This window comes from Cinclus cinclus, chromosome Z (assembly GCF_963662255.1).
Source record: "Cinclus cinclus chromosome Z, bCinCin1.1, whole genome shotgun sequence".
Classification (NCBI taxonomy): domain Eukaryota; kingdom Metazoa; phylum Chordata; class Aves; order Passeriformes; family Cinclidae; genus Cinclus; species Cinclus cinclus.
In genome coordinates, this window is record NC_085084.1 from 17,766,750 (window position 1) to 17,906,874 (window position 140,125).

The window sequence follows — 140,125 nt, forward strand, 5'->3', positions numbered from 1 at the left end:
CCGGCCTCGAAAAGGCAGGCCGCGGCAGGCGGCCCAGCGTGGCCCTCGCGCAGCTGGGCGCAACGTCCACGCGCCCCGCAGGGCCGGCCGCAGGAGGCGGCCCGTGCCGACGGGGTCGGCGCGGCACGCGTGGCCCAAGGAGGCGGCGTTGTCCCGCCGTGCCGCTCTCCCGCACGGGGCAGAGCGGGTCGGGTCCCGCGGGTGCCGGGGGCAGCCGGGCAGGGCCCTTCTGCCGCTGACCGGCGCTTTCTGGCTTCTCTCCCCAGAGTGCAAACATCTGATCCGCTGGTGTTTGTCCAAGCACCCCGCGGACAGGCCGCACCTGGAGCAGATCTTCAGGCACCCTTGGGTGCGGGGCGGGCGTTTCTGATGCCTTGCCGGAGCCTCTGCAGCACCCAGCGACCACGTCCCACGCAGGAGCCAAACAATAAAACACCCACCAACCCACTGCGGGCTGTCCAGTCTGGTCCTTGTCAGCAGCTTCAGCTGAAGGGAGCTCATGGGAAAAGGGGGAGTCCCGGTGCTCCCTTCAGCCTTCTTTCTTCAAGCTTTCCAGCCTTTCCTTCGGCACAGTAACTTTGTGTCTTCCAGCACAGGCCCTCCTACATGGGAGGAGGGGCTTGAAGGGGCCAAGAAAGGCAACACTGAAACAACAGCTCTCCTTTCAAGGGCATGGGGCTGCTTGGTGACTCCCGAAGTGAGACAAGGCAGGGCTCTGTGTGCATCCCAAGGGCCAGCGGGTGGCAGGGGCCCACACCTTGCTCTGCTCCCAAAGCTGGGAGAAGGACCAGAAGCACCCAAACGTCAATTCCCCTTGGGCCCTGCTGAACTCTTCCTCTTTCTTTCCCTCCAATGGCCAGCAGGCAAATGCCAGGGGCCAGGGGCCTCGTGGCAGACCCTTCCTCCTCCTCCCCGGGGAGCCTCCTGACAGGAAGGGGGCGGCCCCCCAGAGCCCAGCACTCACCAGCTCAGCCCCCCCTAGAGCCAGGCCGCCGCCTGAGCCCCACGTGCCCTGGGCCAAGTGGGCTTCGGCGGCCGTCCCGGCCACAGCGACAACCGAAGCATCGAGCTTCACCCCTCTGACCGGAGGAAAAGGGCCAGCCAAACCTCAGCGCGGGGCACCAGGAGAGCAGACTTCAGGCTGCAAGTTCCCCCGGGGAAAATGGTTTTCAAGGTGCTGGGCTCCATCTGCGCTGCTCACTCTTTAGTGCCTTCGTGTGTAACTCTGAACTTCGGATGAAGTTCTCTTCACAGTTTGGTTAGACAAAACATTCAGTCCTTTTCCAGCCTGACAAGCAAGGACGTCGTTGCAGCTTCAGGCCCAAAAGCGTAAACAAGGGCCAACTGAAGAAAGCAATGTGGCAGGAAGGAACTTCAGAACCTAAAGCTGAAATTGGACAATTCACCCCAATACTGAAAACGGACCCAAATTCATGAGAGTGAGAAAACCTGTGACCGGTCGTCCATCTTGCGTCCATCTAGGGTAGAGCCACGGCCGCACCCTTGTAGTGCCCAAGGTGGATCCTTTGAAGGCCTTTTAGTAAACACCTCCTTGATTCCTTGAACACTGGCCGGCCTCTGTTCCAGGCGGCCTCTCCTAAGCATCGCCTTCCCGCTGGAAACCATTGCATTGTAGCGAGGGACACTGCAAAGTCCTTGAAGAGGGCAAGCCCTGCTCAGCAGAAAGCAAACCACCCCTGTCTGATCCACAGCATTCCCATCCGACACGCGCAACACGTGCCAGCTCGTGGGAAGAAAGAAACCTTATCGCAGTCAAAACCACAGCGGTGGGGGCGCCATGTGCGCCCCTTGGCAAATGCTGGTTTATTTAGAGCAGAGGCACTGCAGAAGTCAGTGAGCTGCTAAGAAGAAACTCTTTGTGGCCTCGACAGCCAGCGCAGGAGAGCTGCCCAGAGAAAGAGGAACTTCAGCTCCCTCTGTCTCTGGAGGATGTGCTCAGGCACAGAGCGGCGGGTGTTTCCACTTGGGGATGCTGCAGCGTCCTGCGAGCCGTGGCCTTGACGCTGCTGGCACCAGCACTCCTCCTGATGTGCCGCTTGCTCCAGGGAGGGACTCCTTGCAACGGGCTGAGCTGCCCTTCTTACTTGCAGGCTTCTTACTCGCCGCCTTTCTCCGGCCACCACGTGCATCTTCAGCTATGAGCCGGTTCTGCTGATCCCTGCGGCGGGCGGGGCTGTGACGGCACAAAGGGGGCGTGAGGCAGGGCTGTGATGTCCTGGCCCCAGCACTGTGACATCACCGCGCCGGCGCTATATAAGAGGGGCCGGCCCCCGCAGCTGCCAGTGCAGTCGCGATGGGACGTGCCGGAGCCATGGGTGACGGTGACGTGCTGATGATTGCACTTGTCCTGCTGCTGGCCGCTGTGGCTGCCTGCTGGGCCGTTGCCCACTGGCAACCACGTAGGCCTCGGTCCCGGACAGCAAAGAGGAGCAAGCGCCCCGGGGTCCGGCCCAGAGGCTCACGGAGGAAGCTGGGAGCCCCTGCGGCTCCCGGGTCCCGCAGGCCTCGGCCGACCCCCCGCAAGCGGCCATGTGCTCCTGCGAGCCCCCCGGGCAGCCCCTGCAGCTGCGGCCCCTTGGTGGCAGTGGCCCAGGAGCTGCAGGTTCTCATGCGGCAGCTCTGGGGTCGCAGGGGGACCCGTGCGCCGCTCTACTCTGGGATGTGGCAGGCATTGTGGAAGGAGCTGGCGGAGCTGGTGAAGCGAGGCCACCTGCCCTGCTGTGGCTCCTTCGGCTCCTCAGGAAGCCTCCATCCCTTCCAGAGGCTTCTCTCCATCCCTGGCAGAGCCTCCAGCCCTGCAAGGGTGGCACACCAGCGGACACCCTCCACGCACGCAGGGACCTCAGGCTGTCAGAGACCCTCCATCTCCCAGCCAGGAGCCTCTGCTCTCTCTGACAGCCTCCATCCCTCGCAGAGGCTCAGGGAGACCTGTCAGCCTGCGGAAGGTGCAGAGCCAGTGGACAGGTCTCCAAGCTCCCTTGGACTGACGGGCACCAGCAACACGGGCCCAACCCTGACCGCTGACGTGGCCAGGGAAAGCCCAGTAGTCCTGATGGGAGCCCAGTCCGAGCCAGGGGAGCCTTCCCAGGAGCAGCTGGCCGAGCAGCAAGCGTCCTGGAGGCAAGAGTTGCCGGCCCACAGCAGCCGGGACGCTGTGCCGGTCGGGGCAGCCGGCAACAGCCCGAGCCTGGTGGTGGAGACGACCCTCGACACACCAAGGGGGTTCCTCCATCTCCAGGAAGCTGCCCCAGGACAGCCCTCGACCACCACCAAGGCCTCTCTAAGAGCAGGTGAGATTTGCCTGGGAGCTGTCTGAGGCTCCCGCGTGGCTCTTGAGGGGCATCCCCCGGCCAGGCCACGGCCCCTGATGCCAAAGGCTTCAGAGGCTTCAAAAACCCTTGTCTGCTTTGCAGCTGCTCCTGGGACGGCCCTGTGCAAAGCCTCGGGCTGTAGCCCCAGCCGCCCTGGGCAGCAGAGTGCCGCCCACGCCGCCGGGGACCGCGACGGTGCCGGCCTGCCCCGCTGCACGGCGGCGCCTGCAGCCGCCTCTGCGCACTGCTCTGCCCCAGCCGTGCCACTGCCCGGTGCGCAGCATGAAGCAGGTGAGAGCGAGGTGGCCCGCGGTGGTGCCGGCCCGCCTGACTCGCGGGTGTTTGTGGGGGGCCCTGGGCGCAAGGCTGACGGCTCTCTCTTGGACGCAGGCCAAAAGAAGCGGCTGCAGGATCTGTACCAGCTGGGCCCGCCGCTGGGGAGCGGCGGCTTCGGCACCGTTTTCTCGGGCATCTGCCTCTCGGATGGCAGCCGGGTGAGTGGCCGTGACGGCCGGGCGTGGGAGCAGGGGCAGAGCTGGGGAGGGCCAGGGCTTGAGCTCAGGCCCCCTCTCTCGATGCTTTGCAGGTGGCCATCAAACACGTGGCCCGGGAGAGCGTCCTGCAGTGGGATGTGCTGGTGCGTGAGCGGGGCCAGTGGGACGGGGCGGGGTGGGCAGGGGGGAGCCCGGAGCCCCGACACAGGCAGGCGGGGGATGGCGCGGGGGAGCGGGCGTGGGCTCAGCGTGCGGTCCGGGGCACAGTGGGCCTGGGCGTGCCAGAGACCGGTGGTGGGGCCGGCCAGCGGGCACCTCCCCAGCATGCCCTGGGGCTCGGCAGGAAGCCCAAGCACCAGGGAGGCTGCCCGGGGTGGGGGGCCCTGGGGCATCCCAGGCAGGGTCAGCGCAGCCCTGTGCAGGGCAGCATCCGGCCTGCTGGAGACATTGTCTCCTCCTCACAGCCCGACGGCAGGCTTGTTCCAATGGAGATCGTGCTGATGGAGAAGGTGGGCTCTGGCTGCTGCTGCATCATCCAGCTCCTCGACTGGTTTGAGCTGCCTCACAGCTTCCTGCTGGTGATGGAGCGTCCGGAGCCATCGCAGGATCTCCTGCAGTTCCTGCGGGAGCAGGAGTTCCTGTGCGAGGAGATGGCGCGCTGGCTTTTCTGCCAGGTGCTGGAGGCCGTGCGGCACTGCACCGCCTGCGGCGTCCTGCACCGCGACATCAAGCCGGAGAACCTCCTCGTGGACCCAGAGAGCGGCGACCTGAAGCTCATCGACTTCGGTTGCGGCACCTTCCTCCAGGAGCGGGCCTTCACACGATTTGCCGGTGAGCCCACAGCCCGAGCCCCGCTCCCGGTGCCGGGCACCGCACGGCCCCATTCCCTCCTGGGTCTTTGGCACGGGGCAGATGCTGTGCCCCAGGAGCCGGCTGCCGGCCCTGCCGACGGGGCGGGGGGGGGGGCACGCTGCAAAAGCCGGGCCCCAGCCCCTCGGCCTGCCCGGCCCGCAAGGGGGTGGGCTGCTCCGCTGGCCTTCTTTGCCTTGCAGAAGGGTTTCTTGGCTTTGGCCAGTCGCTTGGGGGACGTGGGGTGGCCCCAGGGGGAGGTCGGGGCTGGCGGCGCAGCCCCTGCCCTCAGCCAGGAGGCTGGCGCCAGGCTCTGCAAGGCAGCGGCCTGCGCCTGGACAGCGCCGCCTTTCTCCCCTAGGAACACGCGCGTACAGCCCGCCCGAGTGGATCGCCCTCGGCTGCTACCAGGGCCGTTCGGCGACCATCTGGTCCCTGGGCGTGCTGCTGTACGAAATGGTCTGCGGGTGCCTCCCCTTCTGGGACGACTTTGATATCGTGTCGGGGCAGCTCTTCTTCAAACACCCGATCTCTCCAGGTTGGTATCCGGCCTGGAGAAGGCAGGCCGCGGCAGGCGGCCCGGCGCGGTCCTCGCGCAGCTGGGCGTGACATCCACGCGCCCCGCAGGGCCGGCCGCAGGAGGCGGCCCGTGCAGACGGGGTTGGCGCGGCACGCGCGGCCCAAGGAGGCGGCGTTGTCCCGCCGTGCCGCTCTCCCGCACGGGGCAGAGCGGGTCGGGTCCCGCGGGTGCCGGGGGCAGCCGGGCAGGGCCCTTCTGCCGCTGACCGGCGCTTTCTGGCTTCTCTCCCCAGAGTGCAAACATCTGATCCGCTGGTGTTTGTCCAAGCACCCCGCGGACAGGCCGCACCTGGAGCAGATCTTCAGGCACCCTTGGGTGCGGGGCGGGCGTTTCTGATGCCTTGCCGGAGCCTCTGCAGCACCCAGTGACCACGTCCCACGCAGGAGCCAAACAATAAAACACCCACCAACCCACTGCGGGCTGTCCAGTCTGGTCCTTGTCAGCAGCTTCAGCTGAAGGGAGCTCATGGGAAAAGGGGGAGTCCCGGTGCTCCCTTCAGCCTTCTTTCTTCAAGCTTTCCAGCCTTTCCTTCGGCACAGTAACTTTGTGTCTTCCAGCACAGGCCCTCCTACATGGGAGGAGGGGCTTGAAGGGGCCAAGAAAGGCAACACTGAAACAACAGCTCTCCTTTCAAGGGCATGGGGCTGCTTGGTGACTCCCGAAGTGAGACAAGGCAGGGCTCTGTGTGCATCCCAAGGGCCAGCGGGTGGCAGGGGCCCACACCATGCTCTGCTCCCAAAGCTGGGAGAAGGACCAGAAGCACCCAAACGTCAATTCCCCTTGGGCCCTGCTGAACTCTTCCTCTTTCTTTCCCTCCAATGGCCAGCAGGCAAATGCCAGGGGCCAGGGGCCTCGTGGCAGACCCTTCCTCCTCCTCCCCGGGGAGCCTCCTGACAGGCAGGGGGCGGCCCCCCAGAGCCCAGCACTCACCAGCTCAGCCCCCCCTAGAGCCAGGCCGCCGCCTGAGCCCCACGTGCCCTGGGCCAAGTGGGCTTCGGCGGCCGTCCCGGCCACAGCGACAACCGAAGCATCGAGCTTCACCCCTCTGACCGGAGGAAAAGGGCCAGCCAAACCTCAGCGCGGGGCACCAGGAGAGCAGACTTCAGGCTGCAAGTTCCCCCGGGGAAAATGGTTTTCAAGGTGCTGGGCTCCATCTGCGCTGCTCACTCTTTAGTGCCTTCGTGTGTAACTCTGAACTTCGGATGAAGTTCTCTTCACAGTTTGGTTAGACAAAACATTCAGTCCTTTTCCAGCCTGACAAGCAAGGACGTCGTTGCAGCTTCAGGCCCAAAAGCGTAAACAAGGGCCAACTGAAGAAAGCAATGTGGCAGGAAGGAACTTCAGAACCTAAAGCTGAAATTGGACAATTCACCCCAATACTGAAAACGGACCCAAATTCATGAGAGTGAGAAAACCTGTGACCGGTCGTCCATCTTGCGTCCATCTAGGGTAGAGCCACGGCCGCACCCTTGTAGTGCCCAAGGTGGATCCTTTGAAGGCCTTTTAGTAAACACCTCCTTGATTCCTTGAACACTGGCCGGCCTCTGTTCCAGGCGGCCTCTCCTAAGCATCGCCTTCCCGCTGGAAACCATTGCATTGTAGCGAGGGACACTGCAAAGTCCTTGAAGAGGGCAAGCCCTGCTCAGCAGAAAGCAAACCACCCCTGTCTGATCCACAGCATTCCCATCCGACACGCGCAACACGTGCCAGCTCGTGGGAAGAAAGAAACCTTATTGCAGTCAAAACCACAGCGGTGGGGGCGCCATGTGCGCCCCTTGGCAAATGCTGGTTTATTTAGAGCAGAGGCACTGCAGAAGTCAGTGAGCTGCTAAGAAGAAACTCTTTGTGGCCTCGACAGCCAGCGCAGGAAAGCTGCCCAGAGAAAGAGGAACTTCAGCTCCCTCTGTCTCTGGAGGATGTGCTCAGGCACAGAGCGGCGGGTGTTTCCAGTTGGGGATGCTGCAGCGTCCTGCGAGCCGTGGCCTTGACGCTGCTGGCACCAGCACTCCTCCTGATGTGCCGCTTGCTCCAGGGAGGGACTCCTTGCAACGGGCTGAGCTGCCCTTCTTACTTGCAGGCTTCTTACTCGCCGCCTTTCTCCGGCCACCACGTGCATCTTCAGCCATGAGCCGGTTCTGCTGATCCCTGCGGCGGGCGGGGCTGTGACGGCACAAAGGGGGCGTGAGGCAGGGCTGTGATGTCCTGGCCCCAGCACTGTGACATCACCGCGCCGGCGCTATATAAGAGGGGCCGGCCCCCGCAGCTGCCAGTGCAGTCGCGATGGGACGTGCCGGAGCCATGGGTGACGGTGACGTGCTGATGATTGCACTTGTCCTGCTGCTGGCCGCTGTGGCTGCCTGCTGGGCCGTTGCCCACTGGCAACCACGTAGGCCTCGGTCCCGGACAGCAAAGAGGAGCAAGCGCCCCGGGGTCCGGCCCAGAGGCTCACGGAGGAAGCTGGGAGCCCCTGCGGCTCCCGGGTCGCGCAGGCCTCGGCCGACCCCCCGCAAGCGGCCATGTGCTCCCGCGAGCCCCCCGGGCAGCCCCTGCAGCTGCGGCCCCTTGGTGGCAGTGGCCCAGGAGCTGCAGGTTCTCATGCGGCAGCTCTGGGGTCGCAGGGGGACCCGTGCGCCGCTCTACTCTGGGATGTGGCAGGCATTGTGGAAGGAGCTGGCGGAGCTGGTGAAGCGAGGCCACCTGCCCTGCTGTGGCTCCTTCGGCTCCTCAGGAAGCCTCCATCCCTTCCAGAGGCTTCTCTCCATCCCTGGCAGAGCCTCCAGCCCTGCAAGGGTGGCACACCAGCGGACACCCTCCACGCACGCAGGGACCTCAGGCTGTCAGAGACCCTCCATCTCCCAGCCAGGAGCCTCTGCTCTCTCTGACAGCCTCCATCCCTCGCAGAGGCTCAGGGAGACCTGTCAGCCTGCGGAAGGTGCAGAGCCAGTGGACAGGTCTCCAAGCTCCCTTGGACTGACGGGCATCAGCAACACGGGCCCAACCCTGACCGCTGACGTGGCCAGGGAAAGCCCAGCAGTCCTGATGGGAGCCCAGTCCGAGCCAGGGGAGCCTTCCCAGGAGCAGCTGGCCGAGCAGCAAGCGTCCTGGAGGCAAGAGTTGCCGGCCCACAGCAGCCGGGACGCTGTGCCGGTCGGGGCAGCCGGCAACAGCCCGAGCCTGGTGGTGGAGACGACCCTCGACACACCAAGGGGGTTCCTCCATCTCCAGGAAGCTGCCCCAGGACAGCCCTCGACCACCACCAAGGCCTCTCTAAGAGCAGGTGAGATTTGCCTGGGAGCTGTCTGAGGCTCCCGCGTGGCTCTTGAGGGGCATCCCCCGGCCAGGCCACGGCCCCTGATGCCAAAGGCTTCAGAGGCTTCAAAAACCCTTGTCTGCTTTGCAGCTGCTCCTGGGACGGCCCTGTGCAAAGCCTCGGGCTGTAGCCCCAGCCGCCCTGGGCAGCAGAGTGCCGCCCACGCCGCCGGGGACCGCGACGGTGCCGGCCTGCCCCGCTGCACGGCGGCTCCTGCAGCCGCCTCTGCGCACTGCTCTGCCCCAGCCGTGCCACTGCCCGGTGCGCAGCATGAAGCAGGTGAGAGCGAGGTGGCCCGCGGTGGTGCCGGCCCGCCTGACTCGCGGGTGTTTGTGGGGGGCCCTGGGCGCAAGGCTGACGGCTCTCTCTTGGACGCAGGCCAAAAGAAGCGGCTGCAGGATCTCTACCAGCTGGGCCCGCCGCTGGGGAGCGGCGGCTTCGGCACCGTTTTCTCGGGCATCTGCCTCTCGGATGGCAGCCGGGTGAGTGGCCGTGACGGCCGGGCGTGGGAGCAGGGGCAGAGCTAGGGAGGGCCAGGGCTTGAGCTCAGGCCCCCTCTCTCGATGCTTTGCAGGTGGCCATCAAACACGTGGCCCGGGAGAGCGTCCTGCAGTGGGATGTGCTGGTGCGTGAGCGGGGCCAGTGGGACGGGGCGGGGTTGCCAGGGGGGAGCCCGGAGCCCCGACACAGGCAGGCGGGGGATGGCGCGGGGGAGCGGGCGTGGGCTCAGCGTGCGGTCCGGGGCACGGTGGGCCTGGGCGTGCCAGAGACCGGTGGTGGGGCCGGCCAGCGGGCACCTCCCCAGCATCCCCTGGGGCTCGGCAGGAAGCCCAAGCACCAGGGAGGCTGCCCGGGGTGGGGGGCACTGGGGCATCCCAGGCAGGGTCAGCGCAGCCCTGTGCAGGGCAGCATCCGGCCTGCTGGAGACATTGTCTCCTCCTCACAGCCCGACGGCAGGCTTGTTCCAATGGAGATCGTGCTGATGGAGAAGGTGGGCTCTGGCTGCTGCTGCATCATCCAGCTCCTCGACTGGTTTGAGCTGCCTCACAGCTTCCTGCTGGTGATGGAGCGTCTGGAGCCATCGCAGGATCTCCTGCAGTTCCTGCGGGAGCAGGAGTTCCTGTGCGAGGAGATGGCGCGCTGGCTTTTCTGCCAGGTGCTGGAGGCCGTGCGGCACTGCACCGCCTGCGGCGTCCTGCACCGCGACATCAAGCCGGAGAACCTCCTCGTGGACCCAGAGAGCGGCGACCTGAAGCTCATCGACTTCGGTTGCGGCACCTTCCTCCAGGAGCGGGCCTTCACACGATTTGCCGGTGAGCCCGCAGCCCGAGCCCCGCTCCCGGTGCCGGGCACCGCACGGCCCCATTCCCTCCTGGGTCTTTGGCACGGGGCAGATGCAGTGCCCCAGGAGCCGGCTGCCGGCCCTGCCGACGGGGCGGGGGGGGGGGGGGGCACACTGCAAAAGCCGGGCCCCAGCCCCTCGGCTGGCCCGGCCCGCAAGGGGGTGGGCTGCTCCGCTGGCCTTCTTTGCCTTGCAGAAGGGTTTCTTGGCTTTGGCCAGTCGCTTGGGGGACGTGGGGTGGCCCCAGGGGGAGGTCGGGGCTGGCGGCGCAGCCCCTGCCCTCAGCCAGGAGGCTGGCGCCAGGCTCTGCAAGGCAGCGGCCTGCGCCTGGACAGCGCCGCCTTTCTCCCCTAGGAACACGCGCGTACAGCCCGCCCGAGTGGATCGCCCTCGGCTGCTACCAGGGCCGTTCGGCGACCATCTGGTCCCTGGGCGTGCTGCTGTACGAAATGGTCTGCGGGTGCCTCCCCTTCTGGGACGACTTTGATATCGTGTCGGGGCAGCTCTTCTTCAAACACCCGATCTCTCCAGGTTGGTATCCGGCCTGGAGAAGGCAGGCCGCGGCAGGCGGCCCAGCGTGGCCCTCGCGCAGCTGGGCACAACGTCCACGCGCCCCGCAGGGCCGGCCGCAGGAGGCGGCCCGTGCCGACGGGGTCGGCGCGGCACGCGTGGCCCAAGGAGGCGGCGTTGTCCCGCCGTGCCGCTCTCCCGCACGGGGCAGAGCGGGTCGGGTCCCGCGGGTGCCGGGGGCAGCCGGGCAGGGCCCTTCTGCCGCTGACCGGCGCTTTCTGGCTTCTCTCCCCAGAGTGCAAACATCTGATCCGCTGGTGTTTGTCCAAGCACCCCGCGGACAGGCCGCACCTGGAGCAGATCTTCAGGCACCCTTGGGTGCGGGGCGGGCGTTTCTGATGCCTTGCCGGAGCCTCTGCAGCACCCAGCGACCACGTCCCACGCAGGAGCCAAACAATAAAACACCCACCAACCCACTGCGGGCTGTCCAGTCTGGTCCTTGTCAGCAGCTTCAGCTGAAGGGAGCTCATGGGAAAAGGGGGAGTCCCGGTGCTCCCTTCAGCCTTCTTTCTTCAAGCTTTCCAGCCTTTCCTTCGGCACAGTAACTTTGTGTCTTCCAGCACAGGCCCTCCTACATGGGAGGAGGGGCTTGAAGGGGCCAAGAAAGGCAACACTGAAACAACAGCTCTCCTTTCAAGGGCATGGGGCTGCTTGGTGACTCCCCAAGTGAGACAAGGCAGGGCTCTGTGTGCATCCCAAGGGCCAGCGGGTGGCAGGGGCCCACACCTTGCTCTGCTCCCAAAGCTGGGAGAAGGACCAGAAGCACCCAAACGTCAATTCCCCTTGGGCCCTGCTGAACTCTTCCTCTTTCTTTCCCTCCAATGGCCAGCAGGCAAATGCCAGGGGCCAGGGGCCTCGTGGCAGACCCTTCCTCCTCCTCCCCAGGGAGCCTCCTGACAGGAAGGGGGCGGCCCCCCAGAGCCCAGCACTCACCAGCTCAGCCCCCCCTAGAGCCAGGCCGCCGCCTGAGCCCCACGTGCCCTGGGCCAAGTGGGCTTCGGCGGCCGTCCCGGCCACAGCGACAACCGAAGCATCGAGCTTCACCCCTCTGACCGGAGGAAAAGGGCCAGCCAAACCTCAGCGCGGGGCACCAGGAGAGCAGACTTCAGGCTGCAAGTTCCCCCGGGGAAAATGGTTTTCAAGGTGCTGGGCTCCATCTGCGCTGCTCACTCTTTATTACCTTCGTGTGTAACTCTGAACTTCGGATGAAGTTCTCTTCACAGTTTGGTTAGACAAAACATTCAGTCCTTTTCCAGCCTGACAAGCAAGGACGTCGTTGCAGCTTCAGGCCCAAAAGCATAAACAAGGGCCAACTGAAGAAAGCAATGTGGCAGGAAGGAACTTCAGAACCTAAAGCTGAAATTGGACAATTCACCCCAATACTGAAAACGGACCCAAATTCATGAGAGTGAGAAAACCTGTGACCGGTCGTCCATCTTGCGTCCATCTAGGGTAGAGCCACGGCCGCACCCTTGTAGTGCCCAAGGTGGATCCTTTGAAGGCCTTTTAGTAAACACCTCCTTGATTCCTTGAACACTGGCCGGCCTCTGTTCCAGGCGGCCTCTCCTAAGCATCGCCTTCCCGCTGGAAACCATTGCATTGTAGCGAGGGACACTGCAAAGTCCTTGAAGAGGGCAAGCCCTGCTCAGCAGAAAGCAAACCACCCCTGTCTGATCCACAGCATTCCCATCCGACACGCGCAACACGTGCCAGCTCGTGGGAAGAAAGAAACCTTATCGCAGTCAAAACCACAGCGGTGGGGGCGCCATGTGCGCCCCTTGGCAAATGCTGGTTTATTTAGAGCAGAGGCACTGCAGAAGTCAGTGAGCTGCTAAGAAGAAACTCTTTGTGGCCTCGACAGCCAGCGCAGGAGAGCTGCCCAGAGAAAGAGGAACTTCAGCTCCCTCTGTCTCTGGAGGATGTGCTCAGGCACAGAGCGGCGGGTGTTTCCAGTTGGGGATGTTGCAGCGTCCTGCGAGCCGTGGCCTTGACGCTGCTGGCACCAGCACTCCTCCTGATGTGCCGCTTGCTCCAGGGAGGGACTCCTTGCAACGGGCTGAGCTGCCCTTCTTACTTGCAGGCTTCTTACTCGCCGCCTTTCTCCGGCCACCACGTGCATCTTCAGCCATGAGCCGGTTCTGCTGATCCCTGCGGCGGGCGGGGCTGTGACGGCACAAAGGGGGCGTGAGGCAGGGCTGTGATGTCCTGGCCCCAGCACTGTGACATCACCGCGCCGGCGCTATATAAGAGGGGCCGGCCCCCGCAGCTGCCAGTGCAGTCGCGATGGGACGTGCCGGAGCCATGGGTGACGGTGACGTGCTGATGATTGCACTTGTCCTGCTGCTGGCCGCTGTGGCTGCCTGCTGGGCCGTTGCCCACTGGCAACCACGTAGGCCTCGGTCCCGGACAGCAAAGAGGAGCAAGCGCCCCGGGGTCCGGCCCAGAGGCTCACGGAGGAAGCTGGGAGCCCCTGCGGCTCCCGGGTCGCGCAGGCCTCGGCCGACCCCCCGCAAGCGGCCATGTGCTCCCGCGAGCCCCCCGGGCAGCCCCTGCAGCTGCGGCCCCTTGGTGGCAGTGGCCCAGGAGCTGCAGGTTCTCATGCGGCAGCTCTGGGGTCGCAGGGGGACCCGTGCGCCGCTCTACTCTGGGATGTGGCAGGCATTGTGGAAGGAGCTGGCGGAGCTGGTGAAGCGAGGCCACCTGCCCTGCTGTGGCTCCTTCGGCTCCTCAGGAAGCCTCCATCCCTTCCAGAGGCTTCTCTCCATCCCTGGCAGAGCCTCCAGCCCTGCAAGGGTGGCACACCAGCGGACACCCTCCACGCACGCAGGGACCTCAGGCTGTCAGAGACCCTCCATCTCCCAGCCAGGAGCCTCTGCTCTCTCTGACAGCCTCCATCCCTCGCAGAGGCTCAGTGAGACCTGTCAGCCTGCGGAAGGTGCAGAGCCAGTGGACAGGTCTCCAAGCTCCCTTGGACTGACGGGCACCAGCAACACGGGCCCAACCCTGACCGCTGACGTGGCCAGGGAAAGCCCAGGAGTCCTGATGGGAGCCCAGTCCGAGCCAGGGGAGCCTTCCCAGGAGCAGCTGGCCGAGCAGCAAGCGTCCTGGAGGCAAGAGTTGCCGGCCCACAGCAGCCGGGACGCTGTGCCGGTCGGGGCAGCCGGCAACAGCCCGAGCCTGGTGGTGGAGACGACCCTCGACACACCAAGGGGGTTCCTCCATCTCCAGGAAGCTGCCCCAGGACAGCCCTCGACCACCACCAAGGCCTCTCTAAGAGCAGGTGAGATTTGCCTGGGAGCTGTCTGAGGCTCCCGCGTGGCTCTTGAGGGGCATCCCCCGGCCAGGCCACGGCCCCTGATGCCAAAGGCTTCAGAGGCTTCAAAAACCCTTGTCTGCTTTGCAGCTGCTCCTGGGACGGCCCTGTGCAAAGCCTCGGGCTGTAGCCCCAGCCGCCCTGGGCAGCAGAGTGCCGCCCACGCCGCCGGGGACCGCGACGGTGCCGGCCTGCCCCGCTGCACGGCGGCTCCTGCAGCCGCCTCTGCGCACTGCTCTGCCCCAGCCGTGCCACTGCCCGGTGCGCAGCATGAAGCAGGTGAGAGCGAGGTGGCCCGCGGTGGTGCCGGCCCGCCTGACTCGCGGGTGTTTGTGGGGGGCCCTGGGCGCAAGGCTGACGGCTCTCTCTTGGACGCAGGCCAAAAGAAGCGGCTGCAGGATCTGTACCAGCTGGGCCCGCCGCTGGGGAGCGGCGGCTTCGGCACCGTTTTCTCGGGCATCTGCCTCTCGGATGGCAGCCGGGTGAGTGGCCGTGACGGCCGGGCGTGGGAGCAGGGGCAGAGCTGGGGAGGGCCAGGGCTTGAGCTCAGGCCCCCTCTCTCGATGCTTTGCAGGTGGCCATCAAACACGTGGCCCGGGAGAGCGTCCTGCAGTGGGATGTGCTGGTGCGTGAGCGGGGCCAGTGGGACGGGGCGGGGTGGGCAGGGGGGAGCCCGGAGCCCCGACACAGGCAGGCGGGGGATGGCGCGGGGGAGCGGGCGTGGGCTCAGCGTGCGGTCCGGGGCACGGTGGGCCTGGGCGTGCCAGAGACCGGTGGTGGGGCCGGCCAGCGGGCACCTCCCCAGCATGCCCTGGGGCTCGGCAGGAAGCCCAAGCACCAGGGAGGCTGCCCGGGGTGGGGGGCACTGGGGCATCCCAGGCAGGGTCAGCGCAGCCCTGTGCAGGGCAGCATCCGGCCTGCTGGAGACATTGTCTCCTCCTCACAGCCCGACGGCAGGCTTGTTCCAATGGAGATCGTGCTGATGGAGAAGGTGGGCTCTGGCTGCTGCTGCATCATCCAGCTCCTCGACTGGTTTGAGCTGCCTCACAGCTTCCTGCTGGTGATGGAGCGTCCGGAGCCATCGCAGGATCTCCTGCTGTTAGCATATACATATACATTTAATAGTTAGTGGTAGTAATGCTAAGGCTGCAGTTTGTAGCTAGTGTAAGGTAGGCCCTGGGAACTAAGCCAGGGAATGTGCTGAACTACAGAATAATGAGTTAAGGGCCTGTGGGGCGAAGAAGGACCAACTGGTTATTTATAGGAACAGTAGGGAATTTACTGATGAAGTACAATAAACAGGTGTGGGATTAATCTATAGTTCTAGTTTAGACAAGCATGTAGGATTTATAACCGTTAGAAAGGTATCTTATTGTCTTAACTTAGGCAGGCGTGCAAGAGTTATAACCTTTAGAAATGTTATCTCGAAAATGACTGCTGCCTTTGATGTGAAGCATGTGGACCATAGCATGTAGCCATGGTGAAGCAAGATTTGTAAAAGGGTATAAAACAGTGTAAGATTCACTAAGGGGTTGGGACTTTGACTTTGGACGCTAGTCCTCAGGTCCCCGGGCCCTGAATAAAGCACCGCACAAAACAACTTTGTTGATTTGTGTTTTACTCTTTGGGATCGGGCAGCAGTTTTTGGCGACCGCGGCAGGACTCCGGAGGTGGCTGGGGCGGTTCGCGAGCTGATCCACTCCACTCCGGCACCAGGTGATTCCTGGGGAGTCATCGACCCGCGCCCGACCCCGCGCCTGACGGACAACTGTAACAGGTAAGCCCGAAGGTGCTTTATTATTTGGTTTAGGTGCCTGCCTGATAAGTCGAGGCGGCGATCCTCGCAGGGTTGGGCAGAAGACGTCTCTGGTTGGTAAAGCCTAGGCGCCGACCGTTAGACGCGGCGAAAGCTGCGCAGGATCGGCACTTGCCCCTCGCGGCGTCGAGAAGTGGCAAGTTTGGTTGGTTATTGGTTTATTGGTTAATAATTTGATAATCACTGTCTGTTGGTTTGTTGGTTGATAATTTGATAATCAGTGTCTGTTAGTTTGTTGGTTGATGATTTGATAATCAGTGTCTGTTGGTTTGTTGGTTAATAATTCGATAATCAGTATCCGTTGGTTTATTGGTTAATAATTTGATAATCAATATCTGTTGTAGCCGTGACTGTTGGAAGTGTGTTTGTGAGATAGTATTGTGTGATTGTGTTATTATGATGCCATTTAAAACGTTTAAAGCTTTGGTTCAATCTAATGAAAAGGTTCCGGAAAATACTCCGTTAGGATGTTTGTTGGGGCGTTGGAAAAGAGAAGGGTTCCATCAAGAGTTAAAAAGGGAAAGGATGATTGATTATTGTAATCATTGGTGGCCACAATATGAAACTGGAAGTTCGGGGTGGCCCCTTAATGGGTCTATTGACCCTGGTGTGATATCCCCGTTAATGCAGTTTTTACGGGAAAATGAAAAATGGGATGAGATTCCTTATTTGGATTTGTTTTATACCCTAAAAGGCAAACCCGAATGGCAGAAAGAATGTGGTATTATGGTATTACAGGTAGAGGAACAAAATTGTCAAGGTTGTAGGCAAAGGAATAGGTGTAATGGTTGTTTGACAAAGCTGACAAGCCAGGAAGAGGACCTATCTTTGCTTGTAGCTCCTAGTGCCCCTCCTGCAGAATTAGCTTCGGAAGAGGAAGATAGTGATAAAGAAGAAAGAGAAATAATACAAACCCCAGAAATGGGGAAGGGCTCCCAGGAATCGATAATACCTTGTCCTGGGGAGCCATCTCCCGGTCATACCCGTAATATACCGAGAACCCCTATTGCAGAAAGAACTAGACAAGGGAGGAAAAATAGGGAAAAACCCCAACTGATAGCCCCTTTAAGGGAAGCTATGGGACCTCAGGGTGAGAAGGTGTTTATTAAAGTCCCGTTCTCACCTGGGGATCTGATAATTTGGAAACAAGCAGCAGGGTCATACCGGGAGGATCCGGACAAGGTTGCTCGAGTGGTAAAAATGATAATAAAAACACAAAATCCTGATTGGAATGATTTACAGGTGTTACTAGATACCTTGATGGATTCAACCGAGAAAGAGATGGTGTTACGGGCAATGACAGAACGAGCCAGGGAAATGTTGAGGGTACAAATGATGGATGGAACTCTAAATGACTTGGTCCCGAGAGAGGACCCCGGGTGGGATCCTAACACCAGTCGGGGTTGGAAAAGACTTCAAGTTTATCAAGAATTAATAATAGAAGGGGCATAATTCAGCAGAATTTGGGAAGGGGAGCAATGGGAGGATTGGGAAATCCCTTCGGGGGGCAAGGAAAATTGGGTTCTAATCAATGCGCCTTCTGCAGACAGTTAGGTCACTGGAAAAATGAATGTCCAGTCAAATGGGGAATGGGTAGTGTGGGAAATGTAAATCCTATGGGAAACGCAGGAGCTACCACGGGGCCGGTAGATGTCGCTCAAGCATTTGTGTTAGGCAACTATCAAAATCAGAGCTGACTAGATCAGGATCTGAAGGTAGTATTGGAGGTAGGGGGACAAGAACGAGAATTTAGAGTTGATACGGGAGCAACACATTCGGTTTTGAATACAAAATTAGGGTTATTAAGTGATGCAAAAATTCAAGTAATAGGGGCAACTGGGCAAGTAGAAGAGAGGACATTTTTGCAGCCGTTAGACATAAAATTCGGAGGAAAAGAATTTGATCATCAATTCCTGTATATGCCTAATTGCCCAGAGTCACTGTTTGGAAGAGATCTGTTATCTCTTCTAAATGTGAGAATATTATTTGAAGGAGGACGAGTGAAATTAGAAATTCCTGATAAAGAAATATCTAGACTATTTGTGATTAAGGAGGTAGAGCCCACCCCAATTCCTGAAGAGGTTGAACAGGCAGTGGTACCTTGGGTTTGGGAAACCGGCACTCCAGGTAAGTCTAAGGCAGCTCAACCAGTAGTGGTTGAGCTAAAGGAGGGAGTCCAACCGGTAAGGATTAGACAATATCCGATTAAGTTAGAAGCTAGGAAAGGAGTAGCCCCCATGATTGCTCAATTCTTAATCCAAGGTATTTTGCAAGAATGTGAGTCAGAATTTAATACCCCAATTTTTCCAGTACGAAAACCCAATGGTAAATATAGGTTAGTTCAGGATCTGAGAGCTATAAATAATATAACCAAGGATATCCACCCAGTGGTGGCAAACCCCTATACTTTGTTAACATCTGTGTCTGAAAGATTTCAATGGTTTACAGTAATTGATTTAAAAGACGCTTTCTTCTGCATCCCTCTGGCATTTGAAAGTAGGAAATATTTTGCATTCGAGTGGGAAGACCCTGACTCTGGCCGGAAGAAACAGCTTACTTGGACACGACTTCCGCAAGGATTCAAGAATTCCCCCACAATATTTGGGAACCAGTTAGCCAAGGAATTGGAGGAATGGAAAACAACACAGGTAAAAGAATCTCCCTTTTCTCATGTAATACTTCAATATGTAGATGACATTTTCCTGGCCACAGAAGAAAGGGACATTTGCCTAAATTTAACTATAAGCTTATTGAACATGCTAGGCCAGGCTGGATATCGGGTCTCGAAAGAAAAGGCCCAACTCATCCGGACAAGTGTGTTATATTTGGGCTGTGAAATAACACAAGGAGTAAGGCGATTAGGAGCAAATAGAATTGAAGCCATCTGCACCATACCTATTCCCCGAAATCATCAGGAACTAAGATCCTTTCTAGGAATGGTAGGATGGTGCCGGCTGTGGATACCGAATTTCGGACTCCTGGCCAAACCCTTATATGAGGCACTAAAAGAGACACAGTTACGGTGGGACAAGCCACAGCAGAATGCGTTCCAAGGGCTAAAGCAAGCACTAAAAGAAGCCCCGGCATTGGGACTACCTGATTTAACTAAGGACTTCCAATTATATGTAAATGAGAGACAGAGACTGGCTTTAGGAGTACTCACGCAAAAGTTGGGATCATGGAAGCGTCCGGTCGGCTATTTTTCGAAACAACTAGATGCAGTCAGCTCTGGATGGCCGTCCTGTTTGCGAGCCGTGGCAGCTACTGTACTATTGATTCAGGAATCAAGAAAATTGACTTTGGGTAAGAAAATAGAAGTGTTTGTGCCTCACATGGTGATAACAGTTCTGGAACAAAAAGGGGGGCATTGGTTGTCCTCCAGCAGAATGTTGCAATATCAAGCAATATTAAGGGAACAAGATGATGTTGAGCTAAAAGTAACTAACCATATCAATCCAGCAGAATTTCTCCGCAGTGAGCAGGAAGAAGGCGAATTGACCCACGACTGTGTGGAAGTCATTGAACAAGTCTTCGCTAGCCGCACTGACCTGAAAGACGTGCCATTGGAGTCTCCGGACTGGGAACTGTTTACAGATGGATCCAGTTTCGTCGAGAATGGGACCAGGTATGCGGGTTATGCGGTGGTAACGCTTCTCCAGGTCGTGGAAGCTAAAGCCCTCACCCCGGGAACATCAGAGCAGAAAGCAGAGATTGTGGCTTTGATTCGCGCCTTGGTTTTGAGTCAAGGAAAGAAGGTAAATATATGGACTGACTCTAAATATGCATTTGGAGTTCTGCATGTCCATGGAGCATTATGGAAAGAAAGAGGACTGTTAAGTTCTCAAGGGACATCTATAAAACATCGAAACGAAATCCTATCTCTTTTGGATGCTGTGCATAAACCAGCTGCAGTAGCAGTAATGCATGTGAGAGGACATCAGAAGGAAGAAGGAAAAATTTTCCAAGGAAATAATCTAGCAGATGCTACTGCTCGGAAAGTGGCACGTGAGGTTTGGACACAATTGGCATTGATTCCGACAAAGGTAAGCCCAGTCACTCCTCACCTAGAGCAGAAGCCCAATTACTCCTTAGAAGATGAAAGACTGGCCAGACTTGTGAATGCCCAGAAGAACGCGCTAGGGTGGTATGTGACCGACATAGGGCAAGTATTAGTACCTGTCAAGATCATGAAAATAATTTTAGAAGCAGAACACAACAAATGCCACTGGGGGGCAGAGGTATTGGTTAAATTTTTAAAGAAAGAAATCATTTCTAACCAGATGTTGACTTCAGCTAAACGAGTTAATGCAATGTGCCCAGTCTGTATAAAGAAAAATCCTGTAGTGAGGAAGCAGATTCAATTAGGAAAATTACAGGTAGGACCAGAGCCAGGCGATTATTGGCAAGTTGACTTTTCAGAGTTGCCCAGGGCTCAAGGGTACAGATACCTTCTGGTATATGTATGTACTTTTTCGGGATGGCCCGAGGCTTTTCCGTGCAGAACTAACCAGGCTAAGGAGGTGGTCAAAACCTTATTAAGGGAAATTATTCCTAGGTTTGGAGTACCCCTGGGAATTTCATCAGATAGGGGACCACATTTTGTGGCCGGAATAGTACAAAACATAGCACGAGTGCTCGATGTTAAATGGAATTTACATACCCCATGGAGACCTCAATCAAGTGGGCAGGTAGAAAGAATGAATCAGACATTGAAAGGTCAGATTAAGAAAATCTGTCAAGAAGCTAAGATTCAATGGCCGCAAGCATTACCATTGGCTTTGTTAAGAATCAGGATTAAACCCAGGGAAAAGGTAGGAGTAAGTCCATATGAAATGCTATATGGCAGACCATATCATGCAACAACATTAAAAGGTGATCCTCACGTGGTTGGGGACCAAATGCTCTTTAACTATGTTCTATCTCTTAACAAGACTCTTACAGCTTTGAGAGGTGCTTTGCAGTGGAACCGCCCTCTGCCGCTGGAAAATCCAGTCCATGACATCCAACCAGGAGACCGGGTGTATGTAAAGAACTGGAGCACGGACCCCTTGAAGGAATCATGGGAGGGTCCACGTCAGGTGATTATGACAACCTTCACGGCGGCAAAAGTCGAGGGCATCAACAACTGGATCCACTACACCCGGATCAAGAAAGTCCCTACTCATTGGGAAGTGCAGCCACTGTCTTCCACCAAGATGGTTATTCGAGCCAAACCCACCGACCCAAGGCCTACATCTTAATCATTGGACTGATCATGTCATGTCAAGTAACTTTAACTCATGAATCTGTTGTGATTACTGTTCTAGAGCCGGTGACTATGGCGGTTGAAGGAATGAATGTAAATCTGACTTGTTCATTCACCAATGACCAGGGAGCTGGATCCGAAGAAGTCAATGTAAGATGGAAAAAGGATATGGATTGGGTAGACACAGGTATTGTCACAACTTGGGATATGAAAACACAAATGGGAAACACTACCCTACAATTGATAAATGTAACTTCGGGATCTGAAGACAAGTATTTATGTGGAGTCTGGATCAGAGATAGTTTCGACTACGGTAACTTGAAATTACGGGTAATGTCATTATTAGGGGATGGTACCAAGAAGGGGGATGTTGAGGTCATTCCAACCTCAACCTATGTAGACATGTGGGACAGTCCTCCTTTGCGAATGAATTGTACTTTCCGATTGAAAAACGAGTGTGAATATGGGATACAAGTTAAGTGGTGGAGGGAAAATTCTCAGGGAATGTGGAATCAAATCAGCGAAGGAGTTAGCTGGTGGTCCGAAGGAACCGTGGGAGGAGGATGGTTAAATATTACTGATCTGAAGATTGGGAAATTCGGAAGTAGATACTTGTGTATAGTCTCATGTGGAGAAATGGGTGACTTTGGAATACGAAACGTCAGGGCTTGGTCGCATTTGAGAGGTGGAATCACTGGCCAACGTGGGGTCTATAGTGGGCGGGGACATGCAATAACTGCAGTTTATCTTAATAGCATCAGAGGAACTCACAGAAGAACTCGAGCCATAGATGTAACATTTCCCCGCAGTCAGGAACAGGAAAATTTGATAGTAGGATTAATTCGGGACTTTGGTAAAGTGCAGAATGTTTCCTCGATTACAGCTTGTTTACCTTTGCCACAGGCAGCCGGGGAGCCGATACCGTGGGGAATCATCCCAGTAAAAACTTTACCCAGGGCATTTGTGGATTTTACTTGGAGTTGTAAATTGATACCAAAGGAGTATGTAGAAAAGAAGGAAGGATGCCAATTAATTAGGAATATGTTGGAAAAAGATTGCCAGCAAATGCCAGGCTACTATGCGTGGGTTAGTAAAATGAACAAATGCATTGTGGAAGGACCAATAAGGGAACCCTGTAATAAGGTTTGGATGCAGGTAAAACGCACAAGAAATGAAGAAGTATGTCAAAACATTACGCAATCACAGTCTTTAGAAGACGATTGGGGAGCAATTTGGGGACCAAGTTTATTAGAGACATATAGTTACCTAGGAACTGTGAATTGGTGCATTGAATGGATAGGAAATAAGAACCAGACTTATACTAGAGTGTTAACAACAGAGACAGCTCAGAGGACATCAACTGGGACAACAGAGACATGGAATTGTTCACGAGTTATTACTTGTGATACTCCAGAAGCAGAAATAGGTTTGGTACCAGTAAGAGTGTTACTCAAGTGGGGATGTGAATGTAGAGGGTACAATCATACAATTAGGGGAGAGATGGCCGGTAACAAACAAGTAGATTGCAAAACTACCACTATCAGAAGCCCTGGTAACTTGGTCTGGGTAATGGGACATGGGAAATGGACCACTCATATACCGATCGATGGGATGGTAACTCCAATAACTTTAGGAGTTCCTACCTTATGTCCATTCTGGAAACAATCTAAACTTAATAAACAAGAAATACAGGCCAGGCAAAGGAGAGACATAGGAGATGAAATTATTGAAGAAAATGAGTGGCATGAACCGTCAGGGGGAGTAAAATTCGGATGGGCACTAGAATCTTTATTTGCACCTATCTCCACATATCGAAATAGGGAAATGTTGTATAGACTCCTGGGACAGACCGAAAGATTAGCAGCAGCCACCAAGAAGGGATTTAAAGATTTAAATTCACAATTACAGGCAACCACTCGGATGACATTGCAAAACCGGATGGCATTAGATATGCTGTTACTAAGAGAGCATGGAGTTTGTGGATATCTGCATGGGAAGACAGATCATTGCTGTATTCATATCCCAAATGTGACAAAGGAAGTAGAAAAAGATATAGATCAATTGGAGAATATTGAATCTAAAACTAGGGAAATAGCAAAAGATGCGGAATATAACTGGATTGGAGCAATATTCAGCTCTCTAGGGATCCAGGTCTCTGGTTGGATATCCTCAATTGTTCAATATGCAATAATACTGTTGATATTAATTGGAGTTGTGTATGGAGTTTACAGATGTCTTCTAGGAGTAATCACCAGAGAAGGAATTCATACCCGGAGAATAATGAAGGCTATGACCAGGAACGGACAACCGGCTGGGAACACACCGCCTCCTTCGTGCTTAGAGACGGTTACATGAAGAATGGAGGGAAGAAGTTGAGCATCCTTGCAGAAGATTGAAGGATGCTCAAAAGGGGGGAGTTGTTAGCATATACATATACATTTAATAGTTAGTGGTAGTAATGCTAAGGCTGCAGTTTGTAGCTAGTGTAAGGTAGGCCCTGGGAACTAAGCCAGGGAATGTGCTGAACTACAGAATAATGAGTTAAGGGCCAGTGGGGCGAAGAAGGACCAACTGGTTATTTATAGGAACAGTAGGGAATTTACTGATGAAGTACAATAAACAGGTGTGGGATTAATCTATAGTTCTAGTTTAGACAAGCATGTAGGATTTATAACCGTTAGAAAGGTATCTTATTGTCTTAACTTAGGCAGGCGTGCAAGAGTTATAACCTTTAGAAATGTTATCTCGAAAATGACTGCTGCCTTTGATGTGAAGCATGTGGACCATAGCATGTAGCCATGGTGAAGCAAGATTTGTAAAAGGGTATAAAACAGTGTAAGATCCACTAAGGGGTTGGGACTTTGACTTTGGACGCTAGTCCTCAGGTCCCCGGGCCCTGAATAAAGCACCGCACAAAACAACTTTGTTGATTTGTGTTTTACTCTTTGGGATCGGGCAGCACTGCAGTTCCTGCGGGAGCAGGAGTTCCTGTGCGAGGAGATGGCGCGCTGGCTTTTCTGCCAGGTGCTGGAGGCCGTGCGGCACTGCACCGCCTGCGGCGTCCTGCACCGCGACATCAAGCCGGAGAACCTCCTCGTGGACCCAGAGAGCGGCGACCTGAAGCTCATCGACTTCGGTTGCGGCACCTTCCTCCAGGAGCGGGCCTTCACACGATTTGCCGGTGAGCCCGCAGCCCGAGCCCCGCTCCCGGTGCCGGGCACCGCACGGCCCCATTCCCTCCTGGGTCTTTGGCACGGGGCAGATGCTGTGCCCCAGGAGCCGGCTGCCGGCCCTGCCGACGGGGCGGAGGGGGGGGGGGCACGCTGCAAAAGCCGGGCCCCAGCCCCTCGGCTGGCCCGGCCCGCAAGGGGGTGGGCTGCTCCGCTGGCCTTCTTTGCCTTGCAGAAGGGTTTCTTGGCTTTGGCCAGTCGCTTGGGGGACGTGGGGTGGCCCCAGGGGGCGGTCGGGGCTGGCGGCGCAGCCCCTGCCCTCAGCCAGGAGGCTGGCGCCAGGCTCTGCAAGGCAGCGGCCTGCGCCTGGACAGCGCCGCCTTTCTCCCCTAGGAACACGCGCGTACAGCCCGCCCGAGTGGATCGCCCTCGGCTGCTACCAGGGCTGTTCGACGACCATCTGGTCCCTGGGCGTGCTGCTGTACGAAATGGTCTGCGGGTGCCTCCCCTTCTGGGACGATTTTGATATCGTGTCGGGACAGCTCTTCTTCAAACACCCGATCTCTCCAGGTTGGTATCCGGCCTGGAGAAGGCAGGCCGCGGCAGGCGGCCCGGCGTGGCCCTCGCGCAGCTGGGCGCGACGTCCACGCGCCCCGCAGGGCCGGCCGCAGGAGGCGGCCCGTGCCGACGGGGTCGGCGCGGCACGCGTGGCCCAAGGAGGCGGCGTTGTCCCGCCGTGCCGCTCTCCCGCACGGGGCAGAGCGGGTCGGGTCCCGCGGGTGCCGGGGGCAGCCGGGCAGGGCCCTTCTGCCGCTGACCGGCGCTTTCTGGCTTCTCTCCCCAGAGTGCAAACATCTGATCCGCTGGTGTTTGTCCAAGCACCCCGCGGACAGGCCGCACCTGGAGCAGATCTTCAGGCACCCTTGGGTGCGGGGCGGGCGTTTCTGATGCCTTGCCGGAGCCTCTGCAGCACCCAGCGACCACGTCCCACGCAGGAGCCAAACAATAAAACACCCACCAACCCACTGCGGGCTGTCCAGTCTGGTCCTTGTCAGCAGCTTCAGCTGAAGGGAGCTCATGGGAAAAGGGGGAGTCCCGGTGCTCCCTTCAGCCTTCTTTCTTCAAGCTTTCCAGCCTTTCCTTCGGCACAGTAACTTTGTGTCTTCCAGCACAGGCCCTCCTACATGGGAGGAGGGGCTTGAAGGGGCCAAGAAAGGCAACACTGAAACAACAGCTCTCCTTTCAAGGGCATGGGGCTGCTTGGTGACTCCCGAAGTGAGACAAGGCAGGGCTCTGTGTGCATCCCAAGGGCCAGCGGGTGGCAGGGGCCCACACCTTGCTCTGCTCCCAAAGCTGGGAGAAGGACCAGAAGCACCCAAACGTCAATTCCCCTTGGGCCCTGCTGAACTCTTCCTCTTTCTTTCCCTCCAATGGCCAGCAGGCAAATGCCAGGGGCCAGGGGCCTCGTGGCAGACCCTTCCTCCTCCTCCCCGGGGAGCCTCCTGACAGGAAGGGGGCGGCCCCCCAGAGCCCAGCACTCACCAGCTCAGCCCCCCCTAGAGCCAGGCCGCCGCCTGAGCCCCACGTGCCCTGGGCCAAGTGGGCTTCGGCGGCCGTCCCGGCCACAGCGACAACCGAAGCATCGAGCTTCACCCCTCTGACCGGAGGAAAAGGGCCAGCCAAACCTCAGCGCGGGGCACCAGGAGAGCAGACTTCAGGCTGCAAGTTCCCCCGGGGAAAATGGTTTTCAAGGTGCTGGGCTCCATCTGCGCTGCTCACTCTTTATTGCCTTCGTGTGTAACTCTGAACTTCGGATGAAGTTCTCTTCACAGTTTGGTTAGACAAAACATTCAGTCCTTTTCCAGCCTGACAAGCAAGGACGTCGTTGCAGCTTCAGGCCCAAAAGCGTAAACAAGGGCCAACTGAAGAAAGCAATGTGGCAGGAAGGAACTTCAGAACCTAAAGCTGAAATTGGACAATTCACCCCAATACTGAAAACGGACCCAAATTCATGAGAGTGAGAAAACCTGTGACCGGTCGTCCATCTTGCGTCCATCTAGGGTAGAGCCACGGCCGCACCCTTGTAGTGCCCAAGGTGGATCCTTTGAAGGCCTTTTAGTAAACACCTCCTTGATTCCTTGAACACTGGCCGGCCTCTGTTCCAGGCGGCCTCTCCTAAGCATCGCCTTCCCGCTGGAAACCATTGCATTGTAGCGAGGGACACTGCAAAGTCCTTGAAGAGGGCAAGCCCTGCTCAGCAGAAAGCAAACCACCCCTGTCTGATCCACAGCATTCCCATCCGACACGCGCAACACGTGCCAGCTCGTGGGAAGAAAGAAACCTTATCGCAGTCAAAACCACAGCGGTGGGGGCGCCATGTGCGCCCCTTGGCAAATGCTGGTTTATTTAGAGCAGAGGCACTGCAGAAGTCAGTGAGCTGCTAAGAAGAAACTCTTTGTGGCCTCGACAGCCAGCGCAGGAGAGCTGCCCAGAGAAAGAGGAACTTCAGCTCCCTCTGTCTCTGGAGGATGTGCTCAGGCACAGAGCGGCGGGTGTTTCCAGTTGGGGATGCTGCAGCGTCCTGCGAGCCGTGGCCTTGACGCTGCTGGCACCAGCACTCCTCCTGATGTGCCGCTTGCTCCAGGGAGGGACTCCTTGCAACGGGCTGAGCTGCCCTTCTTACTTGCAGGCTTCTTACTCGCCGCCTTTCTCCGGCCACCACGTGCATCTTCAGCCATGAGCCGGTTCTGCTGATCCCTGCGGCGGGCGGGGCTGTGACGGCACAAAGGGGGCGTGAGGCAGGGCTGTGATGTCCTGGCCCCAGCACTGTGACATCACCGCGCCGGCGCTATATAAGAGGGGCCGGCCCCCGCAGCTGCCAGTGCAGTCGCGATGGGACGTGCCGGAGCCATGGGTGACGGTGACGTGCTGATGATTGCACTTGTCCTGCTGCTGGCCGCTGTGGCTGCCTGCTGGGCCGTTGCCCACTGGCAACCACGTAGGCCTCGGTCCCGGACAGCAAAGAGGAGCAAGCGCCCCGGGGTCCGGCCCAGAGGCTCACGGAGGAAGCTGGGAGCCCCTGCGGCTCCCGGGTCGCGCAGGCCTCGGCCGACCCCCCGCAAGCGGCCATGTGCTCCCGCGAGCCCCCCGGGCAGCCCCTGCAGCTGCGGCCCCTTGGTGGCAGTGGCCCAGGAGCTGCAGGTTCTCATGCGGCAGCTCTGGGGTCGCAGGGGGACCCGTGCGCCGCTCTACTCTGGGATGTGGCAGGCATTGTGGAAGGAGCTGGCGGAGCTGGTGAAGCGAGGCCACCTGCCCTGCTGTGGCTCCTTCGGCTCCTCAGGAAGCCTCCATCCCTTCCAGAGGCTTCTCTCCATCCCTGGCAGAGCCTCCAGCCCTGCAAGGGTGGCACACCAGCGGACACCCTCCACGCACGCAGGGACCTCAGGCTGTCAGAGACCCTCCATCTCCCAGCCAGGAGCCTCTGCTCTCTCTGACAGCCTCCATCCCTCGCAGAGGCTCAGGGAGACCTGTCAGCCTGCGGAAGGTGCAGAGCCAGTGGACAGGTCTCCAAGCTCCCTTGGACTGACGTGCATCAGCAACACGGGCCCAACCCTGACCGCTGACGTGGCCAGGGAAAGCCCAGCAGTCCTGATGGGAGCCCAGTCCGAGCCAGGGGAGCCTTCCCAGGAGCAGCTGGCCGAGCAGCAAGCGTCCTGGAGGCAAGAGTTGCCGGCCCACAGCAGCCGGGACGCTGTGCCGGTCGGGGCAGCCGGCAACAGCCCGAGCCTGGTGGTGGAGACGACCCTCGACACACCAAGGGGGTTCCTCCATCTCCAGGAAGCTGCCCCAGGACAGCCCTCGACCACCACCAAGGACTCTCTAAGAGCAGGTGAGATTTGCCTGGGAGCTGTCTGAGGCTCCCGCGTGGCTCTTGAGGGGCATCCCCCGGCCAGGCCACGGCCCCTGATGCCAAAGGCTTCAGAGGCTTCAAAAACCCTTGTCTGCTTTGCAGCTGCTCCTGGGACGGCCCTGTGCAAAGCCTCGGGCTGTAGCCCCAGCCGCCCTGGGCAGCAGAGTGCCGCCCACGCCGCCGGGGACCGCGACGGTGCCGGCCTGCCCCGCTGCACGGTGGCTCCTGCAGCCGCCTCTGCGCACTGCTCTGCCCCAGCCGTGCCACTGCCCGGTGCGCAGCATGAAGCAGGTGAGAGCGAGGTGGCCCGCGGTGGTGCCGGCCCGCCTGACTCGCGGGTGTTTGTGGGGGGCCCTGGGCGCAAGGCTGACGGCTCTCTCTTGGACGCAGGCCAAAAGAAGCGGCTGCAGGATCTCTACCAGCTGGGCCCGCCGCTGGGGAGCGGCGGCTTCGGCACCGTTTTCTCGGGCATCTGCCTCTCGGATGGCAGCCGGGTGAGTGGCCGTGACGGCCGGGCGTGGGAGCAGGGGCAGAGCTGGGGAGGGCCAGGGCTTGAGCTCAGGCCCCCTCTCTCGATGCTTTGCAGGTGGCCATCAAACACGTGGCCCGGGAGAGCGTCCTGCAGTGGGATGTGCTGGTGCGTGAGCGGGGCCAGTGGGACGGGGCGGGGTTGCCAGGGGGGAGCCCGGAGCCCCGACACAGGCAGGCGGGGGATGGCGCGGGGGAGCGGGCGTGGGCTCAGCGTGCGGTCCGGGGCACGGTGGGCCTGGGCGTGCCAGAGACCGGTGGTGGGGCCGGCCAGCGGGCACCTCCCCAGCATGCCCTGGGGCTCGGCAGGAAGCCCAAGCACCAGGGAGGCTGCCCGGGGTGGGGGGCCCTGGGGCATCCCAGGCAGGGTCAGCGCAGCCCTGTGCAGGGCAGCATCCGGCCTGCTGGAGACATTGTCTCCTCCTCACAGCCCGACGGCAGGCTTGTTCCAATGGAGATCGTGCTGATGGAGAAGGTGGGCTCTGGCTGCTGCTGCATCATCCAGCTCCTCGACTGGTTTGAGCTGCCTCACAGCTTCCTGCTGGTGATGGAGCGTCCGGAGCCATCGCAGGATCGCCTGCAGTTCCTGCGGGAGCAGGAGTTCCTGTGCGAGGAGATGGCGCGCTGGCTTTTCTGCCAGGTGCTGGAGGCCGTGCGGCACTGCACCGCCTGCGGCGTCCTGCACCGCGACATCAAGCCGGAGAACCTCCTCGTGGACCCAGAGAGCGGCGACCTGAAGCTCATCGACTTCGGTTGCGGCACCTTCCTCCAGGAGCGGGCCTTCACACGATTTGCCGGTGAGCCCTCAGCCCGAGCCCCGCTCCCGGTGCCGGGCACCGCACGGCCCCATTCCCTCCTGGGTCTTTGGCACGGGGCAGATGCTGTGCCCCAGGAGCCGGCTGCCGGCCCTGCCGACGGGGCGGGGGGGGGGGGGGGCACGCTGCAAAAGCCGGGCCCCAGCCCCTTGGCTGGCCCGGCCCGCAAGGGGGTGGGCTGCTCCGCTGGCCTTCTTTGCCTTGCAGAAGGGTTTCTTGGCTTTGGCCAGTCGCTTGGGGGACGTGGGGTGGCCCCAGGGGGAGGTCGGGGCTGGCGGCACAGCCCCTGCCCTCAGCCAGGAGGCTGGCGCCAGGCTCTGCAAGGCAGCGGCCTGCGCCTGGACAGCGCCGCCTTTCTCCCCTAGGAACACGAGCGTACAGCCCGCCCGAGTGGATCGCCCTCGGCTGCTACCAGGGCCGTTCGGCGACCATCTGGTCCCTGGGCGTGCTGCTGTACGAAATGGTCTGCGGGTGCCTCCCCTTCTGGGACGACTTTGATATCGTGTCGGGGCAGCTCTTCTTCAAACACCCGATCTCTCCAGGTTGGTATCCGGCCTGGAGAAGGCAGGCCGCGGCAGGCGGCCCAGCGTGGCCCTCGCGCAGCTGGGTGCAACGTCCACGCGCCCCGCAGGGCCGGCCGCAGGAGGCGGCCCGTGCCGACGGGGTCGGCGCAGCACGCGTGGCCCAAGGAGGCGGCGTTGTCCCGCCGTGCCGCTCTCCCGCACGGGGCAGAGCGGGTCGGGTCCCGCGGGTGCCGGGGGCAGCCGGGCAGGGCCCTTCTGCCGCTGACCGGCGCTTTCTGGCTTCTCTCCCCAGAGTGCAAACATCTGATCCGCTGGTGTTTGTCCAAGCACCCCGCGGACAGGCCGCACCTGGAGCAGATCTTCAGGCACCCTTGGGTGCGGGGCGGGCGTTTCTGATGCCTTGCCGGAGCCTCTGCAGCACCCAGCGACCACGTCCCACGCAGGAGCCAAACAATAAAACACCCACCAACCCACTGCGGGCTGTCCAGTCTGGTCCTTGTCAGCAGCTTCAGCTGAAGGGAGCTCATGGGAAAAGGGGGAGTCCCGGTGCTCCCTTCAGCCTTCTTTCTTCAAGCTTTCCAGCCTTTCCTTCGGCACAGTAACTTTGTGTCTTCCAGCACAGGCCCTCCTACATGGGAGGAGGGGCTTGAAGGGGCCAAGAAAGGCAACACTGAAACAACAGCTCTCCTTTCAAGGGCATGGGGCTGCTTGGTGACTCCCGAAGTGAGACAAGGCAGGGCTCTGTGTGCATCCCAAGGGCCAGCGGGTGGCAGGGGCCCACACCTTGCTCTGCTCCCAAAGCTGGGAGAAGGACCAGAAGCACCCAAACGTCAATTCCCCTTGGGCCCTGCTGAACTCTTCCTCTTTCTTTCCCTCCAATGGCCAGCAGGCAAATGCCAGGGGCCAGGGGCCTCGTGGCAGACCCTTCCTCCTCCTCCCCGGGGAGCCTCCTGACAGGAAGGGGGTGGCCCCCCAGAGCCCAGCACTCACCAGCTCAGCCCCCCCTAGAGCCAGGCCGCCGCCTGAGCCCCACGTGCCCTGGGCCAAGTGGGCTTCGGCGGCCGTCCCGGCCACAGCGACAACCGAAGCATCGAGCTTCACCCCTCTGACCGGAGGAAAAGGGCCAGCCAAACCTCAGCGCGGGGCACCAGGAGAGCAGACTTCAGGCTGCAAGTTCCCCCGGGGAAAATGGTTTTCAAGGTGCTGGGCTCCATCTGCGCTGCTCACTCTTTATTGCCTTCGTGTGTAACTCTGAACTTCGGATGAAGTTCTCTTCACAGTTTGGTTAGACAAAACATTCAGTCCTTTTCCAGCCTGACAAGCAAGGACGTCGTTGCAGCTTCAGGCCCAAAAGCGTAAACAAGGGCCAACTGAAGAAAGCAATGTGGCAGGAAGGAACTTCAGAACCTAAAGCTGAAATTGGACAATTCACCCCAATACTGAAAACGGACCCAAATTCATGAGAGTGAGAAAACCTGTGACCGGTCGTCCATCTTGCGTCCATCTAGGGTAGAGCCACGGCCGCACCCTTGTAGTGCCCAAGGTGGATCCTTTGAAGGCCTTTTAGTAAACACCTCCTTGATTCCTTGAACACTGGCCGGCCTCTGTTCCAGGCGGCCTCTCCTAAGCATCGCCTTCCCGCTGGAAACCATTGCATTGTAGCGAGGGACACTGCAAAGTCCTTGAAGAGGGCAAGCCCTGCTCAGCAGAAAGCAAACCACCCCTGTCTGATCCACAGCATTCCCATCCGACACGCGCAACACGTGCCAGCTCGTGGGAAGAAAGAAACCTTATCGCAGTCAAAACCACAGCGGTGGGGGCGCCATGTGCGCCCCTTGGCAAATGCTGGTTTATTTAGAGCAGAGGCACTGCAGAAGTCAGTGAGCTGCTAAGAAGAAACTCTTTGTGGCCTCGACAGCCAGCGCAGGAGAGCTGCCCAGAGAAAGAGGAACTTCAGCTCCCTCTGTCTCTGGAGGATGTGCTCAGGCACAGAGCGGCGGGTGTTTCCAGTTGGGGATGCTGCAGCGTCCTGCGAGCCGTGGCCTTGACGCTGCTGGCACCAGCACTCCTCCTGATGTGCCGCTTGCTCCAGGGAGGGACTCCTTGCAACGGGCTGAGCTGCCCTTCTTACTTGCAGGCTTCTTACTCGCCGCCTTTCTCCGGCCACCACGTGCATCTTCAGCCATGAGCCGGTTCTGCTGATCCCTGCGGCGGGCGGGGCTGTGACGGCACAAAGGGGGCGTGAGGCAGGGCTGTGATGTCCTGGCCCCAGCACTGTGACATCACCGCGCCGGCGCTATATAAGAGGGGCCGGCCCCCGCAGCTGCCAGTGCAGTCGCGATGGGACGTGCCGGAGCCATGGGTGACGGTGACGTGCTGATGATTGCACTTGTCCTGCTGCTGGCCGCTGTGGCTGCCTGCTGGGCCGTTGCCCACTGGCAACCACGTAGGCCTCGGTCCCGGACAGCAAAGAGGAGCAAGCGCCCCGGGGTCCGGCCCAGAGGCTCACGGAGGAAGCTGGGAGCCCCTGCGGCTCCCGGGTCGCGCAGGCCTCGGCCGACCCCCCGCAAGCGGCCATGTGCTCCCGCGAGCCCCCCGGGCAGCCCCTGCAGCTGCGGCCCCTTGGTGGCAGTGGCCCAGGAGCTGCAGGTTCTCATGCGGCAGCTCTGGGGTCGCAGGGGGACCCGTGCGCCGCTCTACTCTGGGATGTGGCAGGCATTGTGGAAGGAGCTGGCGGAGCTGGTGAAGCGAGGCCACCTGCCCTGCTGTGGCTCCTTCGGCTCCTCAGGAAGCCTCCATCCCTTCCAGAGGCTTCTCTCCATCCCTGGCAGAGCCTCCAGCCCTGCAAGGGTGGCACACCAGCGGACACCCTCCACGCACGCAGGGACCTCAGGCTGTCAGAGACCCTCCATCTCCCAGCCAGGAGCCTCTGCTCTCTCTGACAGCCTCCATCCCTCGCAGAGGCTCAGTGAGACCTGTCAGCCTGCGGAAGGTGCAGAGCCAGTGGACAGGTCTCCAAGCTCCCTTGGACTGACGGGCACCAGCAACACGGGCCCAACCCTGACCGCTGACGTGGCCAGGGAAAGCCCAGGAGTCCTGATGGGAGCCCAGTCCGAGCCAGGGGAGCCTTCCCAGGAGCAGCTGGCCGAGCAGCAAGCGTCCTGGAGGCAAGAGTTGCCGGCCCACAGCAGCCGGGACGCTGTGCCGGTCGGGGCAGCCGGCAACAGCCCGAGCCTGGTGGTGGAGACGACCCTCGACACACCAAGGGGGTTCCTCCATCTCCAGGAAGCTGCCCCAGGACAGCCCTCGACCACCACCAAGGCCTCTCTAAGAGCAGGTGAGATTTGCCTGGGAGCTGTCTGAGGCTCCCGCGTGGCTCTTGAGGGGCATCCCCCGGCCAGGCCACGGCCCCTGATGCCAAAGGCTTCAGAGGCTTCAAAAACCCTTGTCTGCTTTGCAGCTGCTCCTGGGACGGCCCTGTGCAAAGCCTCGGGCTGTAGCCCCAGCCGCCCTGGGCAGCAGAGTGCCGCCCACGCCGCCGGGGACCGCGACGGTGCCGGCCTGCCCCGCTGCACGGCGGCTCCTGCAGCCGCCTCTGCGCACTGCTCTGCCCCAGCCGTGCCACTGCCCGGTGCGCAGCATGAAGCAGGTGAGAGCGAGGTGGCCCGCGGTGGTGCCGGCCCGCCTGACTCGCGGGTGTTTGTGGGGGGCCCTGGGCGCAAGGCTGACGGCTCTCTCTTGGACGCAGGCCAAAAGAAGCGGCTGCAGGATCTCTACCAGCTGGGCCCGCCGCTGGGGAGCGGCGGCTTCGGCACCGTTTTCTCGGGCATCTGCCTCTCGGATGGCAGCCGGGTGAGTGGCCGTGACGGCCGGGCGTGGGAGCAGGGGCAGAGCTGGGGAGGGCCAGGGCTTGAGCTCAGGCCCCCTCTCTCGATGCTTTGCAGGTGGCCATCAAACACGTGGCCCGGGAGAGCGTCCTGCAGTGGGATGTGCTGGTGCGTGAGCGGGGCCAGTGGGACGGGGCGGGGTGGGCAGGGGGGAGCCCGGAGCCCCGACACAGGCAGGCGGGGGATGGCGCGGGGGAGCGGGCGTGGGCTCAGCGTGCGGTCCGGGGCACGGTGGGCCTGGGCGTGCCAGAGACCGGTGGTGGGGCCGGCCAGCGGGCACCTCCCCAGCATGCCCTGGGGCTCGGCAGGAAGCCCAAGCACCAGGGAGGCTGCCCGGGGTGGGGGGCACTGGGGCATCCCAGGCAGGGTCAGCGCAGCCCTGTGCAGGGCAGCATCCGGCCTGCTGGAGACATTGTCTCCTCCTCACAGCCCGACGGCAGGCTTGTTCCAATGGAGATCGTGCTGATGGAGAAGGTGGGCTCTGGCTGCTGCTGCATCATCCAGCTCCTCGACTGGTTTGAGCTGCCTCACAGCTTCCTGCTGGTGATGGAGCGTCCGGAGCCATCGCAGGATCTCCTGCTGTTAGCATATACATATACATTTAATAGTTAGTGGTAGTAATGCTAAGGCTGCAGTTTGTAGCTAGTGTAAGGTAGGCCCTGGGAACTAAGCCAGGGAATGTGCTGAACTACAGAATAATGAGTTAAGGGCCTGTGGGGCGAAGAAGGACCAACTGGTTATTTATAGGAACAGTAGGGAATTTACTGATGAAGTACAATAAACAGGTGTGGGATTAATCTATAGTTCTAGTTTAGACAAGCATGTAGGATTTATAACCGTTAGAAAGGTATCTTATTGTCTTAACTTAGGCAGGCGTGCAAGAGTTATAACCTTTAGAAATGTTATCTCGAAAATGACTGCTGCCTTTGATGTGAAGCATGTGGACCATAGCATGTAGCCATGGTGAAGCAAGATTTGTAAAAGGGTATAAAACAGTGTAAGATTCACTAAGGGGTTGGGACTTTGACTTTGGACGCTAGTCCTCAGGTCCCCGGGCCCTGAATAAAGCACCTCACAAAACAACTTTGTTGATTTGTGTTTTACTCTTTGGGATCGGGCAGCAGTTTTTGGCGACCGCGGCAGGACTCCGGAGGTGGCTGGGGCGGTTCGCGAGCTGATCCACTCCACTCCGGCACCAGGTGATTCCTGGGGAGTCATCGACCCGCGCCCGACCCCGCGCCTGACGGACAACTGTAACAGGTAAGCCCGAAGGTGCTTTATTATTTGGTTTAGGTGCCTGCCTGATAAGTCGAGGCGGCGATCCTCGCAGGGTTGGGCAGAAGACGTCTCTGGTTGGTAAAGCCTAGGCGCCGACCGTTAGACGCGGCGAAAGCTGTGCAGGATCGGCACTTGCCCCTCGCGGCGTCGAGAAGTGGCAAGTTTGGTTGGTTATTTGGTTTATTGGTTAATAATTTGATAATCACTGTCTGTTGGTTTGTTGGTTGATAATTTGATAATCAGTGTCTGTTAGTTTGTTGGTTGATGATTTGATAATCAGTGTCTGTTGGTTTGTTGGTTAATAATTCGATAATCAGTATCCGTTGGTTTATTGGTTAATAATTTGATAATCAATATCTGTTGTAGCCGTGACTGTTGGAAGTGTGTTTGTGAGATAGTATTGTGTGATTGTGTTATTATGATGCCATTTAAAACGTTTAAAGCTTTGGTTCAATCTAATGAAAAGGTTCCGGAAAATACTCCGTTAGGATGTTTGTTGGGGCGTTGGAAAAGAGAAGGGTTCCATCAAGAGTTAAAAAGGGAAAGGATGATTGATTATTGTAATCATTGGTGGCCACAATATGAAACTGGAAGTTCGGGGTGGCCCCTTAATGGGTCTATTGACCCTGGTGTGATATCCCCGTTAATGCAGTTTTTACGGGAAAATGAAAAATGGGATGAGATTCCTTATTTGGATTTGTTTTATACCCTAAAAGGCAAACCCGAATGGCAGAAAGAATGTGGTATTATGGTATTACAGGTAGAGGAACAAAATTGTCAAGGTTGTAGGCAAAGGAATAGGTGTAATGGTTGTTTGACAAAGCTGACAAGCCAGGAAGAGGACCTATCTTTGCTTGTAGCTCCTAGTGCCCCTCCTGCAGAATTAGCTTCGGAAGAGGAAGATAGTGATAAAGAAGAAAGAGAAATAATACAAACCCCAGAAATGGGGAAGGGCTCCCAGGAATCGATAATACCTTGTCCTGGGGAGCCATCTCCCGGTCATACCCGTAATATACCGAGAACCCCTATTGCAGAAAGAACTAGACAAGGGAGGAAAAATAGGGAAAAACCCCAACTGATAGCCCCTTTAAGGGAAGCTATGGGACCTCAGGGTGAGAAGGTGTTTATTAAAGTCCCGTTCTCACCTGGGGATCTGATAATTTGGAAACAAGCAGCAGGGTCATACCGGGAGGATCCGGACAAGGTTGCTCGAGTGGTAAAAATGATAATAAAAACACAAAATCCTGATTGGAATGATTTACAGGTGTTACTAGATACCTTGATGGATTCAACCGAGAAAGAGATGGTGTTACGGGCAATGACAGAACGAGCCAGGGAAATGTTGAGGGTACAAATGATGGATGGAACTCTAAATGACTTGGTCCCGAGAGAGGACCCCGGGTGGGATCCTAACACCAGTCGGGGTTGGAAAAGACTTCAAGTTTATCAAGAATTAATAATAGAAGGGGCATAATTCAGCAGAATTTGGGAAGGGGAGCAATGGGAGGATTGGGAAATCCCTTCGGGGGGCAAGGAAAATTGGGTTCTAATCAATGCGCCTTCTGCAGACAGTTAGGTCACTGGAAAAATGAATGTCCAGTCAAATGGGGAATGGGTAGTGTGGGAAATGTAAATCCTATGGGAAACGCAGGAGCTACCACGGGGCCGGTAGATGTCGCTCAAGCATTTGTGTTAGGCAACTATCAAAATCAGAGCTGACTAGATCAGGATCTGAAGGTAGTATTGGAGGTAGGGGGACAAGAACGAGAATTTAGAGTTGATACGGGAGCAACACATTCGGTTTTGAATACAAAATTAGGGTTATTAAGTGATGCAAAAATTCAAGTAATAGGGGCAACTGGGCAAGTAGAAGAGAGGACATTTTTGCAGCCGTTAGACATAAAATTCGGAGGAAAAGAATTTGATCATCAATTCCTGTATATGCCTAATTGCCCAGAGTCACTGTTTGGAAGAGATCTGTTATCTCTTCTAAATGTGAGAATATTATTTGAAGGAGGACGAGTGAAATTAGAAATTCCTGATAAAGAAATATCTAGACTATTTGTGATTAAGGAGGTAGAGCCCACCCCAATTCCTGAAGAGGTTGAACAGGCAGTGGTACCTTGGGTTTGGGAAACCGGCACTCCAGGTAAGTCTAAGGCAGCTCAACCAGTAGTGGTTGAGCTAAAGGAGGGAGTCCAACCGGTAAGGATTAGACAATATCCGATTAAGTTAGAAGCTAGGAAAGGAGTAGCCCCCATGATTGCTCAATTCTTAATCCAAGGTATTTTGCAAGAATGTGAGTCAGAATTTAATACCCCAATTTTTCCAGTACGAAAACCCAATGGTAAATATAGGTTAGTTCAGGATCTGAGAGCTATAAATAATATAACCAAGGATATCCACCCAGTGGTGGCAAACCCCTATACTTTGTTAACATCTGTGTCTGAAAGATTTCAATGGTTTACAGTAATTGATTTAAAAGACGCTTTCTTCTGCATCCCTCTGGCATTTGAAAGTAGGAAATATTTTGCATTCGAGTGGGAAGACCCTGACTCTGGCCGGAAGAAACAGCTTACTTGGACACGACTTCCGCAAGGATTCAAGAATTCCCCCACAATATTTGGGAACCAGTTAGCCAAGGAATTGGAGGAATGGAAAACAACACAGGTAAAAGAATCTCCCTTTTCTCATGTAATACTTCAATATGTAGATGACATTTTCCTGGCCACAGAAGAAAGGGACATTTGCCTAAATTTAACTATAAGCTTATTGAACATGCTAGGCCAGGCTGGATATCGGGTCTCGAAAGAAAAGGCCCAACTCATCCGGACAAGTGTGTTATATTTGGGCTGTGAAATAACACAAGGAGTAAGGCGATTAGGAGCAAATAGAATTGAAGCCATCTGCACCATACCTATTCCCCGAAATCATCAGGAACTAAGATCCTTTCTAGGAATGGTAGGATGGTGCCGGCTGTGGATACCGAATTTCGGACTCCTGGCCAAACCCTTATATGAGGCATTAAAAGAGACACAGTTACGGTGGGACAAGCCACAGCAGAATGCGTTCCAAGGGCTAAAGCAAGCACTAAAAGAAGCCCCGGCATTGGGACTACCTGATTTAACTAAGGACTTCCAATTATATGTAAATGAGAGACAGAGACTGGCTTTAGGAGTACTCACGCAAAAGTTGGGATCATGGAAGCGTCCGGTCGGCTATTTTTCGAAACAACTAGATGCAGTCAGCTCTGGATGGCCGTCCTGTTTGCGAGCCGTGGCAGCTACTGTACTATTGATTCAGGAATCAAGAAAATTGACTTTGGGTAAGAAAATAGAAGTGTTTGTGCCTCACATGGTGATAACAGTTCTGGAACAAAAAGGGGGGCATTGGTTGTCCTCCAGCAGAATGTTGCAATATCAAGCAATATTAAGGGAACAAGATGATGTTGAGCTAAAAGTAACTAACCATATCAATCCAGCAGAATTTCTCCGCAGTGAGCAGGAAGAAGGCGAATTGACCCACGACTGTGTGGAAGTCATTGAACAAGTCTTCGCTAGCCGCACTGACCTGAAAGACGTGCCATTGGAGTCTCCGGACTGGGAACTGTTTACAGATGGATCCAGTTTCGTCGAGAATGGGACCAGGTATGCGGGTTATGCGGTGGTAACGCTTCTCCAGGTCGTGGAAGCTAAAGCCCTCACCCCGGGAACATCAGAGCAGAAAGCAGAGATTGTGGCTTTGATTCACGCCTTGGTTTTGAGTCAAGGAAAGAAGGTAAATATATGGACTGACTCTAAATATGCATTTGGAGTTCTGCATGTCCATGGAGCATTATGGAAAGAAAGAGGACTGTTAAGTTCTCAAGGGACATCTATAAAACATCGAAACGAAATCCTATCTCTTTTGGATGCTGTGCATAAACCAGCTGCAGTAGCAGTAATGCATGTGAGAGGACATCAGAAGGAAGAAGGAAAAATTTTCCAAGGAAATAATCTAGCAGATGCTACTGCTCGGAAAGTGGCACGTGAGGTTTGGACACAATTGGCATTGATTCCGACAAAGGTAAGCCCAGTCACTCCTCACCTAGAGCAGAAGCCCAATTACTCCTTAGAAGATGAAAGACTGGCCAGACTTGTGAATGCCCAGAAGAACGCGCTAGGGTGGTATGTGACCGACATAGGGCAAGTATTAGTACCTGTCAAGATCATGAAAATAATTTTAGAAGCAGAACACAACAAATGCCACTGGGGGGCAGAGGTATTGGTTAAATTTTTAAAGAAAGAAATCATTTCTAACCAGATGTTGACTTCAGCTAAACGAGTTAATGCAATGTGCCCAGTCTGTATAAAGAAAAATCCTGTAGTGAGGAAGCAGATTCAATTAGGAAAATTACAGGTAGGACCAGAGCCAGGCGATTATTGGCAAGTTGACTTTTCAGAGTTGCCCAGGGCTCAAGGGTACAGATACCTTCTGGTATATGTATGTACTTTTTCGGGATGGCCCGAGGCTTTTCCGTGCAGAACTAACCAGGCTAAGGAGGTGGTCAAAACCTTATTAAGGGAAATTATTCCTAGGTTTGGAGTACCCCTGGGAATTTCATCAGATAGGGGACCACATTTTGTGGCCGGAATAGTACAAAACATAGCACGAGTGCTCGATGTTAAATGGAATTTACATACCCCATGGAGACCTCAATCAAGTGGGCAGGTAGAAAGAATGAATCAGACATTGAAAGGTCAGATTAAGAAAATCTGTCAAGAAGCTAAGATTCAATGGCCGCAAGCATTACCATTGGCTTTGTTAAGAATCAGGATTAAACCCAGGGAAAAGGTAGGAGTAAGTCCATATGAAATGCTATATGGCAGACCATATCATGCAACAACATTAAAAGGTGATCCTCACGTGGTTGGGGACCAAATGCTCTTTAACTATGTTCTATCTCTTAACAAGACTCTTACAGCTTTGAGAGGTGCTTTGCAGTGGAACCGCCCTCTGCCGCTGGAAAATCCAGTCCATGACATCCAACCAGGAGACCGGGTGTATGTAAAGAACTGGAGCACGGACCCCTTGAAGGAATCATGGGAGGGTCCACGTCAGGTGATTATGACAACCTTCACGGCGGCAAAAGTCGAGGGCATCAACAACTGGATCCACTACACCCGGATCAAGAAAGTCCCTACTCATTGGGAAGTGCAGCCACTGTCTTCCACCAAGATGGTTATTCGAGCCAAACCCACCGACCCAAGGCCTACATCTTAATCATTGGACTGATCATGTCATGTCAAGTAACTTTAACTCATGAATCTGTTGTGATTACTGTTCTAGAGCCGGTGACTATGGCGGTTGAAGGAATGAATGTAAATCTGACTTGTTCATTCACCAATGACCAGGGAGCTGGATCCGAAGAAGTCAATGTAAGATGGAAAAAGGATATGGATTGGGTAGACACAGGTATTGTCACAACTTGGGATATGAAAACACAAATGGGAAACACTACCCTACAATTGATAAATGTAACTTCGGGATCTGAAGACAAGTATTTATGTGGAGTCTGGATCAGAGATAGTTTCGACTACGGTAACTTGAAATTACGGGTAATGTCATTATTAGGGGATGGTACCAAGAAGGGGGATGTTGAGGTCATTCCAACCTCAACCTATGTAGACATGTGGGACAGTCCTCCTTTGCGAATGAATTGTACTTTCCGATTGAAAAACGAGTGTGAATATGGGATACAAGTTAAGTGGTGGAGGGAAAATTCTCAGGGAATGTGGAATCAAATCAGCGAAGGAGTTAGCTGGTGGTCCGAAGGAACCGTGGGAGGAGGATGGTTAAATATTACTGATCTGAAGATTGGGAAATTCGGAAGTAGATACTTGTGTATAGTCTCATGTGGAGAAATGGGTGACTTTGGAATACGAAACGTCAGGGCTTGGTCGCATTTGAGAGGTGGAATCACTGGCCAACGTGGGGTCTATAGTGGGCGGGGACATGCAATAACTGCAGTTTATCTTAATAGCATCAGAGGAACTCACAGAAGAACTCGAGCCATAGATGTAACATTTCCCCGCAGTCAGGAACAGGAAAATTTGATAGTAGGATTAATTCGGGACTTTGGTAAAGTGCAGAATGTTTCCTCGATTACAGCTTGTTTACCTTTGCCACAGGCAGCCGGGGAGCCGATACCGTGGGGAATCATCCCAGTAAAAACTTTACCCAGGGCATTTGTGGATTTTACTTGGAGTTGTAAATTGATACCAAAGGAGTATGTAGAAAAGAAGGAAGGATGCCAATTAATTAGGAATATGTTGGAAAAAGATTGCCAGCAAATGCCAGGCTACTATGCGTGGGTTAGTAAAATGAACAAATGCATTGTGGAAGGACCAATAAGGGAACCCTGTAATAAGGTTTGGATGCAGGTAAAACGCACAAGAAATGAAGAAGTATGTCAAAACATTACGCAATCACAGTCTTTAGAAGACGATTGGGGAGCAATTTGGGGACCAAGTTTATTAGAGACATATAGTTACCTAGGAACTGTGAATTGGTGCATTGAATGGATAGGAAATAAGAACCAGACTTATACTAGAGTGTTAACAACAGAGACAGCTCAGAGGACATCAACTGGGACAACAGAGACATGGAATTGTTCACGAGTTATTACTTGTGATACTCCAGAAGCAGAAATAGGTTTGGTACCAGTAAGAGTGTTACTCAAGTGGGGATGTGAATGTAGAGGGTACAATCATACAATTAGGGGAGAGATGGCCGGTAACAAACAAGTAGATTGCAAAACTACCACTATCAGAAGCCCTGGTAACTTGGTCTGGGTAATGGGACATGGGAAATGGACCACTCATATACCGATCGATGGGATGGTAACTCCAATAACTTTAGGAGTTCCTACCTTATGTCCATTCTGGAAACAATCTAAACTTAATAAACAAGAAATACAGGCCAGGCAAAGGAGAGACATAGGAGATGAAATTATTGAAGAAAATGAGTGGCATGAACCGTCAGGGGGAGTAAAATTCGGATGGGCACTAGAATCTTTATTTGCACCTATCTCCACATATCGAAATAGGGAAATGTTGTATAGACTCCTGGGACAGACCGAAAGATTAGCAGCAGCCACCAAGAAGGGATTTAAAGATTTAAATTCACAATTACAGGCAACCACTCGGATGACATTGCAAAACCGGATGGCATTAGATATGCTGTTACTAAGAGAGCATGGAGTTTGTGGATATCTGCATGGGAAGACAGATCATTGCTGTATTCATATCCCAAATGTGACAAAGGAAGTAGAAAAAGATATAGATCAATTGGAGAATATTGAATCTAAAACTAGGGAAATAGCAAAAGATGCGGAATATAACTGGATTGGAGCAATATTCAGCTCTCTAGGGATCCAGGTCTCTGGTTGGATATCCTCAATTGTTCAATATGCAATAATACTGTTGATATTAATTGGAGTTGTGTATGGAGTTTACAGATGTCTTCTAGGAGTAATCACCAGAGAAGGAATTCATACCCGGAGAATAATGAAGGCTATGACCAGGAACGGACAACCGGCTGGGAACACACCGCCTCCTTCGTGCTTAGAGACGGTTACATGAAGAATGGAGGGAAGAAGTTGAGCATCCTTGCAGAAGATTGAAGGATGCTCAAAAGGGGGGAGTTGTTAGCATATACATATACATTTAATAGTTAGTGGTAGTAATGCTAAGGCTGCAGTTTGTAGCTAGTGTAAGGTAGGCCCTGGGAACTAAGCCAGGGAATGTGCTGAACTACAGAATAATGAGTTAAGGGCCAGTGGGGCGAAGAAGGACCAACTGGTTATTTATAGGAACAGTAGGGAATTTACTGATGAAGTACAATAAACAGGTGTGGGATTAATCTATAGTTCTAGTTTAGACAAGCATGTAGGATTTATAACCGTTAGAAAGGTATCTTATTGTCTTAACTTAGGCAGGCGTGCAAGAGTTATAACCTTTAGAAATGTTATCTCGAAAATGACTGCTGCCTTTGATGTGAAGCATGTGGACCATAGCATGTAGCCATGGTGAAGCAAGATTTGTAAAAGGGTATAAAACAGTGTAAGATCCACTAAGGGGTTGGGACTTTGACTTTGGACGCTAGTCCTCAGGTCCCCGGGCCCTGAATAAAGCACCGCACAAAACAACTTTGTTGATTTGTGTTTTACTCTTTGGGATCGGGCAGCACTGCAGTTCCTGCGGGAGCAGGAGTTCCTGTGCGAGGAGATGGCGCGCTGGCTTTTCTGCCAGGTGCTGGAGGCCGTGCGGCACTGCACCGCCTGCGGCGTCCTGCACCGCGACATCAAGCCGGAGAACCTCCTCGTGGACCCAGAGAGCGGCGACCTGAAGCTCATCGACTTCGGTTGCGGCACCTTCCTCCAGGAGCGGGCCTTCACACGATTTGCCGGTGAGCCCGCAGCCCGAGCCCCGCTCCCGGTGCCGGGCACCGCACGGCCCCATTCCCTCCTGGGTCTTTGGCACGGGGCAGATGCTGTGCCCCAGGAGCCGGCTGCCGGCCCTGCCGACGGGGCGGAGGGGGGGGGGGCACGCTGCAAAAGCCGGGCCCCAGCCCCTCGGCTGGCCCGGCCCGCAAGGGGGTGGGCTGCTCCGCTGGCCTTCTTTGCCTTGCAGAAGGGTTTCTTGGCTTTGGCCAGTCGCTTGGGGGACGTGGGGTGGCCCCAGGGGGCGGTCGGGGCTGGCGGCGCAGCCCCTGCCCTCAGCCAGGAGGCTGGCGCCAGGCTCTGCAAGGCAGCGGCCTGCGCCTGGACAGCGCCGCCTTTCTCCCCTAGGAACACGCGCGTACAGCCCGCCCGAGTGGATCGCCCTCGGCTGCTACCAGGGCTGTTCGACGACCATCTGGTCCCTGGGCGTGCTGCTGTACGAAATGGTCTGCGGGTGCCTCCCCTTCTGGGACGATTTTGATATCGTGTCGGGACAGCTCTTCTTCAAACACCCGATCTCTCCAGGTTGGTATCCGGCCTGGAGAAGGCAGGCCGCGGCAGGCGGCCCGGCGTGGCCCTCGCGCAGCTGGGCGCGACGTCCACGCGCCCCGCAGGGCCGGCCGCAGGAGGCGGCCCGTGCCGACGGGGTCGGCGCGGCACGCGTGGCCCAAGGAGGCGGCGTTGTCCCGCCGTGCCGCTCTCCCGCACGGGGCAGAGCGGGTCGGGTCCCGCGGGTGCCGGGGGCAGCCGGGCAGGGCCCTTCTGCCGCTGACCGGCGCTTTCTGGCTTCTCTCCCCAGAGTGCAAACATCTGATCCGCTGGTGTTTGTCCAAGCACCCCGCGGACAGGCCGCACCTGGAGCAGATCTTCAGGCACCCTTGGGTGCGGGGCGGGCGTTTCTGATGCCTTGCCGGAGCCTCTGCAGCACCCAGCGACCACGTCCCACGCAGGAGCCAAACAATAAAACACCCACCAACCCACTGCGGGCTGTCCAGTCTGGTCCTTGTCAGCAGCTTCAGCTGAAGGGAGCTCATGGGAAAAGGGGGAGTCCCGGTGCTCCCTTCAGCCTTCTTTCTTCAAGCTTTCCAGCCTTTCCTTCGGCACAGTAACTTTGTGTCTTCCAGCACAGGCCCTCCTACATGGGAGGAGGGGCTTGAAGGGGCCAAGAAAGGCAACACTGAAACAACAGCTCTCCTTTCAAGGGCATGGGGCTGCTTGGTGACTCCCGAAGTGAGACAAGGCAGGGCTCTGTGTGCATCCCAAGGGCCAGCGGGTGGCAGGGGCCCACACCTTGCTCTGCTCCCAAAGCTGGGAGAAGGACCAGAAGCACCCAAACGTCAATTCCCCTTGGGCCCTGCTGAACTCTTCCTCTTTCTTTCCCTCCAATGGCCAGCAGGCAAATGCCAGGGGCCAGGGGCCTCGTGGCAGACCCTTCCTCCTCCTCCCCGGGGAGCCTCCTGACAGGAAGGGGGCGGCCCCCCAGAGCCCAGCACTCACCAGCTCAGCCCCCCCTAGAGCCAGGCCGCCGCCTGAGCCCCACGTGCCCTGGGCCAAGTGGGCTTCGGCGGCCGTCCCGGCCACAGCGACAACCGAAGCATCGAGCTTCACCCCTCTGACCGGAGGAAAAGGGCCAGCCAAACCTCAGCGCGGGGCACCAGGAGAGCAGACTTCAGGCTGCAAGTTCCCCCGGGGAAAATGGTTTTCAAGGTGCTGGGCTCCATCTGCGCTGCTCACTCTTTATTGCCTTCGTGTGTAACTCTGAACTTCGGATGAAGTTCTCTTCACAGTTTGGTTAGACAAAACATTCAGTCCTTTTCCAGCCTGACAAGCAAGGACGTCGTTGCAGCTTCAGGCCCAAAAGCGTAAACAAGGGCCAACTGAAGAAAGCAATGTGGCAGGAAGGAACTTCAGAACCTAAAGCTGAAATTGGACAATTCACCCCAATACTGAAAACGGACCCAAATTCATGAGAGTGAGAAAACCTGTGACCGGTCGTCCATCTTGCGTCCATCTAGGGTAGAGCCACGGCCGCACCCTTGTAGTGCCCAAGGTGGATCCTTTGAAGGCCTTTTAGTAAACACCTCCTTGATTCCTTGAACACTGGCCGGCCTCTGTTCCAGGCGGCCTCTCCTAAGCATCGCCTTCCCGCTGGAAACCATTGCATTGTAGCGAGGGACACTGCAAAGTCCTTGAAGAGGGCAAGCCCTGCTCAGCAGAAAGCAAACCACCCCTGTCTGATCCACAGCATTCCCATCCGACACGCGCAACACGTGCCAGCTCGTGGGAAGAAAGAAACCTTATCGCAGTCAAAACCACAGCGGTGGGGGCGCCATGTGCGCCCCTTGGCAAATGCTGGTTTATTTAGAGCAGAGGCACTGCAGAAGTCAGTGAGCTGCTAAGAAGAAACTCTTTGTGGCCTCGACAGCCAGCGCAGGAGAGCTGCCCAGAGAAAGAGGAACTTCAGCTCCCTCTGTCTCTGGAGGATGTGCTCAGGCACAGAGCGGCGGGTGTTTCCAGTTGGGGATGCTGCAGCGTCCTGCGAGCCGTGGCCTTGACGCTGCTGGCACCAGCACTCCTCCTGATGTGCCGCTTGCTCCAGGGAGGGACTCCTTGCAACGGGCTGAGCTGCCCTTCTTACTTGCAGGCTTCTTACTCGCCGCCTTTCTCCGGCCACCACGTGCATCTTCAGCCATGAGCCGGTTCTGCTGATCCCTGCGGCGGGCGGGGCTGTGACGGCACAAAGGGGGCGTGAGGCAGGGCTGTGATGTCCTGGCCCCAGCACTGTGACATCACCGCGCCGGCGCTATATAAGAGGGGCCGGCCCCCGCAGCTGCCAGTGCAGTCGCGATGGGACGTGCCGGAGCCATGGGTGACGGTGACGTGCTGATGATTGCACTTGTCCTGCTGCTGGCCGCTGTGGCTGCCTGCTGGGCCGTTGCCCACTGGCAACCACGTAGGCCTCGGTCCCGGACAGCAAAGAGGAGCAAGCGCCCCGGGGTCCGGCCCAGAGGCTCACGGAGGAAGCTGGGAGCCCCTGCGGCTCCCGGGTCGCGCAGGCCTCGGCCGACCCCCCGCAAGCGGCCATGTGCTCCCGCGAGCCCCCCGGGCAGCCCCTGCAGCTGCGGCCCCTTGGTGGCAGTGGCCCAGGAGCTGCAGGTTCTCATGCGGCAGCTCTGGGGTCGCAGGGGGACCCGTGCGCCGCTCTACTCTGGGATGTGGCAGGCATTGTGGAAGGAGCTGGCGGAGCTGGTGAAGCGAGGCCACCTGCCCTGCTGTGGCTCCTTCGGCTCCTCAGGAAGCCTCCATCCCTTCCAGAGGCTTCTCTCCATCCCTGGCAGAGCCTCCAGCCCTGCAAGGGTGGCACACCAGCGGACACCCTCCACGCACGCAGGGACCTCAGGCTGTCAGAGACCCTCCATCTCCCAGCCAGGAGCCTCTGCTCTCTCTGACAGCCTCCATCCCTCGCAGAGGCTCAGGGAGACCTGTCAGCCTGCGGAAGGTGCAGAGCCAGTGGACAGGTCTCCAAGCTCCCTTGGACTGACGTGCATCAGCAACACGGGCCCAACCCTGACCGCTGACGTGGCCAGGGAAAGCCCAGCAGTCCTGATGGGAGCCCAGTCCGAGCCAGGGGAGCCTTCCCAGGAGCAGCTGGCCGAGCAGCAAGCGTCCTGGAGGCAAGAGTTGCCGGCCCACAGCAGCCGGGACGCTGTGCCGGTCGGGGCAGCCGGCAACAGCCCGAGCCTGGTGGTGGAGACGACCCTCGACACACCAAGGGGGTTCCTCCATCTCCAGGAAGCTGCCCCAGGACAGCCCTCGACCACCACCAAGGACTCTCTAAGAGCAGGTGAGATTTGCCTGGGAGCTGTCTGAGGCTCCCGCGTGGCTCTTGAGGGGCATCCCCCGGCCAGGCCACGGCCCCTGATGCCAAAGGCTTCAGAGGCTTCAAAAACCCTTGTCTGCTTTGCAGCTGCTCCTGGGACGGCCCTGTGCAAAGCCTCGGGCTGTAGCCCCAGCCGCCCTGGGCAGCAGAGTGCCGCCCACGCCGCCGGGGACCGCGACGGTGCCGGCCTGCCCCGCTGCACGGTGGCTCCTGCAGCCGCCTCTGCGCACTGCTCTGCCCCAGCCGTGCCACTGCCCGGTGCGCAGCATGAAGCAGGTGAGAGCGAGGTGGCCCGCGGTGGTGCCGGCCCGCCTGACTCGCGGGTGTTTGTGGGGGGCCCTGGGCGCAAGGCTGACGGCTCTCTCTTGGACGCAGGCCAAAAGAAGCGGCTGCAGGATCTCTACCAGCTGGGCCCGCCGCTGGGGAGCGGCGGCTTCGGCACCGTTTTCTCGGGCATCTGCCTCTCGGATGGCAGCCGGGTGAGTGGCCGTGACGGCCGGGCGTGGGAGCAGGGGCAGAGCTGGGGAGGGCCAGGGCTTGAGCTCAGGCCCCCTCTCTCGATGCTTTGCAGGTGGCCATCAAACACGTGGCCCGGGAGAGCGTCCTGCAGTGGGATGTGCTGGTGCGTGAGCGGGGCCAGTGGGACGGGGCGGGGTTGCCAGGGGGGAGCCCGGAGCCCCGACACAGGCAGGCGGGGGATGGCGCGGGGGAGCGGGCGTGGGCTCAGCGTGCGGTCCGGGGCACGGTGGGCCTGGGCGTGCCAGAGACCGGTGGTGGGGCCGGCCAGCGGGCACCTCCCCAGCATGCCCTGGGGCTCGGCAGGAAGCCCAAGCACCAGGGAGGCTGCCCGGGGTGGGGGGCCCTGGGGCATCCCAGGCAGGGTCAGCGCAGCCCTGTGCAGGGCAGCATCCGGCCTGCTGGAGACATTGTCTCCTCCTCACAGCCCGACGGCAGGCTTGTTCCAATGGAGATCGTGCTGATGGAGAAGGTGGGCTCTGGCTGCTGCTGCATCATCCAGCTCCTCGACTGGTTTGAGCTGCCTCACAGCTTCCTGCTGGTGATGGAGCGTCCGGAGCCATCGCAGGATCGCCTGCAGTTCCTGCGGGAGCAGGAGTTCCTGTGCGAGGAGATGGCGCGCTGGCTTTTCTGCCAGGTGCTGGAGGCCGTGCGGCACTGCACCGCCTGCGGCGTCCTGCACCGCGACATCAAGCCGGAGAACCTCCTCGTGGACCCAGAGAGCGGCGACCTGAAGCTCATCGACTTCGGTTGCGGCACCTTCCTCCAGGAGCGGGCCTTCACACGATTTGCCGGTGAGCCCTCAGCCCGAGCCCCGCTCCCGGTGCCGGGCACCGCACGGCCCCATTCCCTCCTGGGTCTTTGGCACGGGGCAGATGCTGTGCCCCAGGAGCCGGCTGCCGGCCCTGCCGACGGGGCGGGGGGGGGGGGGGGCACGCTGCAAAAGCCGGGCCCCAGCCCCTTGGCTGGCCCGGCCCGCAAGGGGGTGGGCTGCTCCGCTGGCCTTCTTTGCCTTGCAGAAGGGTTTCTTGGCTTTGGCCAGTCGCTTGGGGGACGTGGGGTGGCCCCAGGGGGAGGTCGGGGCTGGCGGCACAGCCCCTGCCCTCAGCCAGGAGGCTGGCGCCAGGCTCTGCAAGGCAGCGGCCTGCGCCTGGACAGCGCCGCCTTTCTCCCCTAGGAACACGAGCGTACAGCCCGCCCGAGTGGATCGCCCTCGGCTGCTACCAGGGCCGTTCGGCGACCATCTGGTCCCTGGGCGTGCTGCTGTACGAAATGGTCTGCGGGTGCCTCCCCTTCTGGGACGACTTTGATATCGTGTCGGGGCAGCTCTTCTTCAAACACCCGATCTCTCCAGGTTGGTATCCGGCCTGGAGAAGGCAGGCCGCGGCAGGCGGCCCAGCGTGGCCCTCGCGCAGCTGGGTGCAACGTCCACGCGCCCCGCAGGGCCGGCCGCAGGAGGCGGCCCGTGCCGACGGGGTCGGCGCAGCACGCGTGGCCCAAGGAGGCGGCGTTGTCCCGCCGTGCCGCTCTCCCGCACGGGGCAGAGCGGGTCGGGTCCCGCGGGTGCCGGGGGCAGCCGGGCAGGGCCCTTCTGCCGCTGACCGGCGCTTTCTGGCTTCTCTCCCCAGAGTGCAAACATCTGATCCGCTGGTGTTTGTCCAAGCACCCCGCGGACAGGCCGCACCTGGAGCAGATCTTCAGGCACCCTTGGGTGCGGGGCGGGCGTTTCTGATGCCTTGCCGGAGCCTCTGCAGCACCCAGCGACCACGTCCCACGCAGGAGCCAAACAATAAAACACCCACCAACCCACTGCGGGCTGTCCAGTCTGGTCCTTGTCAGCAGCTTCAGCTGAAGGGAGCTCATGGGAAAAGGGGGAGTCCCGGTGCTCCCTTCAGCCTTCTTTCTTCAAGCTTTCCAGCCTTTCCTTCGGCACAGTAACTTTGTGTCTTCCAGCACAGGCCCTCCTACATGGGAGGAGGGGCTTGAAGGGGCCAAGAAAGGCAACACTGAAACAACAGCTCTCCTTTCAAGGGCATGGGGCTGCTTGGTGACTCCCGAAGTGAGACAAGGCAGGGCTCTGTGTGCATCCCAAGGGCCAGCGGGTGGCAGGGGCCCACACCTTGCTCTGCTCCCAAAGCTGGGAGAAGGACCAGAAGCACCCAAACGTCAATTCCCCTTGGGCCCTGCTGAACTCTTCCTCTTTCTTTCCCTCCAATGGCCAGCAGGCAAATGCCAGGGGCCAGGGGCCTCGTGGCAGACCCTTCCTCCTCCTCCCCGGGGAGCCTCCTGACAGGAAGGGGGTGGCCCCCCAGAGCCCAGCACTCACCAGCTCAGCCCCCCCTAGAGCCAGGCCGCCGCCTGAGCCCCACGTGCCCTGGGCCAAGTGGGCTTCGGCGGCCGTCCCGGCCACAGCGACAACCGAAGCATCGAGCTTCACCCCTCTGACCGGAGGAAAAGGGCCAGCCAAACCTCAGCGCGGGGCACCAGGAGAGCAGACTTCAGGCTGCAAGTTCCCCCGGGGAAAATGGTTTTCAAGGTGCTGGGCTCCATCTGCGCTGCTCACTCTTTATTGCCTTCGTGTGTAACTCTGAACTTCGGATGAAGTTCTCTTCACAGTTTGGTTAGACAAAACATTCAGTCCTTTTCCAGCCTGACAAGCAAGGACGTCGTTGCAGCTTCAGGCCCAAAAGCGTAAACAAGGGCCAACTGAAGAAAGCAATGTGGCAGGAAGGAACTTCAGAACCTAAAGCTGAAATTGGACAATTCACCCCAATACTGAAAACGGACCCAAATTCATGAGAGTGAGAAAACCTGTGACCGGTCGTCCATCTTGCGTCCATCTAGGGTAGAGCCACGGCCGCACCCTTGTAGTGCCCAAGGTGGATCCTTTGAAGGCCTTTTAGTAAACACCTCCTTGATTCCTTGAACACTGGCCGGCCTCTGTTCCAGGCGGCCTCTCCTAAGCATCGCCTTCCCGCTGGAAACCATTGCATTGTAGCGAGGGACACTGCAAAGTCCTTGAAGAGGGCAAGCCCTGCTCAGCAGAAAGCAAACCACCCCTGTCTGATCCACAGCATTCCCATCCGACACGCGCAACACGTGCCAGCTCGTGGGAAGAAAGAAACCTTATCGCAGTCAAAACCACAGCGGTGGGGGCGCCATGTGCGCCCCTTGGCAAATGCTGGTTTATTTAGAGCAGAGGCACTGCAGAAGTCAGTGAGCTGCTAAGAAGAAACTCTTTGTGGCCTCGACAGCCAGCGCAGGAGAGCTGCCCAGAGAAAGAGGAACTTCAGCTCCCTCTGTCTCTGGAGGATGTGCTCAGGCACAGAGCGGCGGGTGTTTCCAGTTGGGGATGCTGCAGCGTCCTGCGAGCCGTGGCCTTGACGCTGCTGGCACCAGCACTCCTCCTGATGTGCCGCTTGCTCCAGGGAGGGACTCCTTGCAACGGGCTGAGCTGCCCTTCTTACTTGCAGGCTTCTTACTCGCCGCCTTTCTCCGGCCACCACGTGCATCTTCAGCCATGAGCCGGTTCTGCTGATCCCTGCGGCGGGCGGGGCTGTGACGGCACAAAGGGGGCGTGAGGCAGGGCTGTGATGTCCTGGCCCCAGCACTGTGACATCACCGCGCCGGCGCTATATAAGAGGGGCCGGCCCCCGCAGCTGCCAGTGCAGTCGCGATGGGACGTGCCGGAGCCATGGGTGACGGTGACGTGCTGATGATTGCACTTGTCCTGCTGCTGGCCGCTGTGGCTGCCTGCTGGGCCGTTGCCCACTGGCAACCACGTAGGCCTCGGTCCCGGACAGCAAAGAGGAGCAAGCGCCCCGGGGTCCGGCCCAGAGGCTCACGGAGGAAGCTGGGAGCCCCTGCGGCTCCCGGGTCGCGCAGGCCTCGGCCGACCCCCCGCAAGCGGCCATGTGCTCCCGCGAGCCCCCCGGGCAGCCCCTGCAGCTGCGGCCCCTTGGTGGCAGTGGCCCAGGAGCTGCAGGTTCTCATGCGGCAGCTCTGGGGTCGCAGGGGGACCCGTGCGCCGCTCTACTCTGGGATGTGGCAGGCATTGTGGAAGGAGCTGGCGGAGCTGGTGAAGCGAGGCCACCTGCCCTGCTGTGGCTCCTTCGGCTCCTCAGGAAGCCTCCATCCCTTCCAGAGGCTTCTCTCCATCCCTGGCAGAGCCTCCAGCCCTGCAAGGGTGGCACACCAGCGGACACCCTCCACGCACGCAGGGACCTCAGGCTGTCAGAGACCCTCCATCTCCCAGCCAGGAGCCTCTGCTCTCTCTGACAGCCTCCATCCCTCGCAGAGGCTCAGTGAGACCTGTCAGCCTGCGGAAGGTGCAGAGCCAGTGGACAGGTCTCCAAGCTCCCTTGGACTGACGGGCACCAGCAACACGGGCCCAACCCTGACCGCTGACGTGGCCAGGGAAAGCCCAGGAGTCCTGATGGGAGCCCAGTCCGAGCCAGGGGAGCCTTCCCAGGAGCAGCTGGCCGAGCAGCAAGCGTCCTGGAGGCAAGAGTTGCCGGCCCACAGCAGCCGGGACGCTGTGCCGGTCGGGGCAGCCGGCAACAGCCCGAGCCTGGTGGTGGAGACGACCCTCGACACACCAAGGGGGTTCCTCCATCTCCAGGAAGCTGCCCCAGGACAGCCCTCGACCACCACCAAGGCCTCTCTAAGAGCAGGTGAGATTTGCCTGGGAGCTGTCTGAGGCTCCCGCGTGGCTCTTGAGGGGCATCCCCCGGCCAGGCCACGGCCCCTGATGCCAAAGGCTTCAGAGGCTTCAAAAACCCTTGTCTGCTTTGCAGCTGCTCCTGGGACGGCCCTGTGCAAAGCCTCGGGCTGTAGCCCCAGCCGCCCTGGGCAGCAGAGTGCCGCCCACGCCGCCGGGGACCGCGACGGTGCCGGCCTGCCCCGCTGCACGGCGGCTCCTGCAGCCGCCTCTGCGCACTGCTCTGCCCCAGCCGTGCCACTGCCCGGTGCGCAGCATGAAGCAGGTGAGAGCGAGGTGGCCCGCGGTGGTGCCGGCCCGCCTGACTCGCGGGTGTTTGTGGGGGGCCCTGGGCGCAAGGCTGACGGCTCTCTCTTGGACGCAGGCCAAAAGAAGCGGCTGCAGGATCTCTACCAGCTGGGCCCGCCGCTGGGGAGCGGCGGCTTCGGCACCGTTTTCTCGGGCATCTGCCTCTCGGATGGCAGCCGGGTGAGTGGCCGTGACGGCCGGGCGTGGGAGCAGGGGCAGAGCTGGGGAGGGCCAGGGCTTGAGCTCAGGCCCCCTCTCTCGATGCTTTGCAGGTGGCCATCAAACACGTGGCCCGGGAGAGCGTCCTGCAGTGGGATGTGCTGGTGCGTGAGCGGGGCCAGTGGGACGGGGCGGGGTGGGCAGGGGGGAGCCCGGAGCCCCGACACAGGCAGGCGGGGGATGGCGCGGGGGAGCGGGCGTGGGCTCAGCGTGCGGTCCGGGGCACGGTGGGCCTGGGCGTGCCAGAGACCGGTGGTGGGGCCGGCCAGCGGGCACCTCCCCAGCATGCCCTGGGGCTCGGCAGGAAGCCCAAGCACCAGGGAGGCTGCCCGGGGTGGGGGGCACTGGGGCATCCCAGGCAGGGTCAGCGCAGCCCTGTGCAGGGCAGCATCCGGCCTGCTGGAGACATTGTCTCCTCCTCACAGCCCGACGGCAGGCTTGTTCCAATGGAGATCGTGCTGATGGAGAAGGTGGGCTCTGGCTGCTGCTGCATCATCCAGCTCCTCGACTGGTTTGAGCTGCCTCACAGCTTCCTGCTGGTGATGGAGCGTCCGGAGCCATCGCAGGATCTCCTGCTGTTAGCATATACATATACATTTAATAGTTAGTGGTAGTAATGCTAAGGCTGCAGTTTGTAGCTAGTGTAAGGTAGGCCCTGGGAACTAAGCCAGGGAATGTGCTGAACTACAGAATAATGAGTTAAGGGCCTGTGGGGCGAAGAAGGACCAACTGGTTATTTATAGGAACAGTAGGGAATTTACTGATGAAGTACAATAAACAGGTGTGGGATTAATCTATAGTTCTAGTTTAGACAAGCATGTAGGATTTATAACCGTTAGAAAGGTATCTTATTGTCTTAACTTAGGCAGGCGTGCAAGAGTTATAACCTTTAGAAATGTTATCTCGAAAATGACTGCTGCCTTTGATGTGAAGCATGTGGACCATAGCATGTAGCCATGGTGAAGCAAGATTTGTAAAAGGGTATAAAACAGTGTAAGATTCACTAAGGGGTTGGGACTTTGACTTTGGACGCTAGTCCTCAGGTCCCCGGGCCCTGAATAAAGCACCTCACAAAACAACTTTGTTGATTTGTGTTTTACTCTTTGGGATCGGGCAGCAGTTTTTGGCGACCGCGGCAGGACTCCGGAGGTGGCTGGGGCGGTTCGCGAGCTGATCCACTCCACTCCGGCACCAGGTGATTCCTGGGGAGTCATCGACCCGCGCCCGACCCCGCGCCTGACGGACAACTGTAACAGGTAAGCCCGAAGGTGCTTTATTATTTGGTTTAGGTGCCTGCCTGATAAGTCGAGGCGGCGATCCTCGCAGGGTTGGGCAGAAGACGTCTCTGGTTGGTAAAGCCTAGGCGCCGACCGTTAGACGCGGCGAAAGCTGTGCAGGATCGGCACTTGCCCCTCGCGGCGTCGAGAAGTGGCAAGTTTGGTTGGTTATTTGGTTTATTGGTTAATAATTTGATAATCACTGTCTGTTGGTTTGTTGGTTGATAATTTGATAATCAGTGTCTGTTAGTTTGTTGGTTGATGATTTGATAATCAGTGTCTGTTGGTTTGTTGGTTAATAATTCGATAATCAGTATCCGTTGGTTTATTGGTTAATAATTTGATAATCAATATCTGTTGTAGCCGTGACTGTTGGAAGTGTGTTTGTGAGATAGTATTGTGTGATTGTGTTATTATGATGCCATTTAAAACGTTTAAAGCTTTGGTTCAATCTAATGAAAAGGTTCCGGAAAATACTCCGTTAGGATGTTTGTTGGGGCGTTGGAAAAGAGAAGGGTTCCATCAAGAGTTAAAAAGGGAAAGGATGATTGATTATTGTAATCATTGGTGGCCACAATATGAAACTGGAAGTTCGGGGTGGCCCCTTAATGGGTCTATTGACCCTGGTGTGATATCCCCGTTAATGCAGTTTTTACGGGAAAATGAAAAATGGGATGAGATTCCTTATTTGGATTTGTTTTATACCCTAAAAGGCAAACCCGAATGGCAGAAAGAATGTGGTATTATGGTATTACAGGTAGAGGAACAAAATTGTCAAGGTTGTAGGCAAAGGAATAGGTGTAATGGTTGTTTGACAAAGCTGACAAGCCAGGAAGAGGACCTATCTTTGCTTGTAGCTCCTAGTGCCCCTCCTGCAGAATTAGCTTCGGAAGAGGAAGATAGTGATAAAGAAGAAAGAGAAATAATACAAACCCCAGAAATGGGGAAGGGCTCCCAGGAATCGATAATACCTTGTCCTGGGGAGCCATCTCCCGGTCATACCCGTAATATACCGAGAACCCCTATTGCAGAAAGAACTAGACAAGGGAGGAAAAATAGGGAAAAACCCCAACTGATAGCCCCTTTAAGGGAAGCTATGGGACCTCAGGGTGAGAAGGTGTTTATTAAAGTCCCGTTCTCACCTGGGGATCTGATAATTTGGAAACAAGCAGCAGGGTCATACCGGGAGGATCCGGACAAGGTTGCTCGAGTGGTAAAAATGATAATAAAAACACAAAATCCTGATTGGAATGATTTACAGGTGTTACTAGATACCTTGATGGATTCAACCGAGAAAGAGATGGTGTTACGGGCAATGACAGAACGAGCCAGGGAAATGTTGAGGGTACAAATGATGGATGGAACTCTAAATGACTTGGTCCCGAGAGAGGACCCCGGGTGGGATCCTAACACCAGTCGGGGTTGGAAAAGACTTCAAGTTTATCAAGAATTAATAATAGAAGGGGCATAATTCAGCAGAATTTGGGAAGGGGAGCAATGGGAGGATTGGGAAATCCCTTCGGGGGGCAAGGAAAATTGGGTTCTAATCAATGCGCCTTCTGCAGACAGTTAGGTCACTGGAAAAATGAATGTCCAGTCAAATGGGGAATGGGTAGTGTGGGAAATGTAAATCCTATGGGAAACGCAGGAGCTACCACGGGGCCGGTAGATGTCGCTCAAGCATTTGTGTTAGGCAACTATCAAAATCAGAGCTGACTAGATCAGGATCTGAAGGTAGTATTGGAGGTAGGGGGACAAGAACGAGAATTTAGAGTTGATACGGGAGCAACACATTCGGTTTTGAATACAAAATTAGGGTTATTAAGTGATGCAAAAATTCAAGTAATAGGGGCAACTGGGCAAGTAGAAGAGAGGACATTTTTGCAGCCGTTAGACATAAAATTCGGAGGAAAAGAATTTGATCATCAATTCCTGTATATGCCTAATTGCCCAGAGTCACTGTTTGGAAGAGATCTGTTATCTCTTCTAAATGTGAGAATATTATTTGAAGGAGGACGAGTGAAATTAGAAATTCCTGATAAAGAAATATCTAGACTATTTGTGATTAAGGAGGTAGAGCCCACCCCAATTCCTGAAGAGGTTGAACAGGCAGTGGTACCTTGGGTTTGGGAAACCGGCACTCCAGGTAAGTCTAAGGCAGCTCAACCAGTAGTGGTTGAGCTAAAGGAGGGAGTCCAACCGGTAAGGATTAGACAATATCCGATTAAGTTAGAAGCTAGGAAAGGAGTAGCCCCCATGATTGCTCAATTCTTAATCCAAGGTATTTTGCAAGAATGTGAGTCAGAATTTAATACCCCAATTTTTCCAGTACGAAAACCCAATGGTAAATATAGGTTAGTTCAGGATCTGAGAGCTATAAATAATATAACCAAGGATATCCACCCAGTGGTGGCAAACCCCTATACTTTGTTAACATCTGTGTCTGAAAGATTTCAATGGTTTACAGTAATTGATTTAAAAGACGCTTTCTTCTGCATCCCTCTGGCATTTGAAAGTAGGAAATATTTTGCATTCGAGTGGGAAGACCCTGACTCTGGCCGGAAGAAACAGCTTACTTGGACACGACTTCCGCAAGGATTCAAGAATTCCCCCACAATATTTGGGAACCAGTTAGCCAAGGAATTGGAGGAATGGAAAACAACACAGGTAAAAGAATCTCCCTTTTCTCATGTAATACTTCAATATGTAGATGACATTTTCCTGGCCACAGAAGAAAGGGACATTTGCCTAAATTTAACTATAAGCTTATTGAACATGCTAGGCCAGGCTGGATATCGGGTCTCGAAAGAAAAGGCCCAACTCATCCGGACAAGTGTGTTATATTTGGGCTGTGAAATAACACAAGGAGTAAGGCGATTAGGAGCAAATAGAATTGAAGCCATCTGCACCATACCTATTCCCCGAAATCATCAGGAACTAAGATCCTTTCTAGGAATGGTAGGATGGTGCCGGCTGTGGATACCGAATTTCGGACTCCTGGCCAAACCCTTATATGAGGCATTAAAAGAGACACAGTTACGGTGGGACAAGCCACAGCAGAATGCGTTCCAAGGGCTAAAGCAAGCACTAAAAGAAGCCCCGGCATTGGGACTACCTGATTTAACTAAGGACTTCCAATTATATGTAAATGAGAGACAGAGACTGGCTTTAGGAGTACTCACGCAAAAGTTGGGATCATGGAAGCGTCCGGTCGGCTATTTTTCGAAACAACTAGATGCAGTCAGCTCTGGATGGCCGTCCTGTTTGCGAGCCGTGGCAGCTACTGTACTATTGATTCAGGAATCAAGAAAATTGACTTTGGGTAAGAAAATAGAAGTGTTTGTGCCTCACATGGTGATAACAGTTCTGGAACAAAAAGGGGGGCATTGGTTGTCCTCCAGCAGAATGTTGCAATATCAAGCAATATTAAGGGAACAAGATGATGTTGAGCTAAAAGTAACTAACCATATCAATCCAGCAGAATTTCTCCGCAGTGAGCAGGAAGAAGGCGAATTGACCCACGACTGTGTGGAAGTCATTGAACAAGTCTTCGCTAGCCGCACTGACCTGAAAGACGTGCCATTGGAGTCTCCGGACTGGGAACTGTTTACAGATGGATCCAGTTTCGTCGAGAATGGGACCAGGTATGCGGGTTATGCGGTGGTAACGCTTCTCCAGGTCGTGGAAGCTAAAGCCCTCACCCCGGGAACATCAGAGCAGAAAGCAGAGATTGTGGCTTTGATTCACGCCTTGGTTTTGAGTCAAGGAAAGAAGGTAAATATATGGACTGACTCTAAATATGCATTTGGAGTTCTGCATGTCCATGGAGCATTATGGAAAGAAAGAGGACTGTTAAGTTCTCAAGGGACATCTATAAAACATCGAAACGAAATCCTATCTCTTTTGGATGCTGTGCATAAACCAGCTGCAGTAGCAGTAATGCATGTGAGAGGACATCAGAAGGAAGAAGGAAAAATTTTCCAAGGAAATAATCTAGCAGATGCTACTGCTCGGAAAGTGGCACGTGAGGTTTGGACACAATTGGCATTGATTCCGACAAAGGTAAGCCCAGTCACTCCTCACCTAGAGCAGAAGCCCAATTACTCCTTAGAAGATGAAAGACTGGCCAGACTTGTGAATGCCCAGAAGAACGCGCTAGGGTGGTATGTGACCGACATAGGGCAAGTATTAGTACCTGTCAAGATCATGAAAATAATTTTAGAAGCAGAACACAACAAATGCCACTGGGGGGCAGAGGTATTGGTTAAATTTTTAAAGAAAGAAATCATTTCTAACCAGATGTTGACTTCAGCTAAACGAGTTAATGCAATGTGCCCAGTCTGTATAAAGAAAAATCCTGTAGTGAGGAAGCAGATTCAATTAGGAAAATTACAGGTAGGACCAGAGCCAGGCGATTATTGGCAAGTTGACTTTTCAGAGTTGCCCAGGGCTCAAGGGTACAGATACCTTCTGGTATATGTATGTACTTTTTCGGGATGGCCCGAGGCTTTTCCGTGCAGAACTAACCAGGCTAAGGAGGTGGTCAAAACCTTATTAAGGGAAATTATTCCTAGGTTTGGAGTACCCCTGGGAATTTCATCAGATAGGGGACCACATTTTGTGGCCGGAATAGTACAAAACATAGCACGAGTGCTCGATGTTAAATGGAATTTACATACCCCATGGAGACCTCAATCAAGTGGGCAGGTAGAAAGAATGAATCAGACATTGAAAGGTCAGATTAAGAAAATCTGTCAAGAAGCTAAGATTCAATGGCCGCAAGCATTACCATTGGCTTTGTTAAGAATCAGGATTAAACCCAGGGAAAAGGTAGGAGTAAGTCCATATGAAATGCTATATGGCAGACCATATCATGCAACAACATTAAAAGGTGATCCTCACGTGGTTGGGGACCAAATGCTCTTTAACTATGTTCTATCTCTTAACAAGACTCTTACAGCTTTGAGAGGTGCTTTGCAGTGGAACCGCCCTCTGCCGCTGGAAAATCCAGTCCATGACATCCAACCAGGAGACCGGGTGTATGTAAAGAACTGGAGCACGGACCCCTTGAAGGAATCATGGGAGGGTCCACGTCAGGTGATTATGACAACCTTCACGGCGGCAAAAGTCGAGGGCATCAACAACTGGATCCACTACACCCGGATCAAGAAAGTCCCTACTCATTGGGAAGTGCAGCCACTGTCTTCCACCAAGATGGTTATTCGAGCCAAACCCACCGACCCAAGGCCTACATCTTAATCATTGGACTGATCATGTCATGTCAAGTAACTTTAACTCATGAATCTGTTGTGATTACTGTTCTAGAGCCGGTGACTATGGCGGTTGAAGGAATGAATGTAAATCTGACTTGTTCATTCACCAATGACCAGGGAGCTGGATCCGAAGAAGTCAATGTAAGATGGAAAAAGGATATGGATTGGGTAGACACAGGTATTGTCACAACTTGGGATATGAAAACACAAATGGGAAACACTACCCTACAATTGATAAATGTAACTTCGGGATCTGAAGACAAGTATTTATGTGGAGTCTGGATCAGAGATAGTTTCGACTACGGTAACTTGAAATTACGGGTAATGTCATTATTAGGGGATGGTACCAAGAAGGGGGATGTTGAGGTCATTCCAACCTCAACCTATGTAGACATGTGGGACAGTCCTCCTTTGCGAATGAATTGTACTTTCCGATTGAAAAACGAGTGTGAATATGGGATACAAGTTAAGTGGTGGAGGGAAAATTCTCAGGGAATGTGGAATCAAATCAGCGAAGGAGTTAGCTGGTGGTCCGAAGGAACCGTGGGAGGAGGATGGTTAAATATTACTGATCTGAAGATTGGGAAATTCGGAAGTAGATACTTGTGTATAGTCTCATGTGGAGAAATGGGTGACTTTGGAATACGAAACGTCAGGGCTTGGTCGCATTTGAGAGGTGGAATCACTGGCCAACGTGGGGTCTATAGTGGGCGGGGACATGCAATAACTGCAGTTTATCTTAATAGCATCAGAGGAACTCACAGAAGAACTCGAGCCATAGATGTAACATTTCCCCGCAGTCAGGAACAGGAAAATTTGATAGTAGGATTAATTCGGGACTTTGGTAAAGTGCAGAATGTTTCCTCGATTACAGCTTGTTTACCTTTGCCACAGGCAGCCGGGGAGCCGATACCGTGGGGAATCATCCCAGTAAAAACTTTACCCAGGGCATTTGTGGATTTTACTTGGAGTTGTAAATTGATACCAAAGGAGTATGTAGAAAAGAAGGAAGGATGCCAATTAATTAGGAATATGTTGGAAAAAGATTGCCAGCAAATGCCAGGCTACTATGCGTGGGTTAGTAAAATGAACAAATGCATTGTGGAAGGACCAATAAGGGAACCCTGTAATAAGGTTTGGATGCAGGTAAAACGCACAAGAAATGAAGAAGTATGTCAAAACATTACGCAATCACAGTCTTTAGAAGACGATTGGGGAGCAATTTGGGGACCAAGTTTATTAGAGACATATAGTTACCTAGGAACTGTGAATTGGTGCATTGAATGGATAGGAAATAAGAACCAGACTTATACTAGAGTGTTAACAACAGAGACAGCTCAGAGGACATCAACTGGGACAACAGAGACATGGAATTGTTCACGAGTTATTACTTGTGATACTCCAGAAGCAGAAATAGGTTTGGTACCAGTAAGAGTGTTACTCAAGTGGGGATGTGAATGTAGAGGGTACAATCATACAATTAGGGGAGAGATGGCCGGTAACAAACAAGTAGATTGCAAAACTACCACTATCAGAAGCCCTGGTAACTTGGTCTGGGTAATGGGACATGGGAAATGGACCACTCATATACCGATCGATGGGATGGTAACTCCAATAACTTTAGGAGTTCCTACCTTATGTCCATTCTGGAAACAATCTAAACTTAATAAACAAGAAATACAGGCCAGGCAAAGGAGAGACATAGGAGATGAAATTATTGAAGAAAATGAGTGGCATGAACCGTCAGGGGGAGTAAAATTCGGATGGGCACTAGAATCTTTATTTGCACCTATCTCCACATATCGAAATAGGGAAATGTTGTATAGACTCCTGGGACAGACCGAAAGATTAGCAGCAGCCACCAAGAAGGGATTTAAAGATTTAAATTCACAATTACAGGCAACCACTCGGATGACATTGCAAAACCGGATGGCATTAGATATGCTGTTACTAAGAGAGCATGGAGTTTGTGGATATCTGCATGGGAAGACAGATCATTGCTGTATTCATATCCCAAATGTGACAAAGGAAGTAGAAAAAGATATAGATCAATTGGAGAATATTGAATCTAAAACTAGGGAAATAGCAAAAGATGCGGAATATAACTGGATTGGAGCAATATTCAGCTCTCTAGGGATCCAGGTCTCTGGTTGGATATCCTCAATTGTTCAATATGCAATAATACTGTTGATATTAATTGGAGTTGTGTATGGAGTTTACAGATGTCTTCTAGGAGTAATCACCAGAGAAGGAATTCATACCCGGAGAATAATGAAGGCTATGACCAGGAACGGACAACCGGCTGGGAACACACCGCCTCCTTCGTGCTTAGAGACGGTTACATGAAGAATGGAGGGAAGAAGTTGAGCATCCTTGCAGAAGATTGAAGGATGCTCAAAAGGGGGGAGTTGTTAGCATATACATATACATTTAATAGTTAGTGGTAGTAATGCTAAGGCTGCAGTTTGTAGCTAGTGTAAGGTAGGCCCTGGGAACTAAGCCAGGGAATGTGCTGAACTACAGAATAATGAGTTAAGGGCCAGTGGGGCGAAGAAGGACCAACTGGTTATTTATAGGAACAGTAGGGAATTTACTGATGAAGTACAATAAACAGGTGTGGGATTAATCTATAGTTCTAGTTTAGACAAGCATGTAGGATTTATAACCGTTAGAAAGGTATCTTATTGTCTTAACTTAGGCAGGCGTGCAAGAGTTATAACCTTTAGAAATGTTATCTCGAAAATGACTGCTGCCTTTGATGTGAAGCATGTGGACCATAGCATGTAGCCATGGTGAAGCAAGATTTGTAAAAGGGTATAAAACAGTGTAAGATCCACTAAGGGGTTGGGACTTTGACTTTGGACGCTAGTCCTCAGGTCCCCGGGCCCTGAATAAAGCACCGCACAAAACAACTTTGTTGATTTGTGTTTTACTCTTTGGGATCGGGCAGCACTGCAGTTCCTGCGGGAGCAGGAGTTCCTGTGCGAGGAGATGGCGCGCTGGCTTTTCTGCCAGGTGCTGGAGGCCGTGCGGCACTGCACCGCCTGCGGCGTCCTGCACCGCGACATCAAGCCGGAGAACCTCCTCGTGGACCCAGAGAGCGGCGACCTGAAGCTCATCGACTTCGGTTGCGGCACCTTCCTCCAGGAGCGGGCCTTCACACGATTTGCCGGTGAGCCCGCAGCCCGAGCCCCGCTCCCGGTGCCGGGCACCGCACGGCCCCATTCCCTCCTGGGTCTTTGGCACGGGGCAGATGCTGTGCCCCAGGAGCCGGCTGCCGGCCCTGCCGACGGGGCGGAGGGGGGGGGGGCACGCTGCAAAAGCCGGGCCCCAGCCCCTCGGCTGGCCCGGCCCGCAAGGGGGTGGGCTGCTCCGCTGGCCTTCTTTGCCTTGCAGAAGGGTTTCTTGGCTTTGGCCAGTCGCTTGGGGGACGTGGGGTGGCCCCAGGGGGCGGTCGGGGCTGGCGGCGCAGCCCCTGCCCTCAGCCAGGAGGCTGGCGCCAGGCTCTGCAAGGCAGCGGCCTGCGCCTGGACAGCGCCGCCTTTCTCCCCTAGGAACACGCGCGTACAGCCCGCCCGAGTGGATCGCCCTCGGCTGCTACCAGGGCTGTTCGACGACCATCTGGTCCCTGGGCGTGCTGCTGTACGAAATGGTCTGCGGGTGCCTCCCCTTCTGGGACGATTTTGATATCGTGTCGGGACAGCTCTTCTTCAAACACCCGATCTCTCCAGGTTGGTATCCGGCCTGGAGAAGGCAGGCCGCGGCAGGCGGCCCGGCGTGGCCCTCGCGCAGCTGGGCGCGACGTCCACGCGCCCCGCAGGGCCGGCCGCAGGAGGCGGCCCGTGCCGACGGGGTCGGCGCGGCACGCGTGGCCCAAGGAGGCGGCGTTGTCCCGCCGTGCCGCTCTCCCGCACGGGGCAGAGCGGGTCGGGTCCCGCGGGTGCCGGGGGCAGCCGGGCAGGGCCCTTCTGCCGCTGACCGGCGCTTTCTGGCTTCTCTCCCCAGAGTGCAAACATCTGATCCGCTGGTGTTTGTCCAAGCACCCCGCGGACAGGCCGCACCTGGAGCAGATCTTCAGGCACCCTTGGGTGCGGGGCGGGCGTTTCTGATGCCTTGCCGGAGCCTCTGCAGCACCCAGCGACCACGTCCCACGCAGGAGCCAAACAATAAAACACCCACCAACCCACTGCGGGCTGTCCAGTCTGGTCCTTGTCAGCAGCTTCAGCTGAAGGGAGCTCATGGGAAAAGGGGGAGTCCCGGTGCTCCCTTCAGCCTTCTTTCTTCAAGCTTTCCAGCCTTTCCTTCGGCACAGTAACTTTGTGTCTTCCAGCACAGGCCCTCCTACATGGGAGGAGGGGCTTGAAGGGGCCAAGAAAGGCAACACTGAAACAACAGCTCTCCTTTCAAGGGCATGGGGCTGCTTGGTGACTCCCGAAGTGAGACAAGGCAGGGCTCTGTGTGCATCCCAAGGGCCAGCGGGTGGCAGGGGCCCACACCTTGCTCTGCTCCCAAAGCTGGGAGAAGGACCAGAAGCACCCAAACGTCAATTCCCCTTGGGCCCTGCTGAACTCTTCCTCTTTCTTTCCCTCCAATGGCCAGCAGGCAAATGCCAGGGGCCAGGGGCCTCGTGGCAGACCCTTCCTCCTCCTCCCCGGGGAGCCTCCTGACAGGAAGGGGGCGGCCCCCCAGAGCCCAGCACTCACCAGCTCAGCCCCCCCTAGAGCCAGGCCGCCGCCTGAGCCCCACGTGCCCTGGGCCAAGTGGGCTTCGGCGGCCGTCCCGGCCACAGCGACAACCGAAGCATCGAGCTTCACCCCTCTGACCGGAGGAAAAGGGCCAGCCAAACCTCAGCGCGGGGCACCAGGAGAGCAGACTTCAGGCTGCAAGTTCCCCCGGGGAAAATGGTTTTCAAGGTGCTGGGCTCCATCTGCGCTGCTCACTCTTTATTGCCTTCGTGTGTAACTCTGAACTTCGGATGAAGTTCTCTTCACAGTTTGGTTAGACAAAACATTCAGTCCTTTTCCAGCCTGACAAGCAAGGACGTCGTTGCAGCTTCAGGCCCAAAAGCGTAAACAAGGGCCAACTGAAGAAAGCAATGTGGCAGGAAGGAACTTCAGAACCTAAAGCTGAAATTGGACAATTCACCCCAATACTGAAAACGGACCCAAATTCATGAGAGTGAGAAAACCTGTGACCGGTCGTCCATCTTGCGTCCATCTAGGGTAGAGCCACGGCCGCACCCTTGTAGTGCCCAAGGTGGATCCTTTGAAGGCCTTTTAGTAAACACCTCCTTGATTCCTTGAACACTGGCCGGCCTCTGTTCCAGACGGCCTCTCCTAAGCATCGCCTTCCCGCTGGAAACCATTGCATTGTAGCGAGGGACACTGCAAAGTCCTTGAAGAGGGCAAGCCCTGCTCAGCAGAAAGCAAACCACCCCTGTCTGATCCACAGCATTCCCATCCGACACGCGCAACACGTGCCAGCTCGTGGGAAGAAAGAAACCTTATCGCAGTCAAAACCACAGCGGTGGGGGCGCCATGTGCGCCCCTTGGCAAATGCTGGTTTATTTAGAGCAGAGGCACTGCAGAAGTCAGTGAGCTGCTAAGAAGAAACTCTTTGTGGCCTCGACAGCCAGCGCAGGAGAGCTGCCCAGAGAAAGAGGAACTTCAGCTCCCTCTGTCTCTGGAGGATGTGCTCAGGCACAGAGCGGCGGGTGTTTCCAGTTGGGGATGCTGCAGCGTCCTGCGAGCCGTGGCCTTGACGCTGCTGGCACCAGCACTCCTCCTGATGTGCCGCTTGCTCCAGGGAGGGACTCCTTGCAACGGGCTGAGCTGCCCTTCTTACTTGCAGGCTTCTTACTCGCCGCCTTTCTCCGGCCACCACGTGCATCTTCAGCCATGAGCCGGTTCTGCTGATCCCTGCGGCGGGCGGGGCTGTGACGGCACAAAGGGGGCGTGAGGCAGGGCTGTGATGTCCTGGCCCCAGCACAGTGACATCACCGCGCCGGCGCTATATAAGAGGGGCCGGCCCCCGCAGCTGCCAGTGCAGTCGCGATGGGACGTGCCGGAGCCATGGGTGACGGTGACGTGCTGATGATTGCACTTGTCCTGCTGCTGGCCGCTGTGGCTGCCTGCTGGGCCGTTGCCCACTGGCAACCACGTAGGCCTCGGTCCCGGACAGCAAAGAGGAGCAAGCGCCCCGGGGTCCGGCCCAGAGGCTCACGGAGGAAGCTGGGAGCCCCTGCGGCTCCCGGGTCCCGCAGGCCTCGGCCGACCCCCCGCAAGCGGCCATGTGCTCCCGCGAGCCCCCCGGGCAGCCCCTGCAGCTGCGGCCCCTTGGTGGCAGTGGCCCAGGAGCTGCAGGTTCTCATGCGGCAGCTCTGGGGTCGCAGGGGGACCCGTGCGCCGCTCTACTCTGGGATGTGGCAGGCATTGTGGAAGGAGCTGGCGGAGCTGGTGAAGCGAGGCCACCTGCCCTGCTGTGGCTCCTTCGGCTCCTCAGGAAGCCTCCATCCCTTCCAGAGGCTTCTCTCCATCCCTGGCAGAGCCTCCAGCCCTGCAAGGGTGGCACACCAGCGGACACCCTCCACGCACGCAGGGACCTCAGGCTGTCAGAGACCCTCCATCTCCCAGCCAGGAGCCTCTGCTCTCTCTGACAGCCTCCATCCCTCGCAGAGGCTCAGGGAGACCTGTCAGCCTGCGGAAGGTGCAGAGCCAGTGGACAGGTCTCCAAGCTCCCTTGGACTGACGGGCATCAGCAACACGGGCCCAACCCTGACCGCTGACGTGGCCAGGGAAAGCCCAGCAGTCCTGATGGGAGCCCAGTCCGAGCCAGGGGAGCCTTCCCAGGAGCAGCTGGCCGAGCAGCAAGCGTCCTGGAGGCAAGAGTTGCCGGCCCACAGCAGCCGGGACGCTGTGCCGGTCGGGGCAGCCGGCAACAGCCCGAGCCTGGTGGTGGAGACGACCCTCGACACACCAAGGGGGTTCCTCCATCTCCAGGAAGCTGCCCCAGGACAGCCCTCGACCACCACCAAGGCCTCTCTAAGAGCAGGTGAGATTTGCCTGGGAGCTGTCTGAGGCTCCCGCGTGGCTCTTGAGGGGCATCCCCCGGCCAGGCCACGGCCCCTGATGCCAAAGGCTTCAGAGGCTTCAAAAACCCTTGTCTGCTTTGCAGCTGCTCCTGGGACGGCCCTGTGCAAAGCCTCGGGCTGTAGCCCCAGCCGCCCTGGGCAGCAGAGTGCCGCCCACGCCGCCGGGGACCGCGACGGTGCCGGCCTGCCCCGCTGCACGGCGGCTCCTGCAGCCGCCTCTGCGCACTGCTCTGCCCCAGCCGTGCCACTGCCCGGTGCGCAGCATGAAGCAGGTGAGAGCGAGGTGGCCCGCGGTGGTGCCGGCCCGCCTGACTCGCGGGTGTTTGTGGGGGGCCCTGGGCGCAAGGCTGACGGCTCTCTCTTGGACGCAGGCCAAAAGAAGCGGCTGCAGGATCTCTACCAGCTGGGCCCGCCGCTGGGGAGCGGCGGCTTCGGCACCGTTTTCTCGGGCATCTGCCTCTCGGATGGCAGCCGGGTGAGTGGCCGTGACGGCCGGGCGTGGGAGCAGGGGCAGAGCTGGGGAGGGCCAGGGCTTGAGCTCAGGCCCCCTCTCTCGATGCTTTGCAGGTGGCCATCAAACACGTGGCCCGGGAGAGCGTCCTGCAGTGGGATGTGCTGGTGCGTGAGCGGGGCCAGTGGGACGGGGCGGGGTTGCCAGGGGGGAGCCCGGAGCCCCGACACAGGCAGGCGGGGGATGGCGCGGGGGAGCGGGCGTGGGCTCAGCGTGCGGTCCGGGGCACGGTGGGCCTGGGCGTGCCAGAGACCGGTGGTGGGGCCGGCCAGCGGGCACCTCCCCAGCATGCCCTGGGGCTCGGCAGGAAGCCCAAGCACCAGGGAGGCTGCCCGGGGTGGGGGGCCCTGGGGCATCCCAGGCAGGGTCAGCGCAGCCCTGTGCAGGGCAGCATCCGGCCTGCTGGAGACATTGTCTCCTCCTCACAGCCCGACGGCAGGCTTGTTCCAATGGAGATCGTGCTGATGGAGAAGGTGGGCTCTGGCTGCTGCTGCATCATCCAGCTCCTCGACTGGTTTGAGCTGCCTCACAGCTTCCTGCTGGTGATGGAGCGTCCGGAGCCATCGCAGGATCTCCTGCAGTTCCTGCGGGAGCAGGAGTTCCTGTGCGAGGAGATGGCGCGCTGGCTTTTCCGCCAGGTGCTGGAGGCCGTGCGGCACTGCACCGCCTGCGGCGTCCTGCACCGCGACATCAAGCCGGAGAACCTCCTCGTGGACCCAGAGAGCGGCGACCTGAAGCTCATCGACTTCGGTTGCGGCACCTTCCTCCAGGAGCGGGCCTTCACACGATTTGCCGGTGAGCCCGCAGCCCGAGCCCCGCTCCCGGTGCCGGGCACCACACGGCCCCATTCCCTCCTGGGTCTTTGGCACGGGGCAGATGCTGTGCCCCAGGAGCCGGCTGCCGGCCCTGCCGACGGGGTGGGGGGGGGGCCACGCTGCAAAAGCCGGGCCCCAGCCCCTCGGCTGGCCCGGCCCGCAAGGGGGTGGGCTGCTCCGCTGGCCTTCTTTGCCTTGCAGAAGGGTTTCTTGGCTTTGGCCAGTCGCTTGGGGGACGTGGGGTGGCCCCAGGGGGAGGTCGGGGCTGGCGGCGCAGCCCCTGCCCTCAGCCAGGAGGCTGGCGCCAGGCTCTGCAAGGCAGCGGCCTGCGCCTGGACAGCGCTGCCTTTCTCCCCTAGGAACACGCGCGTACAGCCCGCCCGAGTGGATCGCCCTCGGCTGCTACCAGGGCCGTTCGGCGACCATCTGGTCCCTGGGCGTGCTGCTGTACGAAATGGTCTGCGGGTGCCTCCCCTTCTGGGACGACTTTGATATCGTGTCGGGGCAGCTCTTCTTCAAACACCCGATCTCTCCAGGTTGGTATCCGGCCTGGAGAAGGCAGGCCGCGGCAGGCGGCCCCGCGCGGCCCTCGCGCAGCTGGGCGTGACGTCCACGCGCCCCGCAGGGCCGGCCGCAGGAGGCGGCCCGTGCCGACGGGGTCGGCGCGGCACACGTGGCCCAAGGAGGCGGCGTTGTCCCGCCGTGCCGCTCTCCCGCACGGGGCAGAGCGGGTCGGGTCCCGCGGGTGCCGGGGGCAGCCGGGCAGGGCCCTTCTGCCGCTGACCGGCGCTTTCTGGCTTCTCTCCCCAGAGTGCAAACATCTGATCCGCTGGTGTTTGTCCAAGCACCCCGCGGACAGGCCGCACCTGGAGCAGATCTTCAGGCACCCTTGGGTGCGGGGCGGGCGTTTCTGATGCCTTGCCGGAGCCTCTGCAGCACCCAGCGACCACGTCCCACGCAGGAGCCAAACAATAAAACACCCACCAACCCACTGCGGGCTGTCCAGTCTGGTCCTTGTCAGCAGCTTCAGCTGAAGGGAGCTCATGGGAAAAGGGGGAGTCCCGGTGCTCCCTTCAGCCTTCTTTCTTCAAGCTTTCCAGCCTTTCCTTCGGCACAGTAACTTTGTGTCTTCCAGCACAGGCCCTCCTACATGGGAGGAGGGGCTTGAAGGGGCCAAGAAAGGCAACACTGAAACAACAGCTCTCCTTTCAAGGGCATGGGGCTGCTTGGTGACTCCCGAAGTGAGACAAGGCAGGGCTCTGTGTGCATCCCAAGGGCCAGCGGGTGGCAGGGGCCCACACCTTGCTCTGCTCCCAAAGCTGGGAGAAGGACCAGAAGCACCCAAACGTCAATTCCCGTTGGGCCCTGCTGAACTCTTCCTCTTTCTTTCCCTCCAATGGCCAGCAGGCAAATGCCAGGGGCCAGGGGCCTCGTGGCAGACCCTTCCTCCTCCTCCTCCCCGGGGAGCCTCCTGACAGGAAGGGGGCGGCCCCCCAGAGCCCAGCACTCACCAGCTCAGCCCCCCCTAGAGCCAGGCCGCCGCCTGAGCCCCACGTGCCCTGGGCCAAGTGGGCTTCGGCGGCCGTCCCGGCCACAGCGACAACCGAAGCATCGAGCTTCACCCCTCTGACCGGAGGAAAAGGGCCAGCCAAACCTCAGCGCGGGGCACCAGGAGAGCAGACTTCAGGCTGCAAGTTCCCCCGGGGAAAATGGTTTTCAAGGTGCTGGGCTCCATCTGCGCTGCTCACTCTTTATTGCCTTCGTGTGTAACTCTGAACTTCGGATGAAGTTCTCTTCACAGTTTGGTTAGACAAAACATTCAGTCCTTTTCCAGCCTGACAAGCAAGGACGTCGTTGCAGCTTCAGGCCCAAAAGCGTAAACAAGGGCCAACTGAAGAAAGCAATGTGGCAGGAAGGAACTTCAGAACCTAAAGCTGAAATTGGACAATTCACCCCAATACTGAAAACGGACCCAAATTCATGAGAGTGAGAAAACCTGTGACCGGTCGTCCATCTTGCGTCCATCTAGGGTAGAGCCACGGCCGCACCCTTGTAGTGCCCTAGGTGGATCCTTTGAAGGCCTTTTAGTAAACACCTCCTTGATTCCTTGAACACTGGCCGGCCTCTGTTCCAGACGGCCTCTCCTAAGCATCGCCTTCCCGCTGGAAACCATTGCATTGTAGCGAGGGACACTGCAAAGTCCTTGAAGAGGGCAAGCCCTGCTCAGCAGAAAGCAAACCACCCCTGTCTGATCCACAGCATTCCCATCCGACACGCGCAACACGTGCCAGCTCGTGGGAAGAAAGAAACCTTATCGCAGTCAAAACCACAGCGGTGGGGGCGCCATGTGCGCCCCTTGGCAAATGCTGGTTTATTTAGAGCAGAGGCACTGCAGAAGTCAGTGAGCTGCTAAGAAGAAACTCTTTGTGGCCTCGACAGCCAGCGCAGGAGAGCTGCCCAGAGAAAGAGGAACTTCAGCTCCCTCTGTCTCTGGAGGATGTGCTCAGGCACAGAGCGGCGGGTGTTTCCAGTTGGGGATGCTGCAGCGTCCTGCGAGCCGTGGCCTTGACGCTGCTGGCACCAGCACTCCTCCTGATGTGCCGCTTGCTCCAGGGAGGGACTCCTTGCAACGGGCTGAGCTGCCCTTCTTACTTGCAGGCTTCTTACTCGCCGCCTTTCTCCGGCCACCACGTGCATCTTCAGCCATGAGCCGGTTCTGCTGATCCCTGCGGCGGGCGGGTCTGTGACAGCACAAAGGGGGCGTGAGGCAGGGCTGTGATGTCCTGGCCCCAGCACTGTGACATCACCACGCCGGCGCTATATAAGAGGGGCCGGCCCCCGCAGCTGCCAGTGCAGTCGCATTGGGACGTGCCGGAGCCATGGGTGACGGTGACGTGCTGATGATTGCACTTGTCCTGCTGCTGGCCGCTGTGGCTGCCTGCTGGGCCGTTGCCCACTGGCAACCACGTAGGCCTCGGTCCCGGACAGCAAAGAGGAGCAAGCGCCCCGGGGTCCGGCCCAGAGGCTCACGGAGGAAGCTGGGAGCCCCTGCGGCTCCCGGGTCCCGCAGGCCTCGGCCGACCCCCCGCAAGCGGCCATGTGCTCCCGCGAGCCCCCCGGGCAGCCCCTGCAGCTGCGGCCCCTTGGTGGCAGTGGCCCAGGAGCTGCAGGTTCTCATGCGGCAGCTCTGGGGTCGCAGGGGGACCCGTGCGCCGCTCTACTCTGGGATGTGGCAGGCATTGTGGAAGGAGCTGGCGGAGCTGGTGAAGCGAGGCCACCTGCCCTGCTGTGGCTCCTTCGGCTCCTCAGGAAGCCTCCATCCCTTCCAGAGGCTTCTCTCCATCCCTGGCAGAGCCTCCAGCCCTGCAAGGGTGGCACACCAGCGGACACCCTCCACGCACGCAGGGACCTCAGGCTGTCAGAGACCCTCCATCTCCCAGCCAGGAGCCTCTGCTCTCTCTGACAGCCTCCATCCCTCGCAGAGGCTCAGGGAGACCTGTCAGCCTGCGGAAGGTGCAGAGCCAGTGGACAGGTCTCCAAGCTCCCTTGGACTGACGGGCATCAGCAACACGGGCCCAACCCTGACGGCTGACGTGGCCAGGGAAAGCCCAGCAGTCCTGATGGGAGCCCAGTCCGAGCCAGGGGAGCCTTCCCAGGAGCAGCTGGCCGAGCAGCAAGCGTCCTGGAGGCAAGAGTTGCCGGCCCACAGCAGCCGGGACGCTGTGCCGGTCGGGGCAGCCGGCAACAGCCCGAGCCTGGTGGTGGAGACGACCCTCGACACACCAAGGGGGTTCCTCCATCTCCAGGAAGCTGCCCCAGGACAGCCCTCGACCACCACCAAGGCCTCTCTAAGAGCAGGTGAGATTTGCCTGGGAGCTGTCTGAGGCTCCCGCGTGGCTCTTGAGGGGCATCCCCCGGCCAGGCCACGGCCCCTGATGCCAAAGGCTTCAGAGGCTTCAAAAACCCTTGTCTGCTTTGCAGCTGCTCCTGGGACGGCCCTGTGCAAAGCCTCGGGCTGTAGCCCCAGCCGCCCTGGGCAGCAGAGTGCCGCCCACGCCGCCGGGGACCGCGACGGTGCCGGCCTGCCCCGCTGCACGGCGGCTCCTGCAGCCGCCTCTGCGCACTGCTCTGCCCCAGCCGTGCCACTGCCCGGTGCGCAGCATGAAGCAGGTGAGAGCGAGGTGGCCCGCGGTGGTGCCGGCCCGCCTGACTCGCGGGTGTTTGTGGGGGGCCCTGGGCGCAAGGCTGACGGCTCTCTCTTGGACGCAGGCCAAAAGAAGCGGCTGCAGGATCTCTACCAGCTGGGCCCGCCGCTGGGGAGCGGCGGCTTCGGCACCGTTTTCTCGGGCATCTGCCTCTCGGATGGCAGCCGGGTGAGTGGCCGTGACGGCCGGGCGTGGGAGCAGGGGCAGAGCTGGGGAGGGCCAGGGCTTGAGCTCAGGCCCCCTCTCTCGATGCTTTGCAGGTGGCCATCAAACACGTGGCCCGGGAGAGCGTCCTGCAGTGGGATGTGCTGGTGCGTGAGCGGGGCCAGTGGGACGGGGTGGGGTGGGCAGGGGGGAGCCCGGAGCCCCGACACAGGCAGGCGGGGGATGGCGCGGGGGAGCGGGCGTGGGCTCAGCGTGCGGTCCGGGGCACGGTGGGCCTGGGCGTGCCAGAGACCGGTGGTGGGGCCGGCCAGCGGGCACCTCCCCAGCATGCCCTGGGGCTCGGCAGGAAGCCCAAGCACCAGGGAGGCTGCCCGGGGTGGGGGGCCCTGGGGCATCCCAGGCAGGGTCAGCGCAGCCCTGTGCAGGGCAGCATCCGGCCTGCTGGAGACATTGTCTCCTCCTCACAGCCCGACGGCAGGCTTGTTCCAATGGAGATCGTGCTGATGGAGAAGGTGGGCTCTGGCTGCTGCTGCATCATCCAGCTCCTCGACTGGTTTGAGCTGCCTCACAGCTTCCTGCTGGTGATGGAGCGTCCGGAGCCATCGCAGGATCTCCTGCAGTTCCTGCGGGAGCAGGAGTTCCTGTGCGAGGAGATGGCGCGCTGGCTTTTCTGCCAGGTGCTGGAGGCCGTGCGGCACTGCACCGCCTGCGGCGTCCTGCACCGCGACATCAAGCCGGAGAACCTCCTCGTGGACCCAGAGAGCGGCGACCTGAAGCTCATCGACTTCGGTTGCGGCACCTTCCTCCAGGAGCGGGCCTTCACACGATTTGCCGGTGAGCCCTCAGCCCGAGCCCCGCTCCCGGTGCCGGGCACCGCACGGCCCCATTCCCTCCTGGGTCTTTGGCACGGGGCAGATGCTGTGCCCCAGGAGCCGGCTGCCGGCCCTGCCGACGGGGCGGGGGGGGGGGGGGCACACTGCAAAAGCCGGGCCCCAGCCCCTCGGCTGGCCCGGCCCGCAAGGGGGTGGGCTGCTCCGCTGGCCTTCTTTGCCTTGCAGAAGGGTTTCTTGGCTTTGGCCAGTCGCTTGGGGGACGTGGGGTGGCCCCAGGGGGAGGTCGGGGCTCGCGGCACAGCCCCTGCCCTCAGTCAGGAGGCTGGCGCCAGGCTCTGCAAGGCAGCGGCCTGCGCCTGGACAGCGCCGCCTTTCTCCCCTAGGAACACGAGCGTACAGCCCGCCCGAGTGGATCGCCCTCGGCTGCTACCAGGGCCGTTCGGCGACCATCTGGTCCCTGGGCGTGCTGCTGTACGAAATGGTCTGCGGGTGCCTCCCCTTCTGGGACGACTTTGATATCATGTCGGGGCAGCTCTTCTTCAAACACCCGATCTCTCCAGGTTGGTATCCGGCCTGGAGAAGGCAGGCCGCGGCAGGCGGCCCAACGTGGCCCTCGCGCAGCTGGGCGCAACGTCCACGCGCCCCGCAGGGCCGGCCGCAGGAGGCGGCCCGTGCCGACGGGGTCGGCGCGGCACGCGTGGCCCAAGGAGGCGGCGTTGTCCCGCCGTGCCGCTCTCCCGCACGGGGCAGAGCGGGTCGGGTCCCGCGGGTGCCGGGGGCAGCCGGGCAGGGCCCTTCTGCCGCTGACCGGCGCTTTCTGGCTTCTCTCCCCAGAGTGCAAACATCTGATCCGCTGGTGTTTGTCCAAGCACCCCGCGGACAGGCCGCACCTGGAGCAGATCTTCAGGCACCCTTGGGTGCGGGGCGGGCGTTTCTGATGCCTTGCCGGAGCCTCTGCAGCACCCAGCGACCACGTCCCACGCAGGAGCCAAACAATAAAACACCCACCAACCCACTGCGGGCTGTCCAGTCTGGTCCTTGTCAGCAGCTTCAGCTGAAGGGAGCTCATGGGAAAAGGGGGAGTCCCGGTGCTCCCTTCAGCCTTCTTTCTTCAAGCTTTCCAGCCTTTCCTTCGGCACAGTAACTTTGTGTCTTCCAGCACAGGCCCTCCTACATGGGAGGAGGGGCTTGAAGGGGCCAAGAAAGGCAACACTGAAACAACAGCTCTCCTTTCAAGGGCATGGGGCTGCTTGGTGACTCCCGAAGTGAGACAAGGCAGGGCTCTGTGTGCATCCCAAGGGCCAGCGGGTGGCAGGGGCCCACACCTTGCTCTGCTCCCAAAGCTGGGAGAAGGACCAGAAGCACCCAAACGTCAATTCCCCTTGGGCCCTGCTGAACTCTTCCTCTTTCTTTCCCTCCAATGGCCAGCAGGCAAACGCCAGGGGCCAGGGGCCTCGTGGCAGACCCTTCCTCCTCCTCCCCGGGGAGCCTCCTGACAGGAAGGGGGCGGCCCCCCAGAGCCCAGCACTCACCAGCTCAGCCCCCCCTAGAGCCAGGCCGCCGCCTGAGCCCCACGTGCCCTGGGCCAAGTGGGCTTCGGCGGCCGTCCCGGCCACAGCGACAACCGAAGCATCGAGCTTCACCCCTCTGACCGGAGGAAAAGGGCCAGCCAAACCTCAGCGCGGGGCACCAGGAGAGCAGACTTCAGGCTGCAAGTTCCCCCGGGGAAAATGGTTTTCAAGGTGCTGGGCTCCATCTGCGCTGCTCACTCTTTATTGCCTTCGTGTGTAACTCTGAACTTCGGATGAAGTTCTCTTCACAGTTTGGTTAGACAAAACATTCAGTCCTTTTCCAGCCTGACAAGCAAGGACGTCGTTGCAGCTTCAGGCCCAAAAGCGTAAACAAGGGCCAACTGAAGAAAGCAATGTGGCAGGAAGGAACTTCAGAACCTAAAGCTGAAATTGGACAATTCACCCCAATACTGAAAACGGACCCAAATTCATGAGAGTGAGAAAACCTGTGACCGGTCGTCCATCTTGCGTCCATCTAGGGTAGAGCCACGGCCGCACCCTTGTAGTGCCCAAGGTGGATCCTTTGAAGGCCTTTTAGTAAACACCTCCTTGATTCCTTGAACACTGGCCGGCCTCTGTTCCAGACGGCCTCTCCTAAGCATCGCCTTCCCGCTGGAAACCATTGCATTGTAGCGAGGGACACTGCAAAGTCCTTGAAGAGGGCAAGCCCTGCTCAGCAGAAAGCAAACCACCCCTGTCTGATCCACAGCATTCCCATCCGACACGCGCAACACGTGCCAGCTCGTGGGAAGAAAGAAACCTTATCGCAGTCAAAACCACAGCGGTGGGGGCGCCATGTGCGCCCCTTGGCAAATGCTGGTTTATTTAGAGCAGAGGCACTGCAGAAGTCAGTGAGCTGCTAAGAAGAAACTCTTTGTGGCCTCGACAGCCAGCGCAGGAGAGCTGCCCAGAGAAAGAGGAACTTCAGCTCCCTCTGTCTCTGGAGGATGTGCTCAGGCACAGAGCGGCGGGTGTTTCCAGTTGGGGATGCTGCAGCGTCCTGCGAGCCGTGGCCTTGACGCTGCTGGCACCAGCACTCCTCCTGATGTGCCGCTTGCTCCAGGGAGGGACTCCTTGCAACGGGCTGAGCTGCCCTTCTTACTTGCAGGCTTCTTACTCGCCACCTTTCTCCGGCCACCACGTGCATCTTCAGCCATGAGCCGGTTCTGCTGATCCCTGCGGCGGGCGGGGCTGTGACGGCACAAAGGGGGCGTGAGGCAGGGCTGTGATGTCCTGGCCCCAGCACTGTGACATCACCGCGCCGGCGCTATATAAGAGGGGCCGGCCCCCGCAGCTGCCAGTGCAGTCGCGATGGGACGTGCCGGAGCCATGGGTGACGGTGACGTGCTGATGATTGCACTTGTCCTGCTGCTGGCCGCTGTGGCTGCCTGCTGGGCCGTTGCCCACTGGCAACCACGTAGGCCTCGGTCCCGGACAGCAAAGAGGAGCAAGCGCCCCGGGGTCCGGCCCAGAGGCTCACGGAGGAAGCTGGGAGCCCCTGCGGCTCCCGGGTGCTGCAGGCCTCGGCCGACCGCCCGCAAGCGGCCATGTGCTCCCGCGAGCCCCCCGGGCAGCCCCTGCAGCTGCGGCCCCTTGGTGGCAGTGGCCCAGGAGCTGCAGGTTCTCATGCGGCAGCTCTGGGGTCGCAGGGGGACCCGTGCGCCGCTCTACTCTGGGATGTGGCAGGCATTGTGGAAGGAGCTGGCGGAGCTGGTGAAGCGAGGCCACCTGCCCTGCTGTGGCTCCTTCGGCTCCTCAGGAAGCCTCCATCCCTTCCAGAGGCTTCTCTCCATCCCTGGCAGAGCCTCCAGCCCTGCAAGGGTGGCACACCAGCGGACACCCTCCACGCACGCAGGGACCTCAGGCTGTCAGAGACCCTCCATCTCCCAGCCAGGAGCCTCTGCTCTCTCTGACAGCCTCCATCCCTCGCAGAGGCTCAGGGAGACCTGTCAGCCTGCGGAAGGTGCAGAGCCAGTGGACAGGTCTCCAAGCTCCCTTGGACTGACGGGCATCAGCAACACGGGCCCAACCCTGACCGCTGACGTGGCCAGGGAAAGCCCAGCAGTCCTGATGGGAGCCCAGTCCGAGCCAGGGGAGCCTTCCCAGGAGCAGCTGGCCGAGCAGCAAGCGTCCTGGAGGCAAGAGTTGCCGGCCCACAGCAGCCGGGACGCTGTGCCGGTCGGGGCAGCCGGCAACAGCCCGAGCCTGGTGGTGGAGACGACCCTCGACACACCAAGGGGGTTCCTCCATCTCCAGGAAGCTGCCCCAGGACAGCCCTCGACCACCACCAAGGCCTCTCTAAGAGCAGGTGAGATTTGCCTGGGAGCTGTCTGAGGCTCCCGCGTGGCTCTTGAGGGGCATCCCCCGGCCAGGCCACGGCCCCTGATGCCAAAGGCTTCAGAGGCTTCAAAAACCCTTGTCTGCTTTGCAGCTGCTCCTGGGACGGCCCTGTGCAAAGCCTCGGGCTGTAGCCCCAGCCGCCCTGGGCAGCAGAGTGCCGCCCACGCCGCCGGGGACCGCGACGGTGCCGGCCTGCCCCGCTGCACGGCGGCTCCTGCAGCCGCCTCTGCGCACTGCTCTGCCCCAGCCGTGCCACTGCCCGGTGCGCAGCATGAAGCAGGTGAGAGCGAGGTGGCCCGCGGTGGTGCCGGCCCGCCTGACTCGCGGGTGTTTGTGGGGGGCCCTGGGCGCAAGGCTGACGGCTCTCTCTTGGACGCAGGCCAAAAGAAGCGGCTGCAGGATCTGTACCAGCTGGGCCCGCCGCTGGGGAGCGGCGGCTTCGGCACCGTTTTCTCGGGCATCTGCCTCTCGGATGGCAGCCGGGTGAGTGGCCGTGACGGCCGGGCGTGGGAGCAGGGGCAGAGCTGGGGAGGGCCAGGGCTTGAGCTCAGGCCCCCTCTCTCGATGCTTTGCAGGTGGCCATCAAACACGTGGCCCGGGAGAGCGTCCTGCAGTGGGATGTGCTGGTGCGTGAGCGGGGCCAGTGGGACGGGGCGGGGTTGCCAGGGAGGAGCCCGGAGCCCCGACACAGGCAGGCGGGGGATGGCGCGGGGGAGCGGGCGTGGGCTCAGCGTGCGGTCCGGGGCACGGTGGGCCTGGGCGTGCCAGAGACCGGTGGTGGGGCCGGCCAGCGGGCACCTCCCCAGCATGCCCTGGGGCTCGGCAGGAAGCCCAAGCACCAGGGAGGCTGCCCGGGGTGGGGGGCCCTGGGGCATCCCAGGCAGGGTCAGCGCAGCCCTGTGCAGGGCAGCATCCGGCCTGCTGGAGACATTGTCTCCTCCTCACAGCCCGACGGCAGGCTTGTTCCAATGGAGATCGTGCTGATGGAGAAGGTGGGCTCTGGCTGCTGCTGCATCATCCAGCTCCTCGACTGGTTTGAGCTGCCTCACAGCTTCCTGCTGGTGATGGAGCGTCCGGAGCCATCGCAGGATCTCCTGCTGTTAGCATATACATATACATTTAATAGTTAGTGGTAGTAATGCTAAGGCTGCAGTTTGTAGCTAGTGTAAGGTAGGCCCTGGGAACTAAGCCAGGGAATGTGCTGAACTACAGAATAATGAGTTAAGGGCCAGTGGGGCGAAGAAGGACCAACTGGTTATTTATAGGAACAGTAGGGAATTTACTGATGAAGTACAATAAACAGGTGTGGGATTAATCTATAGTTCTAGTTTAGACAAGCATGTAGGATTTATAACCGTTAGAAAGGTATCTTATTTTCTTAACTTAGGCAGGCGTGCAAGAGTTATAACCTGTAGAAATGTTATCTCGAAAATGACTGCTGCCTTTGATGTGAAGCATGTGGACCATAGCATGTAGCCATGGTGAAGCAAGATTTGTAAAAGGGTATAAAACAGTGTAAGATTCACTAAGGGGTTGGGACTTTGACTTTGGACGCTAGTCCTCAGGTCCCCGGGCCCTGAATAAAGCACCGCACAAAACAACTTTGTTGATTTGTGTTTTACTCTTTGGGATCGGGCAGCAGTTTTTGGCGACCGCGGCAGGACTCCGGAGGTGGCTGGGGCGGTTCGCGAGCTGATCCACTCCACTCCGGCACCAGGTGATTCCTGGGGAGTCATCGACCCGCGCCCGACCCCGCGCCTGACGGACAACTGTAACAGGTAAGCCCGAAGGTGCTTTATTATTTGGTTTAGGTGCCTGCCTGATAAGTCGAGGCGGCGATCCTCGCAGGGTTGGGCAGAAGACGTCTCTGGTTGGTAAAGCCTAGGCGCCGACCGTTAGACGCGGCGAAAGCTGCGCAGGATCGGCACTTGCCCCTCGCGGCGTCGAGAAGTGGCAAGTTTGGTTGGTTATTGGTTTATTGGTTAATAATTTGATAATCACTGTCTGTTGGTTTGTTGGTTGATAATTTGATAATCAGTGTCTGTTAGTTTGTTGGTTGATGATTTGATAATCAGTGTCTGTTGGTTTGTTGGTTAATAATTCGATAATCAGTATCCGTTGGTTTATTGGTTAATAATTTGATAATCAATATCTGTTGTAGCCGTGACTGTTGGAAGTGTGTTTGTGAGATAGTATTGTGTGATTGTGTTATTATGATGCCATTTAAAACGTTTAAAGCTTTGGTTCAATCTAATGAAAAGGTTCCGGAAAATACTCCGTTAGGATGTTTGTTGGGGCGTTGGAAAAGAGAAGGGTTCCATCAAGAGTTAAAAAGGGAAAGGATGATTGATTATTGTAATCATTGGTGGCCACAATATGAAACTGGAAGTTCGGGGTGGCCCCTTAATGGGTCTATTGACCCTGGTGTGATATCCCCGTTAATGCAGTTTTTACGGGAAAATGAAAAATGGGATGAGATTCCTTATTTGGATTTGTTTTATACCCTAAAAGGCAAACCCGAATGGCAGAAAGAATGTGGTATTATGGTATTACAGGTAGAGGAACAAAATTGTCAAGGTTGTAGGCAAAGGAATAGGTGTAATGGTTGTTTGACAAAGCTGACAAGCCAGGAAGAGGACCTATCTTTGCTTGTAGCTCCTAGTGCCCCTCCTGCAGAATTAGCTTCGGAAGAGGAAGATAGTGATAAAGAAGAAAGAGAAATAATACAAACCCCAGAAATGGGGAAGGGCTCCCAGGAATCGATAATACCTTGTCCTGGGGAGCCATCTCCCGGTCATACCCGTAATATACCGAGAACCCCTATTGCAGAAAGAACTAGACAAGGGAGGAAAAATAGGGAAAAACCCCAACTGATAGCCCCTTTAAGGGAAGCTATGGGACCTCAGGGTGAGAAGGTGTTTATTAAAGTCCCGTTCTCACCTGGGGATCTGATAATTTGGAAACAAGCAGCAGGGTCATACCGGGAGGATCCGGACAAGGTTGCTCGAGTGGTAAAAATGATAATAAAAACACAAAATCCTGATTGGAATGATTTACAGGTGTTACTAGATACCTTGATGGATTCAACCGAGAAAGAGATGGTGTTACGGGCAATGACAGAACGAGCCAGGGAAATGTTGAGGGTACAAATGATGGATGGAACTCTAAATGACTTGGTCCCGAGAGAGGACCCCGGGTGGGATCCTAACACCAGTCGGGGTTGGAAAAGACTTCAAGTTTATCAAGAATTAATAATAGAAGGGGCATAATTCAGCAGAATTTGGGAAGGGGAGCAATGGGAGGATTGGGAAATCCCTTCGGGGGGCAAGGAAAATTGGGTTCTAATCAATGCGCCTTCTGCAGACAGTTAGGTCACTGGAAAAATGAATGTCCAGTCAAATGGGGAATGGGTAGTGTGGGAAATGTAAATCCTATGGGAAACGCAGGAGCTACCACGGGGCCGGTAGATGTCGCTCAAGCATTTGTGTTAGGCAACTATCAAAATCAGAGCTGACTAGATCAGGATCTGAAGGTAGTATTGGAGGTAGGGGGACAAGAACGAGAATTTAGAGTTGATACGGGAGCAACACATTCGGTTTTGAATACAAAATTAGGGTTATTAAGTGATGCAAAAATTCAAGTAATAGGGGCAACTGGGCAAGTAGAAGAGAGGACATTTTTGCAGCCGTTAGACATAAAATTCGGAGGAAAAGAATTTGATCATCAATTCCTGTATATGCCTAATTGCCCAGAGTCACTGTTTGGAAGAGATCTGTTATCTCTTCTAAATGTGAGAATATTATTTGAAGGAGGACGAGTGAAATTAGAAATTCCTGATAAAGAAATATCTAGACTATTTGTGATTAAGGAGGTAGAGCCCACCCCAATTCCTGAAGAGGTTGAACAGGCAGTGGTACCTTGGGTTTGGGAAACCGGCACTCCAGGTAAGTCTAAGGCAGCTCAACCAGTAGTGGTTGAGCTAAAGGAGGGAGTCCAACCGGTAAGGATTAGACAATATCCGATTAAGTTAGAAGCTAGGAAAGGAGTAGCCCCCATGATTGCTCAATTCTTAATCCAAGGTATTTTGCAAGAATGTGAGTCAGAATTTAATACCCCAATTTTTCCAGTACGAAAACCCAATGGTAAATATAGGTTAGTTCAGGATCTGAGAGCTATAAATAATATAACCAAGGATATCCACCCAGTGGTGGCAAACCCCTATACTTTGTTAACATCTGTGTCTGAAAGATTTCAATGGTTTACAGTAATTGATTTAAAAGACGCTTTCTTCTGCATCCCTCTGGCATTTGAAAGTAGGAAATATTTTGCATTCGAGTGGGAAGACCCTGACTCTGGCCGGAAGAAACAGCTTACTTGGACACGACTTCCGCAAGGATTCAAGAATTCCCCCACAATATTTGGGAACCAGTTAGCCAAGGAATTGGAGGAATGGAAAACAACACAGGTAAAAGAATCTCCCTTTTCTCATGTAATACTTCAATATGTAGATGACATTTTCCTGGCCACAGAAGAAAGGGACATTTGCCTAAATTTAACTATAAGCTTATTGAACATGCTAGGCCAGGCTGGATATCGGGTCTCGAAAGAAAAGGCCCAACTCATCCGGACAAGTGTGTTATATTTGGGCTGTGAAATAACACAAGGAGTAAGGCGATTAGGAGCAAATAGAATTGAAGCCATCTGCACCATACCTATTCCCCGAAATCATCAGGAACTAAGATCCTTTCTAGGAATGGTAGGATGGTGCCGGCTGTGGATACCGAATTTCGGACTCCTGGCCAAACCCTTATATGAGGCACTAAAAGAGACACAGTTACGGTGGGACAAGCCACAGCAGAATGCGTTCCAAGGGCTAAAGCAAGCACTAAAAGAAGCCCCGGCATTGGGACTACCTGATTTAACTAAGGACTTCCAATTATATGTAAATGAGAGACAGAGACTGGCTTTAGGAGTACTCACGCAAAAGTTGGGATCATGGAAGCGTCCGGTCGGCTATTTTTCGAAACAACTAGATGCAGTCAGCTCTGGATGGCCGTCCTGTTTGCGAGCCGTGGCAGCTACTGTACTATTGATTCAGGAATCAAGAAAATTGACTTTGGGTAAGAAAATAGAAGTGTTTGTGCCTCACATGGTGATAACAGTTCTGGAACAAAAAGGGGGGCATTGGTTGTCCTCCAGCAGAATGTTGCAATATCAAGCAATATTAAGGGAACAAGATGATGTTGAGCTAAAAGTAACTAACCATATCAATCCAGCAGAATTTCTCCGCAGTGAGCAGGAAGAAGGCGAATTGACCCACGACTGTGTGGAAGTCATTGAACAAGTCTTCGCTAGCCGCACTGACCTGAAAGACGTGCCATTGGAGTCTCCGGACTGGGAACTGTTTACAGATGGATCCAGTTTCGTCGAGAATGGGACCAGGTATGCGGGTTATGCGGTGGTAACGCTTCTCCAGGTCGTGGAAGCTAAAGCCCTCACCCTGGGAACATCAGAGCAGAAAGCAGAGATTGTGGCTTTGATTCGCGCCTTGGTTTTGAGTCAAGGAAAGAAGGTAAATATATGGACTGACTCTAAATATGCATTTGGAGTTCTGCATGTCCATGGAGCATTATGGAAAGAAAGAGGACTGTTAAGTTCTCAAGGGACATCTATAAAACATCGAAACGAAATCCTATCTCTTTTGGATGCTGTGCATAAACCAGCTGCAGTAGCAGTAATGCATGTGAGAGGACATCAGAAGGAAGAAGGAAAAATTTTCCAAGGAAATAATCTAGCAGATGCTACTGCTCGGAAAGTGGCACGTGAGGTTTGGACACAATTGGCATTGATTCCGACAAAGGTAAGCCCAGTCACTCCTCACCTAGAGCAGAAGCCAAATTACTCCTTAGAAGATGAAAGACTGGCCAGACTTGTGAATGCCCAGAAGAACGCGCTAGGGTGGTATGTGACCGACATAGGGCAAGTATTAGTACCTGTCAAGATCATGAAAATAATTTTAGAAGCAGAACACAACAAATGCCACTGGGGGGCAGAGGTATTGGTTAAATTTTTAAAGAAAGAAATCATTTCTAACCAGATGTTGACTTCAGCTAAACGAGTTAATGCAATGTGCCCAGTCTGTATAAAGAAAAATCCTGTAGTGAGGAAGCAGATTCAATTAGGAAAATTACAGGTAGGACCAGAGCCAGGCGATTATTGGCAAGTTGACTTTTCAGAGTTGCCCAGGGCTCAAGGGTACAGATACCTTCTGGTATATGTATGTACTTTTTCGGGATGGCCCGAGGCTTTTCCGTGCAGAACTAACCAGGCTAAGGAGGTGGTCAAAACCTTATTAAGGGAAATTATTCCTAGGTTTGGAGTACCCCTGGGAATTTCATCAGATAGGGGACCACATTTTGTGGCCGGAATAGTACAAAACATAGCACGAGTGCTCGATGTTAAATGGAATTTACATACCCCATGGAGACCTCAATCAAGTGGGCAGGTAGAAAGAATGAATCAGACATTGAAAGGTCAGATTAAGAAAATCTGTCAAGAAGCTAAGATTCAATGGCCGCAAGCATTACCATTGGCTTTGTTAAGAATCAGGATTAAACCCAGGGAAAAGGTAGGAGTAAGTCCATATGAAATGCTATATGGCAGACCATATCATGCAACAACATTAAAAGGTGATCCTCACGTGGTTGGGGACCAAATGCTCTTTAACTATGTTCTATCTCTTAACAAGACTCTTACAGCTTTGAGAGGTGCTTTGCAGTGGAACCGCCCTCTGCCGCTGGAAAATCCAGTCCATGACATCCAACCAGGAGACCGGGTGTATGTAAAGAACTGGAGCACGGACCCCTTGAAGGAATCATGGGAGAGTCCACGTCAGGTGATTATGACAACCTTCACGGCGGCAAAAGTCGAGGGCATCAACAACTGGATCCACTACACCCGGATCAAGAAAGTCCCTACTCATTGGGAAGTGCAGCCACTGTCTTCCACCAAGATGGTTATTCGAGCCAAACCCACCGACCCAAGGCCTACATCTTAATCATTGGACTGATCATGTCATGTCAAGTAACTTTAACTCATGAATCTGTTGTGATTACTGTTCTAGAGCCGGTGACTATGGCGGTTGAAGGAATGAATGTAAATCTGACTTGTTCATTCACCAATGACCAGGGAGCTGGATCCGAAGAAGTCAATGTAAGATGGAAAAAGGATATGGATTGGGTAGACACAGGTATTGTCACAACTTGGGATATGAAAACACAAATGGGAAACACTACCCTACAATTGATAAATGTAACTTCGGGATCTGAAGACAAGTATTTATGTGGAGTCTGGATCAGAGATAGTTTCGACTACGGTAACTTGAAATTACGGGTAATGTCATTATTAGGGGATGGTACCAAGAAGGGGGATGTTGAGGTCATTCCAACCTCAACCTATGTAGACATGTGGGACAGTCCTCCTTTGCGAATGAATTGTACTTTCCGATTGAAAAACGAGTGTGAATATGAGATACAAGTTAAGTGGTGGAGGGAAAATTCTCAGGGAATGTGGAATCAAATCAGCGAAGGAGTTAGCTGGTGGTCCGAAGGAACCGTGGGAGGAGGATGGTTAAATATTACTGATCTGAAGATTGGGAAATTCGGAAGTAGATACTTGTGTATAGTCTCATGTGGAGAAATGGGTGACTTTGGAATACGAAACGTCAGGGCTTGGTCGCATTTGAGAGGTGGAATCACTGGCCAACGTGGGGTCTATAGTGGGCGGGGACATGCAATAACTGCAGTTTATCTTAATAGCATCAGAGGAACTCACAGAAGAACTCGAGCCATAGATGTAACATTTCCCCGCAGTCAGGAACAGGAAAATTTGATAGTAGGATTAATTCGGGACTTTGGTAAAGTGCAGAATGTTTCCTCGATTACAGCTTGTTTACCTTTGCCACAGGCAGCCGGGGAGCCGATACCGTGGGGAATCATCCCAGTAAAAACTTTACCCAGGGCATTTGTGGATTTTACTTGGAGTTGTAAATTGATACCAAAGGAGTATGTAGAAAAGAAGGAAGGATGCCAATTAATTAGGAATATGTTGGAAAAAGATTGCCAGCAAATGCCAGGCTACTATGCGTGGGTTAGTAAAATGAACAAATGCATTGTGGAAGGACCAATAAGGGAACCCTGTAATAAGGTTTGGATGCAGGTAAAACGCACAAGAAATGAAGAAGTATGTCAAAACATTACGCAATCACAGTCTTTAGAAGACGATTGGGGAGCAATTTGGGGACCAAGTTTATTAGAGACATATAGTTACCTAGGAACTGTGAATTGGTGCATTGAATGGATAGGAAATAAGAACCAGACTTATACTAGAGTGTTAACAACAGAGACAGCTCAGAGGACATCAACTGGGACAACAGAGACATGGAATTGTTCACGAGTTATTACTTGTGATACTCCAGAAGCAGAAATAGGTTTGGTACCAGTAAGAGTGTTACTCAAGTGGGGATGTGAATGTAGAGGGTACAATCATACAATTAGGGGAGAGATGGCCGGTAACAAACAAGTAGATTGCAAAACTACCACTATCAGAAGCCCTGGTAACTTGGTCTGGGTAATGGGACATGGGAAATGGACCACTCATATACCGATCGATGGGATGGTAACTCAAATAACTTTAGGAGTTCCTACCTTATGTCCATTCTGGAAACAATCTAAACTTAATAAACAAGAAATACAGGCCAGGCAAAGGAGAGACATAGGAGATGAAATTATTGAAGAAAATGAGTGGCATGAACCGTCAGGGGGAGTAAAATTCGGATGGGCACTAGAATCTTTATTTGCACCTATCTCCACATATCGAAATAGGGAAATGTTGTATAGACTCCTGGGACAGACCGAAAGATTAGCAGCAGCCACCAAGAAGGGATTTAAAGATTTAAATTCACAATTACAGGCAACCACTCGGATGACATTGCAAAACCGGATGGCATTAGATATGCTGTTACTAAGAGAGCATGGAGTTTGTGGATATCTGCATGGGAAGACAGATCATTGCTGTATTCATATCCCAAATGTGACAAAGGAAGTAGAAAAAGATATAGATCAATTGGAGAATATTGAATCTAAAACTAGGGAAATAGCAAAAGATGCGGAATATAACTGGATTGGAGCAATATTCAGCTCTCTAGGGATCCAGGTCTCTGGTTGGATATCCTCAATTGTTCAATATGCAATAATATTGTTGATATTAATTGGAGTTGTGTATGGAGTTTACAGATGTCTTCTAGGAGTAATCACCAGAGAAGGAATTCATACCCGGAGAATAATGAAGGCTATGACCAGGAACGGACAACCGGCTGGGAACACACCGCCTCCTTCGTGCTTAGAGACGGTTACATGAAGAATGGAGGGAAGAAGTTGAGCATCCTTGCAGAAGATTGAAGGATGCTCAAAAGGGGGGAGTTGTTAGCATATACATATACATTTAATAGTTAGTGGTAGTAATGCTAAGGCTGCAGTTTGTAGCTAGTGTAAGGTAGGCCCTGGGAACTAAGCCAGGGAATGTGCTGAACTACAGAATAATGAGTTAAGGGCCAGTGGGGCGAAGAAGGACCAACTGGTTATTTATAGGAACAGTAGGGAATTTACTGATGAAGTACAATAAACAGGTGTGGGATTAATCTATAGTTCTAGTTTAGACAAGCATGTAGGATTTATAACCGTTAGAAAGGTATCTTATTGTCTTAACTTAGGCAGGCGTGCAAGAGTTATAACCTTTAGAAATGTTATCTCGAAAATGACTGCTGCCTTTGATGTGAAGCATGTGGACCATAGCATGTAGCCATGGTGAAGCAAGATTTGTAAAAGGGTATAAAACAGTGTAAGATTCACTAAGGGGTTGGGACTTTGACTTTGGACGCTAGTCCTCAGGTCCCCGGGCCCTGAATAAAGCACCGCACAAAACAACTTTGTTGATTTGTGTTTTACTCTTTGGGATCGGGCAGCACTGCAGTTCCTGCGGGAGCAGGAGTTCCTGTGCGAGGAGATGGCGCGCTGGCTTTTCTGCCAGGTGCTGGAGGCCGTGCGGCACTGCACCGCCTGCGGCGTCCTGCACCGCGACATCAAGCCGGAGAACCTCCTCGTGGACCCAGAGAGCGGCGACCTGAAGCTCATCGACTTCGGTTGCGGCACCTTCCTCCAGGAGCGGGCCTTCACACGATTTGCCGGTGAGCCCGCAGCCCGAGCCCCGCTCCCGGTGCCGGGCACCGCACGGCCCCATTCCCTCCTGGGTCTTTGGCACGGGGCAGATGCTGTGCCCCAGGAGCCGGCTGCCGGCCCTGCCGACGGGGCGGAGGGGGGGGGGGCACGCTGCAAAAGCCGGGCCCCAGCCCCTCGGCTGGCCCGGCCCGCAAGGGGGTGGGCTGCTCCGCTGGCCTTCTTTGCCTTGCAGAAGGGTTTCTTGGCTTTGGCCAGTCGCTTGGGGGACGTGGGGTGGCCCCAGGGGGCGGTCGGGGCTGGCGGCGCAGCCCCTGCCCTCAGCCAGGAGGCTGGCGCCAGGCTCTGCAAGGCAGCGGCCTGCGCCTGGACAGCGCCGCCTTTCTCCCCTAGGAACACGCGCGTACAGCCCGCCCGAGTGGATCGCCCTCGGCTGCTACCAGGGCTGTTCGACGACCATCTGGTCCCTGGGCGTGCTGCTGTACGAAATGGTCTGCGGGTGCCTCCCCTTCTGGGACGACTTTGATATCGTGTCGGGGCAGCTCTTCTTCAAACACCCGATCTCTCCAGGTTGGTATCCGGCCTCGAGAAGGCAGGCCGCGGCAGGCGGCCCGGCGTGGCCCTCGCGCAGCTGGGCGCGACGTCCACGCGCCCCGCAGGGCCGGCCGCAGGAGGCGGCCCGTGCCGACGGGGTCGGCGCGGCACGCGTGGCCCAAGGAGGCGGCGTTGTCCCGCCGTGCCGCTCTCCCGCACGGGGCAGAGCGGGTCGGGTCCCGCGGGTGCCGGGGGCAGCCGGGCAGGGCCCTTCTGCCGCTGACCGGCGCTTTCTGGCTTCTCTCCCCAGAGTGCAAACATCTGATCCGCTGGTGTTTGTCCAAGCACCCCGCGGACAGGCCGCACCTGGAGCAGATCTTCAGGCACCCTTGGGTGCGGGGCGGGCGTTTCTGATGCCTTGCCGGAGCCTCTGCAGCACCCAGCGACCACGTCCCACGCAGGAGCCAAACAATAAAACACCCACCAACCCACTGCGGGCTGTCCAGTCTGGTCCTTGTCAGCAGCTTCAGCTGAAGGGAGCTCATGGGAAAAGGGGGAGTCCCGGTGCTCCCTTCAGCCTTCTTTCTTCAAGCTTTCCAGCCTTTCCTTCGGCACAGTAACTTTGTGTCTTCCAGCACAGGCCCTCCTACATGGGAGGAGGGGCTTGAAGGGGCCAAGAAAGGCAACACTGAAACAACAGCTCTCCTTTCAAGGGCATGGGGCTGCTTGGTGACTCCCGAAGTGAGACAAGGCAGGGCTCTGTGTGCATCCCAAGGGCCAGCGGGTGGCAGGGGCCCACACCTTGCTCTGCTCCCAAAGCTGGGAGAAGGACCAGAAGCACCCAAACGTCAATTCCCCTTGGGCCCTGCTGAACTCTTCCTCTTTCTTTCCCTCCAATGGCCAGCAGGCAAATGCCAGGGGCCAGGGGCCTCGTGGCAGACCCTTCCTCCTCCTCCCCGGGGAGCCTCCTGACAGGAAGGGGGTGGCCCCCCAGAGCCCAGCACTCACCAGCTCAGCCCCCCCTAGAGCCAGGCCGCCGCCTGAGCCCCACGTGCCCTGGGCCAAGTGGGCTTCGGCGGCCGTCCCGGCCACAGCGACAACCGAAGCATCGAGCTTCACCCCTCTGACCGGAGGAAAAGGGCCAGCCAAACCTCAGCGCGGGGCACCAGGAGAGCAGACTTCAGGCTGCAAGTTCCCCCGGGGAAAATGGTTTTCAAGGTGCTGGGCTCCATCTGCGCTGCTCACTCTTTATTGCCTTCGTGTGTAACTCTGAACTTCGGATGAAGTTCTCTTCACAGTTTGGTTAGACAAAACATTCAGTCCTTTTCCAGCCTGACAAGCAAGGACGTCGTTGCAGCTTCAGGCCCAAAAGCGTAAACAAGGGCCAACTGAAGAAAGCAATGTGGCAGGAAGGAACTTCAGAACCTAAAGCTGAAATTGGACAATTCACCCCAATACTGAAAACGGACCCAAATTCATGAGAGTGAGAAAACCTGTGACCGGTCGTCCATCTTGCGTCCATCTAGGGTAGAGCCACGGCCGCACCCTTGTAGTGCCCAAGGTGGATCCTTTGAAGGCCTTTTAGTAAACACCTCCTTGATTCCTTGAACACTGGCCGGCCTCTGTTCCAGACGGCCTCTCCTAAGCATCGCCTTCCCGCTGGAAACCATTGCATTGTAGCGAGGGACACTGCAAAGTCCTTGAAGAGGGCAAGCCCTGCTCAGCAGAAAGCAAACCACCCCTGTCTGATCCACAGCATTCCCATCCGACACGCGCAACACGTGCCAGCTCGTGGGAAGAAAGAAACCTTATCGCAGTCAAAACCACAGCGGTGGGGGCGCCATGTGCGCCCCTTGGCAAATGCTGGTTTATTTAGAGCAGAGGCACTGCAGAAGTCAGTGAGCTGCTAAGAAGAAACTCTTTGTGGCCTCGACAGCCAGCGCAGGAGAGCTGCCCAGAGAAAGAGGAACTTCAGCTCCCTCTGTCTCTGGAGGATGTGCTCAGGCACAGAGCGGCGGGTGTTTCCAGTTGGGGATGCTGCAGCGTCCTGCGAGCCGTGGCCTTGACGCTGCTGGCACCAGCACTCCTCCTGATGTGCCGCTTGCTCCAGGGAGGGACTCCTTGCAACGGGCTGAGCTGCCCTTCTTACTTGCAGGCTTCTTACTCGCCGCCTTTCTCCGGCCACCACGTGCATCTTCAGCCATGAGCCGGTTCTGCTGATCCCTGCGGCGGGCGGGGCTGTGACGGCACAAAGGGGGCGTGAGGCAGGGCTGTGATGTCCTGGCCCCAGCACTGTGACATCACCGCGCCGGCGCTATATAAGAGGGGCCGGCCCCCGCAGCTGCCAGTGCAGTCGCGATGGGACGTGCCGGAGCCATGGGTGACGGTGACGTGCTGATGATTGCACTTGTCCTGCTGCTGGCCGCTGTGGCTGCCTGCTGGGCCGTTGCCCACTGGCAACCACGTAGGCCTCGGTCCCGGACAGCAAAGAGGAGCAAGCGCCCCGGGGTCCGGCCCAGAGGCTCACGGAGGAAGCTGGGAGCCCCTGCGGCTCCCGGGTCGCGCAGGCCTCGGCCGACCCTCCGCAAGCGGCCATGTGCTCCCGCGAGCCCCCCGGGCAGCCCCTGCAGCTGCGGCCCCTTGGTGGCAGTGGCCCAGGAGCTGCAGGTTCTCATGCGGCAGCTCTGGGGTCGCAGGGGGACCCGTGCGCCGCTCTACTCTGGGATGTGGCAGGCATTGTGGAAGGAGCTGGCGGAGCTGGTGAAGCGAGGCCACCTGCCCTGCTGTGGCTCCTTCGGCTCCTCAGGAAGCCTCCATCCCTTCCAGAGGCTTCTCTCCATCCCTGGCAGAGCCTCCAGCCCTGCAAGGGTGGCACACCAGCGGAAACCCTCCACGCACGCAGGGACCTCAGGCTGTCAGAGACCCTCCATCTCCCAGCCAGGAGCCTCTGCTCTCTCTGACAGCCTCCATCCCTCGCAGAGGCTCAGGGAGACCTGTCAGCCTGCGGAAGGTGCAGAGCCAGTGGACAGGTCTCCAAGCTCCCTTGGACTGACGGGCATCAGCAACACGGGCCCAACCCTGACCGCTGACGTGGCCAGGGAAAGCCCAGCAGTCCTGATGGGAGCCCAGTCCGAGCCAGGGGAGCCTTCCCAGGAGCAGCTGGCCGAGCAGCAAGCGTCCTGGAGGCAAGAGTTGCCGGCCCACAGCAGCCGGGACGCTGTGCCGGTCGGGGCAGCCGGCAACAGCCCGAGCCTGGTGGTGGAGACGACCCTCGACACACCAAGGGGGTTCCTCCATCTCCAGGAAGCTGCCCCAGGACAGCCCTCGACCACCACCAAGGCCTCTCTAAGAGCAGGTGAGATTTGCCTGGGAGCTGTCTGAGGCTCCCGCGTGGCTCTTGAGGGGCATCCCCCGGCCAGGCCACGGCCCCTGATGCCAAAGGCTTCAGAGGCTTCAAAAACCCTTGTCTGCTTTGCAGCTGCTCCTGGGACGGCCCTGTGCAAAGCCTCGGGCTGTAGCCCCAGCCGCCCTGGGCAGCAGAGTGCCGCCCACGCCGCCGGGGACCGCGACGGTGCCGGCCTGCCCCGCTGCACGGCGGCTCCTGCAGCCGCCTCTGCGCACTGCTCTGCCCCAGCCGTGCCACTGCCCGGTGCGCAGCATGAAGCAGGTGAGAGCGAGGTGGCCCGCGGTGGTGCCGGCCCGCCTGACTCGCGGGTGTTTGTGGGGGGCCCTGGGCGCAAGGCTGACGGCTCTCTCTTGGACGCAGGCCAAAAGAAGCGGCTGCAGGATCTCTACCAGCTGGGCCCGCCGCTGGGGAGCGGCGGCTTCGGCACCGTTTTCTCGGGCATCTGCCTCTCGGATGGCAGCCGGGTGAGTGGCCGTGACGGCCGGGCGTGGGAGCAGGGGCAGAGCTGGGGAGGGCCAGGGCTTGAGCTCAGGCCCCCTCTCTCGATGCTTTGCAGGTGGCCATCAAACACGTGGCCCGGGAGAGCGTCCTGCAGTGGGATGTGCTGGTGCGTGAGCGGGGCCAGTGGGACGGGGCGGGGTTGCCAGGGGGGAGCCCGGAGCCCCGACACAGGCAGGCGGGGGATGGCGCGGGGGAGCGGGCGTGGGCTCAGCGTGCGGTCCGGGGCACGGTGGGCCTGGGCGTGCCAGAGACCGGTGGTGGGGCCGGCCAGCGGGCACCTCCCCAGCATGCCCTGGGGCTCGGCAGGAAGCCCAAGCACCAGGGAGGCTGCCCGGGGTGGGGGGCCCTGGGGCATCCCAGGCAGGGTCAGCGCAGCCCTGTGCAGGGCAGCATCCGGCCTGCTGGAGACATTGTCTCCTCCTCACAGCCCGACGGCAGGCTTGTTCCAATGGAGATCGTGCTGATGGAGAAGGTGGGCTCTGGCTGCTGCTGCATCATCCAGCTCCTCGACTGGTTTGAGCTGCCTGACAGCTTCCTGCTGGTGATGGAGCGTCCGGAGCCATCGCAGGATCTCCTGCAGTTCCTGCGGGAGCAGGAGTTCCTGTGCGAGGAGATGGCGCGCTGGCTTTTCCGCCAGGTGCTGGAGGCCGTGCGGCACTGCACCGCCTGCGGCGTCCTGCACCGCGACATCAAGCCGGAGAACCTCCTCGTGGACCCAGAGAGCGGCGACCTGAAGCTCATCGACTTCGGTTGCGGCACCTTCCTCCAGGAGCGGGCCTTCACACGATTTGCCGGTGAGCCCGCAGCCCGAGCCCCGCTCCCGGTGCCGGGCACCACACGGCCCCATTCCCTCCTGGGTCTTTGGCACGGGGCAGATGCTGTGCCCCAGGAGCCGGCTGCCGGCCCTGCCGACGGGGTGGGGGGGGGGCGCACGCTGCAAAAGCCGGGCCCCAGCCCCTCGGCTGGCCCGGCCCGCAAGGGGGTGGGCTGCTCCGCTGGCCTTCTTTGCCTTGCAGAAGGGTTTCTTGGCTTTGGCCAGTCGCTTGGGGGACGTGGGGTGGCCCCAGGGGGAGGTCGGGGCTGGCGGCGCAGCCCCTGCCCTCAGCCAGGAGGCTGGCGCCAGGCTCTGCAAGGCAGCGGCCTGCGCCTGGACAGCGCTGCCTTTCTCCCCTAGGAACACGCGCGTACAGCCCGCCCGAGTGGATCGCCCTCGGCTGCTACCAGGGCCGTTCGGCGACCATCTGGTCCCTGGGCGTGCTGCTGTACGAAATGGTCTGCGGGTGCCTCCCCTTCTGGGACGACTTTGATATCGTGTCGGGGCAGCTCTTCTTCAAACACCCGATCTCTCCAGGTTGGTATCCGGCCTGGAGAAGGCAGGCCGCGGCAGGCGGCCCCGCGCGGCCCTCGCGCAGCTGGGCGCGACGTCCACGCGCCCCGCAGGGCCGGCCGCAGGAGGCGGCCCGTGCCGACGGGGTCGGCGCGGCACGCGTGGCCCAAGGAGGCGGCGTTGTCCCGCCGTGCCGCTCTCCCGCACGGGGCAGAGCGGGTCGGGTCCCGCGGGTGCCGGGGGCAGCCGGGCAGGGCCCTTCTGCCGCTGACCGGCGCTTTCTGGCTTCTCTCCCCAGAGTGCAAACATCTGATCCGCTGGTGTTTGTCCAAGCACCCCGCGGACAGGCCGCACCTGGAGCAGATCTTCAGGCACCCTTGGGTGCGGGGCGGGCGTTTCTGATGCCTTGCCGGAGCCTCTGCAGCACCCAGCGACCACGTCCCACGCAGGAGCCAAACAATAAAACACCCACCAACCCACTGCGGGCTGTCCAGTCTGGTCCTTGTCAGCAGCTTCAGCTGAAGGGAGCTCATGGGAAAAGGGGGAGTCCCGGTGCTCCCTTCAGCCTTCTTTCTTCAAGCTTTCCAGCCTTTCCTTCGGCACAGTAACTTTGTGTCTTCCAGCACAGGCCCTCCTACATGGGAGGAGGGGCTTGAAGGGGCCAAGAAAGGCAACACTGAAACAACAGCTCTCCTTTCAAGGGCATGGGGCTGCTTGGTGACTCCCGAAGTGAGACAAGGCAGGGCTCTGTGTGCATCCCAAGGGCCAGCGGGTGGCAGGGGCCCACACCTTGCTCTGCTCCCAAAGCTGGGAGAAGGACCAGAAGCACCCAAACGTCAATTCCCCTTGGGCCCTGCTGAACTCTTCCTCTTTCTTTCCCTCCAATGGCCAGCAGGCAAATGCCAGGGGCCAGGGGCCTCGTGGCAGACCCTTCCTCCTCCTCCTCCCCGGGGAGCCTCCTGACAGGAAGGGGGCGGCCCCCCAGAGCCCAGCACTCACCAGCTCAGCCCCCCCTAGAGCCAGGCCGCCGCCTGAGCCCCACGTGCCCTGGGCCAAGTGGGCTTCGGCGGCCGTCCCGGCCACAGCGACAACCGAAGCATCGAGCTTCACCCCTCTGACCGGAGGAAAAGGGCCAGCCAAACCTCAGCGCGGGGCACCAGGAGAGCAGACTTCAGGCTGCAAGTTCCCCCGGGGAAAATGGTTTTCAAGGTGCTGGGCTCCATCTGCGCTGCTCACTCTTTAGTGCCTTCGTGTGTAACTCTGAACTTCGGATGAAGTTCTCTTCACAGTTTGGTTAGACAAAACATTCAGTCCTTTTCCAGCCTGACAAGCAAGGACGTCGTTGCAGCTTCAGGCCCAAAAGCGTAAACAAGGGCCAACTGAAGAAAGCAATGTGGCAGGAAGGAACTTCAGAACCTAAAGCTGAAATTGGACAATTCACCCCAATACTGAAAACGGACCCAAATTCATGAGAGTGAGAAAACCTGTGACCGGTCGTCCATCTTGCGTCCATCTAGGGTAGAGCCACGGCCGCACCCTTGTAGTGCCCAAGGTGGATCCTTTGAAGGCCTTTTAGTAAACACCTCCTTGATTCCTTGAACACTGGCCGGCCTCTGTTCCAGGCGGCCTCTCCTAAGCATCGCCTTCCCGCTGGAAACCATTGCATTGTAGCGAGGGACACTGCAAAGTCCTTGAAGAGGGCAAGCCCTGCTCAGCAGAAAGCAAACCACCCCTGTCTGATCCACAGCATTCCCATCCGACACGCGCAACACGTGCCAGCTCGTGGGAAGAAAGAAACCTTATCGCAGTCAAAACCACAGCGGTGGGGGTGCCATGTGCGCCCCTTGGCAAATGCTGGTTTATTTAGAGCAGAGGCACTGCAGAAGTCAGTGAGCTGCTAAGAAGAAACTCTTTGTGGCCTCGACAGCCAGCGCAGGAGAGCTGCCCAGAGAAAGAGGAACTTCAGCTCCCTCTGTCTCTGGAGGATGTGCTCAGGCACAGAGCGGCGGGTGTTTCCAGTTGGGGATGCTGCAGCGTCCTGCGAGCCGTGGCCTTGACGCTGCTGGCACCAGCACTCCTCCTGATGTGCCGCTTGCTCCAGGGAGGGACTCCTTGCAACGGGCTGAGCTGCCCTTCTTACTTGCAGGCTTCTTACTCGCCGCCTTTCTCCGGCCACCACGTGCATCTTCAGCCATGAGCCGGTTCTGCTGATCCCTGCGGCGGGCGGGGCTGTGACGGCACAAAGGGGGCGTGAGGCAGGGCTGTGATGTCCTGGCCCCAGCACTGTGACATCACCGCGCCGGCGCTATATAAGAGGGGCCGGCCCCCGCAGCTGCCAGTGCAGTCGCGATGGGACGTGCCGGAGCCATGGGTGACGGTGACGTGCTGATGATTGCACTTGTCCTGCTGCTGGCCGCTGTGGCTGCCTGCTGGGCCGTTGCCCACTGGCAACCACGTAGGCCTCGGTCCCGGACAGCAAAGAGGAGCAAGCGCCCCGGGGTCCGGCCCAGAGGCTCACGGAGGAAGCTGGGAGCCCCTGCGGCTCCCGGGTCGCGCAGGCCTCGGCCGACCCCCCGCAAGCGGCCATGTGCTCCCGCGAGCCCCCCGGGCAGCCCCTGCAGCTGCGGCCCCTTGGTGGCAGTGGCCCAGGAGCTGCAGGTTCTCATGCGGCAGCTCTGGGGTCGCAGGGGGACCCGTGCGCCGCTCTACTCTGGGATGTGGCAGGCATTGTGGAAGGAGCTGGCGGAGCTGGTGAAGCGAGGCCACCTGCCCTGCTGTGGCTCCTTCGGCTCCTCAGGAAGCCTCCATCCCTTCCAGAGGCTTCTCTCCATCCCTGGCAGAGCCTCCAGCCCTGCAAGGGTGGCACACCAGCGGACACCCTCCACGCACGCAGGGACCTCAGGCTGTCAGAGACCCTCCATCTCCCAGCCAGGAGCCTCTGCTCTCTCTGACAGCCTCCATCCCTCGCAGAGGCTCAGGGAGACCTGTCAGCCTGCGGAAGGTGCAGAGCCAGTGGACAGGTCTCCAAGCTCCCTTGGACTGACGTGCATCAGCAACACGGGCCCAACCCTGACCGCTGACGTGGCCAGGGAAAGCCCAGCAGTCCTGATGGGAGCCCAGTCCGAGCCAGGGGAGCCTTCCCAGGAGCAGCTGGCCGAGCAGCAAGCGTCCTGGAGGCAAGAGTTGCCGGCCCACAGCAGCCGGGACGCTGTGCCGGTCGGGGCAGCCGGCAACAGCCCGAGCCTGGTGGTGGAGACGACCCTCGACACACCAAGGGGGTTCCTCCATCTCCAGGAAGCTGCCCCAGGACAGCCCTCGACCACCACCAAGGACTCTCTAAGAGCAGGTGAGATTTGCCTGGGAGCTGTCTGAGGCTCCCGCGTGGCTCTTGAGGGGCATCCCCCGGCCAGGCCACGGCCCCTGATGCCAAAGGCTTCAGAGGCTTCAAAAACCCTTGTCTGCTTTGCAGCTGCTCCTGGGACGGCCCTGTGCAAAGCCTCGGGCTGTAGCCCCAGCCGCCCTGGGCAGCAGAGTGCCGCCCACGCCGCCGGGGACCGCGACGGTGCCGGCCTGCCCCGCTGCACGGTGGCTCCTGCAGCCGCCTCTGCGCACTGCTCTGCCCCAGCCGTGCCACTGCCCGGTGCGCAGCATGAAGCAGGTGAGAGCGAGGTGGCCCGCGGTGGTGCCGGCCCGCCTGACTCGCGGGTGTTTGTGGGGGGCCCTGGGCGCAAGGCTGACGGCTCTCTCTTGGACGCAGGCCAAAAGAAGCGGCTGCAGGATCTCTACCAGCTGGGCCCGCCGCTGGGGAGCGGCGGCTTCGGCACCGTTTTCTCGGGCATCTGCCTCTCGGATGGCAGCCGGGTGAGTGGCCGTGACGGCCGGGCGTGGGAGCAGGGGCAGAGCTGGGGAGGGCCAGGGCTTGAGCTCAGGCCCCCTCTCTCGATGCTTTGCAGGTGGCCATCAAACACGTGGCCCGGGAGAGCGTCCTGCAGTGGGATGTGCTGGTGCGTGAGCGGGGCCAGTGGGACGGGGCGGGGTTGCCAGGGGGGAGCCCGGAGCCCCGACACAGGCAGGCGGGGGATGGCGCGGGGGAGCGGGCGTGGGCTCAGCGTGCGGTCCGGGGCACGGTGGGCCTGGGCGTGCCAGAGACCGGTGGTGGGGCCGGCCAGCGGGCACCTCCCCAGCATGCCCTGGGGCTCGGCAGGAAGCCCAAGCACCAGGGAGGCTGCCCGGGGTGGGGGGCCCTGGGGCATCCCAGGCAGGGTCAGCGCAGCCCTGTGCAGGGCAGCATCCGGCCTGCTGGAGACATTGTCTCCTCCTCACAGCCCGACGGCAGGCTTGTTCCAATGGAGATCGTGCTGATGGAGAAGGTGGGCTCTGGCTGCTGCTGCATCATCCAGCTCCTCGACTGGTTTGAGCTGCCTCACAGCTTCCTGCTGGTGATGGAGCGTCCGGAGCCATCGCAGGATCTCCTGCAGTTCCTGCGGGAGCAGGAGTTCCTGTGCGAGGAGATGGCGCGCTGGCTTTTCTGCCAGGTGCTGGAGGCCGTGCGGCACTGCACCGCCTGCGGCGTCCTGCACCGCGACATCAAGCCGGAGAACCTCCTCGTGGACCCAGAGAGCGGCGACCTGAAGCTCATCGACTTCGGTTGCGGCACCTTCCTCCAGGAGCGGGCCTTCACACGATTTGCCGGTGAGCCCTCAGCCCGAGCCCCGCTCCCGGTGCCGGGCACCGCACGGCCCCATTCCCTCCTGGGTCTTTGGCACGGGGCAGATGCTGTGCCCCAGGAGCCGGCTGCCGGCCCTGCCGACGGGGCGGGGGGGGGGGGGGGGCACGCTGCAAAAGCCGGGCCCCAGCCCCTTGGCTGGCCCGGCCCGCAAGGGGGTGGGCTGCTCCACTGGCCTTCTTTGCCTTGCAGAAGGGTTTCTTGGCTTTGGCCAGTCGCTTGGGGGACGTGGGGTGGCCCCAGGGGGAGGTCGGGGCTGGCGGCACAGCCCCTGCCCTCAGCCAGGAGGCTGGCGCCAGGCTCTGCAAGGCAGCGGCCTGCGCCTGGACAGCGCCGCCTTTCTCCCCTAGGAACACGAGCGTACAGCCCGCCCGAGTGGATCGCCCTCGGCTGCTACCAGGGCCGTTCGGCGACCATCTGGTCCCTGGGCGTGCTGCTGTACGAAATGGTCTGCGGGTGCCTCCCCTTCTGGGACGACTTTGATATCGTGTCGGGGCAGCTCTTCTTCAAACACCCGATCTCTCCAGGTTGGTATCCGGCCTGGAGAAGGCAGGCCGCGGCAGGCGGCCCAGCGTGGCCCTCGCGCAGCTGGGTGCAACGTCCACGCGCCCCGCAGGGCCGGCCGCAGGAGGCGGCCCGTGCCGACGGGGTCGGCGCAGCACGCGTGGCCCAAGGAGGCGGCGTTGTCCCGCCGTGCCGCTCTCCCGCACGGGGCAGAGCGGGTCGGGTCCCGCGGGTGCCGGGGGCAGCCGGGCAGGGCCCTTCTGCCGCTGACCGGCGCTTTCTGGCTTCTCTCCCCAGAGTGCAAACATCTGATCCGCTGGTGTTTGTCCAAGCACCCCGCGGACAGGCCGCACCTGGAGCAGATCTTCAGGCACCCTTGGGTGCGGGGCGGGCGTTTCTGATGCCTTGCCGGAGCCTCTGCAGCACCCAGCGACCACGTCCCACGCAGGAGCCAAACAATAAAACACCCACCAACCCACTGCGGGCTGTCCAGTCTGGTCCTTGTCAGCAGCTTCAGCTGAAGGGAGCTCATGGGAAAAGGGGGAGTCCCGGTGCTCCCTTCAGCCTTCTTTCTTCAAGCTTTCCAGCCTTTCCTTCGGCACAGTAACTTTGTGTCTTCCAGCACAGGCCCTCCTACATGGGAGGAGGGGCTTGAAGGGGCCAAGAAAGGCAACACTGAAACAACAGCTCTCCTTTCAAGGGCATGGGGCTGCTTGGTGACTCCCGAAGTGAGACAAGGCAGGGCTCTGTGTGCATCCCAAGGGCCAGCGGGTGGCAGGGGCCCACACCTTGCTCTGCTCCCAAAGCTGGGAGAAGGACCAGAAGCACCCAAACGTCAATTCCCCTTGGGCCCTGCTGAACTCTTCCTCTTTCTTTCCCTCCAATGGCCAGCAGGCAAATGCCAGGGGCCAGGGGCCTCGTGGCAGACCCTTCCTCCTCCTCCCCGGGGAGCCTCCTGACAGGAAGGGGGTGGCCCCCCAGAGCCCAGCACTCACCAGCTCAGCCCCCCCTAGAGCCAGGCCGCCGCCTGAGCCCCACGTGCCCTGGGCCAAGTGGGCTTCGGCGGCCGTCCCGGCCACAGCGACAACCGAAGCATCGAGCTTCACCCCTCTGACCGGAGGAAAAGGGCCAGCCAAACCTCAGCGCGGGGCACCAGGAGAGCAGACTTCAGGCTGCAAGTTCCCCCGGGGAAAATGGTTTTCAAGGTGCTGGGCTCCATCTGCGCTGCTCACTCTTTATTGCCTTCGTGTGTAACTCTGAACTTCGGATGAAGTTCTCTTCACAGTTTGGTTAGACAAAACATTCAGTCCTTTTCCAGCCTGACAAGCAAGGACGTCGTTGCAGCTTCAGGCCCAAAAGCGTAAACAAGGGCCAACTGAAGAAAGCAATGTGGCAGGAAGGAACTTCAGAACCTAAAGCTGAAATTGGACAATTCACCCCAATACTGAAAACGGACCCAAATTCATGAGAGTGAGAAAACCTGTGACCGGTCGTCCATCTTGCGTCCATCTAGGGTAGAGCCACGGCCGCACCCTTGTAGTGCCCAAGGTGGATCCTTTGAAGGCCTTTTAGTAAACACCTCCTTGATTCCTTGAACACTGGCCGGCCTCTGTTCCAGGCGGCCTCTCCTAAGCATCGCCTTCCCGCTGGAAACCATTGCATTGTAGCGAGGGACACTGCAAAGTCCTTGAAGAGGGCAAGCCCTGCTCAGCAGAAAGCAAACCACCCCTGTCTGATCCACAGCATTCCCATCCGACACGCGCAACACGTGCCAGCTCGTGGGAAGAAAGAAACCTTATCGCAGTCAAAACCACAGCGGTGGGGGCGCCATGTGCGCCCCTTGGCAAATGCTGGTTTATTTAGAGCAGAGGCACTGCAGAAGTCAGTGAGCTGCTAAGAAGAAACTCTTTGTGGCCTCGACAGCCAGCGCAGGAGAGCTGCCCAGAGAAAGAGGAACTTCAGCTCCCTCTGTCTCTGGAGGATGTGCTCAGGCACAGAGCGGCGGGTGTTTCCAGTTGGGGATGCTGCAGCGTCCTGCGAGCCGTGGCCTTGACGCTGCTGGCACCAGCACTCCTCCTGATGTGCCGCTTGCTCCAGGGAGGGACTCCTTGCAACGGGCTGAGCTGCCCTTCTTACTTGCAGGCTTCTTACTCGCCGCCTTTCTCCGGCCACCACGTGCATCTTCAGCCATGAGCCGGTTCTGCTGATCCCTGCGGCGGGCGGGGCTGTGACGGCACAAAGGGGGCGTGAGGCAGGGCTGTGATGTCCTGGCCCCAGCACTGTGACATCACCGCGCCGGCGCTATATAAGAGGGGCCGGCCCCCGCAGCTGCCAGTGCAGTCGCGATGGGACGTGCCGGAGCCATGGGTGACGGTGACGTGCTGATGATTGCACTTGTCCTGCTGCTGGCCGCTGTGGCTGCCTGCTGGGCCGTTGCCCACTGGCAACCACGTAGGCCTCGGTCCCGGACAGCAAAGAGGAGCAAGCGCCCCGGGGTCCGGCCCAGAGGCTCACGGAGGAAGCTGGGAGCCCCTGCGGCTCCCGGGTCCCGCAGGCCTCGGCCGACCCCCCGCAAGCGGCCATGTGCTCCCGCGAGCCCCCCGGGCAGCCCCTGCAGCTGCGGCCCCTTGGTGGCAGTGGCCCAGGAGCTGCAGGTTCTCATGCGGCAGCTCTGGGGTCGCAGGGGGACCCGTGCGCCGCTCTACTCTGGGATGTGGCAGGCATTGTGGAAGGAGCTGGCGGAGCTGGTGAAGCGAGGCCACCTGCCCTGCTGTGGCTCCTTCGGCTCCTCAGGAAGCCTCCATCCCTTCCAGAGGCTTCTCTCCATCCCTGGCAGAGCCTCCAGCCCTGCAAGGGTGGCACACCAGCGGACACCCTCCACGCACGCAGGGACCTCAGGCTGTCAGAGACCCTCCATCTCCCAGCCAGGAGCCTCTGCTCTCTCTGACAGCCTCCATCCCTCGCAGAGGCTCAGTGAGACCTGTCAGCCTGCGGAAGGTGCAGAGCCAGTGGACAGGTCTCCAAGCTCCCTTGGACTGACGGGCATCAGCAACACGGGCCCAACCCTGACCGCTGACGTGGCCAGGGAAAGCCCAGCAGTCCTGATGGGAGCCCAGTCCGAGCCAGGGGAGCCTTCCCAGGAGCAGCTGGCCGAGCAGCAAGCGTCCTGGAGGCAAGAGTTGCCGGCCCACAGCAGCCGGGACGCTGTGCCGGTCGGGGCAGCCGGCAACAGCCCGAGCCTGGTGGTGGAGACGACCCTCGACACACCAAGGGGGTTCCTCCATCTCCAGGAAGCTGCCCCAGGACAGCCCTCGACCACCACCAAGGCCTCTCTAAGAGCAGGTGAGATTTGCCTGGGAGCTGTCTGAGGCTCCCGCGTGGCTCTTGAGGGGCATCCCCCGGCCAGGCCACGGCCCCTGATGCCAAAGGCTTCAGAGGCTTCAAAAACCCTTGTCTGCTTTGCAGCTGCTCCTGGGACGGCCCTGTGCAAAGCCTCGGGCTGTAGCCCCAGCCGCCCTGGGCAGCAGAGTGCCGCCCACGCCGCCGGGGACCGCGACGGTGCCGGCCCGCCCCGCTGCACGGCGGCTCCTGCAGCCGCCTCTGCGCACTGCTCTGCCCCAGCCGTGCCACTGCCCGGTGCGCAGCATGAAGCAGGTGAGAGCGAGGTGGCCCGCGGTGGTGCCGGCCCGCCTGACTCGCGGGTGTTTGTGGGGGGCCCTGGGCGCAAGGCTGACGGCTCTCTCTTGGACGCAGGCCAAAAGAAGCGGCTGCAGGATCTCTACCAGCTGGGCCCGCCGCTGGGGAGCGGCGGCTTCGGCACCGTTTTCTCGGGCATCTGCCTCTCGGATGGCAGCCGGGTGAGTGGCCGTGACGGCCGGGCGTGGGAGCAGGGGCAGAGCTGGGGAGGGCCAGGGCTTGAGCTCAGGCCCCCTCTCTCGATGCTTTGCAGGTGGCCATCAAACACGTGGCCCGGGAGAGCGTCCTGCAGTGGGATGTGCTGGTGCGTGAGCGGGGCCAGTGGGACGGGGCGGGGTGGGCAGGGGGGAGCCCGGAGCCCCGACACAGGCAGGCGGGGGATGGCGTGGGGGAGCGGGCGTGGGCTCAGCGTGCGGTCCGGGGCACGGTCGGCCTGGGCGTGCCAGAGACCGGTGGTGGGGCCGGCCAGCGGGCACCTCCCCAGCATGCCCTGGGGCTCGGCAGGAAGCCCAAGCACCAGGGAGGCTGCCCGGGGTGGGGGGCACTGGGGCATCCCAGGCAGGGTCAGCGCAGCCCTGTGCAGGGCAGCATCCGGCCTGCTGGAGACATTGTCTCCTCCTCACAGCCCGACGGCAGGCTTGTTCCAATGGAGATCGTGCTGATGGAGAAGGTGGGCTCTGGCTGCTGCTGCATCATCCAGCTCCTCGACTGGTTTGAGCTGCCTGACAGCTTCCTGCTGGTGATGGAGCGTCCGGAGCCATCGCAGGATCTCCTGCAGTTCCTGCGGGAGCAGGAGTTCCTGTGCGAGGAGATGGCGCGCTGGCTTTTCCGCCAGGTGCTGGAGGCCGTGCGGCACTGCACCGCCTGCGGCGTCCTGCACCGCGACATCAAGCCGGAGAACCTCCTCGTGGACCCAGAGAGCGGCGACCTGAAGCTCATCGACTTCGGTTGCGGCACCTTCCTCCAGGAGCGGGCCTTCACACGATTTGCCGGTGAGCCCGCAGCCCGAGCCCCGCTCCCGGTGCCAGGCACCGCACGGCCCCATTCCCTCCTGGGTCTTTGGCACGGGGCAGATGCGGTGCCCCAGGAGCCGGCTGCCGGCCCTGCCGACGGGGCGGAGGGGGGGGGGCACACTGCAAAAGCCGGGCCCCAGCCCCTCGGCTGGCCCGGCCCGCAAGGGGGTGGGCTGCTCCGCTGGCCTTCTTTGCCTTGCAGAAGGGTTTCTTGGCTTTGGCCAGTCGCTTGGGGGACGTGGGGTGGCCCCAGGGGGAGGTTGGGGCTGGCGGCGCAGCCCCTGCCCTCAGTCAGGAGGCTGGCGCCAGGCTCTGCAAGGCAGCGGCCTGCGCCTGGACAGCGCCGCCTTTCTCTCCTAGGAACACGAGCGTACAGCCCGCCCGAGTGGATCGCCCTCGGCTGCTACCAGGGCCGTTCGGCGACCATCTGGTCCCTGGGCGTGCTGCTGTACGAAATGGTCTGCGGGTGCCTCCCCTTCTGGGACGACTTTGATATCGTGTCGGGGCAGCTCTTCTTCAAACACCCGATCTCTCCAGGTTGGTATCCGGCCTCGAGAAGGCAGGCCGCGGCAGGCTTCCCGGCATAGCCCTCGTGCAGCTGGGCGCGACGTCCACGCGCCCCGCAGGGCCGGCCGCAGGAGGCGGCCCGTGCCGACGGGGTCGGCGCGGCACGCGTGGCCCAAGGAGGCGGCGTTGTCCTGCCGTGCCGACGGGGTCGGCGCGGCACGCGTGGCCCAAGGAGGCGGCGTTGTCCCGCCGTGCCGCTCTCCCGCACGGGGCAGAGCGGGTCGGGTCCCGCGGGTGCCGGGGGCAGCCGGGCAGGGCCCTTCTGCCGCTGACCGGCGCTTTCTGGCTTCTCTCCCCAGAGTGCAAACATCTGATCCGCTGGTGTTTGTCCAAGCACCCCGCGGACAGGCCGCACCTGGAGCAGATCTTCAGGCACCCTTGGGTGCGGGGCGGGCGTTTCTGATGCCTTGCCGGAGCCTCTGCAGCACCCAGCGACCACGTCCCACGCAGGAGCCAAACAATAAAACACCCACCAACCCACTGCGGGCTGTCCAGTCTGGTCCTTGTCAGCAGCTTCAGCTGAAGGGAGCTCATGGGAAAAGGGGGAGTCCCGGTGCTCCCTTCAGCCTTCTTTCTTCAAGCTTTCCAGCCTTTCCTTCGGCACAGTAACTTTGTGTCTTCCAGCACAGGCCCTCCTACATGGGAGGAGGGGCTTGAAGGGGCCAAGAAAGGCAACACTGAAACAACAGCTCTCCTTTCAAGGGCATGGGGCTGCTTGGTGACTCCCGAAGTGAGACAAGGCAGGGCTCTGTGTGCATCCCAAGGGCCAGCGGGTGGCAGGGGCCCACACCTTGCTCTGCTCCCAAAGCTGGGAGAAGGACCAGAAGCACCCAAACGTCAATTCCCCTTGGGCCCTGCTGAACTCTTCCTCTTTCTTTCCCTCCAATGGCCAGCAGGCAAATGCCAGGGGCCAGGGGCCTCGTGGCAGACCCTTCCTCCTCCTCCCCGGGGAGCCTCCTGACAGGAAGGGGGCGGCCCCCCAGAGCCCAGCACTCACCAGCTCAGCCCCCCCTAGAGCCAGGCCGCCGCCTGAGCCCCACGTGCCCTGGGCCAAGTGGGCTTCGGCGGCCGTCCCGGCCACAGCGACAACCGAAGCATCGAGCTTCACCCCTCTGACCGGAGGAAAAGGGCCAGCCAAACCTCAGCGCGGGGCACCAGGAGAGCAGACTTCAGGCTGCAAGTTCCCCCGGGGAAAATGGTTTTCAAGGTGCTGGGCTCCATCTGCGCTGCTCACTCTTTATTGCCTTCGTGTGTAACTCTGAACTTCGGATGAAGTTCTCTTCACAGTTTGGTTAGACAAAACATTCAGTCCTTTTCCAGCCTGACAAGCAAGGACGTCGTTGCAGCTTCAGGCCCAAAAGCGTAAACAAGGGCCAACTGAAGAAAGCAATGTGGCAGGAAGGAACTTCAGAACCTAAAGCTGAAATTGGACAATTCACCCCAATACTGAAAACGGACCCAAATTCATGAGAGTGAGAAAACCTGTGACCGGTCGTCCATCTTGCGTCCATCTAGGGTAGAGCCACGGCCGCACCCTTGTAGTGCCCAAGGTGGATCCTTTGAAGGCCTTTTAGTAAACACCTCCTTGATTCCTTGAACACTGGCCGGCCTCTGTTCCAGGCGGCCTCTCCTAAGCATCGCCTTCCCGCTGGAAACCATTGCATTGTAGCGAGGGACACTGCAAAGTCCTTGAAGAGGGCAAGCCCTGCTCAGCAGAAAGCAAACCACCCCTGTCTGATCCACAGCATTCCCATCCGACACGCGCAACACGTGCCAGCTCGTGGGAAGAAAGAAACCTTATCGCAGTCAAAACCACAGCGGTGGGGGCGCCATGTGCGCCCCTTGGCAAATGCTGGTTTATTTAGAGCAGAGGCACTGCAGAAGTCAGTGAGCTGCTAAGAAGAAACTCTTTGTGGCCTCGACAGCCAGCGCAGGAGAGCTGCCCAGAGAAAGAGGAACTTCAGCTCCCTCTGTCTCTGGAGGATGTGCTCAGGCACAGAGCGGCGGGTGTTTCCAGTTGGGGATGCTGCAGCGTCCTGCGAGCCGTGGCCTTGACGCTGCTGGCACCAGCACTCCTCCTGATGTGCCGCTTGCTCCAGGGAGGGACTCCTTGCAACGGGCTGAGCTGCCCTTCTTACTTGCAGGCTTCTTACTCGCCGCCTTTCTCCGGCCACCACGTGCATCTTCAGCCATGAGCCGGTTCTGCTGATCCCTGCGGCGGGCGGGGCTGTGACGGCACAAAGGGGGCGTGAGGCAGGGCTGTGATGTCCTGGCCCCAGCACTGTGACATCACCGCGCCGGCGCTATATAAGAGGGGCCGGCCCCCGCAGCTGCCAGTGCAGTCGCGATGGGACGTGCCGGAGCCATGGGTGACGGTGACGTGCTGATGATTGCACTTGTCCTGCTGCTGGCCGCTGTGGCTGCCTGCTGGGCCGTTGCCCACTGGCAACCACGTAGGCCTCGGTCCCGGACAGCAAAGAGGAGCAAGCGCCCCGGGGTCCGGCCCAGAGGCTCACGGAGGAAGCTGGGAGCCCCTGCGGCTCCCGGGTCGCGCAGGCCTCGGCCGACCCCCCGCAAGCGGCCATGTGCTCCCGCGAGCCCCCCGGGCAGCCCCTGCAGCTGCGGCCCCTTGGTGGCAGTGGCCCAGGAGCTGCAGGTTCTCATGCGGCAGCTCTGGGGTCGCAGGGGGACCCGTGCGCCGCTCTACTCTGGGATGTGGCAGGCATTGTGGAAGGAGCTGGCGGAGCTGGTGAAGCGAGGCCACCTGCCCTGCTGTGGCTCCTTCGGCTCCTCAGGAAGCCTCCATCCCTTCCAGAGGCTTCTCTCCATCCCTGGCAGAGCCTCCAGCCCTGCAAGGGTGGCACACCAGCGGACACCCTCCACGCACGCAGGGACCTCAGGCTGTCAGAGACCCTCCATCTCCCAGCCAGGAGCCTCTGCTCTCTCTGACAGCCTCCATCCCTCGCAGAGGCTCAGGGAGACCTGTCAGCCTGCGGAAGGTGCAGAGCCAGTGGACAGGTCTCCAAGCTCCCTTGGACTGACGTGCATCAGCAACACGGGCCCAACCCTGACCGCTGACGTGGCCAGGGAAAGCCCAGCAGTCCTGATGGGAGCCCAGTCCGAGCCAGGGGAGCCTTCCCAGGAGCAGCTGGCCGAGCAGCAAGCGTCCTGGAGGCAAGAGTTGCCGGCCCACAGCAGCCGGGACGCTGTGCCGGTCGGGGCAGCCGGCAACAGCCCGAGCCTGGTGGTGGAGACGACCCTCGACACACCAAGGGGGTTCCTCCATCTCCAGGAAGCTGCCCCAGGACAGCCCTCGACCACCACCAAGGACTCTCTAAGAGCAGGTGAGATTTGCCTGGGAGCTGTCTGAGGCTCCCGCGTGGCTCTTGAGGGGCATCCCCCGGCCAGGCCACGGCCCCTGATGCCAAAGGCTTCAGAGGCTTCAAAAACCCTTGTCTGCTTTGCAGCTGCTCCTGGGACGGCCCTGTGCAAAGCCTCGGGCTGTAGCCCCAGCCGCCCTGGGCAGCAGAGTGCCGCCCACGCCGCCGGGGACCGCGACGGTGCCGGCCTGCCCCGCTGCACGGCGGCTCCTGCAGCCGCCTCTGCGCACTGCTCTGCCCCAGCCGTGCCACTGCCCGGTGCGCAGCATGAAGCAGGTGAGAGCGAGGTGGCCCGCGGTGGTGCCGGCCCGCCTGACTCGCGGGTGTTTGTGGGGGGCCCTGGGCGCAAGGCTGACGGCTCTCTCTTGGACGCAGGCCAAAAGAAGCGGCTGCAGGATCTCTACCAGCTGGGCCCGCCGCTGGGGAGCGGCGGCTTCGGCACCGTTTTCTCGGGCATCTGCCTCTCGGATGGCAGCCGGGTGAGTGGCCGTGACGGCCGGGCGTGGGAGCAGGGGCAGAGCTGGGGAGGGCCAGGGCTTGAGCTCAGGCCCCCTCTCTCGATGCTTTGCAGGTGGCCATCAAACACGTGGCCCGGGAGAGCGTCCTGCAGTGGGATGTGCTGGTGCGTGAGCGGGGCCAGTGGGACAGGGCGGGGTTGCCAGGGGGGAGCCCGGAGCCCCGACACAGGCAGGCGGGGGATGGCGCGGGGGAGCGGGCGTGGGCTCAGCGTGCGGTCCGGGGCACGGTGGGCCTGGGCGTGCCAGAGACCGGTGGTGGGGCCGGCCAGCGGGCACCTCCCCAGCATGCCCTGGGGCTCGGCAGGAAGCCCAAGCACCAGGGAGGCTGCCCGGGGTGGGGGGCCCTGGGGCATCCCAGGCAGGGTCAGCGCAGCCCTGTGCAGGGCAGCATCCGGCCTGCTGGAGACATTGTCTCCTCCTCACAGCCCGACGGCAGGCTTGTTCCAATGGAGATCGTGCTGATGGAGAAGGTGGGCTCTGGCTGCTGCTGCATCATCCAGCTCCTCGACTGGTTTGAGCTGCCTCACAGCTTCCTGCTGGTGATGGAGCGTCCGGAGCCATCGCAGGATCTCCTGCAGTTCCTGCGGGAGCAGGAGTTCCTGTGCGAGGAGATGGCGCGCTGGCTTTTCTGCCAGGTGCTGGAGGCCGTGCGGCACTGCACCGCCTGCGGCGTCCTGCACCGCGACATCAAGCCGGAGAACCTCCTCGTGGACCCAGAGAGCGGCGACCTGAAGCTCATCGACTTCGGTTGCGGCACCTTCCTCCAGGAACGGGCCTTCACACGATTTGCCGGTGAGCCCTCAGCCCGAGCCCCGCTCCCGGTGCCGGGCACCGCACGGCCCCATTCCCTCCTGGGTCTTTGGCACGGGGCAGATGCTGTGCCCCAGGAGCCGGTTGCCGGCCCTGCCGACGGGGCGGGGGGGGGGGGGGGGGCACGCTGCAAAAGCCGGGCCCCAGCCCCTTGGCTGGCCCGGCCCGCAAGGGGGTGGGCTGCTCCGCTGGCCTTCTTTGCCTTGCAGAAGGGTTTCTTGGCTTTGGCCAGTCGCTTGGGGGACGTGGGGTGGCCCCAGGGGGAGGTCGGGGCTGGCGGCACAGCCCCTGCCCTCAGCCAGGAGGCTGGCGCCAGGCTCTGCAAGGCAGCGGCCTGCGCCTGGACAGCGCCGCCTTTCTCCCCTAGGAACACGAGCGTACAGCCCGCCCGAGTGGATCGCCCTCGGCTGCTACCAGGGCCGTTCGGCGACCATCTGGTCCCTGGGCGTGCTGCTGTACGAAATGGTCTGCGGGTGCCTCCCCTTCTGGGACGACTTTGATATCGTGTCGGGGCAGCTCTTCTTCAAACACCCGATCTCTCCAGGTTGGTATCCGGCCTGGAGAAGGCAGGCCGCGGCAGGCGGCCCAGCGTGGCCCTCGCGCAGCTGGGTGCAACGTCCACGCGCCCCGCAGGGCCGGCCGCAGGAGGCGGCCCGTGCCGACGGGGTCGGCGCGGCACGCGTGGCCCAAGGAGGCGGCGTTGTCCCGCCGTGCCGCTCTCCCGCACGGGGCAGAGCGGGTCGGGTCCCGCGGGTGCCGGGGGCAGCCGGGCAGGGCCCTTCTGCCGCTGACCGGCGCTTTCTGGCTTCTCTCCCCAGAGTGCAAACATCTGATCCGCTGGTGTTTGTCCAAGCACCCCGCGGACAGGCCGCACCTGGAGCAGATCTTCAGGCACCCTTGGGTGCGGGGCGGGCGTTTCTGATGCCTTGCCGGAGCCTCTGCAGCACCCAGCGACCACGTCCCACGCAGGAGCCAAACAATAAAACACCCACCAACCCACTGCGGGCTGTCCAGTCTGGTCCTTGTCAGCAGCTTCAGCTGAAGGGAGCTCATGGGAAAAGGGGGAGTCCCGGTGCTCCCTTCAGCCTTCTTTCTTCAAGCTTTCCAGCCTTTCCTTCGGCACAGTAACTTTGTGTCTTCCAGCACAGGCCCTCCTACATGGGAGGAGGGGCTTGAAGGGGCCAAGAAAGGCAACACTGAAACAACAGCTCTCCTTTCAAGGGCATGGGGCTGCTTGGTGACTCCCGAAGTGAGACAAGGCAGGGCTCTGTGTGCATCCCAAGGGCCAGCGGGTGGCAGGGGCCCACACCTTGCTCTGCTCCCAAAGCTGGGAGAAGGACCAGAAGCACCCAAACGTCAATTCCCCTTGGGCCCTGCTGAACTCTTCCTCTTTCTTTCCCTCCAATGGCCAGCAGGCAAATGCCAGGGGCCAGGGGCCTCGTGGCAGACCCTTCCTCCTCCTCCCCGGGGAGCCTCCTGACAGGAAGGGGGCGGCCCCCCAGAGCCCAGCACTCACCAGCTCAGCCCCCCCTAGAGCCAGGCCGCCGCCTGAGCCCCACGTGCCCTGGGCCAAGTGGGCTTCGGCGGCCGTCCCGGCCACAGCGACAACCGAAGCATCGAGCTTCACCCCTCTGACCGGAGGAAAAGGGCCAGCCAAACCTCAGCGCGGGGCACCAGGAGAGCAGACTTCAGGCTGCAAGTTCCCCCGGGGAAAATGGTTTTCAAGGTGCTGGGCTCCATCTGCGCTGCTCACTCTTTAGTGCCTTCGTGTGTAACTCTGAACTTCGGATGAAGTTCTCTTCACAGTTTGGTTAGACAAAACATTCAGTCCTTTTCCAGCCTGACAAGCAAGGACGTCGTTGCAGCTTCAGGCCCAAAAGCGTAAACAAGGGCCAACTGAAGAAAGCAATGTGGCAGGAAGGAACTTCAGAACCTAAAGCTGAAATTGGACAATTCACCCCAATACTGAAAACGGACCCAAATTCATGAGAGTGAGAAAACCTGTGACCGGTCGTCCATCTTGCGTCCATCTAGGGTAGAGCCACGGCCGCACCCTTGTAGTGCCCAAGGTGGATCCTTTGAAGGCCTTTTAGTAAACACCTCCTTGATTCCTTGAACACTGGCCGGCCTCTGTTCCAGACGGCCTCTCCTAAGCATCGCCTTCCCGCTGGAAACCATTGCATTGTAGCGAGGGACACTGCAAAGTCCTTGAAGAGGGCAAGCCCTGCTCAGCAGAAAGCAAACCACCCCTGTCTGATCCACAGCATTCCCATCCGACACGCGCAACACGTGCCAGCTCGTGGGAAGAAAGAAACCTTATCGCAGTCAAAACCACAGCGGTGGGGGCGCCATGTGCGCCCCTTGGCAAATGCTGGTTTATTTAGAGCAGAGGCACTGCAGAAGTCAGTGAGCTGCTAAGAAGAAACTCTTTGTGGCCTCGACAGCCAGCGCAGGAGAGCTGCCCAGAGAAAGAGGAACTTCAGCTCCCTCTGTCTCTGGAGGATGTGCTCAGGCACAGAGCGGCGGGTGTTTCCAGTTGGGGATGCTGCAGCGTCCTGCGAGCCGTGGCCTTGACGCTGCTGGCACCAGCACTCCTCCTGATGTGCCGCTTGCTCCAGGGAGGGACTCCTTGCAACGGGCTGAGCTGCCCTTCTTACTTGCAGGCTTCTTACTCGCCGCCTTTCTCCGGCCACCACGTGCATCTTCAGCCATGAGCCGGTTCTGCTGATCCCTGCGGCGGGCGGGGCTGTGACGGCACAAAGGGGGCGTGAGGCAGGGCTGTGATGTCCTGGCCCCAGCACTGTGACATCACCACGCCGGCGCTATATAAGAGGGGCCGGCCCCCGCAGCTGCCAGTGCAGTCGCGATGGGACGTGCCGGAGCCATGGGTGACGGTGACGTGCTGATGATTGCACTTGTCCTGCTGCTGGCCGCTGTGGCTGCCTGCTGGGCCGTTGCCCACTGGCAACCACGTAGGCCTCGGTCCCGGACAGCAAAGAGGAGCAAGCGCCCCGGGGTCCGGCCCAGAGGCTCACGGAGGAAGCTGGGAGCCCCTGCGGCTCCCGGGTCCCGCAGGCCTCGGCCGACCCCCCGCAAGCGGCCATGTGCTCCCGCGAGCCCCCCGGGCAGCCCCTGCAGCTGCGGCCCCTTGGTGGCAGTGGCCCAGGAGCTGCAGGTTCTCATGCGGCAGCTCTGGGGTCGCAGGGGGACCCGTGCGCCGCTCTACTCTGGGATGTGGCAGGCATTGTGGAAGGAGCTGGCGGAGCTGGTGAAGCGAGGCCACCTGCCCTGCTGTGGCTCCTTCGGCTCCTCAGGAAGCCTCCATCCCTTCCAGAGGCTTCTCTCCATCCCTGGCAGAGCCTCCAGCCCTGCAAGGGTGGCACACCAGCGGACACCCTCCACGCACGCAGGGACCTCAGGCTGTCAGAGACCCTCCATCTCCCAGCCAGGAGCCTCTGCTCTCTCTGACAGCCTCCATCCCTCGCAGAGGCTCAGGGAGACCTGTCAGCCTGCGGAAGGTGCAGAGCCAGTGGACAGGTCTCCAAGCTCCCTTGGACTGACGGGCATCAGCAACACGGGCCCAACCCTGACCGCTGACGTGGCCAGGGAAAGCCCAGCAGTCCTGATGGGAGCCCAGTCCGAGCCAGGGGAGCCTTCCCAGGAGCAGCTGGCCGAGCAGCAAGCGTCCTGGAGGCAAGAGTTGCCGGCCCACAGCAGCCGGGACGCTGTGCCGGTCGGGGCAGCCGGCAACAGCCCGAGCCTGGTGGTGGAGACGACCCTCGACACACCAAGGGGGTTCCTCCATCTCCAGGAAGCTGCCCCAGGACAGCCCTCGACCACCACCAAGGCCTCTCTAAGAGCAGGTGAGATTTGCCTGGGAGCTGTCTGAGGCTCCCGCGTGGCTCTTGAGGGGCATCCCCCGGCCAGGCCACGGCCCCTGATGCCAAAGGCTTCAGAGGCTTCAAAAACCCTTGTCTGCTTTGCAGCTGCTCCTGGGACGGCCCTGTGCAAAGCCTCGGGCTGTAGCCCCAGCCGCCCTGGGCAGCAGAGTGCCGCCCACGCCGCCGGGGACCGCGACGGTGCCGGCCTGCCCCGCTGCACGGTGGCTCCTGCAGCCGCCTCTGCGCACTGCTCTGCCCCAGCCGTGCCACTGCCCGGTGCGCAGCATGAAGCAGGTGAGAGCGAGGTGGCCCGCGGTGGTGCCGGCCCGCCTGACTCGCGGGTGTTTGTGGGGGGCCCTGGGCGCAAGGCTGACGGCTCTCTCTTGGACGCAGGCCAAAAGAAGCGGCTGCAGGATCTCTACCAGCTGGGCCCGCCGCTGGGGAGCGGCGGCTTCGGCACCGTTTTCTCGGGCATCTGCCTCTCGGATGGCAGCCGGGTGAGTGGCCGTGACGGCCGGGCGTGGGAGCAGGGGCAGAGCTGGGGAGGGCCAGGGCTTGAGCTCAGGCCCCCTCTCTCGATGCTTTGCAGGTGGCCATCAAACACGTGGCCCGGGAGAGCGTCCTGCAGTGGGATGTGCTGGTGCGTGAGCGGGGCCAGTGGGACGGGGCGGGGTGGGCAGGGGGGAGCCCGGAGCCCCGACACAGGCAGGCGGGGGATGGCGCGGGGGAGCAGGCGTGGGCTCAGCGTGCGGTCCGGGGCACGGTGGGCCTGGGCGTGCCAGAGACCGGTGGTGGGGCCGGCCAGCGGGCACCTCCCCAGCATCCCCTGGGGCTCGGCAGGAAGCCCAAGCACCAGGGAGGCTGCCCGGGGTGGGGGGCACTGGGGCATCCCAGGCAGGGTCAGCGCAGCCCTGTGCAGGGCAGCATCCGGCCTGCTGGAGACATTGTCTCCTCCTCACAGCCCGACGGCAGGCTTGTTCCAATGGAGATCGTGCTGATGGAGAAGGTGGGCTCTGGCTGCTGCTGCATCATCCAGCTCCTCGACTGGTTTGAGCTGCCTCACAGCTTCCTGCTGGTGATGGAGCGTCCGGAGCCATCGCAGGATCTCCTGCAGTTCCTGCGGGAGCAGGAGTTCCTGTGCGAGGAGATGGCGCGCTGGCTTTTCTGCCAGGTGCTGGAGGCCGTGCGGCACTGCACCGCCTGCGGCGTCCTGCACCGCGACATCAAGCCGGAGAACCTCCTCGTGGACCCAGAGAGCGGCGACCTGAAGCTCATCGACTTCGGTTGCGGCACCTTCCTCCAGGAGCGGGCCTTCACACGATTTGCCGGTGAGCCCGCAGCCCGAGCCCCGCTCCCGGTGCCGGGCACCGCACGGCCCCATTCCCTCCTGGGTCTTTGGCACGGGGCAGATGCTGTGCCCCAGGAGCCGGCTGCCGGCCCTGCCGACGGGGCGGGGGGGGGGGGGGGGGCACGCTGCAAAAGCCGGGCCCCAGCCCCTCGGCTGGCCCGGCCCGCAAGGGGGTGGGCTGCTCCGCTGGCCTTCTTTGCCTTGCAGAAGGGTTTCTTGGCTTTGGCCAGTCGCTTGGGGGACGTGGGGTGGCCCCAGGGGGAGGTCGGGGCTGGCGGCGCAGCCCCTGCCCTCAGTCAGGAGGCTGGCGCCAGGCTCTGCAAGGCAGCGGCCTGCGCCTGGACAGCGCCGCCTTTCTCCCCTAGGAACACGCGCGTACAGCCCGCCCGAGTGGATCGCCCTCGGCTGCTACCAGGGCCGTTCGGCGACCATCTGGTCCCTGGGCGTGCTGCTGTACGAAATGGTCTGCGGGTGCCTCCCCTTCTGGGACGACTTTGATATCGTGTCGGGGCAGCTCTTCTTCAAACACCCGATCTCTCCAGGTTGGTATCCGGCCTGGAGAAGGCAGGCCGCGGCAGGCGGCCCGGCGTGGCCCTCGCGCAGCTGGGCGCGACGTCCACGCGCCCCGCAGGGCCGGCCGCAGGAGGCGGCCCGTGCCGACGGGGTCGGCGCGGCACGCGTGGCCCAAGGAGGCGGCGTTGTCCCGCCGTGCCGCTCTCCCGCACGGGGCAGAGCGGGTCGGGTCCCGCGGGTGCCGGGGGCAGCCGGGCAGGGCCCTTCTGCCGCTGACCGGCGCTTTCTGGCTTCTCTCCCCAGAGTGCAAACATCTGATCCGCTGGTGTTTGTCCAAGCACCCCGCGGACAGGCCGCACCTGGAGCAGATCTTCAGGCACCCTTGGGTGCGGGGCGGGCGTTTCTGATGCCTTGCCGGAGCCTCTGCAGCACCCAGCGACCACGTCCCACGCAGGAGCCAAACAATAAAACACCCACCAACCCACTGCGGGCTGTCCAGTCTGGTCCTTGTCAGCAGCTTCAGCTGAAGGGAGCTCATGGGAAAAGGGGGAGTCCCGGTGCTCCCTTCAGCCTTCTTTCTTCAAGCTTTCCAGCCTTTCCTTCGGCACAGTAACTTTGTGTCTTCCAGCACAGGCCCTCCTACATGGGAGGAGGGGCTTGAAGGGGCCAAGAAAGGCAACACTGAAACAACAGCTCTCCTTTCAAGGGCATGGGGCTGCTTGGTGACTCCCGAAGTGAGACAAGGCAGGGCTCTGTGTGCATCCCAAGGGCCAGCGGGTGGCAGGGGCCCACACCTTGCTCTGCTCCCAAAGCTGGGAGAAGGACCAGAAGCACCCAAACGTCAATTCCCCTTGGGCCCTGCTGAACTCTTCCTCTTTCTTTCCCTCCAATGGCCAGCAGGCAAATGCCAGGGGCCAGGGGCCTCGTGGCAGACCCTTCCTCCTCCTCCCCGGGGAGCCTCCTGACAGGAAGGGGGCGGCCCCCCAGAGCCCAGCACTCACCAGCTCAGCCCCCCCTAGAGCCAGGCCGCCGCCTGAGCCCCACGTGCCCTGGGCCAAGTGGGCTTCGGCGGCCGTCCCGGCCACAGCGACAACCGAAGCATCGAGCTTCACCCCTCTGACCGGAGGAAAAGGGCCAGCCAAACCTCAGCGCGGGGCACCAGGAGAGCAGACTTCAGGCTGCAAGTTCCCCCGGGGAAAATGGTTTTCAAGGTGCTGGGCTCCATCTGCGCTGCTCACTCTTTAGTGCCTTCGTGTGTAACTCTGAACTTCGGATGAAGTTCTCTTCACAGTTTGGTTAGACAAAACATTCAGTCCTTTTCCAGCCTGACAAGCAAGGACGTCGTTGCAGCTTCAGGCCCAAAAGCGTAAACAAGGGCCAACTGAAGAAAGCAATGTGGCAGGAAGGAACTTCAGAACCTAAAGCTGAAATTGGACAATTCACCCCAATACTGAAAACGGACCCAAATTCATGAGAGTGAGAAAACCTGTGACCGGTCGTCCATCTTGCGTCCATCTAGGGTAGAGCCACGGCCGCACCCTTGTAGTGCCCAAGGTGGATCCTTTGAAGGCCTTTTAGTAAACACCTCCTTGATTCCTTGAACACTGGCCGGCCTCTGTTCCAGGCGGCCTCTCCTAAGCATCGCCTTCCCGCTGGAAACCATTGCATTGTAGCGAGGGACACTGCAAAGTCCTTGAAGAGGGCAAGCCCTGCTCAGCAGAAAGCAAACCACCCCTGTCTGATCCACAGCATTCCCATCCGACACGCGCAACACGTGCCAGCTCGTGGGAAGAAAGAAACCTTATCGCAGTCAAAACCACAGCGGTGGGGGCGCCATGTGCGCCCCTTGGCAAATGCTGGTTTATTTAGAGCAGAGGCACTGCAGAAGTCAGTGAGCTGCTAAGAAGAAACTCTTTGTGGCCTCGACAGCCAGCGCAGGAGAGCTGCCCAGAGAAAGAGGAACTTCAGCTCCCTCTGTCTCTGGAGGATGTGCTCAGGCACAGAGCGGCGGGTGTTTCCAGTTGGGGATGCTGCAGCGTCCTGCGAGCCGTGGCCTTGACGCTGCTGGCACCAGCACTCCTCCTGATGTGCCGCTTGCTCCAGGGAGGGACTCCTTGCAACGGGCTGAGCTGCCCTTCTTACTTGCAGGCTTCTTACTCGCCGCCTTTCTCCGGCCACCACGTGCATCTTCAGCCATGAGCCGGTTCTGCTGATCCCTGCGGCGGGCGGGGCTGTGACGGCACAAAGGGGGCGTGAGGCAGGGCTGTGATGTCCTGGCCCCAGCACTGTGACATCACCGCGCCGGCGCTATATAAGAGGGGCCGGCCCCCGCAGCTGCCAGTGCAGTCGCGATGGGACGTGCCGGAGCCATGGGTGACGGTGACGTGCTGATGATTGCACTTGTCCTGCTGCTGGCCGCTGTGGCTGCCTGCTGGGCCGTTGCCCACTGGCAACCACGTAGGCCTCGGTCCCGGACAGCAAAGAGGAGCAAGCGCCCCGGGGTCCGGCCCAGAGGCTCACGGAGGAAGCTGGGAGCCCCTGCGGCTCCCGGGTCCCGCAGGCCTCGGCCGACCCCCCGCAAGCGGCCATGTGCTCCCGCGAGCCCCCCGGGCAGCCCCTGCAGCTGCGGCCCCTTGGTGGCAGTGGCCCAGGAGCTGCAGGTTCTCATGCGGCAGCTCTGGGGTCGCAGGGGGACCCGTGCGCCGCTCTACTCTGGGATGTGGCAGGCATTGTGGAAGGAGCTGGCGGAGCTGGTGAAGCGAGGCCACCTGCCCTGCTGTGGCTCCTTCGGCTCCTCAGGAAGCCTCCATCCCTTCCAGAGGCTTCTCTCCATCCCTGGCAGAGCCTCCAGCCCTGCAAGGGTGGCACACCAGCGGACACCCTCCACGCACGCAGGGACCTCAGGCTGTCAGAGACCCTCCATCTCCCAGCCAGGAGCCTCTGCTCTCTCTGACAGCCTCCATCCCTCGCAGAGGCTCAGGGAGACCTGTCAGCCTGCGGAAGGTGCAGAGCCAGTGGACAGGTCTCCAAGCTCCCTTGGACTGACGGGCATCAGCAACACGGGCCCAACCCTGACCGCTGACGTGGCCAGGGAAAGCCCAGCAGTCCTGATGGGAGCCCAGTCCGAGCCAGGGGAGCCTTCCCAGGAGCAGCTGGCCGAGCAGCAAGCGTCCTGGAGGCAAGAGTTGCCGGCCCACAGCAGCCGGGACGCTGTGCCGGTCGGGGCAGCCGGCAACAGCCCGAGCCTGGTGGTGGAGACGACCCTCGACACACCAAGGGGGTTCCTCCATCTCCAGGAAGCTGCCCCAGGACAGCCCTCGACCACCACCAAGGCCTCTCTAAGAGCAGGTGAGATTTGCCTGGGAGCTGTCTGAGGCTCCCGCGTGGCTCTTGAGGGGCATCCCCCGGCCAGGCCACGGCCCCTGATGCCAAAGGCTTCAGAGGCTTCAAAAACCCTTGTCTGCTTTGCAGCTGCTCCTGGGACGGCCCTGTGCAAAGCCTCGGGCTGTAGCCCCAGCCGCCCTGGGCAGCAGAGTGCCGCCCACGCCGCCGGGGACCGCGACGGTGCCGGCCTGCCCCGCTGCACGGCGGCTCCTGCAGCCGCCTCTGCGCACTGCTCTGCCCCAGCCGTGCCACTGCCCGGTGCGCAGCATGAAGCAGGTGAGAGCGAGGTGGCCCGCGGTGGTGCCGGCCCGCCTGACTCGCGGGTGTTTGTGGGGGGCCCTGGGCGCAAGGCTGACGGCTCTCTCTTGGACGCAGGCCAAAAGAAGCGGCTGCAGGATCTCTACCAGCTGGGCCCGCCGCTGGGGAGCGGCGGCTTCGGCACCGTTTTCTCGGGCATCTGCCTCTCGGATGGCAGCCGGGTGAGTGGCCGTGACGGCCGGGCGTGGGAGCAGGGGCAGAGCTAGGGAGGGCCAGGGCTTGAGCTCAGGCCCCCTCTCTCGATGCTTTGCAGGTGGCCATCAAACACGTGGCCCGGGAGAGCGTCCTGCAGTGGGACGTGCTGGTGCGTGAGCGGGGCCAGTGGGACGGGGCGGGGTTGCCAGGGGGGAGCCCGGAGCCCCGACACAGGCAGGCGGGGGATGGCGCGGGGGAGCGGGCGTGGGCTCAGCGTGCGGTCCGGGGCACGGTGGGCCTGGGCGTGCCAGAGACCGGTGGTGGGGCCGGCCAGCGGGCACCTCCCCAGCATCCCCTGGGGCTCGGCAGGAAGCCCAAGCACCAGGGAGGCTGCCCGGGGTGGGGGGCCCTGGGGCATCCCAGGCAGGGTCAGCGCAGCCCTGTGCAGGGCAGCATCCGGCCTGCTGGAGACATTGTCTCCTCCTCACAGCCCGACGGCAGGCTTGTTCCAATGGAGATCGTGCTGATGGAGAAGGTGGGCTCTGGCTGCTGCTGCATCATCCAGCTCCTCGACTGGTTTGAGCTGCCTCACAGCTTCCTGCTGGTGATGGAGCGTCCGGAGCCATCGCAGGATCTCCTGCAGTTCCTGCGGGAGCAGGAGTTCCTGTGCGAGGAGATGGCGCGCTGGCTTTTCCGCCAGGTGCTGGAGGCCGTGCGGCACTGCACCGCCTGCGGCGTCCTGCACCGCGACATCAAGCCGGAGAACCTCCTCGTGGACCCAGAGAGCGGCGACCTGAAGCTCATCGACTTCGGTTGCGGCACCTTCCTCCAGGAGCGGGCCTTCACACGATTTGCCGGTGAGCCCGCAGCCCGAGCCCCGCTCCCGGTGCCGGGCACCGCACGGCCCCATTCCCTCCTGGGTCTTTGGCACGGGGCAGATGCTGTGCCCCAGGAGCCGGCTGCCGGCCCTGCCGACGGGGCGGGGGGGGGGGGGCACGCTGCAAAAGCCGGGCCCCAGCCCCTCGGCTGGCCCGGCCCGCAAGGGGGTGGGCTGCTCCGCTGGCCTTCTTTGCCTTGCAGAAGGGTTTCTTGGCTTTGGCCAGTCGCTTGGGGGACGTGGGGTGGCCCCAGGGGGAGGTCGGGGCTGGCGGCGCAGCCCCTGCCCTCAGTCAGGAGGCTGGCGCCAGGCTCTGCAAGGCAGCGGCCTGCGCCTGGACAGCGCTGCCTTTCTCCCCTAGGAACACGCGCGTACAGCCCGCCCGAGTGGATCGCCCTCGGCTGCTACCAGGGCCGTTCGGCGACCATCTGGTCCCTGGGCGTGCTGCTGTACGAAATGGTCTGCGGGTGCCTCCCCTTCTGGGACGACTTTGATATCGTGTCGGGGCAGCTCTTCTTCAAACACCCGATCTCTCCAGGTTGGTATCCGGCCTGGAGAAGGCAGGCCGCGGCAGGCGGCCCCGCGCGGCCCTCGCGCAGCTGGGCGCGACGTCCACGCGCCCCGCAGGGCCGGCCGCAGGAGGCGGCCCGTGCCGACGGGGTCGGCGCGGCACGCGTGGCCCAAGGAGGCGGCGTTGTCCCGCCGTGCCGCTCTCCCGCACGGGGCAGAGCGGGTCGGGTCCCGCGGGTGCCGGGGGCAGCCGGGCAGGGCCCTTCTGCCGCTGACCGGCGCTTTCTGGCTTCTCTCCCCAGAGTGCAAACATCTGATCCGCTGGTGTTTGTCCAAGCACCCCGCGGACAGGCCGCACCTGGAGCAGATCTTCAGGCACCCTTGGGTGCGGGGCGGGCGTTTCTGATGCCTTGCCGGAGCCTCTGCAGCACCCAGCGACCACGTCCCACGCAGGAGCCAAACAATAAAACACCCACCAACCCACTGCGGGCTGTCCAGTCTGGTCCTTGTCAGCAGCTTCAGCTGAAGGGAGCTCATGGGAAAAGGGGGAGTCCCGGTGCTCCCTTCAGCCTTCTTTCTTCAAGCTTTCCAGCCTTTCCTTCGGCACAGTAACTTTGTGTCTTCCAGCACAGGCCCTCCTACATGGGAGGAGGGGCTTGAAGGGGCCAAGAAAGGCAACACTGAAACAACAGCTCTCCTTTCAAGGGCATGGGGCTGCTTGGTGACTCCCCAAGTGAGACAAGGCAGGGCTCTGTGTGCATCCCAAGGGCCAGCGGGTGGCAGGGGCCCACACCTTGCTCTGCTCCCAAAGCTGGGAGAAGGACCAGAAGCACCCAAACGTCAATTCCCCTTGGGCCCTGCTGAACTCTTCCTCTTTCTTTCCCTCCAATGGCCAGCAGGCAAATGCCAGGGGCCAGGGGCCTCGTGGCAGACCCTTCCTCCTCCTCCTCCCCGGGGAGCCTCCTGACAGGAAGGGGGCGGCCCCCCAGAGCCCAGCACTCACCAGCTCAGCCCCCCCTAGAGCCAGGCCGCCGCCTGAGCCCCACGTGCCCTGGGCCAAGTGGGCTTCGGCGGCCGTCCCGGCCACAGCGACAACCGAAGCATCGAGCTTCACCCCCCTGACCGGAGGAAAAGGGCCAGCCAAACCTCAGCGCGGGGCACCAGGAGAGCAGACTTCAGGCTGCAAGTTCCCCCGGGGAAAATGGTTTTCAAGGTGCTGGGCTCCATCTGCGCTGCTCACTCTTTAGTGCCTTCGTGTGTAACTCTGAACTTCGGATGAAGTTCTCTTCACAGTTTGGTTAGACAAAACATTCAGTCCTTTTCCAGCCTGACAAGCAAGGACGTCGTTGCAGCTTCAGGCCCAAAAGCGTAAACAAGGGCCAACTGAAGAAAGCAATGTGGCAGGAAGGAACTTCAGAACCTAAAGCTGAAATTGGACAATTCACCCCAATACTGAAAACGGACCCAAATTCATGAGAGTGAGAAAACCTGTGACCGGTCGTCCATCTTGCGTCCATCTAGGGTAGAGCCACGGCCGCACCCTTGTAGTGCCCAAGGTGGATCCTTTGAAGGCCTTTTAGTAAACACCTCCTTGATTCCTTGAACACTGGCCGGCCTCTGTTCCAGACGGCCTCTCCTAAGCATCGCCTTCCCGCTGGAAACCATTGCATTGTAGCGAGGGACACTGCAAAGTCCTTGAAGAGGGCAAGCCCTGCTCAGCAGAAAGCAAACCACCCCTGTCTGATCCACAGCATTCCCATCCGACACGCGCAACACGTGCCAGCTCGTGGGAAGAAAGAAACCTTATTGCAGTCAAAACCACAGCGGTGGGGGCGCCATGTGCACCCCTTGGCAAATGCTGGTTTATTTAGAGCAGAGGCACTGCAGAAGTCAGTGAGCTGCTAAGAAGAAACTCTTTGTGGCCTCGACAGCCAGCGCAGGAGAGCTGCCCAGAGAAAGAGGAACTTCAGCTCCCTCTGTCTCTGGAGGATGTGCTCAGGCACAGAGCGGCGGGTGTTTCCAGTTGGGGATGCTGCAGCGTCCTGCGAGCCGTGGCCTTGACGCTGCTGGCACCAGCACTCCTCCTGATGTGCCGCTTGCTCCAGGGAGGGACTCCTTGCAACGGGCTGAGCTGCCCTTCTTACTTGCAGGCTTCTTACTCGCCGCCTTTCTCCGGCCACCACGTGCATCTTCAGCCATGAGCCGGTTCTGCTGATCCCTGCGGCGGGCGGGGCTGTGACGGCACAAAGGGGGCGTGAGGCAGGGCTGTGATGTCCTGGCCCCAGCACTGTGACATCACCGCGCCGGCGCTATATAAGAGGGGCCGGCCCCCGCAGCTGCCAGTGCAGTCGCGATGGGACGTGCCGGAGCCATGGGTGACGGTGACGTGCTGATGATTGCACTTGTCCTGCTGCTGGCCGCTGTGGCTGCCTGCTGGGCCGTTGCCCACTGGCAACCACGTAGGCCTCGGTCCCGGACAGCAAAGAGGAGCAAGCGCCCCGGGGTCCGGCCCAGAGGCTCACGGAGGAAGCTGGGAGCCCCTGCGGCTCCCGGGTCCCGCAGGCCTCGGCCGACCCCCCGCAAGCGGCCATGTGCTCCCGCGAGCCCCCCGGGCAGCCCCTGCAGCTGCGGCCCCTTGGTGGCAGTGGCCCAGGAGCTGCAGGTTCTCATGCGGCAGCTCTGGGGTCGCAGGGGGACCCGTGCGCCGCTCTACTCTGGGATGTGGCAGGCATTGTGGAAGGAGCTGGCGGAGCTGGTGAAGCGAGGCCACCTGCCCTGCTGTGGCTCCTTTGGCTCCTCAGGAAGCCTCCATCCCTTCCAGAGGCTTCTCTCCATCCCTGGCAGAGCCTCCAGCCCTGCAAGGGTGGCACACCAGCGGACACCCTCCACGCACGCAGGGACCTCAGGCTGTCAGAGACCCTCCATCTCCCAGCCAGGAGCCTCTGCTCTCTCTGACAGCCTCCATCCCTCGCAGAGGCTCAGTGAGACCTGTCAGCCTGCGGAAGGTGCAGAGCCAGTGGACAGGTCTCCAAGCTCCCTTGGACTGACGGGCATCAGCAACACGGGCCCAACCCTGACGGCTGACGTGGCCAGGGAAAGCCCAGGAGTCCTGATGGGAGCCCAGTCCGAGCCAGGGGAGCCTTCCCAGGAGCAGCTGGCCGAGCAGCAAGCGTCCTGGAGGCAAGAGTTGCCGGCCCACAGCAGCCGGGACGCTGTGCCGGTCGGGGCAGCCGGCAACAGCCCGAGCCTGGTGGTGGAGACGACCCTCGACACACCAAGGGGGTTCCTCCATCTCCAGGAAGCTGCCCCAGGACAGCCCTCGACCACCACCAAGGCCTCTCTAAGAGCAGGTGAGATTTGCCTGGGAGCTGTCTGAGGCTCCCGCGTGGCTCTTGAGGGGCATCCCCCAGCCAGGCCACGGCCCCTGATGTCAAAGGCTTCAGAGGCTTCAAAAACCCTTGTCTGCTTTGCAGCTGCTCCTGGGACAGCCCTGTGCAAAGCCTCGGGCTGTAGCCCCAGCCGCCCTGGGCAGCAGAGTGCCGCCCACGCCGCCGGGGACCGCGACGGTGCCGGCCTGCCCCGCTGCACGGCGGCTCCTGCAGCCACCTCTGCGCACTGCTCTGCCCCAGCCGTGCCACTGCCCGGTGCGCAGCATGAAGCAGGTGAGAGCGAGGTGGCCCGCGGTGGTGCCGGCCCGCCTGACTCGCGGGTGTTTGTGGGGGGCCCTGGGCGCAAGGCTGACGGCTCTCTCTTGGACGCAGGCCAAAAGAAGCGGCTGCAGGATCTCTACCAGCTGGGCCCGCCGCTGGGGAGCGGCGGCTTTGGCACCGTTTTCTCGGGCATCTGCCTCTCGGATGGCAGCCGGGTGAGTGGCCGTGACGGCCGGGCGTGGGAGCAGGGGCAGAGCTGGGGAGGGCCAGGGCTTGAGCTCAGGCCCCCTCTCTCGATGCTTTGCAGGTGGCCATCAAACACGTGGCCCGGGAGAGCGTCCTGCAGTGGGATGTGCTGGTGCGTGAGCGGGGCCAGTGGGACGGGGCGGGGTGGGCAGGGGGGAGCCCGGAGCCCCGACACAGGCAGGCAGGGGATGGCGCGGGGGAGCGGGCGTGGGCTCAGCGTGCGGTCCGGGGCACGGTGGGCCTGGGCGTGCCAGAGACCGGTGGTGGGGCCGGCCAGCGGGCACCTCCCCAGCATGCCCTGGGGCTCGGCAGGAAGCCCAAGCACCAGGGAGGCTGCCCAGGGTGGGGGGCCCTGGGGCATCCCAGGCAGGGTCAGCGCAGCCCTGTGCAGGGCAGCATCCGGCCTGCTGGAGACATTGTCTCCTCCTCACAGCCCGACGGCAGGCTTGTTCCAATGGAGATCGTGCTGATGGAGAAGGTGGGCTCTGGCTGCTGCTGCATCATCCAGCTCCTCGACTGGTTTGAGCTGCCTCACAGCTTCCTGCTGGTGATGGAGCGTCCGGAGCCATCGCAGGATCTCCTGCAGTTCCTGCGGGAGCAGGAGTTCCTGTGCGAGGAGATGGCGCGCTGGCTTTTCCGCCAGGTGCTGGAGGCCGTGCGGCACTGCACCGCCTGCGGCGTCCTGCACCGCGACATCAAGCCGGAGAACCTCCTCGTGGACCCAGAGAGCGGCGACCTGAAGCTCATCGACTTCGGTTGCGGCACCTTCCTCCAGGAGCGGGCCTTCACACGATTTGCCGGTGAGCCCGCAGCCCGAGCCCCGCTCCCGGTGCCGGGCACCGCACGGCCCCATTCCCTCCTGGGTCTTTGGCACGGGGCAGATGCTGTGCCCCAGGAGCCGGCTGCCGGCCCTGCCGACGGGGTGGGGGGGGGGCGCACGCTGCAAAAGCCGGGCCCCAGCCCCTCGGCTGGCCCGGCCCGCAAGGGGGTGGGCTGCTCCGCTGGCCTTCTTTGCCTTGCAGAAGGGTTTCTTGGCTTTGGCCAGTCGCTTGGGGGACGTGGGGTGGCCCCAGGGGGAGGTCGGGGCTGGCGGCGCAGCCCCTGCCCTCAGCCAGGAGGCTGGCGCCAGGCTCTGCAAGGCAGCGGCCTGCGCCTGGACAGCGCTGCCTTTCTCCCCTAGGAACACGCGCGTACAGCCCGCCCGAGTGGATCGCCCTCGGCTGCTACCAGGGCCGTTCGGCGACCATCTGGTCCCTGGGCGTGCTGCTGTACGAAATGGTCTGCGGGTGCCTCCCCTTCTGGGACGACTTTGATATCGTGTCGGGGCAGCTCTTCTTCAAACACCCGATCTCTCCAGGTTGGTATCCGGCCTGGAGAAGGCAGGCCGCGGCAGGCGGCCCGGCGTGGCCCTCGCGCAGCTGGGCGCGACGTCCACGCGCCCCGCAGGGCCGGCCGCAGGAGGCGGCCCGTGCCGACGGGGTCGGCGCGGCACGCGTGGCCCAAGGAGGTGGCGTTGTCCCGCCGTGCCGCTCTCCCGCACGGGGCAGAGCGGGTCGGGTCCCGCGGGTGCCGGGGGCAGCCGGGCAGGGCCCTTCTGCCGCTGACCGGCGCTTTCTGGCTTCTCTCCCCAGAGTGCAAACATCTGATCCGCTGGTGTTTGTCCAAGCACCCCGCGGACAGGCCGCACCTGGAGCAGATCTTCAGGCACCCTTGGGTGCGGGGCGGGCGTTTCTGATGCCTTGCCGGAGCCTCTGCAGCACCCAGCGACCACGTCCCACGCAGGAGCCAAACAATAAAACACCCACCAACCCACTGCGGGCTGTCCAGTCTGGTCCTTGTCAGCAGCTTCAGCTGAAGGGAGCTCATGGGAAAAGGGGGAGTCCCGGTGCTCCCTTCAGCCTTCTTTCTTCAAGCTTTCCAGCCTTTCCTTCGGCACAGTAACTTTGTGTCTTCCAGCACAGGCCCTCCTACATGGGAGGAGGGGCTTGAAGGGGCCAAGAAAGGCAACACTGAAACAACAGCTCTCCTTTCAAGGGCATGGGGCTGCTTGGTGACTCCCGAAGTGAGACAAGGCAGGGCTCTGTGTGCATCCCAAGGGCCAGCGGGTGGCAGGGGCCCACACCTTGCTCTGCTCCCAAAGCTGGGAGAAGGACCAGAAGCACCCAAACGTCAATTCCCCTTGGGCCCTGCTGAACTCTTCCTCTTTCTTTCCCTCCAATGGCCAGCAGGCAAATGCCAGGGGCCAGGGGCCTCGTGGCAGACCCTTCCTCCTCCTCCCCGGGGAGCCTCCTGACAGGAAGGGGGCGGCCCCCCAGAGCCCAGCACTCACCAGCTCAGCCCCCCCTAGAGCCAGGCCGCCGCCTGAGCCCCACGTGCCCTGGGCCAAGTGGGCTTCGGCGGCCGTCCCGGCCACAGCGACAACCGAAGCATCGAGCTTCACCCCTCTGACCGGAGGAAAAGGGCCAGCCAAACCTCAGCGCGGGGCACCAGGAGAGCAGACTTCAGGCTGCAAGTTCCCCCGGGGAAAATGGTTTTCAAGGTGCTGGGCTCCATCTGCGCTGCTCACTCTTTAGTGCCTTCGTGTGTAACTCTGAACTTCGGATGAAGTTCTCTTCACAGTTTGGTTAGACAAAACATTCAGTCCTTTTCCAGCCTGACAAGCAAGGACGTCGTTGCAGCTTCAGGCCCAAAAGCGTAAACAAGGGCCAACTGAAGAAAGCAATGTGGCAGGAAGGAACTTCAGAACCTAAAGCTGAAATTGGACAATTCACCCCAATACTGAAAACGGACCCAAATTCATGAGAGTGAGAAAACCTGTGACCGGTCGTCCATCTTGCGTCCATCTAGGGTAGAGCCACGGCCGCACCCTTGTAGTGCCCAAGGTGGATCCTTTGAAGGCCTTTTAGTAAACACCTCCTTGATTCCTTGAACACTGGCCGGCCTCTGTTCCAGACGGCCTCTCCTAAGCATCGCCTTCCCGCTGGAAACCATTGCATTGTAGCGAGGGACACTGCAAAGTCCTTGAAGAGGGCAAGCCCTGCTCAGCAGAAAGCAAACCACCCCTGTCTGATCCACAGCATTCCCATCCGACACGCGCAACACGTGCCAGCTCGTGGGAAGAAAGAAACCTTATCGCAGTCAAAACCACAGCGGTGGGGGCGCCATGTGCGCCCCTTGGCAAATGCTGGTTTATTTAGAGCAGAGGCACTGCAGAAGTCAGTGAGCTGCTAAGAAGAAACTCTTTGTGGCCTCGACAGCCAGCGCAGGAGAGCTGCCCAGAGAAAGAGGAACTTCAGCTCCCTCTGTCTCTGGAGGATGTGCTCAGGCACAGAGCGGCGGGTGTTTCCAGTTGGGGATGCTGCAGCGTCCTGCGAGCCGTGGCCTTGACGCTGCTGGCACCAGCACTCCTCCTGATGTGCCGCTTGCTCCAGGGAGGGACTCCTTGCAACGGGCTGAGCTGCCCTTCTTACTTGCAGGCTTCTTACTCGCCGCCTTTCTCCGGCCACCACGTGCATCTTCAGCCATGAGCCGGTTCTGCTGATCCCTGCGGCGGGCGGGGCTGTGACGGCACAAAGGGGGCGTGAGGCAGGGCTGTGATGTCCTGGCCCCAGCACTGTGACATCACCGTGCCGGCGCTATATAAGAGGGGCCGGCCCCCGCAGCTGCCAGTGCAGTCGCGATGGGACGTGCCGGAGCCATGGGTGACGGTGACGTGCTGATGATTGCACTTGTCCTGCTGCTGGCCGCTGTGGCTGCCTGCTGGGCCGTTGCCCACTGGCAACCACGTAGGCCTCGGTCCCGGACAGCAAAGAGGAGCAAGCGCCCCGGGGTCCGGCCCAGAGGCTCACGGAGGAAGCTGGGAGCCCCTGCGGCTCCCGGGTCCCGCAGGCCTCGGCCGACCCCCCGCAAGCGGCCATGTGCTCCCGCGAGCCCCCCGGGCAGCCCCTGCAGCTGCGGCCCCTTGGTGGCAGTGGCCCAGGAGCTGCAGGTTCTCATGCGGCAGCTCTGGGGTCGCAGGGGGACCCGTGCGCCGCTCTACTCTGGGATGTGGCAGGCATTGTGGAAGGAGCTGGCGGAGCTGGTGAAGCGAGGCCACCTGCCCTGCTGTGGCTCCTTCGGCTCCTCAGGAAGCCTCCATCCCTTCCAGAGGCTTCTCTCCATCCCTGGCAGAGCCTCCAGCCCTGCAAGGGTGGCACACCAGCGGACACCCTCCACGCACGCAGGGACCTCAGGCTGTCAGAGACCCTCCATCTCCCAGCCAGGAGCCTCTGCTCTCTCTGACAGCCTCCATCCCTCGCAGAGGCTCAGGGAGACCTGTCAGCCTGCGGAAGGTGCAGAGCCAGTGGACAGGTCTCCAAGCTCCCTTGGACTGACGGGCATCAGCAACACGGGCCCAACCCTGACCGCTGACGTGGCCAGGGAAAGCCCAGCAGTCCTGATGGGAGCCCAGTCCGAGCCAGGGGAGCCTTCCCAGGAGCAGCTGGCCGAGCAGCAAGCGTCCTGGAGGCAAGAGTTGCCGGCCCACAGCAGCCGGGACGCTGTGCCGGTCGGGGCAGCCGGCAACAGCCCGAGCCTGGTGGTGGAGACGACCCTCGACACACCAAGGGGGTTCCTCCATCTCCAGGAAGCTGCCCCAGGACAGCCCTCGACCACCACCAAGGCCTCTCTAAGAGCAGGTGAGATTTGCCTGGGAGCTGTCTGAGGCTCCCGCGTGGCTCTTGAGGGGCATCCCCCGGCCAGGCCACGGCCCCTGATGCCAAAGGCTTCAGAGGCTTCAAAAACCCTTGTCTGCTTTGCAGCTGCTCCTGGGACGGCCCTGTGCAAAGCCTCGGGCTGTAGCCCCAGCCGCCCTGGGCAGCAGAGTGCCGCCCACGCCGCCGGGGACCGCGACGGTGCCGGCCTGCCCCGCTGCACGGCGGCTCCTGCAGCCGCCTCTGCGCACTGCTCTGCCCCAGCCGTGCCACTGCCCGGTGCGCAGCATGAAGCAGGTGAGAGCGAGGTGGCCCGCGGTGGTGCCGGCCCGCCTGACTCGCGGGTGTTTGTGGGGGGCCCTGGGCGCAAGGCTGACGGCTCTCTCTTGGACGCAGGCCAAAAGAAGCGGCTGCAGGATCTCTACCAGCTGGGCCCGCCGCTGGGGAGCGGCGGCTTCGGCACCGTTTTCTCGGGCATCTGCCTCTCGGATGGCAGCCGGGTGAGTGGCCGTGACGGCCGGGCGTGGGAGCAGGGGCAGAGCTGGGGAGGGCCAGGGCTTGAGCTCAGGCCCCCTCTCTCGATGCTTTGCAGGTGGCCATCAAACACGTGGCCCGGGAGAGCGTCCTGCAGTGGGATGTGCTGGTGCGTGAGCGGGGCCAGTGGGACGGGGCGGGGTTGCCAGGGGGGAGCCCGGAGCCCCGACACAGGCAGGCGGGGGATGGCGCGGGGGAGCGGGCGTGGGCTCAGCGTGCGGTCCGGGGCACGGTGGGCCTGGGCGTGCCAGAGACCGGTGGTGGGGCCGGCCAGCGGGCACCTCCCCAGCATCCCCTGGGGCTCGGCAGGAAGCCCAAGCACCAGGGAGGCTGCCCGGGGTGGGGGGCACTGGGGCATCCCAGGCAGGGTCAGCGCAGCCCTGTGCAGGGCAGCATCCGGCCTGCTGGAGACATTGTCTCCTCCTCACAGCCCGACGGCAGGCTTGTTCCAATGGAGATCGTGCTGATGGAGAAGGTGGGCTCTGGCTGCTGCTGCATCATCCAGCTCCTCGACTGGTTTGAGCTGCCTGACAGCTTCCTGCTGGTGATGGAGCGTCCGGAGCCATCGCAGGATCTCCTGCAGTTCCTGCGGGAGCAGGAGTTCCTGTGCGAGGAGATGGCGCGCTGGCTTTTCTGCCAGGTGCTGGAGGCCGTGCGGCACTGCACCGCCTGCGGCGTCCTGCACCGCGACATCAAGCCGGAGAACCTCCTCGTGGACCCAGAGAGCGGCGACCTGAAGCTCATCGACTTCGGTTGCGGCACCTTCCTCCAGGAGCGGGCCTTCACACGATTTGCCGGTGAGCCCGCAGCCCGAGCCCCGCTCCCGGTGCCGGGCACCGCACGGCCCCATTCCCTCCTGGGTCTTTGGCACGGGGCAGATGCTGTGCCCCAGGAGCCGGCTGCCGGCCCTGCCGACGGGGCGGGGGGGGGGGAGGGGGGCACGCTGGAAAAGCCGGGCCCCAGCCCCTCGGCTGGCCCAGCCCGCAAGGGGGTGGGCTGCTCCGCTGGCCTTCTTTGCCTTGCAGAAGGGTTTCTTGGCTTTGGCCAGTCGCTTGGGGGACGTGGGGTGGCCCCAGGGGGAGGTCGGGGCTGGCGGCACAGCCCCTGCCCTCAGTCAGGAGGCTGGCGCCAGGCTCTGCAAGGCAGCGGCCTGCGCCTGGACAGCGCCGCCTTTCTCCCCTAGGAACACGAGCGTACAGCCCGCCCGAGTGGATCGCCCTCGGCTGCTACCAGGGCCGTTCGGCGACCATCTGGTCCCTGGGCGTGCTGCTGTACGAAATGGTCTGCGGGTGCCTCCCCTTCTGGGACGACTTTGATATCGTGTCGGGGCAGCTCTTCTTCAAACACCCGATCTCTCCAGGTTGGTATCCGGCCTGGAGAAGGCAGGCCGCGGCAGGCGGCCCGGCGTGGCCCTCGCGCAGCTGGGCGCGACGTCCACGCGCCCCGCAGGGCCGGCCGCAGGAGGCGGCCCGTGCCGACGGGGTCGGCGCGGCACGCGTGGCCCAAGGAGGCGGCGTTGTCCCGCCGTGCCGCTCTCCCGCACGGGGCAGAGCGGGTCGGGTCCCGCGGGTGCCGGGGGCAGCCGGGCAGGGCCCTTCTGCCGCTGACCGGCGCTTTCTGGCTTCTCTCCCCAGAGTGCAAACATCTGATCCGCTGGTGTTTGTCCAAGCACCCCGCGGACAGGCCGCACCTGGAGCAGATCTTCAGGCACCCTTGCGTGCGGGGCGGGCGTTTCTGATGCCTTGCCGGAGCCTCTGCAGCACCCAGCGACCACGTCCCACGCAGGAGCCAAACAATAAAACACCCACCAACCCACTGCGGGCTGTCCAGTCTGGTCCTTGTCAGCAGCTTCAGCTGAAGGGAGCTCATGGGAAAAGGGGGAGTCCCGGTGCTCCCTTCAGCCTTCTTTCTTCAAGCTTTCCAGCCTTTCCTTCGGCACAGTAACTTTGTGTCTTCCAGCACAGGCCCTCCTACATGGGAGGAGGGGCTTGAAGGGGCCAAGAAAGGCAACACTGAAACAACAGCTCTCCTTTCAAGGGCATGGGGCTGCTTGGTGACTCCCGAAGTGAGACAAGGCAGGGCTCTGTGTGCATCCCAAGGGCCAGCGGGTGGCAGGGGCCCACACCTTGCTCTGCTCCCAAAGCTGGGAGAAGGACCAGAAGCACCCAAACGTCAATTCCCGTTGGGCCCTGCTGAACTCTTCCTCTTTCTTTCCCTCCAATGGCCAGCAGGCAAATGCCAGGGGCCAGGGGCCTCGTGGCAGACCCTTCCTCCTCCTCCCCGGGGAGCCTCCTGACAGGAAGGGGGCGGCCCCCCAGAGCCCAGCACTCACCAGCTCAGCCCCCCCTAGAGCCAGGCCGCCGCCTGAGCCCCACGTGCCCTGGGCCAAGTGGGCTTCGGCGGCCGTCCCGGCCACAGCGACAACCGAAGCATCGAGCTTCACCCCTCTGACCGGAGGAAAAGGGCCAGCCAAACCTCAGCGCGGGGCACCAGGAGAGCAGACTTCAGGCTGCAAGTTCCCCCGGGGAAAATGGTTTTCAAGGTGCTGGGCTCCATCTGCGCTGCTCACTCTTTAGTGCCTTCGTGTGTAACTCTGAACTTCGGATGAAGTTCTCTTCACAGTTTGGTTAGACAAAACATTCAGTCCTTTTCCAGCCTGACAAGCAAGGACGTCGTTGCAGCTTCAGGCCCAAAAGCGTAAACAAGGGCCAACTGAAGAAAGCAATGTGGCAGGAAGGAACTTCAGAACCTAAAGCTGAAATTGGACAATTCACCCCAATACTGAAAACGGACCCAAATTCATGAGAGTGAGAAAACCTGTGACCGGTCGTCCATCTTGCGTCCATCTAGGGTAGAGCCACGGCCGCACCCTTGTAGTGCCCAAGGTGGATCCTTTGAAGGCCTTTTAGTAAACACCTCCTTGATTCCTTGAACACTGGCCGGCCTCTGTTCCAGACGGCCTCTCCTAAGCATCGCCTTCCCGCTGGAAACCATTGCATTGTAGCGAGGGACACTGCAAAGTCCTTGAAGAGGGCAAGCCCTGCTCAGCAGAAAGCAAACCACCCCTGTCTGATCCACAGCATTCCCATCCGACACGCGCAACACGTGCCAGCTCGTGGGAAGAAAGAAACCTTATCGCAGTCAAAACCACAGCGGTGGGGGCGCCATGTGCGCCCCTTGGCAAATGCTGGTTTATTTAGAGCAGAGGCACTGCAGAAGTCAGTGAGCTGCTAAGAAGAAACTCTTTGTGGCCTCGACAGCCAGCACAGGAGAGCTGCCCAGAGAAAGAGGAACTTCAGCTCCCTCTGTCTCTGGAGGATGTGCTCAGGCACAGAGCGGTGGGTGTTTCCAGTTGGGGATGCTGCAGCGTCCTGCGAGCCGTGGCCTTGACGCTGCTGGCACCAGCACTCCTCCTGATGTGCCGCTTGCTCCAGGGAGGGACTCCTTGCAACGGGCTGAGCTGCCCTTCTTACTTGCAGGCTTCTTACTCGCCGCCTTTCTCCGGCCACCACGTGCATCTTCAGCCATGAGCCGGTTCTGCTGATCCCTGCGGCGGGCGGGGCTGTGACGGCACAAAGGGGGCGTGAGGCAGGGCTGTGATGTCCTGGCCCCAGCACTGTGACATCACCGCGCCGGCGCTATATAAGAGGGGCCGGCCCCCGCAGCTGCCAGTGCAGTCGCGATGGGACGTGCCGGAGCCATGGGTGACGGTGACGTGCTGATGATTGCACTTGTCCTGCTGCTGGCCGCTGTGGCTGCCTGCTGGGCCGTTGCCCACTGGCAACCACGTAGGCCTCGGTCCCGGACAGCAAAGAGGAGCAAGCGCCCCGGGGTCCGGCCCAGAGGCTCACGGAGGAAGCTGGGAGCCCCTGCGGCTCCCGGGTCCCGCAGGCCTCGGCCGACCCCCCGCAAGCGGCCATGTGCTCCCGCGAGCCCCCCGGGCAGCCCCTGCAGCTGCGGCCCCTTGGTGGCAGTGGCCCAGGAGCTGCAGGTTCTCATGCGGCAGCTCTGGGGTCGCAGGGGGACCCGTGCGCCGCTCTACTCTGGGATGTGGCAGGCATTGTGGAAGGAGCTGGCGGAGCTGGTGAAGCGAGGCCACCTGCCCTGCTGTGGCTCCTTCGGCTCCTCAGGAAGCCTCCATCCCTTCCAGAGGCTTCTCTCCATCCCTGGCAGAGCCTCCAGCCCTGCAAGGGTGGCACACCAGCGGACACCCTCCACGCACGCAGGGACCTCAGGCTGTCAGAGACCCTCCATCTCCCAGCCAGGAGCCTCTGCTCTCTCTGACAGCCTCCATCCCTCGCAGAGGCTCAGGGAGACCTGTCAGCCTGCGGAAGGTGCAGAGCCAGTGGACAGGTCTCCAAGCTCCCTTGGACTGACGGGCATCAGCAACACGGGCCCAACCCTGACCGCTGACGTGGCCAGGGAAAGCCCAGCAGTCCTGATGGGAGCCCAGTCCGAGCCAGGGGAGCCTTCCCAGGAGCAGCTGGCCGAGCAGCAAGCGTCCTGGAGGCAAGAGTTGCCGGCCCACAGCAGCCGGGACGCTGTGCCGGTCGGGGCAGCCGGCAACAGCCCGAGCCTGGTGGTGGAGACGACCCTCGACACACCAAGGGGGTTCCTCCATCTCCAGGAAGCTGCCCCAGGACAGCCCTCGACCACCACCAAGGCCTCTCTAAGAGCAGGTGAGATTTGCCTGGGAGCTGTCTGAGGCTCCCGCGTGGCTCTTGAGGGGCATCCCCCGGCCAGGCCACGGCCCCTGATGCCAAAGGCTTCAGAGGCTTCAAAAACCCTTGTCTGCTTTGCAGCTGCTCCTGGGACGGCCCTGTGCAAAGCCTTGGGCTGTAGCCCCAGCCGCCCTGGGCAGCAGAGTGCCGCCCACGCCGCCGGGGACCGCGACGGTGCCGGCCTGCCCCGCTGCACGGCGGCTCCTGCAGCCGCCTCTGCGCACTGCTCTGCCCCAGCCGTGCCACTGCCCGGTGCGCAGCATGAAGCAGGTGAGAGCGAGGTGGCCCGCGGTGGTGCCGGCCCGCCTGACTCGCGGGTGTTTGTGGGGGGCCCTGGGCGCAAGGCTGACGGCTCTCTCTTGGACGCAGGCCAAAAGAAGCGGCTGCAGGATCTGTACCAGCTGGGCCCGCCGCTGGGGAGCGGCGGCTTCGGCACCGTTTTCTCGGGCATCTGCCTCTCGGATGGCAGCCGGGTGAGTGGCCGTGACGGCCGGGCGTGGGAGCAGGGGCAGAGCTGGGGAGGGCCAGGGCTTGAGCTCAGGCCCCCTCTCTCGATGCTTTGCAGGTGGCCATCAAACACGTGGCCCGGGAGAGCGTCCTGCAGTGGGATGTGCTGGTGCGTGAGCGGGGCCAGTGGGACGGGGCGGGGTTGCCAGGGGGGAGCCCGGAGCCCCGACACAGGCAGGCGGGGGATGGCGCGGGGGAGCGGGCGTGGGCTCAGCGTGCGGTCCGGGGCACGGTGGGCCTGGGCGTGCCAGAGACCGGTGGTGGGGCCGGCCAGCGGGCACCTCCCCAGCATCCCCTGGGGCTCGGCAGGAAGCCCAAGCACCAGGGAGGCTGCCCGGGGTGGGGGGCACTGGGGCATCCCAGGCAGGGTCAGCGCAGCCCTGTGCAGGGCAGCATCCGGCCTGCTGGAGACATTGTCTCCTCCTCACAGCCCGACGGCAGGCTTGTTCCAATGGAGATCGTGCTGATGGAGAAGGTGGGCTCTGGCTGCTGCTGCATCATCCAGCTCCTCGACTGGTTTGAGCTGCCTGACAGCTTCCTGCTGGTGATGGAGCGTCCGGAGCCATCGCAGGATCTCCTGCAGTTCCTGCGGGAGCAGGAGTTCCTGTGCGAGGAGATGGCGCGCTGGCTTTTCTGCCAGGTGCTGGAGGCCGTGCGGCACTGCACCGCCTGCGGCGTCCTGCACCGCGACATCAAGCCGGAGAACCTCCTCGTGGACCCAGAGAGCGGCGACCTGAAGCTCATCGACTTTGGTTGCGGCACCTTCCTCCAGGAGCGGGCCTTCACACGATTTGCCGGTGAGCCCGCAGCCCGAGCCCCGCTCCCGGTGCCGGGCACCGCACGGCCCCATTCCCTCCTGGGTCTTTGGCACGGGGCAGATGCTGTGCCCCAGGAGCCGGCTGCCGGCCCTGCCGACGGGGCGGGGGGGGGGGGGGGGCACACTGCAAAAGCCGGGCCCCAGCCCCTCGGCTGGCCCGGCCCGCAAGGGGGTGGGCTGCTCCGCTGGCCTTCTTTGCCTTGCAGAAGGGTTTCTTGGCTTTGGCCAGTCGCTTGGGGGATGTGGGGTGGCCCCAGGGGGAAGTCGGGGCTGGCGGCGCAGCCCCTGCCCTCAGCCAGGAGGCTGGCGCCAGGCTCTGCAAGGCAGCGGCCTGCGCCTGGACAGCGCCGCCTTTCTCCCCTAGGAACACGCGCGTACAGCCCGCCCGAGTGGATCGCCCTCGGCTGCTACCAGGGCCGTTCGGCGACCATCTGGTCCCTGGGCATGCTGCTGTACGAAATGGTCTGCGGGTGCCTCCCCTTCTGGGACGACTTTGATATCGTGTCGGGGCAGCTCTTCTTCAAACACCCGATCTCTCCAGGTTGGTATCCGGCCTGGAGAAGGCAGGCCGTGGCAGGCGGCCCGGCGTGGCCCTCACGCAGCTGGGCGCGACGTCCACGCGCATCGCAGGACCGGCCGCAGGAGGCGGCCCGTGCCGACGGGGTCGGTGCGGCACGCGTGGCCCAAGGAGGCGGCGTTGTCCCGCTGTGCCGCTCTCCCGCACGGGGCAGAGCGGGTCGGGTCCCGCGGGTGCCGGGGGCAGCCGGGCAGGGCCCTTCTGCCGCTGACCGGCGCTTTCTGGCTTCTCTCCCCAGAGTGCAAACATCTGATCCGCTGGTGTTTGTCCAAGCACCCCGCGGACAGGCCGCACCTGGAGCAGATCTTCAGGCACCCTTGGGTGCGGGGCGGGCGTTTCTGATGCCTTGCCGGAGCCTCTGCAGCACCCAGCGACCACGTCCCACGCAGGAGCCAAACAATAAAACACCCACCAACCCACTGCGGGCTGTCCAGTCTGGTCCTTGTCAGCAGCTTCAGCTGAAGGGAGCTCATGGGAAAAGGGGGAGTCCCGGTGCTCCCTTCAGCCTTCTTTCTTCAAGCTTTCCAGCCTTTCCTTCGGCACAGTAACTTTGTGTCTTCCAGCACAGGCCCTCCTACATGGGAGGAGGGGCTTGAAGGGGCCAAGAAAGGCAACACTGAAACAACAGCTCTCCTTTCAAGGGCATGGGGCTGCTTGGTGACTCCCGAAGTGAGACAAGGCAGGGCTCTGTGTGCATCCCAAGGGCCAGCGGGTGGCAGGGGCCCACACCTTGCTCTGCTCCCAAAGCTGGGAGAAGGACCAGAAGCACCCAAACGTCAATTCCCCTTGGGCCCTGCTGAACTCTTCCTCTTTCTTTCCCTCCAATGGCCAGCAGGCAAATGCCAGGGGCCAGGGGCCTCGTGGCAGACCCTTCCTCCTCCTCCTCCCCGGGGAGCCTCCTGACAGGAAGGGGGCGGCCCCCCAGAGCCCAGCACTCACCAGCTCAGCTCCCCCTAGAGCCAGGCCGCCGCCTGAGCCCCACATGCCCTGGGCCAAGTGGGCTTCGGCGGCCGTCCCGGCCACAGCGACAACCGAAGCATCGAGCTTCACCCCTCTGACCGGAGGAAAAGGGCCAGCCAAACCTCAGCGCGGGGCACCAGGAGAGCAGACTTCAGGCTGCAAGTTCCCCCGGGGAAAATGGTTTTCAAGGTGCTGGGCTCCATCTGCGCTGCTCACTCTTTATTGCCTTCGTGTGTAACTCTGAACTTCGGATGAAGTTCTCTTCACAGTTTGGTTAGACAAAACATTCAGTCCTTTTCCAGCCTGACAAGCAAGGACGTCGTTGCAGCTTCAGGCCCAAAAGCGTAAACAAGGGCCAACTGAAGAAAGCAATGTGGCAGGAAGGAACTTCAGAACCTAAAGCTGAAATTGGACAATTCACCCCAATACTGAAAACGGACCCAAATTCATGAGAGTGAGAAAACCTGTGACCGGTCGTCCATCTTGCGTCCATCTAGGGTAGAGCCACGGCCGCACCCTTGTAGTGCCCAAGGTGGATCCTTTGAAGGCCTTTTAGTAAACACCTCCTTGATTCCTTGAACACTGGCCGGCCTCTGTTCCAGGCGGCCTCTCCTAAGCATCGCCTTCCCGCTGGAAACCATTGCATTGTAGCGAGGGACACTGCAAAGTCCTTGAAGAGGGCAAGCCCTGCTCAGCAGAAAGCAAACCACCCCTGTCTGATCCACAGCATTCCCATCTGACACGCGCAACACGTGCCAGCTCGTGGGAAGAAAGAAACCTTATCGCAGTCAAAACCACAGCGGTGGGGGCGCCATGTGCGCCCCTTGGCAAATGCTGGTTTATTTAGAGCAGAGGCACTGCAGAAGTCAGTGAGCTGCTAAGAAGAAACTCTTTGTGGCCTCGACAGCCAGCGCAGGAGAGCTGCCCAGAGAAAGAGGAACTTCAACTGCCTCTGTCTCTGGAGGATGTGCTCAGGCACAGAGCGGCGGGTGTTTCCAGTTGGGGATGCTGCAGCGTCCTGCGAGCCGTGGCCTTGACGCTGCTGGCACCAGCACTCCTCCTGATGTGCCGCTTGCTCCAGGGAGGGACTCCTTGCAACGGGCTGAGCTGCCCTTCTTACTTGCAGGCTTCTTACTCGCCGCCTTTCTCCGGCCACCACGTGCATCTTCAGCCATGAGCCGGTTCTGCTGATCCCTGCAGCGGGCGGGGCTGTGACGGCACAAAGGGGGCGTGAGGCAGGGCTGTGATGTCCTGGCCCCAGCACTGTGACATCACCGCGCCGGCGCTATATAAGAGGGGCCGGCCCCCGCAGCTGCCAGTGCAGTCGCGATGGGACGTGCCGGAGCCATGGGTGACGGTGACGTGCTGATGATTGCACTTGTCCTGCTGCTGGCCGCTGTGGCTGCCTGCTGGGCCGTTGCCCACTGGCAACCACGTAGGCCTCGGTCCCGGACAGCAAAGAGGAGCAAGCGCCCCGGGGTCCGGCCCAGAGGCTCACGGAGGAAGCTGGGAGCCCCTGCGGCTCCCGGGTCCCGCAGGCCTCGGCCGACCCCCCGCAAGCGGCCATGTGCTCCCGCGAGCCCCCCGGGCAGCCCCTGCAGCTGCGGCCCCTTGGTGGCAGTGGCCCAGGAGCTGCAGGTTCTCATGCGGCAGCTCTGGGGTCGCAGGGGGACCCGTGCGCCGCTCTACTCTGGGATGTGGCAGGCATTGTGGAAGGAGCTGGCGGAGCTGGTGAAGCGAGGCCACCTGCCCTGCTGTGGCTCCTTCGGCTCCTCAGGAAGCCTCCATCCCTTCCAGAGGCTTCTCTCCATCCCTGGCAGAGCCTCCAGCCCTGCAAGGGTGGCACACCAGCGGACACCCTCCACGCACGCAGGGACCTCAGGCTGTCAGAGACCCTCCATCTCCCAGCCAGGAGCCTCTGCTCTCTCTGACAGCCTCCATCCCTCGCAGAGGCTCAGGGAGACCTGTCAGCCTGCGGAAGGTGCAGAGCCAGTGGACAGGTCTCCAAGCTCCCTTGGACTGACGGGCACCAGCAACACGGGCCCAACCCTGACCGCTGACGTGGCCAGGGAAAGCCCAGTAGTCCTGATGGGAGCCCAGTCCGAGCCAGGGGAGCCTTCCCAGGAGCAGCTGGCCGAGCAGCAAGCGTCCTGGAGGCAAGAGTTGCCGGCCCACAGCAGCCGGGACGCTGTGCCGGTCGGGGCAGCCGGCAACAGCCCGAGCCTGGTGGTGGAGACGACCCTCGACACACCAAGGGGGTTCCTCCATCTCCAGGAAGCTGCCCCAGGACAGCCCTCGACCACCACCAAGGCCTCTCTAAGAGCAGGTGAGATTTGCCTGGGAGCTGTCTGAGGCTCCCGCGTGGCTCTTGAGGGGCATCCCCCAGCCAGGCCACGGCCCCTGATGCCAAAGGCTTCAGAGGCTTCAAAAACCCTTGTCTGCTTTGCAGCTGCTCCTGGGACGGCCCTGTGCAAAGCCTCGGGCTGTAGCCCCAGCCGCCCTGGGCAGCAGAGTGCCGCCCACGCCGCCGGGGACCGCGACGGTGCCGGCCTGCCCCGCTGCACGGCGGCTCCTGCAGCCGCCTCTGCGCACTGCTCTGCCCCAGCCGTGCCACTGCCCGGTGCGCAGCATGAAGCAGGTGAGAGCGAGGTGGCCCGCGGTGGTGCCGGCCCGCCTGACTCGCGGGTGTTTGTGGGGGGCCCTGGGCGCAAGGCTGACGGCTCTCTCTTGGACGCAGGCCAAAAGAAGCGGCTGCAGGATCTCTACCAGCTGGGCCCGCCGCTGGGGAGCGGCGGCTTCGGCACCGTTTTCTCGGGCATCTGCCTCTCGGATGGCAGCCAGGTGAGTGGCCGTGACGGCCGGGCGTGGGAGCAGGGGCAGAGCTGGGGAGGGCCAGGGCTTGAGCTCAGGCCCCCTCTCTCGATGCTTTGCAGGTGGCCATCAAACACGTGGCCCGGGAGAGCGTCCTGCAGTGGGATGTGCTGGTGCGTGAGCGGGGCCAGTGGGACGGGGCGGGGTGGGCAGGGGGGAGCCCGGAGCCCCGACACAGGCAGGCGGGGGATGGCGTGGGGGAGCGGGCGTGGGCTCAGCGTGCGGTCCGGGGCACGGTGGGCCTGGGCGTGCCAGAGACCGGTGGTGGGGCCGGCCAGCGGGCACCTCCCCAGCATGCCCTGGGGCTCGGCAGGAAGCCCATGCACCAGGGAGGCTGCCCGGGGTGGGGGGCACTGGGGCATCCCAGGCAGGGTCAGCGCAGCCCTGTACAGGGCAGCATCCGGCCTGCTGGAGACATTGTCTCCTCCTCACAGCCCGACGGCAGGCTTGTTCCAAGGGAGATCGTGCTGATGGAGAAGGTGGGCTCTGGCTGCTGCTGCATCATCCAGCTCCTCGACTGGTTTGAGCTGCCTCACAGCTTCCTGCTGGTGATGGAGCGTCCGGCGCCATCGCAGGATCTCCTGCAGTTCCTGCGGGAGCAGGAGTTCCTGTGCGAGGAGATGGCGCGCTGGCTTTTCTGCCAGGTGCTGGAGGCCGTGCAGCACTGCACCGCCTGCGGCGTCCTGCACCGCGACATCAAGCCGGAGAACCTCCTCGTGGACCCAGAGAGCGGCGACGTGAAGCTCATCAACTTCGGTTGCGGCACCTTCCTCCAGGAGCGGGCCTTCACACGATTTGCCGGTGAGCCCGCAGCCCGAGCCCCGCTCCCGGTGCCGGGCATCGCACGGCCCCATTCCCTCCTGGGTCTTTGGCACGGGGCAGATGCTGTGCCCCAGGAGCCGGCCGCCGGCCCTGCCGACGGGGCGGAGGGGGGGGGAGCACGCTGCAAAAGCCGGGCCCCAGCCCCTCGGCTGGCCCGGCCTGTCATAAATGAGCACAACAGGCTATATAGGCCAATTAGTTATCTAGTTTATTAAAGCTAAGGAAGCAAAGTTGCAGCGCTGGGCGACAGGGGAATCACCGCTCCACCAACTGCCGCACCGCGTGTGGTTATGACCCCCCCTTTTAAGCATCCGTAGTTTCCGTCGAGTCGCTCTTCCGGTTTCTTCTGCGCATGCTCACAGTCTTTGTCTAGTCATTCTTCCGGTGTCTTCTGCGCATGC